We start from the raw sequence: 144,179 nt of genomic DNA, 5'->3' as shown, positions 1-144,179 counted from the left end.
GAGCAAAGAAGTAAAGGAAAAGTTTGCTTAGCAGAGGGCTTCTTCATCAGCTGAGGCTACTGCTTATATGATAGAAAGCAAGATCCATTGCCTGTCATGTCCACTAGGAAGGAGGGCACAGTTCAAGGACTGTATAGTAACATTCCCCAATCCTAAAACACACTAGGGACAGCTGCAGGGGCCCTCAACTTCCACCACATACACCCTCCTACTGGTGCTTACTGCAATGTCCTGAAAATACAGCATAGCCAGAGGCACCCTGGAGACATCTAGCCTGTGGAAGGACCCCTCTCCTAAGGTGGCATTAGCAAACCACTACCCATATCAGCAAGAAGGGACACAACTTCAGGATATGAGAAAAATGCAGATCCTGCATTTCCTCCTGATTATACCACATTCAGGATGCATGGGCCAGACTCCTGCTTTCCCCGTGGCACCGAGAGCAGCAGGATCAGTGTCACACCCCACGACATTTCTTTCCATTGTGGAGAAACGGCTGCCAAATTGTCTGTGCTGGCCACGTAAGCAGTTTGGTCATTGCAGCACATTTTTTTTTTCTCTTCTATCAATCAGATAAAAAATACATTAAATGGTAAAAACCCACATGAAATGGTTAAAACAGGCTCTGTCTCTCCTTCCGCTAAAAGGCTTTAAAGAAAGAAACCAAGGCAAGAAAGACATACTGATCAAATGACAGAGTAGAAGACCCAGTCGATCCCTTCCTTGGCTCTGTGACCTCCCTATCTGTTCCTAGGCTTTATTGCAAATACTTGTCTCAGGTTGAAGTGCTCCATTTCTTTCCTAAATCTCTTTCTTGTGCTAGTAATCGGGGCAATATAAAATGTTCCTTTTAGACCATCTGGAAGCCACAGGAAACATCAATTAACTGCATATATTTGAATCAGAAGTACATTAGGCTAGAACTGTCTACATATTCTGAAAATTAAATCCTACAGAGATTTAAAACTGTGCAATATGCAATGAAATGGGGGCCCCAGAACATGGGGATCAGAATAATGTCCTTAGGCCGTGGTGTAGAATGTGCGATATATCCACACAAGTTGGTCGGCACTAGAAGTGCAGCTATAAAGTTTTTTCACATAGTGAGTTTCCTGACTATCCGGCACAACCACATCACAAACATTTCATTTTCATCCTCCTTTGAAATGCGGAGGATTTTACTGGGTATGTCCAGCAGAGCTTCTGAAAAATAAAGGAAGTGTGCTCCCTACTGTCTAGAAAACCCCAAAGCAGACCTGTCAGTTTGATTCACGCACATGGCCTAAAACACCAGCAACAATTCAAAGGTAGTTTTGGCCAACTTATTTTATTGCATACCTGGAGTATGCTAGGCTGTGTGTGCGTTTGGTTACCGCAGCCCAGGTCTCAGCCAGAGTAACTCAATTACAGCCATCCCTCATGCCTAGTCACACAGTCCCTGGGTGGCCTTGCATTGCAGTGAGAAGCTGAAAGAGAAGGAAGCGTGCTGTCACCACTCTTTCTACAGGGAGCATTGGCTTAAGGTGAGGCTAGGATTCTTGCCTTGGCTGGATGAGCTCGAGCTCTGTGTCTCACTTTCCCCCCTTCATTGTGATCAAAGCAGGACTTGAATGCTAGTATCAGTGCATGATACTGTAATCACTCCTGAAGCTTCAATTGTTAGTTGCTGTGCACGAGCAAAGAGATTACCCTGGCAGTGAGGGCTTCATAGGGCCATTTACAGTAATGGCTGCTACATTCCCCTGGTTCTCCAGAGAGCACTGGGTTTCCCGGAGGGAAAGAGCTGGGAGAGAAGGGTTGACTGCTTCATCGTCACTTCCCTGGCAAGGCTCTTCACAGCGCAGATCCACGGTACCTGGAGGGTGACTGCGCTAACAGGAGAAATTGTACAGAAATCAAAATGGTGTCCTGGAGCAGGAATGGTTTCCTGGGCCCTTTTACAATGACATCAGGCCTGTTATTCTGTATGGCATCCAGGAGGTACTAATTACCTCTCTGCACCCAAAGCTCCTGCTCTCAGCCCTGAGAGGCAGGAGAAGTGTGCAGTTTTGCAGCTGAAAAGCTGCAGGTGCACCAAAGCAGAGGAGGGAAGCTGCTGGTTTTCCAGCTACCGTAATAGAGAGCTCCATATAAATCAGAAAAGTCCAGTGATGTGTAGTTGAGGGCCATCTCAAGGAACCAGAACGTGCTGTCCTCCACTCCGGGCAATAGTGGAGTTCACCTGTTTCCCACTGCTGAGCCAGGAAAGGCATGGGGGCAATTCCACTCATTGATTTCCTTCTCCCGTGCTATGCCCTGACCCTGGGCTCTCCTTTGAAAGCTCCTTCTAAAATGGATAATCAAAAACACTGGGGCGAACGGGACACAGAATAAAACGCGGTTTGGATATGCTGAATGTAGGCCCTGTCCAATCCACTTGATGCTGGCCTAGTCAAAATGGGGATAGCAGGTACCCTTTCTTTGGACTTCACTTTATTTGAGGGGGTGCCACAAGAGACTCTAAAGGTGGGGAACAGCATGTGGCTAAGGAGTTGGCTAAAGGGCTGTGGCAATGGCTGGTGTTAAAATGAGAAACACTATAAAGGAAGCAGTTGTTAATGGAAATTGGTCTTACCAATGAAATGATTCATATTTTCATTAATGACTTTAAACAAATATTAGGAATGTATTAATGACATCAAGTGATGACCCTGAAGTTAGGAGGTATTGCCCATCCAGACAAGAATGGGGGATGCTGTTCCAGAAGAACCGAGTGATCCTGAGGTCCAGAGTAATAGCAGTGAAGTGAAATTCAGTGGTACAGCATTCAGGGCCTTGCAGTAAGGAACTGATGACAAAAACTTCTGCTATAAGCTAGGAACTCATCTGCCAGCATTGACTGAAGCAGAAAAAGACCTATGCATAGTAGGTGATTATGGGATGATTATACGCTGCCAATGTGATGTAGCTGTGTAAAAGGAAAATGTGTTCTTAGGTAGTGTCTGGAAAGAAATTTACTATTGTACAAAGTGATGTACATAAAATGTCATCCATGTGGTAAACAACCATCCCTGCTGAAGACAGATAAAACGCACTGGGAAAGGTGCAGTGGTCAAGGGAAAAGGAAATCTCTCTTCTAAGGAAAGACTGTAAGCATCTGGCTTGTCTGGCACAATGAAAGGAATAAGCCCACTATTTGCCAATAACGAAGGGAATAAACACGAAAGAAAGAGAGGAGCTATTTAGGCCCATGCACAGTGTCGGTTCAAGAGTGAATGGGTGCAAAATGGCACTGCAAAAAAAAAAAAAACAATGGAAATCAGAAAAGGTCAGAACTGGGAATGGTCTGAGCCTGAAACCTTATGCCCACGGCAGTAAAAGCAAAAGAAAAGCGATGCAGGAGTGCCATCGTCTGTTCATTTGCAACATTGCAAGTATCTCCCTAGGCAGGCAGTGAGCTTATGCAAGCGGTAAAAAAATCTGAGTGTGTACTTAAGCGGTAAAAAAATCTGAGTGTGTACTATGTTTTGTACCCAACCAGTGTAGCAAGTTCTGACTCTTCCCTGGCATCACAGCTGTGAGTGCAGATTTCCCAGGCATACATGCTAATACATGCAAAAAGAGCAGAAGGACAGTACATGGGCAACCTCCTCCTGCAGACTGGAATATTCCAAATAATAGTCCAAACACAGCAAAGCCGAATAATAACAAAATATCTGCACCCTCCACAAGCAGAAGTCTAGAAAAAAGGGGCTGAATAAAGTAAACTCACATCCTGATTCTAGTAGCAACTTAAAAAACATGCAGTCTCTGAGTTGGCTGGTTTGCGGCTGACCATCTCATTATTTGCCTGCATTACCTTTGGTTGTGATAGTGGAGATAACATGAATGGCTGCTTTTGGTGCCTTGAATGAATATTTTTCCACTGCTTGTCCCTTCCTTAGCTCTCCTACATGAGGCTGCATGACATGTTAAAGAAAAACTGCAAACATTTTCACTCGAAGTATGTGTTTCAGCTTGTCAAAGATACTGATTTTCTGTCTTGTTTTCTCTGTTAATTGTTCAGAACGGAGAGGGGCTGCCAAGGATGCAATCCTAGTACATGTGATTCTAATTGCACACCTCAGAAGAAGCCAGAAGGTTCATTTTAAGCTAAGCACATCTGTGACACAAGTCAGAACCAGACCTTTCTATTTCGCATTTGCAAGCATTTTGCAATGCAGGTTGGCACTAGGGCCTATCAGTGTGTGCAGCAGTGTTGCAAGCCAGCTTATTAACTAACTCCTCCGTTGTCTATGCAATGGTTGCTCAATATTGTCACAGCCCGTATTACACTGAAAGCATAGATAGTAGCTCTGCCATCAGAGCATCCAGTTTCGATGCCCAGGCTTAAATTTATAATATTCTTTTCTTCTCATAAAGCGCTCTGCCACTCCTCATGGTTAAATGCTGCATCATTCATTCCATGGAGGGGAACACTGAGAATAAGAGAATTGTCTCTCAGCGCCACATTTCTGAAAGCAAACCATAAATGACTGATTTTCACTCAGCACTGCAGCAAAGTGTGTGTGAAGAGTGTCCATCCCCGGCAGAGCTTTGTAGGACACGCAAAGTGAGTAACACTAATCACCTGAGACCCAGGGCACTAGCAATTAATCCTGTCACACCGCACACAGCGCTGACAGACCTGCTGAGGGCGAAGGCGGAGGGGATGGTGGAACATGCATCTTCCCCATGCAAAAATCATGGGAGGCCTGGGTTGTTACAGAGCTCACAGCAGCCTGCAGGCCCACACCAGAAAAAGGCTGGGTATGGTCATCTCCAGCAAGAGGCCATCCCTCAGGAGCATTGCAGGCAAAGGAAATGTCAGATGCATCCATGTGCTTTTGGGATCTCTCACCAAATGGCACCCTGGAGCGCCTGGGCCTCACCGCGGTTGGCAAATGCTAACAAACGCTGTAGAGCTTCCCTCCTGCAAACCTGCTCGATAGCAATGTGCGTTTGGCACCTAAACCCACCGCGTGCCTCTCATTTTGACTTTATAGAGCCTTATAAGCCTGTGCCTGGAGCTGCCACTGGGGGGGCATTAGGCACCCACCGCCCACCCGCGCCGGCAACCGGGAACCACCTACGGCCCTGGGCCCCCACCGGCCGGCCGGCTGGGAAGGGTTTGCTCCGATCACAGCTCGCTCTACTTTTCTGCCCAGAGGAAAGGTTGAAACCGCAGCTCCCGTTTTCCAGGAAAGCGTTTTGAGGGCCAGGCCGTGCGGAAAAGAGGCGGCGCAGACTCCCCTTGGCCAGCCCCTTAGCGCGGGTTTCCCCGGGCGTGAGGCAGGAGGGCCAGGCTGCAGCTGGGGCAAGGAGGGACGCCCCGAATCGTGCAGCTTGTCCTCCGCGGGACACTCCCCGCTGGAAACGGGCAAATAATATAATATCAAAATAACATAATATCAACACCCTCCAAGCATCGCAGGGCTGGAATGATATGTGGTGAGATGCCGGTGTCCCCACGGTGAGGTCGGCAGAGAGTGACCTCGGTTAACCGCAGGGCTACAAGTCTCCATTTTGTGTGGTTTTACACACAGGGGAAGCAACAGCGCTGCTGTGTGTTACCTGCCGGGAGTCGGGCCGCTTCGACGGGCTGCGGGCCGGTGTGCCCGTGAGGAAGCGAGCGCGGGGCAGCGGCAGGGCCTGCGGGGCCCCAGCCGGGCGCTCCCGGCCACGTTGGGCGCTGGCCGGACCCTGTCAGGATGGCAGCGCAGCAGGCCTGAGGGCGGCGGGAGCCCAGAGAGCGCGTTTTGATGAGGGAGAGGTTGGTTTTCCTCTGAAGTGGTTAAGGACGCTTTGAGAAATGCGACAGGGCGAAAGCAGAGCAGGTGAAATCCATGGCCGGATGCCGGCCTCTGCGAGCAGCTGTCAGCAAGCAGGAGCGGTTCGTGTTTTCAGTCACACACAGAAGACTTTCTCCGAAGCACCAGAGCTGCAGGAAAACGGGACCCCCTGCCAGCAGCCGCTGGCAGCCAGGCGGCGGGCAGGGGTCCCCTTCCGGCGCTGGCCCTCGGGGGCGAGGGGGCCGGTCCGAGCTGCTGCCCCGAGGCAAACGGAGGCAGGTGAGCACCACTGAAAGCCTGTCCGCAACACTGTAGGACAGGACAGATCGCCTGCAGCAGGTCTCTGCGCCTCTCCACCAGTTACAGAAGAAATCTGAAAGACCCAAGGCCTAAATTTAGATGGCTTAAGCGACATGAGAAGATCCCATCCTGTGCACCCTGTGAGCTGGGTCCAGCTCCACCCTGGGCAGTTGTCATTCGGATTTGAGTAAGTGGAGCTAAGGGAAAGGGGGAAAATGATCTGCAAAAAAAGCCAGAGTCTTCTGTAGCATATTTTCTGCTGAATCTAATTCTTTCTCTGCAATTAGAGCTGTCCCTGAAATTGCTGAGATTTAATCGCTGTTCTTCACAGCAGTATTATTCAGGATGGCACTAGCAGTTTGATTTGTCCAGGAGCTCCTTTCCAGACTGTGTTACATGGCACTCGGCTTCTCACTCCCGCCCGGATGCAGGGGGGACTGTGAGTCACACAGCTGAAGGTGTCAACTGGTGCCATATGTAAGTGCACAGCGTAGGCAACACCTCCTGGCACCCTGGCACAAGCCCACCCCAGGCAACATAACCAAGATCTGCTCTTGACAATTTAAAAGACTGCTAGAGGTTTGATTCTTTTCCTGTACCACATTGTTTCCCCCCTGGCTTTTGATTGCTCTGGTGCCTGAGTCAGTGTGCGAGTATTGCTAATGGATGGATTAGTTGTTGTTGCTGGCAGAGGGATTTCTGTGATATAGGTGATGTGAGAAGTACACGGGAGCTTTAAAGGATCAAGCAGGCCTCACGTTATTGCTGTGACTCCTGTATCGTGTTCTTAGAGATGCCCACACTGGGGTGCCCGGTTGCAGGGGTATGGCCCATAGTGCAGGGGAACACAGGGCAGCGTTCTCCAGGGTGTCCAGAAGTTTAAGGGAAAGCAATGCCTCATAGAGACCATCCGCTCAGGGAGGGAAAGGAGATGATTTGGGAAGGTTTGTTTGAAGCAGGTCAGTGCTGAGTTTAGGCCAGGTTCTTGATTAAATTAGTTTGGCCTGAAGAAGGAGAAGGGATCTGACTCTTATTTACTGGACTCATATGCTTACATATGTTATCTCATAGTTTGGGTGTGAGGGGCTCTTTTTCATAGGAACTTCATAGGCGACATTTCATAGGCATGAATCTAGCTCGAAGACCTCAGTACTGCTCCACATACCTCAGTCCTTCTGGGTCACACGTAAGAGGTACAGGTTCTTGCGTGTCCCATCACATATGGAGAGAAGGAGAGGAATTCAGAGCGCTCACAGCTCTAAACCCTCTTCTCCGTCTGCTGCTTACCCTGACTTTACATCAAAGCATCCTTTATGCCCTAGGAGGTATTCCTGTTAAAGCTCTTCCCTCCGCAACAGCCCCATGCTCTCTTCCAACTCTTATCCCAAGTTCTTTACCTGCCAATCTGCTTTCTCTTCCCTCACTTTCTCATCCTCTGCAGTTTAGGTTATGACAGATATGACCAAGATATGTGATCTTTGGATTATGCTTTGGCCATGAGAATGGGCCAACAAACACAAAGCCAGAGATACTCCACAAAATACTTTTCCCTGTAGCGTTCCTAAGCTAGAACCACCAGGCATTACTATATTCCTGGTTGACCTGAAGGATATATACACTAAGCAATGGCCACACGGGGTAACACGCTGCTTTCCTGTGACTTCAGTCTACCAGAAGCTTCCTAGCCCTTAAGGAAAAGGACTATGGTAGAGGGAAGCTGCTGAGTGATACTAAAAATATGTTTTCTTATGGTTATCACCCATGTCCCATACTCTTGCGGAGTATGTAGAGCATGCATTCAGCAGCAGCAGCATGGATATAAACAGTCACATTTTACTGACCGGTTTTGCTGTGACCGCTGAAGGGAAGGCAGAAACAATGATTTTCCAAGGTAGATTTCTGTAGTTCACTCCTGCTGGATTCACTGAAACAAATCCATTTGGGGACTTACAGTTCTTTTTCCTCACTTCTTTGCCCTTACAGGACATGCCCCTCCAGATTATTTTTGCTATGGTTATTTTAATTAACATTAACAGAATCTTGCCATACCCAGTGAGAGCTCTGTCTTGCTTGGTGTGCTCCTCCAACAGTAGTCAATAGACAGTGGTTAGGAAAGGGTGTAAAACAGAGAAAGCGTATAATGATCCTTCCCTGGAGACTCTTTCTTTCCAGTTTTCTACACTCAGGAACTTACTGAGCTACAGGTCGTTTCTTCATGGTAGAACTCAGCTCAGCATTAACAAAAAGGTGATTATACTGAGTACCTTTTCTCATATTAATTACTCTGTACTTTGAGTGCAACAGACGCTTAGGTTTCATTTCCGTTTTTTAACTGAGTTCTGAGAAATGTGCTGATTTCAATACTTTTTCTGAGATTTTTGCTCATCTCTTAATCTTGCATACACTTTTAAGTATGCACATTTTCTTGAGAAATTTAGATTGACTGGAACATTTAGCAAATTTACATCAAGTGGAGTTAACTGTTTTGTCAAAAAAAGAAAAATTAATCACTGAAACATAAGCATTCTCTAGGAAGGGCTTAATATAGTTGCTCAGTGGAGAACCTACATAATTTCATTGACATCATACAGCTGAGGATATGTGCACCACACTCAAGCAGGATTACGAGGCAGTAAGCAAGGGATACAGTCCCCTTCACCAGTTCCCTGGTAAAACTATACCTGCCAAGTCAACCCTGCAGTACAGTCTACATAAATCACAGCAAGATACCATGCAGAGGAGTACAGTAACTATCTGTGTCATATGTGAGCGCTCTTTAATAGTTGTCACTTGATATTCCTGCTCCAGATTTTAAAATCTCTGAATAAATACAACTAAGATTCATTCATATCACTCACATTGCCTAATAGTGTAACTGATTAAAAGGAAATACTGGTAACAGATGGGTCAGTCTAAATAAAGTGGTGTCATTCAGAGAATACCTTTCCACTGTGTTGAGTAACTCATCTTTTCTTGTTGTTTATGATCAATAGCGACATTACTTTCTGGCTTAATATTACTTATTCTTTGTATGCAAGTATATTTTCAAGAGACATATCTGTTACTCTTTGTTAAAATGCTCTAGTGTGAAAAAAGATTTTTTTATAGTTAAAAAATTTAATCTCTTACTGCAAGCTTATTGAAAAAAACCATTTATTGAAAGACTATTTCAAAACTTCCAGGAGATTTTCTGAAAATACTTGTGTAGGATGGTGTATGCTCTGCACTTAAAGGACTTGGCAGTCTCTTAGGTCTTTTTATCATTAACAATGAGTCTGGATAACACTTCTAAACTGTGGAGAATAGTTCCCTGCTGTCTCTGACAACCTTAAGCTTATCTCCAGTAACAAGTGAATAAAGCATTATCTCATTATCTTGAGTTCCGGGACTGTCACTTATTAGCTAAGGCTGTGTGACAGACAGCAAAGAGGTTAACAGTACAGTGAAAGCACTCTTTAACATAATTTTTTAACTTTCGTCTTAAGGTGTATTGTATTATGTGTAAAAATTAGGTATAAAGCAGCTCTGCAGAGAGGGACCTGAATATCCTGATGGACAAAAAGTTAACCATTAGCCTGCAATGTGCCCTTGTGGCCAAGAAGGCCAATGGGATCCTGGGCTGCAATAGGAAGAGTGTTGCCCGCAGGTCGAGGGAGGTGATCCTGCCCCTCTACTCAGCCCTGGGGAGGCCTCACCTGGAGTACTGCGTCCAGTTCTGGGCTCCCCAGCACAAGAGAGACATGGCACTACTGGAGAGAGGCCAGCGGAGGGCTACAAAGAGGATGAGGGGACTGGAGCCTCTCTCCTCTGAAGAAAGACTGCAAGAGCTGGGCCTGTTGAGCCTGGAGAAGAGAAGACTGGGAGGGGAATCTCATCAATGTATACAAATATCTAAAGGGAGGGTGTCGAGAGGATGGGGCCAGTCTCTTCTCTGTGGTGCCCAGCGACAGGACAAGAGGCAACGGGCACAAACTGAAAGACAGGAGGTTCCACCTGAACCTGAGGAAAAACTTCTTTACACTGAGAGTGATCGAGCAGTGGAACAGGTTGCCCGGAGAGGCTGTGGAGTCTCCTTCTCTGGATATATTCAAAACCCACCTGGACACAATCCTGTGCAACATGCTCTAGAGGACCCTGGTTGAGCAGGGGGGTTGGACTAAATGATCTCCAGAGGTCCCTTCCAACCTCAGCTGTTCTGTGATTCTGTGATTCTACGTGTTAAGAGATAATCAGGTCTTAGCTACCATTAATAACATGGCATAAAACTCAATCACAAGGTTAAATAATACGGAGACATTGGCAACTGGACATTTTCATTAGAAATATATTCCATTATTGCAATATCTGGGCAGAGAATATGAATCTTTATGTAGCCCATATTCATGGCTCAATCTAACAAAGTTGCTGAGCTCTGTGGCTCTGGTCCAGCAAAGCACATGTTTAACTCTAAGCATGTGAGTAATCCCATTCACTTCATTTGTACTACTCACATGCTTTAAGATAAACAAATATTTACATGACTTGCTGGGTGTGGCTAGGACACAGCAAGAGAAAAGAAATATAGGTGATAATGCAGTTCCGTAGGGAAGAATATTTAGAGATATTTCCTGCTCCTTGCAAAAGGATGCTGTGTGAATGAATATCCCAGTAAATGCTCACCTCACTCAGTGTCTGTGGATACTGCCACTCAATCTTCCCTGACTGGTGTGATAGGAGACTTTAGGAATAGCCTCATCTGGCTTTGTCAATGTTTGCAGGGCTCTGCTTCTTTTAGTTTAATAGATATCAAGACTGGAAGAAGCCTTCATGGGTACTGTTCTGGCTGCTCTATCACTCATATAATTGAGCAATCCCTCCTTATGCTTTGTAAGTGTGTTGAGCTGGTCTTTAGAATGAGGAATATTTGTCTATTAATATAAGTACTTGTGTCCATATGCAATATAGCTATAGCTGGTTTGTGTTTGTGTACACATAGGTACTTCGAGCTGTGAGAAGCCTCTGTTGTTTGTACACTTCATCTGCCAGCTGAAATGAATGACGTGAGGTGCTGTAAACCACATTATTCCCATTCTTGCAGCAGGCCGAGTTCGCCAGTGTTCACATTACAGGGAGACCACTTGACCCATCTCCACTTACAATGTGCACACAAAATACATCTCATGATTTTACTATAGAGTGTATGACTGCTTCCATGGGTCACCCTATCATCTTTCATAAACTCCAAAAAGAACACCACCTTCTGGGCAGCAGCCAAAATGAGGACTGCTGAGGAATCAAATATTTGTTTCATGTTTACATCAGGAGGATTTGTGCAGTGATAGATCTTCTATCTTTTTACTCAAGGTTCTTGCTCTAACCTGTGGAATTATAAGACAGTTTGCTCCAAGCAAAATGGTGAAAACTTGTAGAAGTCAGTAAGATTAGAACAGCTCAGAACATAAAACTCTATTGGAAATCTCCTTCAGCAATTGATCTTTCAGCTTGAAACTGAAGACTCTTTTTTACCTCTCCATTCACTCATTCAGGGGAAAAACAAAGATATAAAGCAGCTTTTAAAATTCTTTGTACTTTCTACTGTGTGACAAAGTTCAACAGAGAGGTTTGGTAGACGGAACTATTGGGATGTCCTGACTTCTGTGTGTCTTGTGGAAAGGCTCTTTACACTTTTTGCAGTTCATTTCCTCTGCATAGATATACCATGTTTCAGTATTGGCCCTAAACACTAAGAAAGGGTGCAAAACAATTATACCTTGAAAATGGCTTTGCTATCTCTTGCAGCTGCAGTTGGCATCATGAGAAGAGATTTCTTTTGTGGTGTATAAGATAATTTTTCTCCAAGAGCTTAGTGATGTACAGTTAAATTATTTATTATCAGATAAATAATTATGTGCATACAGTTCTCAGTCTGGAGATTTGAGGTCACTAGAAGACCTAATGTGTAGTTGGACAGTCTAGTTAGGCACACAGGCTGGAATTCACAAAAGTGAAATGCAAAACTCCAGTCAGCTTCAATGCAGACAAAATTCTGATTAGGAACTCTAACATTTTAGTCCTTATAACAAAACTCCAAATTTAATCACAAATTATCTTCATTTATCCACGGTCCAGTCTAGCTGTCTAATCTAACCTTGACTGTTCTGTTGTTCATACATGCTTAATTGCCTTAATCGTGCCAAGTTCTTGATTCAAGAATGTCTGGTACAGTAAGTACCACAGGTCAATCATTTGGTGCACGAAAAAATATTTTTATCCACTTAAAAGATCTGATAAAATGAAATTTTGATCATATAATCTTTTCTGCGTTCATTTAAAATGTGAGGCTGTCTGTACATGAACCCACAGTTGACATGTTAACTGCCAAGATGGGTAAGAAGAATGGATGTAAGAGGGTTTTTTATTTCATATAAAGTTGTTTGTATTCCTCATACTTCAATTTCCTTTTCATTTCTTCTAACAAACAACTCTATTAAGCTATTGTTAGCCCTCAGATATCTTAAATGCTCTTTGTAATGTTTTTTTTTCAAAGGGAGCCCTGCATTAGTCAGTATAATTCAGTTCACCCCAACCATTGCCAACAACTCTGTGGACAGTGAAGATTCACTTTTAGCCCTCTTCGTAACTGGATAGATATTATCATCTTCTTACAGATGCACAGACTAAGTCTCTGGTATTTCTGGCTGCTTGTTCGGTTTTGCTTTAGTGTACCGCACCTTCACATGTACAATCTGTGTTTTAGCTGACGAAAACTCTTATTATTTTAGGAACAGTGAGGATTAACTAGTGGGTACTATAAGAGGAAATTTAATTGAGAGTCCTCTCCCTGACATCACACAAGCCTCTGATTCTCACATGAACTTCTGCTTCACTCCACTAATCCCAGCATTACTTATGTCTGTCCTGTTCCCCACCCTAGACTCCTACAGCAGGTAGTTTCCACCACGACTTGGGGAATTTGTGGGCTATGTAACCAAGCCACGAGAGTGAGTCAGTCGAGAAGTATCTAAGGGAAAATTCATTTTCAGAGATGATACTTTAAAAAGATAGATATGGGTTATCTGAATCGTAGATTATACACATAAAAATATAGCATCAAAGAAGCTCCCTTAAGAAACCTTCTCTCCACCTCTGCTCGTACCTTTTATCTGACTGAGAAATAAATTAAACTGTAACAGTGGTAACAAGCAAGAGAGCTGTTAGTACAACACGGAGCACCTCAGAGTCTAGATGAGTCAAAACCCTTGAGGACCACTGCAGTATAAATGCTCGGTAGCATCAATAAAAATTCGAGGTCAAATGTGCTGTTTGTTCCCTTCTGCGGAGTCTCAATAGAAGAATTTCAACAGCCTCTAAAGATTTCTGGGCTAACAAATTTCCTGGACCAGATCTGTAGTTGGTGTAATGTGAATTAGGTTTCCTCAAGTTGATGGAGATTAGGCACATAGAAATAAAAGGGTCTTCTAGGTTACTTATACCATTTCCCTGCCACTGCTGGTGACCTTGCCACCCAGTCTCCAACAGGAGCTTATCACAATCCATTTTAAAAGTACTTACCTCATTTTGGAGTATATGTCAATACTTATTTAAAGAAATCTGAATTTCTTTATATATATACGTACATATATATGTATACAAATATACACTATCTCAATTCTTCTCTTCCAAGAGACCTCATACATGCAGATTTTGGTTTCTTAAAATGTTTTCCAACCGCTTTCCTTTTTTTCTAGTTTAGGAAACATTATCCTTCGCCACTTAATTAACCACACTGCCCATCTGCTTGGAGCTCTCATCAAATAACACCATTCTCGTGGCTGTGCTCTTCCATCTAGTGTTCAGAGCTATCACACTATCTGGCCTCCATGAAAACCAACCTTCTGTTCCAGGCCAAGGAATTGTCTCTGCTTCCATTCCGATGACTGTGTTGCTTACAGGCATTTTGCTATTAAAAGCCTACTTTCAATATTGAATCCTTATTTTGATCTTTAGCATAGTCAGGATGGAGCCTGACTGAGAGGACTTGCTTAAGAAACACAGGCAAAATCAAGGTAGTAATAGCTGTGAGTCGGTAGATGGCTCTATTACAACCCATTGAGAGAGTTCTCTGGGACTGCCTAGGGGGTGAGCTCTCGCAGTCTTTCATCTTCCTTTTTAGAAACTGGGTTTATACCCAAATCAGAGTTTCTCCTCTGCATGTATTAGCTGTACATTAACTATCCAAAGAATAGAGGCCAGAAAATACAAAACAAATCATATCAAAACATGACAATCTCCATACCCTTTCAAGTCAAACACTAAGAGAAAGTACTTGGTTATCTGGTCATCTGAGTGACAAAGTTAAAATGAATTACCCCCATTTTCCATAAGTTTATCTTTGCTGATGTTACCTGGAGTTTGAAGGTGCTTAGAGAGGTCTCAGCTTGCTAACATCAAACTGGAGCCACTGATCTTTTGTTGTTGCAGAATGGCATTTAATTGCGCTTAAACATAAGAATGGCCATACTGGGTCAGATCCGTGGTCCGTCTAGTTCAATATACTATTTCCAAAAGTGGACAACAATGAATGCCTAGGGAGGACTACAGAAACATGTCAAGTAAATATGATATACCTTGCTTATCCCCGTTCCCAGCCACTCCCAGTTCAAGGGCATTCTAAATTGGGGTAGTCTTTACGTACTCAGTAATCTTCAGTGGATCTTCTTTTGCACGACCTTGTGCACCTTCATCTTGCACCCATTTAAGGCTTTAACACCCACACACCCCACATCAAGAAGTTTCATGGCCTATCTACACACTCTAAGATCTGCTGCCTTTCATTTGTTTGGAGCCTTTCACTGTGAACTTCATTTGACATCACTAGCTCTTAGATTGGAAGAGCCAGTGAACAGGCAGGATCTGTTCACCCTTTTTGCGTAACTCATGGTTTCAGAGACTTCTATTATATCTTATTCAGTCCAGGGTCTATGTTCATGTTCACGTCCATGTCACATGTTCAGTATCACGGCTAGAGTTATACCCAGACCAGGCAGTTCACATCCCCATACACGTTGCTCACTTCATGCAGCTTAATAACCAGGACAGGGTACAGCTTTGCCAAGAGGTTAAGGTGAGCTATGGTGCAGTTCATAAGTTCATAACATATCTTATAAACCTATCCCCACCAGCACTACTGCACTGTCTAGCCCTAATTAGGGGCTGTTCTCATTTTCTGTCTTGAGCACCTATTTAATTTAATTTTGGCCCATCAGCAAGAACAGCTTTCACCACTAGCTGGAACCAGGGCTTAGACTGTATTTGTTTTAAGGCCCAAATGATATTTAGTGCCATTAAAAGGCGGTGGGAGTTCAGGGAGCTCCCACTGAGTAATCAGTGGGAGACAGACACCCAGCTGTCATTTGTACCTTTGAGAATGTCTCTCTAATAGTAACAGGGTGAGGGAAGGAGCAGTGTTCCTTGTGGAGCATGAGGCATCTTTAACTCACTAATTAAATGAACAAATTCTACTTGCCCATCAGAGCCCTGTTCCCTGCACTGTGTCCCTCTCATTCCTCTGGCTTTGGTTGGCTCCTTCCCTTCATTAGGTTTCTGTCTGACTCTGTTCCTGGCTGTGATTCTGTCCTTTGAGAAACAGGTGCATCTTTCCTACCTCAATCCAGCCCTCTGGATTTCTTTACTTGGTATATTGATAAAATATCCACCCACTGTCCTACCTCTGCCTTTAGCAAGCAAAATAGATAAGTCCTAGGAGCTAATATTCTGCGTGGTAAAAAACATATCCAGAAAGGTAGGGTTACTTTAAAATATCGCCCTGAAGTGGTCAAACTTGCATTTAAATAGCTGGAGAGAGGAGATCTGTGCACAATGTGGGTGTTTCAGTTCTTGTCACTGATATAGGAAACATGCAAAAGCTGGCAAGAGACCTTTATTAAAAACTGGTTTGCCTCTTCTGGCTGTTTTGTAACAGGGACGGGACCTGTAAGGCTTTGTGCTGAACTGCTATAAACAGGAAGCGTTAACAATAGCTCTGAGACAAGAAGGCTCCCCTGAAAGCCCGTGGCCCAGATCCTTGGCTGGTGCTAATCAGAGTCGTTCGACTGGGTTTCAGGGAAACTGCATTGATTACATCAAATCTAGTCCCAGCTCACATATCCCTAGTAGCAAGAAAAGGGGAAAGTAGTAGAAGATGAGCAGGGTGGGAATTGTTTTATTGTCCAGCTGACAAAATGTCAAAAGAGAGTTGACTTTGTAACATCTTTTCAATACATACATGCCTGCTACACTGGCATTTTTGGATCACACCAGAGGAGATGTTGGCTTGTAACATACTCTGAAGGGCTAGATAACTCAGTTAATCATTTTGCCACAGGAAAACGCTTCTCTTCTGTGATATTTCTCAGGCGCTATCTGATTCATATGCTCTGTAAAATGGACGAAAGTGGTCTGGTACCAATGGGCAGCTATTGGACAGGAGTGTGAGCGCAGAAAGTGAGAGGCAGAAGAAAGCCTAATTTCTAAAATAAGTGCAATAAACTTAAGATTTCCACTTCCTATATGGCACCTTGCTCAGCTCAGCCACCCCTTGTCACCACCTCTTTTTTTCTTCCATCTACTTGTCTTTGAGATAGGGATTTTTTTTCTTTAGGTAGGGATTTTTTCCTTTAGGTAGTTACCTATACCTATCACATACAGACTGAGGCTCTTGGCTGCCCTTAGGTGCCGCTACAGTACAAATAAATACGTCTGGTTTTAGCTTAGACTTCCTATGTGTGAAAACTAGCCTTTGCACAGGCTGTCTTATATGTTAAAGTTATGGGTTTAAAGGACCGGGTTCATCGCAATTACACCATACAAACCTTATAAAGTCCTACAACCCTGCAGAATAGACTACAGTCTGGGGATTTCAACATGTTAAATTCATATGCCTCCATATTGCTGAGCTGGTATTTCCCAAGTTATTCCTTTCCTAGGTGCCTCTTCCATACTTAATGCACCTTTTAACAGTCTCTCCTTCCTAGAAATGGGCTTTTACAGTTGAGTTGTCCTGTTCCATGTGTGAACAACTTCATAGACCCCCAGTAGCTTGATTATACAGTTCCCTATCTCCAAAGTTGCAGATGTTGTGGGTTACAGGTTACCCCTTCACAGACAAATACTAAAGTACAGAACACTCCAGACTTTGCAAAGGATGCTAGAAGTAACTGTTCTTCACTTTCGCTGCTACAAGAAATGCACAGATCTGCACAAATGGCGAGCCCCTTGCCCCAAGTTTACCGCTCTTGAGCAGTCGGTAGCCTTCAGTTAGCATTTTCTGAGCTGGCCCGAATGGCAGCTTTTGGCTTCTCCTGCAGATCAGGGGATCTAAGTTTCTCCATCCTATACAGCCAGCTTCTCTGATCCTCGGTTGTAAAGATAACTCCTTTGCTATAAAAAGATCCCTTTCTGTTTCTCTCTCGTGTCCCAGTTTCCTCTTTCTCTCAAAAATTTTTAAGATGAAAACATCCTGGTTTCTTTGCCCATCTGAGGGTACTCCCTTTTTCTTCAGACCACAGAGTTCAGATCCGAGGCCAGATTCACCCTCAGAAACTCTAATGTTCAACCAGAGCCCAGAATAACAACTTTTCCTTTCTGTGTAGCATTTCGGAGAGATAAGGGCAGGAAGAGAGAAAGTGTTTCGGGGATTCTTCTAGGCTCCAACAGGCTCAACCACAGCATTCAGTGATGCAGCAATTTCATGAAAATAACTTAAATTCATCAGTTATACAGAGCCTCTTCACAGCACTCCAGTGACTAAAGTAGTGAGGTTAAACAAGAATAAAACTCGATCCCTGGGATAGGCAGTGACTTGCCCACAGCACCGGAAAGAACAGCATTAAATTTGTTTTATGCCCAAGGATATGTAATTTTTGCCCTTGAAATCATTTCCTAGAAGGAAAGAGATAAATTAAAGGCCATGCTTTCCTCTCACTATGAGAAAAATTCTGTTCTTGGTTTGGCTGCGGTACATTTGTGTGCTAGGCCAAAACCATTCACATGGGCATTTCTTGCTTACCTGAAGAATCACTCCAGGAAAGGTCAGAGGGGACCAGTCCAGGGGACAACCTAAACAGCAGCAGTGGCCAGACCCAGACACATCAGAACCTAAGAAAACCACAGCAGACAGTTTTGGGAGAAAGCGATCCTGAGGAATGCTTTTTTTCTAAATGTTCAGTCCTCCAGATTTATCCCCTTACAAGCGATGCCAGAAATGGGCAGTGGGACCTGTAGGTGCGCAAGGAGCTGCTCTATGGATCCAAAGTCTGGGTGCCTAATGTTATGCACCCAACTCTGTAAACTGTGGCCAAAGTATTTTAACTAGGCTTGGTAAGGGCTTGCTTCACATATTGCTTCCTGCGCTTTTGTGCATTGTTACTTCTAAAGTTATTCAAAACATCTAAAGGAGGCTGAAGCAATTACATTGCAACTAAAATAAAGTCCTAATTTTATAATCCACTTCCCCCCTCACCCACACAGAAAAAGTCCACAATAAAATATAGTGCATGAGAAAATACAGAAAATTCCACCCACCCTTCAAAAGTGCATGTGTGAGCACAGCCCTATCACAGCCAGCACCAGGCAAGAGTGCTTTTCATTAACTCAGAATATGTAAGGGCAGAAGCTTGATAAGCAAATAACAGTGTTCCCAGCACACCAGCCAAGCCCTACGAAAACTAAAAACAATAAATTTATTGAAAGCTTTTTTAAAATAGGAGGAAATTATTACTCATTTGAATTCTGTTCATGTTAAGGTCAATGGTCTTTTTTTCAGATTCTGATTGTTAATATTAGATGAAAGGACATTTCCTTTACATTGTATTTATGAACTCTAATGGCACAAGAAGGATAACAGCCACATACATTGCACAGCAGAAACATTTCTGAATTTTGCATTGTTTAAGAATTAGTTCATTACTCATTTTCCTTTGACCTTTAAGTTAAAGCCAGGGTTATTTAGATACATTGGACCTGATTCTGATTTGGGATGCAGAAAGAAATATCTTATTTTTACCTGCTAGAAGTTAAGCTTATGTAGGGAATACACTGTTTGTATTCAGTCAGTGAATCCTTGGACTATTCACATTGATAAGACTACAGTTTGAAAAAGTACTATCTGAGGGGAATTAGTTATCTCACATTTTATGTGAGGGGGGCAAAATTTCCAAGCAGTTGTAGGATGAAGCCAGAGCCTCAATATTTTCTGTTGAGTTCTACAGAACAGTCTCCTTTTATGCTACTGAGGTTGAGCACCACAGCATACAGATGAGTATGCCTAGCTTTGCATGCTGAAAAATACCTCTATTGCGTAACTTTGTGGGTATTCAGAAGTAAATTTGTGATTGCTGAGGTGAGAGCCTTCCAAAAATTGCACAAGCACAAAATTATGGTCTCAGTCTTGCCTTGACTTTCTGCTAATAGCAAACATAATTTGACAACTGAAGGTAGCCCAGAAGCTTTTTGTGTGGTCTGTAGTATGAAAGAATTGTCCACAAAGCAATATACTCCTGATGACATTTCCATCGCTCTAGAAATTGCCACCTTTCCCTCTGCTGGATTTACTGTCATTACATATTCTCGTTAACAATGGCCTAAAGCTTTCTCCTCATGTGGAGAAATAAAAGAAAAAGATCTGAATTTGACTGTCTAGATATTGGAAATTGCCCAAAATGCTTCATTGTACTAGGCCATTGCTAAAAAGGACGAAGGGGGTTTAAACTGTGTTAGACCTCCAGCCAGGTGTGGAGTCACTTCAGACTGACCTTGGTGTCTGTGAGAATTAGGCTTGGCTCTGGATATTCCCAAATGCTCCCTCTCTTTGCACCAGCTGCCAGTGCTGTATCTTTGTCGGCTAGATAATGCAACCTCGTGCTTTGCTCTAACGTTGCCGTCAGCTTCTGCGACTTCCACGAAACACCTGTGAGCTGGCAGCTTTCTTACGCTAGGTTGTGCCCATCTTCCCTTGAGAGCGCGGTGCACCCCGGTGGCAGGGAAGGGAAGGAATGGCCAAGGCCTTGGGGCTAGCAGCCCCTGCTCCAGCCCGTTGCTACCGCTTAGCTCTGCCTCCAGCCCCTCTTTGCTGCAGGGGCCTGACGTGGTTGTGCTGTGTGCTCCGGCGGTGGCTGTACCCTTTTGCCTGGCCTCTGAGACTGCTCTCATTTTTCTTCTCTTCTTCCTGAAGCTAAGATAGCCTGTAATCAGCATGACTGCAACTCTATAAAATGCGAGTCAAACTGTCTTCTCCTCCTCCCCCATAATAACAGGGTAAATTATAGCCTTCCCTTTTCATGAAGGGCAAGCTATAGCCTGGCAGCATGTCCTCACATACACACCCCGCTGTCAGAGGCTTTGCTGTCCAGAGGAAAGTGGAGGGAGTATTTTGACATTCATGACTGACTTTGAAAGGATGTAGATGTTTCAGAAATGTACTCCAACAAAACTGATATCTGCATGGAAGCGGGTTGATCCATATCATCCCATAGTACTTGTTAAAGACTTCTAGAAAATATATGAAATTAGCAAAGGCATTTTCTGATTTGATGCAAAAACCTTTTCTATTCTTAAAGCGTCTTAAAGCAGTGCAAAGAATACCATTTTTCCCCTTAGCCTTCAAGGCCCACAAACGTAAGGGCAGGTTAAGGGGAAAGACATAATAAAATGAGTCTTGTACAGCCAGCTCCTCTCCAAAACAGCAATAACACATAAATAGTTCTGCTATTGAATAGGATTGGGTGAGCCTTTATACTTTCAGTATTTCACCATCTGCCATGACTAAAAAGAAATATATGTAGCCAGGAGCACTGAGAAAGTTAGGAAGGATAGGCAGGCAAGGGATCATAACGCCTGTTTGTGCCCTTGATACCGAGAACTCACACTTCAAAAGAGATGTAGGACTGCAAACCTGTCACTAGTCCCGCCCTTCAGAGGTAGACAATTGGCACGGCATAGATGCATCTTCATAAAAAAGAGAACCTGTTGAGGGGTAGGAGGGGATCCATTAACACCAGAGGAATTCAATTATATTTCAGACTACCCAATTTATTCCCCTCAACTCTCCTATCAACATTTCCCTTCTCTCATTTCCATAGTGAAGCCAGATGTAAAGCTGTGAAAGATGTTCAAGATGTGGCATCCATTTGGAAACTTCCCAGGCAGTTGTACTAACATGTTTTTAAAGACTGCCTGTAGGTCTTTCATCTGGATTAGCTGCACATTCTTTCCTTGACGCTTTTTTTGTACTGAAGAACTCACTTGCTTTTAACTGCTGCAGGACAAAGTTCCCCATAAATCCCACCTTAGAACTAGCTAATTTACACAATAGAAGAGGTTTGCTTACCACGGCCTTTGCATCTGTATTTACACATGCAGGGCACCTGGATGCAAGTGAAGCTTCTTTTAAGGATTGACTTCCCTTTGCAAATCAGGAGTACATTCCAGAGTTTCTCTCACTTTAAGTTCACACCAAATATGCAAGTTCAGCTGGCTTATTCTTTTGAGTAAGGCAAGCAAGAGCTGGCCTTTTACTTGACTTTGTATATGAAAAGGTCTCTCTTTTCTTCTTCTTTTTTTTTAAGTGGCAGAATAAGTGAGCAGAGATTTCTGTTTTCAAAGAAAGGACTGGTGGACGCATCTCACAGGTCCTGTTATCCTGGGCTACTTCTCTTCTATCAGGTTTTTATTATTAGTGAAGGGGAAAATAATATAGATGGAAAAAATTCAGGAAAATCTGTGCCAGCTACACAAAGCTGAGGTGTTCATGTTTTGCAAGTTGTTTCTTCTCCTGTCTGTTCGTTGATAATGGAGTTTTTGACACTGAGCCACAGAAAAAACAAATTCTTGCCTGCCTTAGCCAGCCTATTGAAACACATCATCTCCGCTTTCCAATCTGTTTCCAGTCCCCTTGTTAATCGTTCTTTCCTGCCCAGTTTAAATTTCTCATCCTGTTATCTTTGCTCCATGATATTTCACCCAAGACAAGGGTGATGCCTATCACACTAAATTCCTCCAAGAGACCTGGCAGAAAGAGAACATAACAAGAATCTGCAGGTAGACAGAAACCTGAATGGCTGGCCTTAAGCTATATTGATATTTTTGTAGCGATATGTATAAAGGAACTGCAATGAAAAGCTAGACCTTTGGCTCAGCAGGGCCAATAATTTGTTTTTAGATGTAGCTGCTAATTAATCTTTCAAAGGAAGATGAAAAGCCCCTACATTACAGCTGAGCCACAGTGTAATGCTACACAGCATTACACAGGCAGTTTTTCCTTGACCTTACAAAATCAGCAAGGTATTTCATGATTCTTATGGTATTGTTTTAATTCAAATACCTACAAATATTATCAATCAACATCAAATAACTGAGTCCTATTCAAAACCCAGGTCAGCAAATCTATATATGAGACTGGGTAACCACATCATTGGTCATGTTATGCTGCCCTGCAGGAATTTTAATTTCTCTCCTTTTTGGAAAGGTTGAACTAAATGATCTGATTGTCTTTGACCCAGCAAGAAGAAATAAAATAAGAACAGCTGGCTAGGTCAAGAAGGAGATGAGTCATGTTACAGTCAACTCATCAGGAAGGGCCAGAGATCTGGACTACAGGAATTAGGACAGCTGAGTGGGTGTAAACCAATTTCAAGTGTATTAGACTCTTATCCAAATCCCTTAAAATGGGCTTTGATTCATACAAAGGCAGGGCCAAACAGAACTGAGCAGAAAACAGGTAATATTTTGTAGAAAATATTTGACAAAAGTGAAAAACAAATTGCTTTTGACGAAATATTCAGTGGAAAATGTCAACCCTTTAGTTGAAAATGTGTGCTGCTGCCTGAAAACCTGTATTTTTTTACCATAAGAGTGGTTGCAATAAAATCCAAACTAATTCAGGCAAAACCAGTAGTCTATCAGAAATGTTTTCAAAAGATTTTCTTACCTTGCCTGGATGCAAGTCAAGTTACAAGCACTTTTTGGATATTTTTTCCTGAAATATATTGTACAGGTCTAAAACAATTCATTGAAATATTGGCAACCATTGCAAACCATACATATGCTTTCATTTAACTATTAATGGTATTAATGTTAGAAAGAGTAAAAATATGCTCTTTTACATGTATCTGATTATTTCCACTTACAAATCTGGGTTTGGTTTAACACTGATCTTCTGGAAGGGAAGACACACCCTCGAGTGCTTCACACTTTCTTCCCTGTAAATCATGTGTAAACTCTTTACTGTTGCCAAAAACATATCCCTTCAATACTGCTCCTGCTTGATTCCACCATTTCTGCTGCTTATCCACTCAGTTGACACTGCAGAGTCCACGAGCAATGTTGTAAAGGTGTCTCAAACCAAAACAAAGTAATTCTGGATAAGTGAGAATAGCTGAATCCACACGACCTCAGATAACGCCATAAATACTTGAGTGTTGCATGCCAGTGGGATAGCTGAAAACTCTCATCAGGTCAGTGGAGATCAGGTAAAATAGGACACAAGCAAAGGCAGACAAGCAGTCTTTGGATTAGGCACATGGGTTTTTGCTCCATGATTTTGCCTTGGGCACATTTTCAAGTTTTTAAGGGCTTTTAATTATAGCCCAAGTGTTGGAGGTTTAACTGGGGCTTTTTTTTTTTTTTCCTGGATAAAAAGAATATCAAAAGATGATAAATGCTCAGACAGACTGGCAGGAAATATTTCTTGAAACCAAGAGAAGCAAAGATGATGAAGAAAGTACCAGCAACTCGCATTGCCCTTACTAGTCATTCCAGTGCCTAAGGTAGTTGTTTTTCACCAGGAACAAGAAGGAAAGCAAGCGCAACAGCAACAGCAACAGCTCTGAAGGACCAAGGAATGGCATTGTATAGCCCAGTGCATGAGCACTCATTAGCTTACCTAATAGCTGCATGGTGGGCTGTGTTTAGGTATCAGATAACTTTAAGAGAGCGATAAGTGATTCAGATCACTGACTGTGGTGGAGTGTCCATCCTTGGAGATACTCCAGATTTAGTAGGATACAACTCTGAGCAACCTGTTCTAACTTAGAAATTGCATCTGACTTTGAAGTTGGCCCTGCATTGAGTGGGTGTTCCAATCAGATGATACTGAGAGGTCCTTTCCAGCTTAAGTTATTCTACAATTCTCTCCAAAGCTGCTCAAATCAGTTGATTGTATAGCTGGAGTGACATGAAGTAGCACAGTGATAATGCTTTTGTACAGCAGCTATAAGCAGCAGCATGGCTAGCATCTCTGTGTTTCCAAGGGTGAAGACAAGCTTTGAGAGTTGCTAAAGTCGAGATGATCTGAGGCTATAAACAAGGCAGTTGTTTGGCAGTAAAGATAGTATCTTTTTATTAAGCCATCTGATAAGGATGGAAAAACAAAGATAAGGTTTGGGGCATGTAAGCCTTTTCTCAGGTCTGCTTTTTTCATGTTGGGTCATTGCAATGCTAAAATATGGAGAGATGGCAACTCCATCCATGCATTTACTCAAGAAAATGAAGAACATGTTTTTAAGATTTAAAAATATATATTAAGTAGATGTACAGCCTGGAAGGAAAGGAGCATTGACTATATTTTTAAATATAGTGTAAAGGTCAATTCTACCAGTTGGACTTCAAAAGTCACTTTAACTTACAGGTTTAATTTTCTTGGGATGCTCCGATTTGCATGGACTGCAGCGCAGTTCATTGGAAATGGCAGTGTCTGCCAAAGAGAAACACTGGTCTGGGAGAGCAGAGGACATTTCAGGTCAGAAGCAAACAAGCTTTTCACTGACGGTGAGGGGGCACTTTCAAAGAACCTCCTATTGCTGTGCCTACCTCGTGCCAGCCCTGTGAGTCACTCTTTTACACAACCAATAGACTCATCCAGATTATATATACTTAAAAGAAGAAGTCAGGCTTTATATCTTGGGTTTTTTTTTAGAGATGTCCTGTTTCTTCAACTGTTCAAACATTAAGACATCTCCCAAGTGCTGTGTGACAGCTGGGTATATCCTGCATTTAGAGAACAGTCTGACCGTGTCAGGACTGGTCTGTGGCTTAGACAAATCAGAACCTCCCATATTTTTGCCCTTACATTATTTTTTAAAAAAACCCTGCCATTCAGCAGCAGAGTGAGTTATTTGCATAGACTCTGAGGGAAACCCCAAAGCCTCCTCTTCTTCTGGTTCCTGAATGTCTCCAAATCCTTGTAGCTCACTCCCTGGCAGCCCCCCTCTACCGCTGCCTCTGACTCTGTGTGGATTAACTAAGGGTGAGGTTATCTTGGGGGTGCTTTTCTTGGGACTTGTTTCCAAGTGCTGGTATTTTTAAAGCAACCAAGGTTAGATGAGGGGTGGATTATATATATGAAAAATAAGGTAGCAATTTTGAGAAATGTCACAATGTGGTGGTTGGAAAAGGCACAAAGGGCCTGTATCCAAAGCCCACCGAATCAATGGAAGGATGTGCAACAACCTAATCTGATGAAGCACAGGGCAATCAACACTCAGAAGCTAAAGGCTTTGATACAAGAGCCCTGTAGCAAAGATTCCCTGGATGCCATGAAGGTGAACTGAGGTTAGCGGGGAGCAGATAAACACAGGAGGGCACAGACTTCCATCCAACTGATGAGGGAGCACAGTTCGCTTTCATCTAAGCGGGGCCCTGTGTTTTCTAAACATTTCAGATGCTTCATTCTTGTTTTGGTTTGGTTTTCATTATTAAAAGCACAGCAAATGAAACCCCCAGAAAAGAAGCAGGAGGGAGAGCTGCTCCCTTATTTTCACCTCTAGGTGGATTGCTTGACCCTGCCTACAGCCCCACCTCTACCAAGCAACAAAAACATAAATACCTGTGGGACATGGGAAGATACTGTTTTTATGTACCATCAGAGCATGCTTCAGGAAAAGATATGAAATCATTGCTGAGGAATGTCAGCGTTTGTATGCAGCTCCAAAGCAATCTCCATTTTCTGTTTATTGGTCGGCTAAATCCCTTTATTTCTTGGGTGCTGAATCTTTGAGTTCCTATCGCAGAAACAATAGACATCTTGTTCCTCTTGCAGCTGCATCCTGTGCACACAGGGGTGCCCCATGCTCTCTCAGACTTTCTCCTTTTTTTTTTCTTTCTTGGTATCATTTTCTTCATGGAAGGACTGTAGCAACATTTTGTTTGTGAAGGAAACAATGACATTTACCAGAGCTACCACAAACATCTGTAGGCAAAGTTCCCTATGGCTATTTTTCACAAAGAATATTTTAAAACTTCTAGGCCAAAATATCTTGAAAACTAGTTGCAGTTAACATGAATCTGTCCAGTCTTTATGAAGCTGGATATTTCTCTGAGTCTCAATAAGCCTCTGAAATCCATTCTCAGTGAATGATGTGCATGGGGTATCAAGAACCGCCCTGCAGGGAGGAAGGCTCCCCCTGACTCCAAGCTCATGATCTAGGCAGGGACGCCTGTACCAGGTATTCTGCCTGGAGAATGGAGGTTGGTCGGGCAGCAATAAACCGCTCCATTGCCTATATACGTTTTAGCTGTGTCATCATTTCAGCGATGCACCAAGTTCAGGATATTCTTTCTGCAAAGCGACAGTTGATGAAGAACACCCATTCGACACCTTTACAGACTGCAAGTCTTTAAAAACATGCTCTTCTCAGTTTGGGATGAGAAACCGCCTGTTAAATGACAGAAAACCAGTTCTTATGACTACCAGTCCTCAGGTGCCAAGGCAAGACCATTGCAGGTTAGGAAGATGTGTCCATCACCTTGCAGACACCCTCCATCCAGACAATGGAAGACTAACAGGGCTGAACACATTAAAGGGAGAGTATCTGTTCCTGGGAACTGCCCGGGGTGGACCTGAGTAGGAGTGAGCACAAAACCTGATTGACCTGGGAAATTTAGCTGAGCAACACCCCATTCATTCTTATCACATGCAAGCTTTGCCTCAGACAGTTCCAGATATGCGGATAGTGTTTTAAAAATCTCAGTTCCAGATATGCAGATAGTGCTTTCTGCACAGCTTAACTATGGTCCACACACGGGCTTGTGCACCCCTTCGTCATGACTCAGGCTATCCAAGAAGCTTTTGATGGATTTCGACATGCTAACTAATAACAATCTACCAGCTGGATGTAGCTGATGGGTGCATTTGCTCAGACTCTAGCATTTGCACGGTGACTCAGATCACAATTTCAGCAGCACATTGTGATGGGAATAGTGTAAAATACTTTGGCTAAAATGAGTGCACACAGTGTGAATGTTATAACCCCAGATATGTTCTGGGTCTCTGTGACTACGCAGATCTCTAACACTTCGGCAGGGGTTGAATTTTGTTGTTTGTACCTAGGAAACGTGAGAAAGTCAGCCCTGGTATAATTCCTTCAACCTTGGGGTGAACTGAGACCTGCATAAGTATTAACTAAGGTAATTATTCTGTAGAACTTTGATAGAAGGAGGTACAGAGGAGGTTTGGCGCTTAAACTCTTAGCCTAGGGCTAAGAAGAGCTGGATTTGATGCCCAAGACTTCCCCAGACTCCTTCTGTCCCTTGGGTCACGTACATTGGATAGGGACTGCTGGGTGCCAGACACCATCTCTCCTCTGCCTGTGCTCCTTGCTGAATGGCAATAATTACATGGCATGCCCTGTCTGCTGGGCCCCTTATTCTCCTCCTCCGTTTTCCAGCTTTGCAATCCGGTGCTTGCTCTCTGCAGCCAGCGGTCCTAGGAGCCATGGCATGGCCTGCACACTTGACACCTACACTCCTGAACATGTTCCTGTTTGTGGACTGCAAAATGCTGCTGTGCCAACTTCATGTCGCTTGCGGTCTCCCTTTCTGGCCATGCCTTTTTCAAGGCACAAAGATGGGTTTGTTAACACAGCGCTAGCTACTGTGACTTAGGAAATCACACCTTTTGCCTTATTGCAGGGAAATCTGTGGATGCTGGATGTATATATATGTGTATGTGTGTGTATGTGTGTATGTGTGTATACATATATATATATATATATATATATACACACACTTACATATATGTGTATATGCATAGTTTATATCTTATCTGTAGAAGCAGGCTAATATACCCTTTTTTAAAAAAACAAACATTTATTGCTGACTTGTGAGGCATATTCCTTTTTGTTGTTTTTTTAACTTGGCCAGTTCTTAGAGTACAATAGTACATTGGCCATCTGTGCAGAGGAGAAGAGGGTTTTAATGAATAGACAAAGCAGGGAATGATTGACTGATTGGGACTGTTTCCCAGTCTCATTCATAGCAGCCATACAATGGAATCACTCCCCATTTACACTGCCAGAAGTGAAAGGAGAATCACGTCTGTTTTGAGTTCATTCCTCAGAAGCCTGGATCATCCTCCTGGGCAAGAGCCTTTAAAGCACGTGCTGCTGAAGCTAGGCTATCTAGTTTATTCAGAACATACCAGAGCCTTTTATGCATGCTAGTAAAATTAGCTTCTTCTCAGCCCCTCCAACGGTGTCACGCAGCAGACGTGGCCTTTGTATAGGGCTAGGACAGTTTGTGTCCAGACAAACTTGTTTATGCAACCCAGTATGCCCCTTCCTTTTTTTGTCTCCATGTATAATGACAAAGTTCTAGGCACGTGGGCAGATCACTTTCTTTCCCCTTTTGTCAGAGTACAAATTTACAACAGCCTGTTTGCATACCGTGCGCTGGATTTTAATCAAGTTCACTGTAAGGAGAGATAATAAAAATGAGAACCATGATTACTTCACAGTTGATTTCATTTGAATAAAGAGCTGCTCAATGACAGATGGTTTCTAGAGCTGCTCTATATGTGAGCTGCCATGATGTTGAATAGTAAGAAGCACGAGGAAGTATGCTGCTGTGTTCTTTGGATCCTTACTTTGTCTTATCTATATTCATGTTTTATTCAGAAAGGAAATTAGATTCCACACCATTTTTTATTCAGAAGAGAAGGTTGGAAATGGATAATACACAGCAGTATGCAAACTTGCCAGCTTCTCTCGGATCAGGTCCACAACCCTGGACTCTACCAATACAGTTTTAACACTATTCTCCACCAGCAAAACGCCTTATTGTGAATGGAGCTTATATGAGGAAAACTGCGCTTTTGCCAGTATGACTTGTTCCATCTCCACCCTCAGCCCAGAGGCAAATGAGTAATCCCAGTAAAAGCAAACCGGGGGCTTTTGTTTGTAAGACCAGTGTGAGGAAGGGATGTCTCTATGCACTGGCTGATGGGTTAGAGCAACAAATCTTTGCAGCACAGACATGAACTGTGAGTCTGTATCCACGGGCTTTGCAGTTGGTTACTTTTGTTGGCTTCTTTTGCCAAACCTATCCATACACCACAGTATTACACAAAACTGCTGGGGACTTCCTTTATGCAGAGTTTGATTCTGCAGCACCATTGTCCCCCTGAGTATATTGACCGAATATGTAACCTGTCCAAAGCAAAGACTGACGTTTGCAAGCTCTCACTTGTTTGCAAAACCAGAGGTCTAAACCAGAGGTCTAAACATGGTCATGATCCATGTTTATTTCTTATTGCAACATCTTAGTGACATTATTCTTATTAGGATGAGTGGTTTTCACAGGCAAGCTAGAATAAGTTTTTTTCTTCTTAAACAAAATATCGCACCCCCCACCCCTGATCTCTCAGTGATTGCATGCTTATTCAGCTGCATTATTCTAATTGACTTTGCTTGGAAATGGAATGGAAAAACATTGACTTTGTGAATCAAAATGTTAGGCTTGCTTTGCATTTGGAACAGGTTTTGTGGAAAAGAAGAAAATCTGCAATTTCTGAACATTCAATGAATAGAAAGGAAGGGTAAGATTCATAAAGGAAAGGGAATAGCTTCTATTAGGCCAGCTGATATGCTTGCAATAGTTAGAACATTTTTTAAGCACAGCACCAATCTTGAATTCAGAAAGCGCCAAACTTCAGAACTAAGGTTGAAAAGGTTCAGGTACAGGTTGAAAACTATTGCTCTAAACTATATTTAGTTAATATATCAGGAGGATCACCCAGGATAAAAGATAGTTGGTATGAGTGGGCTGTTGGCATTGGAAGGAGCTGTCAGTAAAAGCTGAGTCCAGAAGGACATTAGCTTGTGTTATTTGGAGGGAAAGAAACAGGTAATTTATCACCTGAGGAACACAGAGGGATTTGCTGAGAATAGTTAGTGAGGGATTAGAGTATGGCATAAAACCACTGCATTTATTGCATCCACAAATCTTGCATTTAGTAATGATTAAAGCGGAGAAGTAGATATTTCAGCTCCTAAGGCCTCATTAACGGGATTTTTTCCAGTGGCTTTAGAATGCTTTGAATTGTGCTCACAAAGAGCACATGCATCATGTAGGGTTTTTTGGCTAAACTTTTTTGGCTGTTGAATCATGGTTTCAGCTAGTGACCACCTGTGACTCTTGAGATCACTGTGATTATTAGCTTAGGCAAAAGCACTTGTCTCCCATTCCTCCTTCCTGTCTCCATTTATGCTACCGGGGTATTCACCTGTTGTGTATTGTTGAAACCCTTGATTAGGGGGTCTCCGGGTCAAGGCCTGTCTTTGTGTCCTTTGTTAGATCTCTTCAATATTAATCCCTTTCACACTGGCAGTGTATGAAAGGTGGATTCCTCACAAATTCTTATTAAGTACCCAATTAATAAGAGCAAGAGCATGTTAAGGGCACAGCATAGAGACAATGCTCCATTCAGATGCTGCATGAAATCTTGATGCTGATACTGTCATTTACTTGAAATCTGTCTGGGGCTGGGAATGAATCCCATGATAAGCAGTAGGAGAGGATTACCAACAGGGCTGGAAAATTTTTTTGAGTTTGGAATTCAGAGGCTTGGGGATATGAAAAAAAATATTGAATAGTTCCTTCGTTTTTCTCTAAGCACGCTTTGTATGGATTTAATTTTAGAAATTTAGACAGAACCTAGTCCTGAAAGAGGAAATAAATTGGGCTCAACATTAGCCTCAAAACCTAAGCATAATCAGGAGCTTCCTTCTGCTTTGCACATTATCTAGGAGCATACCATAACAATAGAGGCTATAACAGTTGCTCATGGCCGTTTTGAGGAACCAGTGCATGTAGCATCCTCTCCTGGGTTATCTGCATTTCTGGAGGCTCGTGAGTTGTCCAAGAGCCAGAGGATTAATGAAGTCCAGACAATGTCAGATCGGAAACGTGAATAGAGTAGAACTCCTAAGAGCATCAGTGAGGCAACCTCCTGGCAGATAGCCATTAAATAAAAAGGATTTTATAGTAGTCTGACAGGAGAGCTGGCAGTGAAGTGACCGTTTGGGGGTGGCAAAGGGAATTGGCAAGGGGCTGGCTGACCACAAGAGACAGTGAGCTGAAGGGAAAGGTTCTGATGGTCCTGGCTGGGACTGCAGGTCAAGAGAAACCGCTGGATTTTATCTGAAACACCAGACCACATAAGGTGCTATAAAACTATAGACTATAAAATTTGGTTTCAGTTTAGATGGCTCCGAATTTCTGGAAGGAGGTTCATATCTGATGTTTTCAATGGGTACATACTGCAAGGTGCCAAGCTGTGAAATTTGGGTATGCTTCTCGTTCCCCTTGAATGAGTTCAGACTTTCCTCTTGCCTTGCTCCAAGCCTTGCTCCAAGCCTCTGCAAACACAGACATCAGAAAGGCTGGATGTACAGGAGCGCCCTTGAGTTTCTGACTCTATACTGGTGATGCCTTGGAAAAAGATTCCCACGGTGCACCTCCGGCCATGGACGTGAGGTGATAAAGGCAGTGTTCTCTGTACTCTCACTCCCTGTACACCATTCATTCCCCCATAGAGCAGCCTTTAGGCTGCTCTGAATGGTAACAGGTGCTTCTGGCCCCATTGTGCCATCCCAGCTGTCAGGGATTTCTGGGGACCAGTGAGTGAGATTGTGTAGGAGTTGCTTTAGTGGCTCTTTGCCATTCAGGAATTCTTTTGCGCCAAGGGAATCCTCCAACAGCTGTTTGGGCTGGCTTGGTGACAGCTTTGTGCTGCAGGAGCTGGGCAAAGCAGCCCCAGCTGGGCCAAGGATCTGGCTCCTTGCATGTAACTTGCTTATTTAGGCCTGTCGCCCTGTTTCGTAGGTAATTCCTGCTACTGTTAGTGAATGCAGAGAGCTGCTGAAATTGGTGGTCTTTGCCAAAGAGTGAAATACTGGCTGATGTAATTGGAATGTAGGATCTGCAACGCTTGAAAATTCTGCCAGAAACCAGTTAAATGGAGATGGCATCTCATTAAAGGGAAGAATGGGGTCTCTGTGCATGTTTTCTGCCCTTAGTCTGGGCAATGGATCTCCAGCAGGCTTCCTTTGCAAAAGTTATGCATTGGAAAGAGAAGAAATAAAACGCCCGGGTGTCTGTGGGTGAAACGTGTAGCTGTAGGCCTACCAAATTCAAGGACACATCGTCCGGGTGCAACAGATGAAGATCTAACTGTACGCTACATGTCCCTTGCAAACAAAGAAATACTTTGCGATGCCATACTTTTGGTTTCTGCCTGTGCCCTGAATGTCCTTCCTCATTCCTTTGTGCTACAGCCTATTCAGCGGCCACGAGGAGCATATCATAAGGCCAGCTAGCGACAGTGTCTCCACATCTACTGAGTCACGACTGGCAATGCAAGCTTCAAGGATCAGCTGTTTGCTTATCCATTTTAACAGAGAGCATGTGGCTTTACTCAGCTGCTCAGAGCAAAAAAAACCAAGACGGACAACTGACTAATTGTCAAGAAGTGTGGACAATGAGGCAGGAGGGGGAATCCATGTGACTGTTTTCTAAGTGTGGTCCTTCAGTATCTAGGTTAAATAGAATCTGCTTGAGCTATCTGATGTCCTGCATATGTAAAAATATTTGTCCTACTCAGAAGGGAGTGGGACATCATATACTGTGAATAGGACAGTAGCATACATACATACACATGGAAACCAAAGACGTGCCTTGCAACTAATTCATGTGAAATGATACATCTTCTCCAGTGCATTGTCGATGGGCAATCAGGTCCCAACGAGACTATCAGGAAAATAAAAGCAGCAAAAAACAAACTCCTCGCTACTGAGCAAGCCCGTTATTTGCCTGCTCCTAAATATGTAAATAATGAAACAGGTTAAGCAACTGTTGCTAAAAAAGAGATATTTTTCTGTTCTTGCCTACATTTTGTAGCCTATTGGATTCAAGTGCAAAGCTGACAGGCTACTTTAAAGACACGTTCCTTGTGGGATGTTCAAAAGCTTCATACTTTTCATTAGACAAAGCAGGCAACCACTCACTGTCTTTGTTCCGACTGAAAATGGGGCTACTTTTTATCTTCAGTGCTAGTAAAGGATATGCTATATTCCAGTAACTGGACCAAGGAAGGACACACAATAGAGATAGATGTCATCTAGGATAGAGAGTAGAATATTTGCTGTTATTTGAAATATATCTCCCTGGGGAAGATGGTAAAATATTCACTTCCCTAGCCTTTATTCCAAACAAAGCTGCAGAATTATGTGGCCTGGACTCAACCTTGAAATTAATGCCTTGAAGGGACCTTCCCGAGGGAAAAGATGTAAACCTAGCCCTGTGCTTCCCATCCATTTCCTTCTGTAGGTTAGTGAGGACACTGCCCATGGATGGTGCCCATACAGGGTGCAAGGCTGGATGGGCCAAGGCAGGGCCACTGAGGGGCTTTATCCCCAAGCCATCCCTCCTAAAGCTTACCTGGAAAAGCCAGAAGTGCCTGGAGTACCACTATGTCTCCTGCGCTGTCTGCCAGGCTTTCTGTTGGAGAGCAAGGGGGAGCTGCAGGGTGTACAGCCCATGCAGATGGGCCTGGCTTTTCATGGATCCCCTAGGATTGGCGATATTCCTGGAAACCAGGATGATGTGAACCACCCACCTCTCCTCTCCCTGCAGCGCCAGCAAGTGAGACTTCACCACATCAACCACGTGAGGGATGGGGGCCTGGGCTTGAATTTGCATGATGGGCACCCTCCAGACACCTGTTCAGCCAGAGCCTTTGGCACCCCTGCTTTCCTCCCTGAGGGCAGCGAGTGCCCACATCCGGGGAGCTGAGCTTGGGGACAGTTTCCCACAGGAGGTGTGAGAGGCTGCACAGGTTTGGAGCCAGAGCTCGCAGCTATTCACATGTGGAGGTAAACCACCTACCTCTTCACCCAGAGCTAATGTGCATGGGGGCTGGAGGAAGGGATGGACTCTCCCTAAGGTGATATCCTCCCTGTGAGGGACTCTCCAGGGTTTTTTAAGCATAGGCTGCAGAAATCTTTTTGATTCATAGGTACATGTTACTTCCCTTTGAAATAAAACAATCCCCCCCTTTTTTTCCCACTCCCTGGGCTGCTTTAAAATCTTCTCCCGTGAGGACTTTATCCAAAAAAAGACGACTCCTCATTGTATTAAAGAGAGGTCTGCTGTGTAGAAATCAAAATAAACCTAGAAAATACTGACAAAATTAAAAAATTAAGTGCCTGTGTGATGTGAGAAAATTTGTTTTATGAGTAAATTAAAATGGGAAAGCAAGGCGATACTTTTCTGAAATGGAGCCTGGAGTATCTCTTAGGGCCTGAATGTCCTCAGCCCAAAGTTTCCCCCCTATTTCTGCCTAGAGTCCTCTCACGTCTCCTGGCTCTTCCCTGTCACAGAAAGTGCCTCCCTTGCCACATAATCCAACATGCTGGATACGTCCTTCTGCCCTGTTGTCCAACACCACAGAACGTGACAGCTCACTGCACGAGGCTTGGTGCAGGTGCAGCCCTCGGATTTATCCAGCTCCCAAGTCAGAGCTTTGTCCAAATTAGCGGGAAAAGCTCTGGGCTTCTCTGAAAGTCTAATTTCATACAATCACAACCTGTTAATACAGGAAAAGGGCTAGCTATTATCTTTCCAAGCGGCACTTTTTCTCAGCTTGAGCATGAGCAACATCAGCTCAGTGAGATTTTTCATGATATAATAAAATGCAACAAACGTTTTGGGAACAGTACATACTTTCATTTTCTTCCTCAGTTTCAACCACCTTAAAAATTAGCAGTACAAAATGCCAGATAGTTACTAAGACTGACTTACAGTCACTAGTGATGCGGGACTAGTAGGAAGGAGAATACTGTTTTCTCAACAGTACTTTTATCTCACACTTTAAATCCTCATCAAAGAATTTCATACATATTTCTCTACACATTGCAACTTGTTATTAGGCCTGGGCTTGGCTACTGTTTCTAGTTAATTGTAAATTCACTTTATATTTTGTTTGGAATGCGTCAGTTCTAAGAAACACTGCTAGAAGGTCGTTGTTTTAGATACCACATAAATGTCAGCTATGTTTTCATTTGCTCCTTTACTTCCTCTTTTTTGTTAGGTTTTTCCTCTAGGTCATTCTCTCTTCTAGTTCAGAGTCCTTGAGCCTCTGTTCCAGGCCCTTTTGGTTTCCAGCTGAGCATCTTACTAACTTTACTGATGTAGTTCCAAAATGCACACATTTCTTATGGCTGAGATAAGAATGTTTTGGGCTTTCTTTGAGCATACTCACTTGCTTTGGCATCACTTAAAAATGTTACTGAATATTGCTGTTCATAGGAAACAAATCTGCACCACTTCTATTCACAAATTCATCTCCTCTTTCCCTGCGGACCTAATCCTGTAATTGGATCCAGATACAGAAGCTACATGCACACTAGTAAATTAAACATGCCCAGCAGTGTTCCTGGGTGCTGCGGCCAATTGGCCTGGAATAGGCAGTGTCTGTGCTAGTGGCTGCCTGGTAAGTGCTTACTGGAAATGGCCCCTAGACTGGTCTAAGTGCTGTGCCCGGGAACCATTCAAGAAGACCAGTGGTTAGAAGGGGCCGAATTCACGCTAGGAGATACTGTAACAGTCTGTTAGGGCAAACAGTCACAGCCCAGCACTTGGGAATGCTACTGGCATACTTGAGTTTCCTTGCACAGCCATTGCCTCCTGAGTAGCTTGCTACAGAGACAGCATTGCATGACCAGGGGGTAAAGGCTGGCCCACTACTTTATCTGGGTGTGTTGCTAGTTGTATGATGCGAGCCATGTCTACTGTATATGACACCACACCTTTAGTGGCTCAATTGCAGTGGTAAATTTGTCTTGTGTACTGTAAGAGACACCGTGAAGTTTAAGCCATTGCTAAATGACGCCTTGTTTGGACATATCAGGATTTTTCATTCTTTAGCTTTTCTCATATGTTTTCTAATTAGAGAGCATAAGGTGGAAAGGACCTCAAAGAGACCTCACTCCTCACTGCAGGGCACAGATGTAAAGATTCTTACACAAGGTCAGCCCACACGTCCAGCTACCCCAGGACTCTATCTCTGACAGCGACCTGTAGGAGGTTTGTAGAAAGAGTCCAAAACAGGGTATTATAGAGTAATCCTGCTCTGGGCGTAGCCTTCTCCCAGCTTTCAGTAGTCAGGGACTTCCTAAGCCACACATCATACCTAAGCCTTTGCATTCAATAGACACTAACAGAATTTTCCTTCATGAATTTTTCTACTCCTTTTCTGAAACTAATTCTATTCTTGGCCTCGTTAACATTCTAGGCAAGGAGTTCCACAAATCCATTAGATATGGTGTAAAATAGTACTTCTTATTGTTACAAAAACTTTGATGCTCCATCATTCCATTGCATGTCTCTCAGTTCTTCTATTGTAAGAATAGCTGTTCTTTACCTTCTCCATGGCATAGGGGTTTGAAAACATTTTTTCTCAGATGTTGCCTTTCCTCATCTTTTTTTCCATAAGAAGATTCCAACGTACTTCTTCAGTCTTCACATAGAAGTTATTTCTCCGTAACTATCATACCATATTCTATTGTAGTTACGGATCTACTGTAGTTCTGCTCTGTGCTTCTGAAATAGGGGCAACCAGACCTGTTTGAGTGCACTTGGATTTATGTGATGGCTTAATAACCATTTCTATTTTTTTCTAGATCCTTTTTCCAGTAATTACTAACGTCCCATTTGCCTTTTTGCCCTATTTTGAGCACTGGCGTGATATTTTTGTAGGACTGTCCCCGGTGGCTCCAGTTTCCCTTTCCTGATTGGTAACAGTTATAGTAGAACCCCTCATTACACGTGTAATATTTAGAATCTTTTTCTCCAAAGTGTATTACTTTGCACTTTCCAGCACTGGCTTCCATTTACTGCTTTATCATCCAGTCGTTCAGTAGTGCAAATATCTTCTGCAACACTCTGCAGTCAGCCTTAGTTTTGAGAGCCAGGTCCTAATGGACTTTGTGGAATCCCCTTGCATTGACCCTTTATGCTATCTTTAATTCCTTTCTCTTAAAAAGAGGTCAATTCACAGAGAAGCCCATCCATTCCTTTGCAGACTTTTTGCAACCTACAATCTGTCGCTGTCCTCCAAACTGAAGTCTTGTCATAGACCTGCCATTCTTCTCCAGTTGATGTTGAACTGATGAATTAAATCTCTTGTGAATGTTATTGGGAATAGGACTTACTTTACTTTATAAAGCAATATACTTTGCTCCATAGACCTTGTGTAGCACTTTTCATTCCCACATATCAAGGTACTTGCAAAGGTGAGGGGGTATCAATATCTCCAGGTGACAGCTAGGGAAAGTGATACACCTTTTAGCAGTAACAGTATGCAACATTCTAGAGTGGCCTGAATGTTATTTGTTGAATAAATTAGTTAATGAGTAACAGCAATAGTTACTAATTAACATACTCAATGAATATTTATGCTGGCCTCTAGCCAGTTTTACATCTTACACAATGTGTCTTTCACTCTCACTTTCCTCTTATTTATTTCATACCATGAGCTCCCATCGGAAATGACCTATCCTGGCTCTGTCTTCCCAGCATCTGTCACAAGTAAAGCTGACTTCTTCTTTCCACCATCCAACAGCCAGTTACAATCAAATGCAAACCTCCCAAATCATCCTCAGCCTCATCATGCCCCTACCTTCCTGATGTAGTTGTCAATCAACACCCTTAGGATACAGAAAGTCAAACTGTATAGCGTGAAGAAGATCCCAACCTAAGAAAGGACAGAGCCCATGAGTAACCAGTGGGATTCAAGGTTACACCCGTCCATGTTTTGCCATTGTTGCAGACCAGCATCAGAAGAGGTTTGCCTTCAAAAAGTAAATGTCCTGGCTGGGACACTTAAAGCTTCACAGAAAAAATCAACAGTTTAATTTCGGCTTGGAAACCAGTCTGCAGCCAGCGTAGCTCCAGGCACATCACTGAACCCCACAGAATATCACGCAGCCTGGACGAGCTCCAGTGTCTGGAATAATCCCAAGCGTATGCATTACAGGCCTCTCATTAATCAGGCATTTTAACTCAGCACATACCATGGGATGATGGGATAAGAACTGATGGTTTTAATTCAAGAAATGAGGGGCTCTGTTGGTGTCACCTCGCCTTTTGAGATGTCCAGCACATCTCTGGTCCAAGGAAGGGCAACATTTAGGCATAAAACTCAAAGACTGATGGCTTGTATCCAATAACAACCTTAGACAGGTGACTCTAAGAATTAGCCCGGTATTAGTCTTGCCCGTGTTAGTTAAAAACTAATGCTGCTTGTGAAGAACTGCAGAAAATATCACACTACCAGTGACTGTAATCTTTAAAATAGCAAATAAAATTTGATGTTAACAAATGCAAGCTAATGCTTACAGGGAAAAAATAACCCTAGCTGTATCACTGCAGTGGACATTACATTACCTGTTACCACTGTGGAAAGACATCCTTCAATCACAGTGATAGTGCTATAAGTACTTAATTTAGTGTCCAGCAACATTCAGAAGGATAAACTGAATGCTGGGAACTGTTAGGAAAGGAAAAACGAGACACCTCCCCTATGTCTGTGTTCCTGCAGACATTGCTGGTGTGTGCTCACCACTGCAGGCACGGCTGCTTACGGTGCCTCAGAAAAATAGAGTAGGACTAGAAGGGTTCAGAGTTGATCAACAGGAATGATCAAAGCTATGGAAAGCCTTCAAAATGAAGAAATATCATATGGCCTGAGACTGTTCAACTCAAAAAAAGAATACTGGGCAGGCAAATGAAAGAGGTATGTGAAACCAGGAATGGCCTGGAGAAGGTGATAAAAATGTGTCTCATAGCACAAGAACTAGGGAGCCTTTACATGATTAAGTGTGAGGTTTAAAGTAAACACATCCAATACATAACCACATCGTGACACTCATTCCCACAGGATGTCATGGAAGCCAAAAGTATAAATGTGTTCAAAAAGCAATTAGAAAATTCTTGAAAGAAAAGTCCATCAAAGGCCACTAGACTGCCAAGATGAAGATACAGCCCTGGCTCAGGAAGTCCCTAACTACAGAAACTGGAAGGATGAAGTAGAGGAAATATCAATGTACTTGCCCTCCTCTTGTACTTTTTTGCTGAGCATCCGCTACTGCCTGGTCAGAGACAGGATATGGTCTAGGTGACCCTTTGGTCTGACTCAGCACTGCTGTTCCTGCAGCTTGGCTGTTTTCCAGCTAGGCTGATTCACACGATGGCTGCTTGGAGGCTGTATTTCTTTATGTCCTACTGTCACGTGTTATTCAGGTTATTCAGAAGGTTTGGATGCATTTGCGAATGATGGAAGACCCTCATTGGGATCATCGAGTTAAGGGTCATAACGTTTTGGACATAATGACCAGAGCTGAGCAACCTGGTACTTTGAGGTCAGGGGTCCTGATACATAAATTCAAATAAAAAATGATGACAAGGACAAGAGAAACAACAGCCCCTGCGTCTGCCATGGCCAGATTGCCACAGTACAGCTACCACATCATTCTGGCAGGACCTCACTACAGTTTGGGAAGTTACACTCAGACTCATTTCTGCTGAGACAGGCTGTCTCCAACCCACCACAAGGTGGGAACATGGCTGTGTAAGGGCTTTGGATCCATGCTGTGCCCAGTGCTTAACCACTTGCTGCCATCTTCTATTTCCACAGGGTGTAACCGCTCTAGGCTTCCCAGGGCAGCTCCTTGCTGAACGGAACAGAGGCTCAGGGTGTCTCTTGGCTCCTTCAGGGCTCTGTAAAGGAGGGGAAGAAACTTCTCCAAGACTTACCAGCCTTCCCATGGCAGATACACAGAGCTGCAGGAGGTTCAGATAAGGCCTTGTTCCAAAAAAAAAAAAAAAAACACAAAAAAACAAAAAACAAATCACTGAATACACAGGTAATGAGCAGCACCTGTGCACCTCTAGGCACACAGCGCTTCCCAGAGGAGCCCAGGGAGCTGCTCCATGCACTGAAAATTGTGCATGTACTTCAGTATTTTGTTGGACCAGGGTGTAAAATTGAGCAGAAAACCTCTCCTTTGCCTCACTTTGAAAAGCTGCAGTGTTTGTGAATGTCTTGCTGCAGATAAGCAGTTTAAGTGCATTGTAGCAGTGCGGCTGTTTTCGAATTACTAAAATCCAGGCACTACAAGCTTTGTCTGTGGTAAGCCTAATCTCCTCTTCTCAGCATTATCGTGCTAGAAATCACGCTGGAGGCCTCTATAATCTGACTTCATTTTCCATTAACCATAATTGTGAGAACTTGCTTTTTGCATGCGTGTTTGGGCAGCAATTGTTTGCCAATGACTTTATACAATTATTTTACTCCCAGAAGTATGCCAGAATTAATTTCTTTTACTTGTTTTAAAAAATAAAAAAAAGAATTATCCCAAGGGAAAAAGAAAAGGAGGAGAAAAGAAAGTCCCTATTGTACAACATAACTCTGAGTTTTACAGTAATAGCTTGAGTGGCACAAATTACAAAGTTAGAGATACTGAGTATCCAGGCTTCAGCAGGCAGCTTGGCACATATTGCTTCAGCGAACATTGCTGTGACAGAGAAAGTCCCAACACACTGTCTCTCAATGAGAAAAATATGTGATGACATGCATTGCAGATGTAGCTTCAGTATTGCTACTCAGCAATTAATATAGATACAGTGTTGGCTTTGGACCTCCTTTTTTTCTGTTTTTACCGAAATCTTTGAGCTCTGTTCACTCCTTATTTTTCCCTTTTCCTAGCAGACTGTGAGGAGTTCTCCATATCACTAGAGTCTGATCCTATTCCCATTAAACCAACAAGAGACCTCCCCCAGGTGCATGTGTTGGGGGATCTGGGCAGGAGTAGGATAGGAGCTGTAGAAGCAGCTCTGTGCTGCAGTGCTCTGAACACACGCAAGCAGCTCTCCAGAGTCAGTCAGCTACAGAGCTCATAGTCAGCTACAGAGCTCAAAGAACACAGCCAATATTTGCAGCTGCAAAGTAGATCTGATGCTGATCCTAACCTCTTTAGATCCTGGTCTGATATGAGAAAAAAATGACTTCATAGTCTTTCCATTAAACACCTTATCAGCAATGTTAAAGCATCTGCAGTGACTGAGTGCTAGGGAGGAGAAATTCAACGTAAGAAAGATTTATAAAGCGGAACACCTAAGAACATGAAACCAAAGATATTATTATGGCTAATGAAACAAAGGCATTTGATTAATTACTGACATTGCAGTTGAAGAAGTACATTTTAAAAAGTGATTACTATAACTAGAGATGTCGAGGGTGATAACATGCACTAAACAGCATACAGTAGGACTGAAGAAGATTTATGGGGTTCTCTTGCGCCTTGGCTGTAACAAGGTGAGCTCGCTGAGTCCCAAGAGTTCATAGAAAGAGATCTGAAGAGCTGTGAGTCTTCTCTGAGCCTCTGGAGAGCCACATTAACTCACTGAGACCTAAGCAATAAAGACAGTATACTGTGAGTCATCTAGGAGGGGAAAAAAAGGCAAGGTCACCAGGCGGTGAGCCTACTTATGACAGCTTGGCCTTGACCACAATGTCCAGTGAATGGTCCAGTGGGGGTGCAATGGGGCCATCGTGGTGCTCATGCTCCGATGGGACATTCTCCTGTGCAGTCTCCAAGGAGAGGGCCTGGAGGTGGCGGGGTATTTTGCCACGGAGGGCCACAACGGAGGTTTCCTATGGGGCCTCACATGGGAAGTGCTCTGTTGCAATGGTCCCTGCAGTCTGGTGGTGCTTTCCATTCTCCTAGCTGAGGGCCCATACCGTCATATGGCCTCTCTGTTCCTTTTCGCTGCCTCCCAGCACTTAGCCAGCACAGTTTGCTTGGGGAACACCATTACCTCTGAGCCACGTGTGCTGGAGGTACAAGGAGGTACATTATATCTCCATCTGATACAAAAGGTACATCATATCTCCATCTGATGCTGCAACCCCAAGGAGACTGGAAAACTGGCCCAGGAAGGTGAAGCCCTCTGAGGAGGGCCTCTTCCAGCCTTCTACTTCCAGATCGTGACAGGATATCTCTAACAGCTGAGAGCTGTTGCTTGCATTGCAGACATGAGCGTCAGAAAACGGCTAATTTTTCAGTGACAATTTTACACTACTAGTTGCCACATCTAGTCAGATTAGTCACTGGTGGCTAGGAGAACAATCTGGAGAAATACCACTATCTGCTGCCTTGTTATTATCCTTTTGCACAGACATCATCAGTCACTGGCTGCTCTCAGAGAACACCAAGACATAGACAAAACTCAGGTTACACGTTGCATGTTAATTTGTAAGCTACTTTTGCACTGTTTGTGCTTGGCTTGGAGTTCCTGTTCATAGTTAGGACTAGCTATGCATATTCAGACAGTGACAGTAACAAGAGGAGTGCTCAGGCCAGTGAGACAGTCGAGTCTTTAATAATTCCACCTGCGTTTGAGTTGAGGACAGTAACTAGAAACAGCGTGCCTCTCTGTCTGCATTTTGCGAGGAGATATGGCTTTATTGATTACAAGTCAGGCTGCAAACAAAGCAGGTTTCTGAAGTGGCAAACAGTAACCACAAAAAGAAAAATGTGCTATAAAAAAATCAGATCTAAGAAGGCAAGTTTCAACAGTGACTACTGAGGATTTGACTAAGGGCCAAAAATTAATCCAGTGTTGGTAGGTAGTCTTGAACAACTGCAATGTAAAGACTTGGAGCCAGATTCTCTGCTGGGGTAAGCGAGCACTGAAGTAAATTGCACTAACCTGATTTATAGCAACAGAGAGTGGTTGCCATTAAAAGCATAGATCCCTCCAGAAGAGCAAGGGGCATCTTTTATGAGTTGCTGCATGACAGCAATTCCTTACGTGCTGAAGAAATATCTCAATGATTTCACTGGCAGACATATGCCCATATGAATATTTCAAAAGGTGAAAAAATAACAATATCCTTGAGCTACCCATAACAGTTGCTAATTTCCAGTTAACTTCTTTTTTAATCAGTGAGACTGGCATATGTTAACATTCCTTTATAGTTTCTACTAATCAGATTTGACTATCTCTGTTTAACTATCACCTTCTTATGCTTCATGGCATTTTTTTTGCATTTGTGTGACAGCTCGATAACCTTGATGGTGTTGCCCTGTGCTAATGGCACAGAGTGTAATGCAATAGGTTCAAATAAAAGTGCCAATAAAATATGCTTATAGATGCCCATAAGGTGATAGTTATTTCAAGGAATATTATACATCCTGCCCTCACCAGTAGAGGTCACTGCAGAATGGATGTGTGAACATTCACTTAAGCCATTTTAAGTCAAATAAACAAAGTGCGTTTCTTTCTTCTCTTCCTCTAACGTATGTGCACTCAAACTCATACACAGAAAATCTTTTCTTTTTTTTTTTTTAATTTTAGATTCACTGAGGTGTAGCTCCAAAGAATGCCAAAGCCTGCAAGTAGCACAGTGGTTCTCCCCACCGCCCCAGTGACCAAACACAACACATTTTTAACGCTCTTCTTTCCCAGTAGGGGAGATCATACTGATTTTAGCAGAGAGTACCCACTATAACCCAAAAGAACCCAGCATTTTCTCAAAATAGCAATGTGTTCTTATATCATTGCTAACAGAACAGTTATTTTTGACAGTAGATCTATTATGTAAAAAAGTTATTTATCTTTAATTATTGTTCTTTATCTTAGTTTCTAAGGCCCTGATGTTGAATATTGTAATGTCACTGAGATGTAATTCTGATTACCCAGCTCAGGAAAAAATTGTGTCACCTGTCTCTCCGGGATATATAAACACAAAGTGAATATGGACCGTATAGATTTCTCAATGCACCCCAGGTTACAAGAGAGATATCAGAGTAAGGACTAAAGGGGATTGATTTGGAAGGTCAACCTGGCTTGCACACCACTGTAAATTCAGCTTTGTCGCAGGAGCTTTCATGATCATCATCTGACTTGCTGTATAATCCTGATATAAAAGTGTATCCAGAGTTCTTCATTGCCAGGTTCGGGAAGTCATCCACTCTAGATTTAAAGAGAAACAGAGAATGCGACTTTACTGTAGTAAGCGGTGGTTAATTACCTTCCTTTTTTTGCTTTACTTCTGCTCTAGATTTGTCTAACATCAACAACCAACCACTGGATTTTATTATGGGTTTATTTTCTCCTTGAAACATCTGTTGCATTTTCCCCATGCTCATACTTGTAGACCACAATCAAGTCACCCCATACCCTTCTTTCAAAGAGACGAATTCCACTGAGTTTTTAGTCTCCTACCATAAGGTGCATTTTCTAGATCTCAAATTTCTCAGGTACCTTTCCATGAAGTCTTTCCAAGCTGTCAACATCTTTTTTGAAGTGAGGACACGAAAACAGGACAGAGCATTCCTGTGCTAGCCCCATGCTTTTTTGTTCAAAGAGATAAAACCAGGTCACTGCTCCTTCTGTGTACGTTCAGGACATTATGCGCCACAGTATTGCACTAGGAGCTGGCATTTGTTGGGTTATTTCCCATCACCCCTACATCTTTTCAGGTCCCCTCTGATGCAGGAAATAGAGTCCTCTTTTTCTTAGAGGGATCTTTGACCCCCCATCTCCATGCATGGGAATGCAAGGCAGGGCCTGAGCTAGAGGAAGAAAATGGCTCCCCTGATCCTTGGACCATTTGGCTTAGGACCAACCTCAGGTTTAAGTTAGAGCCTCAAGGGAGACTCCCCAGCTGCAGCAGCACAAAAAGGATGGAGCTGGGAGCAAGGGTGGAGCCTGCATTCCTCAATCTAAAAGGAGACTTTTAGTCTCTTCCTCGCCTCCCTTTCTCTGAAACGTCTCTCAAGAGATGGTTAGAGAACAAAGGAGAAGAATGAATAAAGCACACATTATCAGCACTTTGCATGAGTCCTGCAGGGAAAGGTGGCAAGCGCCCTTGCTTTCTCCTCCTTTTCTTGTTCCTCCCTTGCCATAGTGACTCTCCCAGCTCTCTCTCCCAGCTGGCTTGGCACTATCTGCTTGCGTTTCTTTGCGAACCTCCCCTTGGAGTCATAGGAGATGCTGGCTCCCTCTTCTGTGGGCCTGGCTGCTTTACTCTGGCTTATTAGCATCGCAAGGTGATCCCGCTCAGTTAAAAATGGTTCAATCGGGATGGCACAAATGGCAGTAGCTGGTGCGAAGCACACAAGAGTGGGAACAAAATGCTGCACAACGATGAATGAGAAGTCATAATAACTGAGGGTGTTGTTGGGGGAGTGCAGACCACTGAGTCAGTGGGAAGCAAAGCAGAGCTATGTAGCTCTACAGTGTCAGGAAAAACTGGAAGGGCTAACATTAAATCCCAGAACAACGACATTTTTAAAGTATCTTCCTTGTATTCCCTTTTTTCTCTCTCTCAGAGCCTCCCCTTGAAAACTACACTGTCCAATGCTGCTCCAAACTTTTCTATTTATACTAAGATATTAATTGAAATTACTTCCCTTCCAATCCATAGTGCTTTACAAACACTTTTTCCAAGTGTAAGTAACTCCACTAGTGTCATGCAATGGAAAACTATGCCCTAAGTCTTGTCCGGCTTGGTCAGTGATTTGCATAGGTCAAAAGTCTTTTTGAATGCATTCTCTTACTCTTTATTAAGGCTATTGCACTTTTTCCTGACAAATTCTGTGAAAGATAAGTATTTTCTTGCCTGAAATATGTCAACATCGCACCATGAACAATGTAAAGACAAATCTGTAATAATACCATCGGTGTTAATTTGCATGACCGTTTAATATAATCACAGAAAAAGAGGATAGAGATGGATTGTCCATTGTTTTTTGCTATACATGAACGCAGTTCAAAACAAACATGAGGCAGTAGTTTTGCATGCAATAGATAGTAGATCTATGGAATTGCTTGCCAAAGGATGTTGTGGATGATAAAAGTTTACGTGGGTTCAAGTAGCGACTGGACAAGTTCACGGCAGAGAAATACGCTGAGGTTACTCAACATATAGAAACCACATCTAGCTCAGGGAGTCCCTGAATGAGAAGTATCATATAGGTTTGCCCTTGTCTCACTCTTCCCAAGGCATCTGCTTATGACTACAGCCCAAAACTGGACACTGGGCTAGAAGGACCTTGGTCTAACCTGATACGGTCGCTCTCATGTTTTTATGTTTGTGGTACAGATAATGCTGATAAGGAGGCTGTAGCTGTGTTTGTATTTCCTGAAGTGTTTACCTCTTATGAGAAAAATGACCTAGATATTTGTATTTATTTCTATCATTACTGTATGTTTGGGGTTATGCATGACTTTCAAGAAGCACCATTGGTTTGTGACAATATTACTTATATTTGCTATAGGTGAGCTGTGTCTTCTTTGTTTCTCAGATGAAAATCAGGACATTAAAAAAAGAAGGAAAAATAAAAAACAAAGAAATGGAGTACACATGTTATTTTGACCCAAAACAAGTCCATGACAGCTTAATATACACAGACATTTCAACAGGCATTTTTTTGGCGTCAGTATAAGTGATGAAAGGTAACCATGTGTCCAGATCACTCCATAAGAATGATTTTAAAGTATGGTCATTTTTTCCATGGCACAGGCCCCTACCTGCCTTTTTAAAGACAGCCTTTATTCAAAATGCTTGTTTAATACCAGCTTGTTGCAGTATCACCAGTAATGTCATATACCTGTGAACATGCAAGCCCAGCCCTGCAGGAAGCTTGTGCCAGGGAAGAGGATGAAATGCAGCCCCTAAAAGCTTGAATACTCCAGATGGGCAGAATGTCCCCAGGGAAGAGCTCTCCTCTTGTTTCTATCAGCAAGCAAAGAGAAACAGTTAAAAGAGACAGGCCGTGTTTGCATTAATATTTAGAGTGTTTTGGGCAAAGTGTAGCTAAATAATGAATCTGAAGGTACTAAACACTGAGGTGTGAAGTGGCAGCTCAGACCAAACAGAGAAAGAGAGGTGGCAGGAAGTCATCTTGGGGAAGCAGGGACTCTGCTTGGCCCTATGTGCCATCAGGTCTCTCTGGAGGACTACGAGGAGAGATCAGACTGTAGGATCTCGACAAACTTGACATCAGCCTCAGAAGGAAACACTGATGTCAATTTAATGGCCAATGGAGAGCTTTTACTGACGCAGCTAAGGATAGCTTAGCTGAAAAAAATCTGGTGAGGGCTTGTCTACCCGCAAACCAGAATCACCTTGGCTGAATTAATCAGTGCAGCTTTGAAAACAGGAGAAGCATCACTTCCTTGAAAGGCCAGAAATTGCCTGAACTTCCCTAATCCCAGGAAACAAATGGGAATGAACACAGTGGAAAAGGCACTGAATGAACACCGTAGTACAAGATGTTCAAACTACAGGTGGAGAACTGAGCTCAAAAACTGCTACCAAAGATACTGGTGGGAGTGGGAAACAGTGAATCTCACTTAGTAGTTGTAGATTAGATCTAGATGTTGACATAGATATTGTTGGTTTATTAATGCACCTATTCTCAAACTGGGTGGCACATCCCCCTGGGGGGCTGGAATGCATAGGGTTGGATAGTTTGCTTCTGTAAGGGAGAAAGAGAGCAAGCAAGTCTGAAGCAAATCCCCTGCACAGCTTCTTTTTCTATTACTGCCTGACTCCTCCAGGCTTGTTGTTTTAGGCATCCCAGACAAACAGGTCATTTCCGATGTCTACAGGCTAGGCAGGGCTTGGGCACAGAGCCCTTGAGTCTGTGCTGCCTGTCTTCCCTGCCTGGCACATGCTGGGCACTCTGACCATCGGTCTCAGCACTGTCCTGGCCACATTCCAAGCTCTGCGCCCAACAATGGCCCCCTTGACTTAGGATGTGTTCCCTGAGGACCTCCGTCTGAGCGTCAGTTTTTCCAAGTCGAAGCTATACCATATTTTCCTTCCCTTCCCTTCCCTTCCTTTCCCTTCCCTTCCCTTCCCTTCCCTTCCCTTCCCTTCCCTTCCCTTCCCTTCCCTTCCCTTCCCTTCCCTTCCCTTCCCTTCCCTTCCCTTCCCTTCCCTTTCCTCGTACACTCACTCAAGATTTATCAGTAGGAAGCTTTGCCTTCTAAGTATACCTGGTGAAGATACTAGTTTTCCTGGGTTCCCAATTTAGGACTCAAACTGGTCATAGCCATTCACAATTGATGAAATCACTAGACATTTAGGCCTATCTCTGTGATACCTGACAGGAAGTTTGCAACATCAGTGTGTGTGAAATGGCAGCCTATCACAACTGAATAACATTAAAACTGACTAAAGATCAAGGTACCAAAAATGATGAACATAGTTGGTCCCACTGCTGAGAACGGCAATCTACACTGAGAACGCCCGACCTTTTCCGTTCAGTGACAACACCACCATCCATTTTACCTAATCACATAAGTATTAGAGTTCATTCGTCTGCTTCTTGCTCTGCTGTGAGGGAGGTTAGTCCAGGCTCTTGCTCAGATGGCTATTCTGCCACCTAGATTTTATCTTTGCCCCGGGTAGAGCCAGAGAGCTATTCTTCACCGGGGGGTACTGCAGTCCTGTATGAAGAATGTGAACATCCACCTGCCTGCACTGCTCTTGCCACTGATGTTCAAAATTGTCCTTTAATCCCTAGCTCCTCTGGGAGCAGCATCAACACAGAAGAGGTGTGAGGGTGTGTCAGGAGAAAACACTTTGGTTCCGGTATATTGATGCTGGCCGAGGTCCTATTGCAGCCCTCAGGGCTCATATCACAGCCAAATGGTTGGCAGAACTTCCTAGTTGGATTGTCTGGTGGGAAACTGAGGCAAGAGGTGGTTTTAATGGCCAGCAACCAGATCAAGTCACCAGGGCCACAAGAGGAGGGTGGAGGTGCATCAGACTAAGTCATATAACAATATAAGATCATCCAAAACTGACTGAAAGGGCAGAAGATATTCTGCCTTAGCCTCTCATGAAGATCACCACAAATTTAACTCCTTAGTCTAGGCCCAAGAAGGCTTTTAATTTTGTGATGGGAAATGTAGAGATTTAATTTAATGCTGGAGAGCTCAACAGCAGCCATCTCTCATTTCTTTGAATAAACACCTTCTAAAAGTGGAGCCTGACATGGCTTTGCGCAGAGCTGAATTTCATTCTAAACGGATATATTTGTTTTGGAATGGTATCTGTAAAGCTGAATATGGTGTAAGTGTGCTTCTGGCAGTGAATTTGCTGGCAGAGTCCCTCTTGGCATGCAGCAAAGTTACTAGTCCAGGCCCGTCTTTCACGCTGGGCCTTAATCACCACTGTGTTACTACAGTTTTTACTGGTACAATTCCAGTGAAATCAGTGAGTGGCTCCAGGAGAGCCCCTGAGTCACACCGTACTCCCTGTCTGTGTTACAAGGACAATGGTGAAGGTGCCTGCCAGTGGCTGACTCGGTGCAGGAATTCCCTTCTGGCCACCCCAGGGTCTTCTCTGTGTTGTCTCTCAGCCGTCCATCCACATATTACTTTCTCTGCTGGCCCTACATCAGTCTGTGTAGGGAGAGAGCAACCCAATGAAACGGATAAACGGCTGCTGTGCCTCCTGCACGCGGCAAGAACTATTTATGTCCCAGCTGTGTTGGAAAGAGTGAAGATGACAGAGATGCTATAGTGGAAGTTGTGGAGAGAGGCCCAAAGTCACAGTAAGACTTGCATCTGACCTACGTCCAAGGTGAGTGGTGCTTTATTGGAAGAAAGAGCGGCGTGGCTTAGAGTCAGAGGGTACATACAGGCAGCCCTCAATAAGGACTTGAAAGAAAGGATTTAGTTCTCACCACTGTCACAAGTCTTCTGTGTCATTGGCCAAACAACTTTCTCTGTGCTTCAGTTCCTTCTCCATTGAATAGGGAATTCCACCTCTCTTCTCCCATTCTTTGCTATTGGTCTATTTAAACTGCAAGTTGTTTAGGATAAGGGCTGTTTCTTATAAGGTGTAAGTACAGTGATTATGGTTAGGAGTCAAAATGGGAATTTAAGACCTATGAAACTGTCAAGTTCTGAAAAGAAACCTGCTCATCCTGCAGGCTGTGTTTACAAAGTGGCAGTATAGGTGGTCAATGCTTTGAGAAATATTAGTGGGATATTCCCTTGTATCCCCAATTATTTTGACCAATGTAAGCTTTCAGTGTATATGGCTATATCAAGTCTCCCTAATTGATAGCTGCTGGCAAATACACAGTCAGTCAGCAGCCACTTTTGCAGTGTGCCAGACGTGTAGTGGAATATGTGCTCCTCTCACCCCATCTGCAAAACAGACTGCAGATGCTGCTTTGCTTAGACTGACAATGAAGAGAGAGAAAGAAAAGAAAAAGAGAAAATGGAGCAACTGAAAAATATGTTCCCCATACTTCTTTAAACTCATCTCCCTCTTGCCTACGTGCTTTTGTCTTGCTGTTGCAAGAGACTTTTCATTTTTCATTTTCCACTTTTCGTTTTTTCATTGACTTATTAGGCTATCAATGAGTTTATAAGGTTAGTAAGTTGTTACCACATACACAATGAAATGTAACATTTTCCTAACCTGTCCCCATACTTGTCTTTCAAGACATAGGACTTTTATTCAACGTGTACCCTACTTGATGGTTTGGATAATTTGAATATACTGACAAGAACCATCAATTCTGATATCCCTTCAGTGTAATTCACCCTTCATTCGCAAAGAAAATTAACAGTGCTGTTTCCCCTGGGAATATTCCTGATTTATAAAAGGGTAAGATACTAAAGAGCACCAGGGATAATAAGCCTCCCCTTGTTCTCCCTTATATTTTCACTGTGCTACTCTGACTCCATTGAGCATGACAAATATACACCTGGTTGATGCTGGCCAATAGGAGTTGAAATGGAAACTGAGAAGTCTGACATGAGATCTAGCCTACAGCCTACAGCCGGTACATCTGAAAAGTGCAAGTATGCAAGTTCTGAGGCACGTTGATATGGCATACTCTTGTGTACAAGTCTACTAGATAAGACGTTTGTCATTAGGATATAACTATATAAGTGAGGAAATCATATCATCACGGCCATTGTGCAGGGTCACAAATATTTTGTACCACTGTTTTAGGAACAAAATTAACTTCTTAAAATTTTTATCCTTCTGGTGCAAGTCTACTTGCAAATCCTCTTCTTTTAAAATAAATGTAGCTGGATTTGATTTCATGTACCAGGACACATAAGCATGGCTGTATCATCTGAATGAATTCCGGATCACTGTGATTGCACTGGTAGTATAAAACACAAAGCATTGGACCAGTTAGATATAGGAAAAAGAGCAGAGAGATCCTTACTGCGTGCAATTTTTCCATGTGAAAACAAAATGAATGGAAGCAAGCAAAGGTTAATCATTCCATGCACTCTCACATGAAAGGTGGCTAACGAAGACAAGAAGTGAGTCTAGGAGCTTGATTTTTTCAGCATGTAAATTTCTGTGAAATTCTATATCAAGCTCCCCAGTTCATCTGGGAATCCTGTAGACCCTTCTTACATGTATAATGAATAAATAAAGATTGTGAACAGCAGAAGCCATCTTTCTTCTGAATTAAGTCTGTCTGCACAGACACACCATGTGAATGAAACCATTTTTAATTCACAACTCCGCTTAATTTGATGACAGAGTGGGGTGATCAAGACTGGTGGGTACAATGAGCTAATTGGATAAAAGGCATGTGAAAACACTATGCCTGTAAAGTACCTTGCTTGCATATGCAAATGAGATAAATATGCAGCCTGATAACAGTTAGGCACGGTAATACATAGTCCATGTGAACTGTCCACAAATACTTCTAAGATCAAGAAATGCAAGTAAATTCCTTAAACATCCTAATTGGTTGCCAAAAGGAAATTCATTCCAGCTAGAACTTAATTCAGTGTAAAAATAATGTAACTCATTTGATCTCAATGAAGATCAAAAAAAGACAAACATATCCAGACAATCTTGGATTAGGATGCTTTGTTTGTATATATTTACTATAGAAAGTCGTTATGCAAAAACAACCTAAATGAGATGAAGGCTCTCTGAAATCATTCATTAATTTCTGATGTGTGTTATTAGCGAGCTTACCACTGTCCTGCTCATACAAGGAGATACTAGATCTTCCTAAAATCTGACTTTGCAAACAGAATTCGTACAAGTCAGTTAGACTGTCAGACATTTCATATTTCCTTATTTGCACTTGGTGATTTTGCACATCAAGTGCTTTTTGCTTACACAAATTTAGGCCAGCCTCTCACCTCTCAAACTATTAATGCACCTCAGAGATATTTTCTAGGGAATTATTCAGGTAGACAACATTTTTTTCTACTCGATTTGCTATGAAATGACAAGCACTGTTAAACCAAAGGTTAATCATTGATCAAATTTAATGACACTAAAAGAAACAGGTCATGTGAGAAAGCAATTGCACTTTCATTTTTGCTGTCACAGTTCATTTATAGCTTTTGATTCAAATTCCACCCCACGCAAAGAGTTGCTAACAACATCCTACTTCAAATTCTAATGTACTACAACTGCAGAGCAAGCATGTGAGCTGGCAGTAATCAGGCCATTTGTAAAGCATACACAGATTCTTTCATTCATCCTGGCCATTAAACTGTTTGAAAAGATTATTTGATTGTTCCACATTAAGAGGCAACCATGTTTTTGACAACTTGTTTTACAGAGAAATGCCCCATTTCGTTTGTACACGAGACTATTTTGTCATTTTGGTGCAATAAAGAACCTCAAACTCATTGCTATCTGCAGTTCTTCCTACCTCAGTATGGAAACCACCTTGAAAAGAGAGCATATATTTTCTCTGTGACCAAAAATACCTGATTTTCTCTTGTGCGCAAAAATACCTGAAAAGGTTTTTTTTTTTTTTTTTAATGATTCTTTCGAGGGTGGCTACATCATCTGGGAGCTGCTAGTGGTAGTAATAGAGCTTGCTTCTGATCTCATCCTCCTTTGTACCACAGCATTTCCGTCTGGTTGCAGGACACTACTCTTCCTTTACACCAGCATAAAAAAAGATCAGAATCAAATCTTCCACCTGCTGAGGGAGAGTTAATGGGCGTTGTTAATCCAATATGCATCCAATATGCATCTACGCCTTGGTCTACTAGCCAAAATAATTAGCCCCCTAACGAAGAAAGAAGTCCTTGAAAACTTAGACGTGGGCAGGAAATAAGCAATAGAAGTAGATCGTGAGGTTTATAAGGCTATATAAAGCCTCTGTAAGCTTTCTGTTCTTCCTTTGCATCCATGTAATATGAAAAAGAAGTTGGACACTCATATCAGGACTCATGTATTTTATGCAGAAATGTTAGAATTTTCAAAACTGACCGTGTTTAAAAGAACAAAGATAAAGACAGCAACATTAGCTTGACCTAATAAAAATACTCCATAAAAGCCAGGGTTTCTGTTACAAAGAGTTACTATGGGTCAAGTGGAACTGTCCTTTCAAAAAACTAATGGTGGGACAAAAGAGATGATGTTGTCTTTATATGTAGGCTATACCTGAATTCAGAGATGAGTCTGGTTCTTGAGAACTAGACCACTACCACCTGCAAAGCTCCAGAGAAGGGCTTATTTCTGAAGCACAGATCTTGAGGCAATGGACAAATCTCTCCAGGAGTGATTTGATGAAAATAGCTTGCTGCTGTAGATCAGTCCCAGACATCACCAAGGCTAATATTAAGAGATATACTTTAAAATGGCAGTAGAACTGATTCAACAACATGGAAGCCTCAAATCATTAAGATATTTCCGTTTGCAAGTGAATGCAGCAAGCGCAAGCGTTATTGTAATATATAACACATGAGGAGAGGTGTAAGTCTGCAATATTGACCAAATTTTTCTCCCTTAAAATGTATTTCAGTAATGATCCTAATAATGTTTGCATTAAAAATTCTTATTTTTGGTGCTGCATTGTTGCCAAAGGCTTTTTGAAGTCTCTCTACATCCGCATCTGTTTTCTCCCTTTCAAATCAATTCTATATTGTTACTGCTGAGTGGCAAAGCTGCCTTCGAAAACTTAAAAAATAGGTGATTTTTCAAAACATGGCTTTACACATTTGAGTTCCTTGGAATAGCCTTTCAAAGTGCTTGGTCCAAAGTATACAGAAGTCAACGGAAAAATGCCAGGTAACTTCAGTGGACTTTGGATCCAATCCAGCTCTGGAGCCTCGAAGTCTGGAAGTCTCAACTAGCTTTGCAATTAGTCCTAATTCTTAAAAAACAGAATAAGAATTTTGCAAGGTCATCCTCCATCACACATGCTGCATCTGATTTTGCAATGCACTGAGGGTCTCCTTAGAAGGCTGCAGGCATTCAGCATCTTGCAAAATGAAGTCTCATCTTAGGATAAACCTTCTTACGAAAGTTACAGCAGTAAATATGAAGTGGCTCCACTACATTGCCTCACTCATTCTCCGCAAAGATTCATCCAGTTGTGCAGTTTAGTCATCTTTAGCCACAGGCTGTGGGTTGTGGCTCATCTGCTGAACTTAGAAAGCCACATGGAAATTCACTTCTAGGAAACTATTCCCACCAGGAATGAGCTAAGAAAAAAATTTTAAAAAAATACAAAAATTTAAATAAAAAGTGTAATCTGATCTCTGAAACAATTCTTTACCCATAAAGTTCCCACCCAAGGAACAAGTTATATGCCTGTTTCAAGGAACTATATTGTTTAAAGAAACTGTAAATGCCACACAGTTAAAAAGAGAGAGATGCAGCTAGATTTAGTTAAACAATTGACTAATAACTCAGTCAACAATATTCTTATCCTAGGTAGTAGTTATCAGCTTAGACAGCTGTTACAATCTTTCACTGTAATACTTAAAAGGCAAACCACCAAATTCAATACCATATTGTTTGTGTAGTAGTGTTTGTTTAAAGGTAAATCACTCATAAAAGTGTAATTTCCTGCTGATACATAATGGCGGATAGTGACAGGAAGTCGGTCTAAGCAGACTGAAACCCTGAGATATGCAGCTCTAAATTGCCAGCAGTACTTTACCCAACTTTAAAATGATTGTGTTCTTACATCCAGTCATACCTAAATCAGCACCAGTATGTTAGGCCTTCTTGCAGAGGCCTCTTTTCTTTTTGCGCAACAGCAAAAGATAAGAAAAAGTGCTACAATCGACACAGCGAAGTCATGTTTCTCCAAATAACGATTCCTTTCCTGCCGGGGAGACCCTGAACAAAACCCTGCTGGGCAAAATTCCCTTCACAGTCTGTTTTTCTTACTGATTTGTTACAGAATCATACTTATAGTTTGGTTTCATTCTGTTTACGTTCAGCTGACACACTACCTCATAGGATTTTATCATTTTAAGAATTGTTAATTGAAGCTCCCAGACTTGTAGTGCTTCATTTGCTGCTTCCTGAGTGTCAGCAGTGTAAAAAGAGAGCAACTGTTGTTGGCTTTGGAAGAGTCACTTATACATCAGCATAACCGAGAACCCAGTTTAACTTGTAAGTATGTCCTTCTGCAAGCTCTTCCCCAGTGGGCTTCTGAACCCATACAAGGGCTGGCAGTATGAAAGCCATGGGGATGGTTTCAGAAAGTAGGCTGGAGAGACTGGCACTATATCCAAAATGGGACAAGATGTGCCTTGAGAGGAATCACCTATTATATCGATACTTTGAGTAGAACACTTTTGGCCCAGCTTTACTTGCCTAAATCTCAGGTTGTCCAGTCCAAGCCAGCTGCCTAAGTTGTATATTTTAGATTATAGTCAATGAAAAGACACAGGCATATGTAGAAGGCAATCCATTCTGTGCACTTCAGATACTTTTTCTAGGTGGAATGAACTGGCATCCATCTTTCATATGGTCTTGAGTGCCCATAGGGAGTAGACATGTATTTTAATTTCCGCAATTCTCGAAAGAAATATCTCGGCGTGCCACCAATACGCCTTGATGGCCCATGCGACAGCACCACCCGTGTGGTACATTAAGAACACATTGGGTGAATTCTTGCAGCCTGCATCTCAGGGACACACAAAGCGGGAAGGAAAGGACTTGCCTTGTGGCTCTTGTCCCCTTCTGTGCCAAGCATATGGCAAGAGGAGAGCCTACTTGCTCAGCCAGAAGATAGCTAACGTTAGGCCAAGACCTTTCTTAGGTTTAAGAACGGAACAACTACTTGTGTCCTCTCTTTTACATGTGTGCACCAGAAAGGCCAGATGAAGCCTGACCTGGATCTAAGTCTCAGCATTCAGAGGAAATTTTGACAGGGTCAAGATGTTTAAGCTTTGTTTAGTAGGAAGGGCAACTGCCATGGAACTTGCACTAGAACTCTCTAGTTCTTTCAAAGAAGAGAGACTTCCAGTATCTATATGTATTATATAAAAAAGTGTATGTATGTATAGTTATAATATATTTTTACAGAATTCCTTTTAGCAGTCCAGAGAAAGAAAATAGAGTCCTGAAAAGATCACAGAAAAATGAACTACTTTGCTAAATTTAAAATCATAAAACATTAATTGAAGGCGAAATTGGAAATTAGTTCCATCCTTCTCCATCTGCCAAGCTCTGCTTTCTCGGCAGCAAAGCAAGTAGCTCAGGGAAATTCTCCCATCTTTTACCATTAGGGTTTAATGTTATCAGCTTTCACCTGTAGCATACAAAAATTACCTTTAATTAGCTGAGTTTACATCTATACTGCCCAGCCTTGGAAACTTGTTTTGGAATATGAAAATTCAGGAAAAATAGGCAACTTTCTGGGTAAATCTGCAAATGCCTTATGAACCAGCAGCAGCAATAAATACATGAAGGTCCTGCAGCTCAGGTGGGCTGCCTTTGACATAATTGAGGCCAATATTTAGTACTGAAAGTGGAGCTCCATTGAACATGCCAATACTCATGCACGATCTGCATGCATTCAGTTCAGCCATCACTGTCCCCAGGATATCACAGCACTGAAAGGAACAAGAGCAGTAAGACACCTAGCCTTCCAATGTCAGTAAGTATATCCCAAATTATGACTTAGTCGGAAGACTAAACTTGCCTTTTTTAACCAATTGCTTTTTTCAACACAGATGCATTTAGGAAAACAAGTTTCCAGTGCTGTGCGAGCTGCATTCCCTGCAGTTCACGTTATTAGAAACCAAGAGGGATTCATTTCCTGATCAGTTGGATGAAATCCTTTTGCAGGTTGCATAGTTCACAACTAAGTATAGCATTTGCCAATGCTTTCCTCACCCAGAGGAAGAGAAGATTGTCTATTGGTTTCCTCTTCATTAAATGGTTGCTAAAATAAAAAGTCTTTGTTTAATTGAATGCCTCTGCTGCCTCAGTCAGGTGCAACTCCTGTTTCTTCAAACAAAAGGATAATAAAGGAAACATACAACTGCCATGTAACCTTGTCATTTGCTTTGAGGAGAGGAAGAGTTACAAGCCAGTCATATGTTTCCCTTAGTGTTTCAAGGACAGAAGGGAACAGCTGTCAGTCTGGGGGCAGCAGGATGGAGGAGGATCACATACTATATAAAAGCAGAACAGGATTTGGAGTTAAACAGCAATCAGATGGGAAATGGTCTGGAAAAGGGTATAAAGGACTTTCTCCTTGGTATCCAATTTTGTGATGTATCCAATTTTGTAACAGCAGTCCTCTCTGCTGGACCTTTGGGTTGCTGGTTCTTCATCCAAAAAATTATCTTAAATCAAGTGAGATTTTACAAAGGGTCCTGGTGTGAGCGAAGACTCCATAATTTGGCAGTCTGTGCAAAATGGACCTCTTTGGTGTAAAGATTGAGTCACCAGATTGAGTCCAGGATTGAGTAACTGTCTCTCCCTTTTTCAGTAGATATTGCCTCTGATTATTGTTTGCACTGCAAACATGACTGAGAACAAGACCTCTTTGTACTAGACATGGTTCATACTCACAGAGGCAGGCCCTGCTCCTGCAGACTTGCATTTGAAATTGGTGAGAGAGATGTGGTGTGACATGATTACAGAAACACAAAGGATAGAAGTAGGCTATCAGAAATCACACAGGAGGTTAGTGGCAGACCCATGAGAGAAGTCAGAGTCCAAAATTCCTAAGAAAATAATACCTACTATTTCCCCTAGTGCTTGAATGCTGATTATAGGGTGCTAATGGGGAAAAGTAGAAATATGGGGAAATAAATAAGGAAATCTTTGAGATTCATCACTTAACTGATGACAAAATTCAGGCTGCTCTCCGAATCACATATGTTGATCCATGGATCCTAGCCTCTGTACTGTGAAAAAGCATTGGAATCTCAGGTTTTTTTATTCTAAATTCATTAGGTCTAAATTTGTTTTCCCTCCAGTCACAGCAGGGGTGACTTTGTTGAAATCCACAAAGTTATAACAGAAAAGAATTCAGCAGTGAGCAGGAAAAAGGTGAGTTACCTGCCATGAAGTAACAGTGAGACTCTGCATGGGTTGGTGTTACAAAGTAGTTTTACTGTCCTCTACACTACTCCCACAGGAACCTAAACCGATCCATCTTCCCCTTTCGCCATACCTGAAACGGTACGGAACAGGCACAGCTCCGCTCTGGCTGGGAGCTCACCAAGCTGCAGCCTGGCTGTGGCAGCACATGCATCCACAGCTCCTGAAGCCTGAATGCCTGCTCTTGCAGTACAAGAGTAAATACGGAGCGTGAATGCAATTCACAGATTTGTAATCCTACAGGTTTAATTAAGGCCAGAGAGGCTGTCATGGTCTCGTGATCCAATAGTCTGACCTCCGGCATAAGCCAGGTCAGCCAATTGCACACAGAAGTTCCTGTACAACTCTGTAGTCTCACTTTGTGGTGGATGGAGATTCAGAAGCTATGGCTGCCTCAAAACTCCAGATGATGGAAAATCATCATATCCCTGGTCAGGTATTCCTGTGGTTTGCTACACTCAGTAAGTCACCTTAAGGTAAATGCTGTTGAGCCTCAGAGGCCTCCTATTCGCTTAAAAACGTGGAAGCTAGTATATTTTGCAGACTCTATTCCCACCATAGCAATAAAAATCTCATGTGGGGTCTCATTGCTCAGCCTAAAGCAACCAACAGAAATCAGAGCACATGCTCAGAATATATGTAGGCTCTCTATAAAAAGTGCCACTGAAGACAGGAAAATGTTACTTAATATCTAAGTGAAAAAGTTACAAGCTAGTGTATTATTTAACCCAGACATTGCTACTTAAGCCAATCTCGGCCTTAGAGAGAAGGTCTGACTTTGCCAAGAGGCTCCTAAGGACATTGAAACTGAATTTGCTGAAACACCCTTCAAGGAAAATTACAAACACAGGAAACAGCAATTACAGTAAAGCTTTTTTGTCCTTACAGAAGGAATGTGAGGATATCGTTTTGGAATGTGATTTCTTTCTCAGGTTTTTGTTTTGGTGGTAGGAATGTCATTTTCTTAAAAGGTGAAGCCCGTTCTTAGCCATTTTCTCCCTCCTCCCCTTCTGATTTTGCTTACAAATCAGTTTTCCCATCTCCTGCCATGTGTTTTTCCCAAACTGTCAGATATTCTTCTCACGTTACCAGTACAACCATCTGATGTCAGGCATCTCAGCAGACAATTATAAATAGTCATTTACTATTAGCTAGAGGGCTTATTTCTATACATGTAATTTCCAAGATGTTCTTTGCTATTTTAACTTTTAAGTGTCACTTATTTGCATTTGGCATTTGACCATTTAAAAACACATGTATATCTATTCCGCTGTGATAAAACACCAAGTGACATTTTGGCACTCTGAAATGAACTGCGAATACCTCAGATATTGTCCATTTTCAAAGAAACCCAAAGGCACGTGATATTTCATTCTCAGTGAATCTGATTGGGTACCTCTCTTTTACAGCTTCTCCTGAAAGCGTCCATTTCTGAATGGACATGTCTCTCAGGTCTGGGTTAGGTCCTCAGCCCAGGATAACGCTCATCAGCGCTGAGGAAACTGGCCAAGACACAGAGGTATCCACTGTCACGCCTCTTCTGCGGAACTAGCACTTTTTTCCCCGTTTTAACCCAGCTAATCCATGTTACGCACTGCCACTACCTCCTGTATTACATCATGATTTTACGTTTCCACTGCCAATTGATGTTAAGCCTAACTTAAGCATAAGTGCTATCTTAAACTAGTTCATCAAGTCAACAAGTATCAATGCCCCAAATGGCATGGGCTGCTCGGGACGGTACTTGCCATCCGAAGTGGCAAACTCCGTCCTCAGAGCCCTGGCTCTCCTCAGAGGTGCAGCCATGCCAGATTGCTGTTTCTGAAAGCACCCCCATGTTGTGTAGCAATTAAAATTCAAAACTGTCCAGGAGACAAAACTTCATACAAAAGTATCTGAATGTTTAACACTACTTGCACATGTGAAGTGATTTCCCACTGTGGATCTCAATGTGCTTTGCAGCTGATCACAATAGAAATTTATCCAGTATCCTTTTCTGGAAGCTACATGGGCAAGTTCTCATGGTGGGAAGGTTCCCTTTTCCACATGCAAAGATGAGTGTGGCTTTCCCAAAGGACAACACCGGCTCCTAAGGAGCTTGTAGGGCATCAGTCTGGGATCTATTCAAACAGGAAACAGATCCCTGCCGACTGGAAGGACAAAATGAGCTTCTTGCACCCTAGCAGCCAGAGTCATCCTGACTAAAAGGGCAACGTGTATCAAAACAGAGAGTTACAAAAACCCTACTGATCCTTAAAAACGTGGTTTTTGAAGTTTGTGCTTCAGTAACGAACATCCAGTAATGGAGATAATAGAACAGCGGGGCACTGCCAAAATGGGAGTCAGTTCGAATGTAAAAATGTTGATTAATGTGTACATAAAAGCTGACCTCAAACGCCTGAGTCTTAAAGTCATCTTGTGCTAGTATATCTCATGTCTCAGGGATGACCTGGCATGTTTTCCCAGGTTCTCTTTTCAGAGGATGATAACATTTACAGCAGTCAAACTGCAACTGCTGATCAGGATCATCACATCTATAATAATGAACTCAACTGAAACCCTTGATCTTTAATGTTCCATCTGATCTCCAAGGTTAATTTCAATGAACACTACTGAGTTCTTTTAATATAAAAGTCTTCCCTTTCCTTGAAGAATGTTGGACAAAGGCTAGAGACCTGTAATTGGACAGAGAATGAAAATTATCTAATATAATCAAGGACGCTGCAAGATCAAAAACTGACGTTGCACTAGAAGAGCTGTCGCTACAAAAGAATTAAGAAGTCTGCTTGGGCAGCTGTAATACTGCAAGGATCCGTTAATACATTTTCTAATGTCTTTTACATTGGCTAGAGAAATGATTATGCAAAAACAGAGGCTTCCTACTGATTTAAATCAGGATTGTATGTGGGTGTAAGGGTGTGCCAGCACTGGAGCAGTTTACATGATAGGGGCCAGAAGCCCAGCTCAACACGTCCGTGTATTCTTTAGCAATTAGATAAACCAGCAGTAAGTTCATAATTGCAATTCCACAAGGTAATTTCATGTGCTTGGGAGATGACAATATGCATACAATTAAAAGAAGAAAGCTTTTCATCCTTGCATACTATATTATATTACTGAATACCCCAGTCTATTCTATTTGCAGCACACAAGCAGAAGGGAGGGCAAGGGTCACCAGAAGCAGTGTGGAGGTACAAAATGGGGAAGAGGGAATTCTTCTCAAGGGTGTAAATTCATTGAGTTCAGCTCAGTAGAAAATTTGAAAATGCAGGTCTCTGATATGCTAGTTCTTTTTAGCAATTTTCAACTTCTTGGCTGTATGCAAGGGGAAATATCTTGGGACAAGGTTCTTAGATCTAGTATAACACATAGTGTATCAAAAAATCCCTTTTACTCTAAACATCTTTGAAATTAACAAAGCAGTTCAATTTCTGAATTATTATATTTAAGCTGTCTTTCAACTTCCCTTTTCCCCCGACAGCTTTAAATCTCTCTGTGGGTGGAGGTCTAATGTCAGCACATGCTATTCTATACTTTAATCATTTTTTAACTGCAAGATCAAAGCAAGTAGGCTTTTATTACTCGAGTGTCCAATACTTTATAACTTAACTATTGAATGTCAGGCAACAGGTCTTCTCAATGCACTGTGTTAAAACAAATCTTTCCAGCTATGCCTTCCACCAAGGGTTGCATTTGAGAAAAAAAAATGAAGAGAGAGAATACTTTAATAATCATTGTATATGAAAATTAGTAGCAGTACAAATGAAATATAACAACCTTATTCCTACGTTCACTCTGTGGCTGCAAGAGCAGTGTAGTGTCTAAGAAAGCCAGTAGCAGACATCATTAACATCGTAATCTTTTTCATTTTTAACACTTTTAACACTTTTCTTCACGTTACCCCACTACCTGGCCTCTAGCCAGACTGCTTGGGTGAATTGTCCCCAGGATATTATTCCTCTGGCCATGGCAACACAAAGCCATAGCATGAGAAGAGTGAAGGCCTCTTTTACCCCTGTGATGTCTATGCATCCCTAAATGTGCCTGAATCCTGTCTATGTTACTGTTCTCTGCTGCTCCATCTACAGTGAATTCCTCCCATGCATTTGTTAGTGTCTCACTTTCCTGACTAGCTGTCATAGGAATAAAGTTTTTGAGAGTCAGAGCACACTGGTTCTTTTGTTGACGTCACTGGCTTCAATTTTGGGACAATAACTGTAAGATAGGACAAAATTTTGATCCCTGCTATCTACATCTGGGGAAAAGATTTCACTTAAAATACTACAGGACTTGTTAACATTTTCACTAGTCTCAGAGGGGGCTGACTTAATCACGCTTAGCAGTCCAGAAGACTTTTAATTAAGCAATGCCTTATTGTGAACACAGTCTAAGCTCTGGCCTCAACTTTTCTGCAAGTGAGTCCCTGTCGACACCTGAGCAGTCCCACTGAATCGTGCTGTTCAGATGCTCCCCATCCATGTGCGTTTGCAGGGCTGCATTCCCACACTAGCGGAGCGCACGCACCATTTGCACTTTGTTGTCAGGTTGAAATCCTCCCAAATACTCCTCTGTCACAAGCTGTTCCAATTAAGAAGGCATGCAATAATATCCCTAATTACACTTTACTTTGATGAGAGATCTAGGCATTTTTAAAAAATGCATGTTGTATAGGGTTAGGAGACTCTTCATTTCTAATTCTTCGCATATTTTGGCACTAGCCGTGTCTCCGCCCTATGGCAGACTCCAGGCCCTGCAGAGGCACGTGCACCTATTCTGTCAAGGTAAACCTGGTGCTGGATGCCAGACCCCAGTGGAGCAATGCGGGATTATATTTGCTTACTGACCCTCACGTTAAATCCACGAGGTCTCATGCTTCCAACACAAGAATAAAAAAGAATCTGAGCTCTCTGGGGACTCAGACGGAGGGGTTTTGCTGCAAAAAGGTCCCGCAGAACTGTCAAGTTCAAGAGAACGTTTAGTATGAGATTTATATTTTGTTGATTACAATGGTAATAAGCCACAAACACAAATTCGAAGAGCAAGATTCGACCAAACCTATGTTATCTTTGAGTGTGATAAAATCTTTACCGTTTACATACCTATCTATTGATGTGTTCCTGGATAAGACATGTAATTTTAATTAACTGAAAGTACCTGCCTTTTACACTGAACTCGGTGCTAAAAACAAAGAAATTCATACAGCAAAAATGTCATACTGGCTGAGTGCATCAGAGATCTTTCTTTTGTGCTGAGAAATATGCACTGCTTTCCTCTCAATCAATACACATTAATGTGTAATTGGTGGCTATAAAAGTATCCACATCGCTTTGCTAAATCTCTTGCCAAGCAAGCATCAGCATTTATACATTAAGCTTCTCAGATACAAGTTCCACAGATAAATGCCTTTCTATTACTGAAGTAGCTATGGGGAATGCAATTATCCCTACAATAAGGAAGGAAAAGAAGAAAACCTAAAAACAAATGTGTCAATATATAACTATGGTGAAGCACAAGAAAATTAGATTCTTCACCATAATTATTTGATATAAGTCTAGTAAGAAATATTTTGCTCTATTATTTAAATAATCATGTCAAAACCATGTCCATTTAATACACATCTATATAAGTGTGTTTGTATGTGTATATACATATTATATGTATGTATGTATATCTCAAGAATGTTGCATTTTTGTTGGATGTCTCAGGATTAATTCCCTCGATTATTCTAAAGGAAAATTTTAGGTCAGGAATTTATTTTTACACTGAACGAAAAATCTGCGGGAATGGGTATTTCATTACAGCTAACTTTTAATCTCCATCCAGACCCAGGATATCCTCTGTAGTCTCTGCCCAAACCTTTTGCCATCTCACTCTCTAACTTTTGACACCACCCTGTTGTTTGACGATTGAGATACGTTGTCTGATTTTGCCAAGTCCTGTTGCTTCTACTTCTGTAGCATATTTAGAATTCCTCCAGCCTTCTCTATCTTGAAATTCTTGGCCCTACACAACTGTTTTATTTTGGCTGCTACAAGCCTACACTAACCTAACCAGATTTTGGCTGAATATACAAACCTTTTCAACCATTTCTGTTTTTCCCTGGGCATATCCTTGTTTACCAAGTTTGGTGGTGGTAGAACTAGTACAATAATATCCAGTATATGAAGATATCGAGGAAAATGCATGGCTGCGTGTTTAAAACAGATAAAAGTGGCACAGAACAGAGCTGAGGATATGGCTTAGCCTAAGACTCAGGTTTTCTTTTTTTCTTTTTTTTTTTTTTGGAGGATACCTATGTCTGTCTAGTAACTAAAGCCTATTTTTAATGTTTCAAAAATTGAAGCATACGATGCACCATTTTAATTTTTCATGCCCAGTTTGCACACAGGTGAATGCCCACAAGCAATTGTCTCTGGGTAATGGCAAACAGGATCCACAGACTCTACGATTCTCCCATTAAAGCTGATTGAGTTAGGGAATTATGGCTAATAATGTCTGTTAATTACATCAGTGGATTGCTAGTTTAATGTACACTGGTAGATAAATGTAGCTATTGGCATTTGTGATGGCAGTGATGAAAATATAACAATATAAATCCACTCTCTTCTGCTGCAAATAAGTTCTTCCTCCACGAACTTTCCCAGTGTTTTAAGTAAAATTCAGTCTCAAATTTAGTAGCAAACTTTTAAGAAAAGCTCAGATAACATTTATCCCAGGACCATTTTTATCAGCATTGTCTTCCTCCTTGGGTAGATTAGCCAGAGCACTAACTACAACAGTTTTCCTATATACAAAAAGCACAAGATGATTGCTTTCATTTAAGGGTTGCCTCATTGGTCTACTGAAAGACAAAGTTCATCTTTTTTTTTTTTAAGCTTTTTATAAAACTCTTTTTGGCTGAACTTGGAAAATGTGACTATACAATGGGAAAGGGCAAGCCCTCCTTTTTTTTTTTTTTTTGTATGAACACAATGGCAGGATGAGGGAGGCACCGCTCATTACAAGGAATACGCTTTAATCAAGTTGCCCAGCACCAAATATTCGTCTTATACCACTCTAGATGCCAATGTTTGTTTTCTGTCTGGGAGAAGAAACAGACAACACTTTTTATTTTAATAAAAATCTTTCGGAATAAAGCAAACAGATGACCTAATTTGAAGGATCTAATTCTGTATTTGGTTTGCAAGTGACTTAGGAGGTAAAGATGACTGGAATTTCTCCCATTACAGCGTTCCAGGAGAAGATTTAACACTTTCCTACTCAGTTTGCTGGCTGAGAAGCATGAGATCAATTGCAGTAGGGTTTGATTGTACTCTCTTTCTTTCAACAACGTTTCCTTTATTGTCATATACAAGCCACCGCCCATTGGTTTGAGTGGTAATTGCAAATGCCATGACTAAAGCTGCAGCTGGAAAGGTGGAAACCTAGCTTTATTCAACACATGTAAGCATTTGCAGAAGTAACTTGTGTTACTAAAATCAGGGCTTCACTTTCACAAAATTCCCAGCTCCTACAGTGCTGGACTCCTAAGTATATCCAGTAAAGAAATCATAATCATAGGAAAGATGTGTCTTTCACTCATGTAATTCATGTTAAGCCTCCAGGTTTGTCTAGAAAAACACAAAAGCCTTAAAGACTCACACCGTAGAAATACTCAAATGCTTATTTATTTATTTTGAGTCTTCATTATATCACAGCCAATCTCCAGGACTTTGGGGCTGGAGTGCTACGTTTTAATGTTGTTGGCTGACCATAGATTACTAGCAACACTTTAGGCCTTTAAGCATCATGTCCTGTCTGCACACAGCATCGAATAACAACACATATTTATTTTATTACCTGCAACTAGGAAGAAATTGTAGCCTGAAGACTCCTATTCTAGTCATAGATTCATCTCCTTTAAAGCCAGATCTCTTGTTCCTTTTCTTCCAGCAGCGGTTGCTACCCCAAAACCAAGGGAAGAAGGCGTAAGAGGAAGGGTGAAGAGGCAGAAACATAAAGCCTAAGTCCTTTTCCCACTACATCACCTCACATACCAAATGAGCAGCCCTGTTCTCACTGAGCCATTCAGCAGAATGTAAGGATTCATTTTCCTCTACCAAAAAGACAGCAACACTATGTCAGCAGAGAGCTTGTCCAATAAGTTGGAGCTGGACATCCAGTGCTTGCGGTGCCCTGAACAATTAAATTTTCCAGAGAGGTTCTGCGGAAATCCTGCTGAATCTCACCCACAGGAGGGACCAGAGACCTCCCGAAACACGCAGCTGCAGATGTTTCTGCAGATGCCCCTAGACATCACTACAGATGAAGCAGTCACTAAGCTTATCAACTCCAACACAAAGGGCTTCACCAAGATCAAAACAGTTGGAATCAAACATTTCATCATTCATTAGTCAACATCTTTTCTCTTTTTTTGTCGTGAGAAAATTATTTTCTTCTCCCCAGAACTTTTAAAATCATTTTGGTATAGCAATCTGTTCTCCTTGCTTGGGAAGTGTAGAAAACAAATGGAGAAATACAAATTTATTTCCTATACATTGGAAACCTTTTTTTCTGGTCAGCTCTGTTATTGAGTCAGCTATCTGTGTCCACTGCCAAAGGAAGTAATGGGAGTTGTCTATGTAAAACAGAGGTAGCATAAATCAATATGAGAGAAAATTGGGTTTCTCCTCAGTAACAGTCAAAAACAAGCCTATCAGTGATGTGAAATGAGACAGGGCTCACTGCAGACTTGCAGATTCCCTGTACTTTAATAATGATGTCTAAGTTGCATGACTGCTTCACAGTTCTTATTTCTCTAATCTGAACAGTATTAGCCTTCAGACTGTCTCTCAGGGTATCAGTCTGCTTACAGACACTGCTGCACTGATTTCCATCTGGTGCACGTTTAAAAGGTTTTTTCACAACCTTAGGGATTAACTGCCCTTTTTAAAAAGAAGTTTAGATTCTGAAGCACGCTGAAGAAAACAATCACTGCAAAGAAGCACCAAATCTCTTGCAGAGTCACCCCTGATCACTGGTCATTCAAAGATCTGCTAGCAGCTGTTAATGTAACGTTATGGATGTTTAGCAGGACTTCCTGTATCTAATGAACATAGCTCTTTCAGTGATGAGATAAAGTGCAATGCTGTCCCAGGAAAATAAAAACGATGCAACATTCAGTCAGGAATGCACTTATTACATGGCCTGGAATCACAAATTGATCTCATGCTTCTGCAACAAAGATCTCATCTGTAGTCCCTATGCACTATAGGCACCAAAACTACTTCAAAATGAACACCATTATCCTGTTCCCAAAATGAATTATCAGCAGAGTTGTTCCAGAAGCTATATTGATACAGACAGCACAATCCAGAATGTCATTTATATACTTAGTCAAAAATTAGTAATCTTAATTATTGTTAAGGATAGGAGTACTAACAACATCATCTAATCAACAGAGAAAACAAAGGCTTGTTAAGTGCTCCTATAAACACAATGTTCCTGAATTTGAAGTAGACAGAATGGAGGGTCAAATGTGTATGATGTGAGCATGGAATATGAGAGGAACAGGCTCAAGTTGTTTTCCTGTTGCTTTCCCCTTGAAGGAATTGGACATATACATGCTTTTAAAATGTTACTGCTTTTTTCTCTATGCAGTGTTGCAGAGAGTGTATCGGGGGATATGTGAAGCAAAACGAAAGATTGCAAGGTGAATGAGGTGACCTGGTGGTGTTGGAAACAAGGACTATGTAAGTAACATAAGCAGCTTGTAAGAAAGGCTTTCAGCATCTTTTGCCAAATATCCGACTTGTGGCAACAGTACAAGCAAGGAAGTGAAAATGAACTAGCAGTTTTGCTTCATCAATACTATAAAATAAACTGCAGTTAAAATGGGTGTTGCCCAATCCAATTGTCAAACATCACTGCCACAATACAAAGACAAATGTTTATTGGCTTAACTTTAAAACTGCAGTAAATGCTCTTCTATTCAATTAGATAAACAAATACAGTACTGAGTATATAATAGGGGCCTTTCAAGTAAATTATGCTTCCTAACTCATGTGTAAAAGAAAAATGACTTTTAATGTTTATAGTCCTGTAAAATAAGAAACCATCAACGCTCTCCCTCTGTTATATTCCAAATACAAAAAAAAAAAAAAAAAATTAAAAAGGGCTTTAATAATGTTCGTTTGATGACAATGTGAGCAAAACAAAGAAATACAGTCAGGCTGACATCCCAGCTTTTCTTCTCACTTTTATGAGAGAGAGGGAGAAAAAATTCTCAGTTCTATTCTCATTTACAGTAGCACAAATCCCCAGGAACTGCACTGACTTCAATTGGTTATTCTGGTTTTATGGCAGACTAAAAGAGATTAAAATTTGGTCACACATGAATGAAGAACAGAATATCCACATTCTCTCTAAATGTATTTTCCTTTCTTAGGTACACTAAATAGCACTGCTATCCTTAGAAATGACAGATTATGTGCAATTGGTTTGCCTGATTGTCGGGAGATATTTATTCAGGTACCAAGCAGAACGCCTCAGGGAAGTAAGTACTTAGTTACCTTCTACAGCAAATACATCCACATTTATGTCCAGAAAGAATTGCATTCTCTACAGGATCAGGGCATTAGGCAAACGGCTACAATGCATACATACAGCATTATGCATCCAGTGATGAGAACCACCTGTCTGTGAGTCTGTTGTATTGTTTCTGCCAAAGATTGGCTCTAAGTCATGACAATCTCTCTTACAAATATATTAGCATACATGGATTATGTGTCTTTAAAGCACCAAGTAGACAACTGTAGCAGTTATTGTAGAGAACTGTGGTTAAAACAACATATAATCCCTGATCCTGATGAAGGAGCACATTTTCTTCCTACAGCCAGCCTAATTACTGGAATATCAGATCCAGTCTCAGCAAAAAAGCAGTACAATGAATAGCTCCCAACAGATTCAAAAGCAATGACATCCCTTGCACAGTATGAACCAAAGAGGATCCTAATGCCCCCAAGACTTGTCAGTCTTGTTCGGCTGAGATGCAACATCGTTTGGCACATGCACGTAGCCAGACTAACGGAGGAACATACAGAGAGCCTTTCTGTTACTCTTGACACCTATCAGCACTGAATACCTCTGCCTCTCTTTCTGGAGGCTTTCTAATAAAGAGGCTGCAGGCAAGGAAGAGGCATTACAAGAGGCAGCACTGTAAATGCGTGGTGCAAATAGACCGCTCCAGGAGATCGAAGGAGATTAGGGCTGGATATTGCTGGGCTGAGTTTCACTGTGAGAATGCTAATGCCCAAGTCGCCAACTGAAATGCACTGCTGAATGCACAAAATAATAAAATCAGTAAGATGGTTCACAAAGAATAGGGAAGGTGGGATTTTTCGGTTGTTGGTGTTTGGTTTTTTTGTTTTCGGGATTTTTTTTGCTGAACTATAACTGAAGTATTGAAAATGTCTAAATATACAGAACCTATATTAAAATAACATTGCCACAGTTGCTAAGTCAAGCACTCAAAAGTTAGGAAATGTCAATGCCAGCAGTTTTGAGGGCCCAGTTTAAGATGCCTAGGATCTTATTTTTCAGAGCCCTGGGTTGTTGTAGATTGCTTTGCATGATCTAAGAACAAGTCTCTGATTTTCTACTGAGTTCTCAACATCAGATGAGCTCAGCTAGTTGCAAGGTACTTGCTAAATCACCTCAACTTAACCGTGATCTGAACCATGATTTATATTACTTCATGACTTGAACTCTCCCACACTTACATCTTGTTGCCCTTCCACTACCCCCCAGCTCCTCCAGTGGAGTAGTGCTACCAAATTCCTTTTGCTCTTTTGTCCTTCAATCACATACATTCTTTGATGGATGTTGCAGTCTCTTGGAGTAGGTTGTGGAGAGCTTATCCCGTCCTTCCCCAGAACTATCTCCACCTCACTGCTAACCACAATAATCTCTCAAAAGCATCCAGGCTGTTTTGTTCTGTGTTTTGATACTGATGAGCTGGATTCCTAAGCACTGCTGCAATACAAATAAAGAACAAAATAACTTAGCAAGCATAATGAAGAAGAGGTAGGAAAATGTAAGTCCTTACATTTCTATTTCATAAATCACATATATAAGTGTATGTCTTTATATTTAAATATGTCAGAATAAAAGCCAGGTGCCTGATCCCTACATCTGGTGGTAAGAAGTCCAATCACCTATTTTTTTCTGTGGAACATCTCGATTTACCAAAGAGAAACATTTCATAGAAAGAAGTTGATTTCAATTAAATTCCTTTGGAAAACAGGCAAGCTTCCACTGGAACTATGCCAGCCCGGGCTTCTGAGCAGCCCAGCTGGTAGTCTCCTGAGAACCAGGGCTTCCAGCTCCCACAGCTTCAACAAATCTTGCTAGGCAAACTGCCTGAAAATTAAGGACCCTTGGGCTTGGAATGTCTGCAGTCCAAGGCAGGCTACCAGGCACAGTGTCATGGTAATTGGAGAGCTCAAAGATACCAGGGTCATGGCTAGAGTCATGGCCAACATTCAACTATCCAAGAACGCAGGCTTCAAACCTTTTTACAGACAATTTCAAACTATTGGAACACTGAGATTCCCTGAGAAATCAAAATAAATTTCTCCTTACAGCTATATTGCACACATACCGGCCAAACAAAAGCAGATTCTTCTTGTTCCTTTACTCCCCTTCAGCTTATTTACTGTATGTATGTTAGTCTTATTTGCTCCTTTGTATATATTAGTTTGTAGCTCTTTTGGGAAATATGCTATTTTTCTACCTGTATTTGAACAGTATGTAGCATAATGAGACCCAGATTGTAGTGGTGCATGTACTGTAATACAAACAACAAGGTGTTATCTTTTTTCCGTTGTTAGAGAGGAGCTTATTGAAAAATCAAAGCCTTCTCTCTAATCATTTTCACTCTGTTAGCTGTAGGCAACATTTGTTAGATAGTAATTAAAATAATTAAAAACTATCTGCATTTTGCATGCATACTGTTTCTTATTTTTTCACAGGCTACGTGTTTGTTCTTTCCCTAACTGAAAAGCTAGAAATTAGAATTTACCTCCCCTGTCCTCACTTCCCTCCCTCTAGTTTATACCATATTGCAACTTGTCATATTATATTATGAATACGTTATGAACTGTCTTATTGATTAGTTACATATTTATATTTAAGAGCTTTTTTTCTCCAGTATTTTTGGATTTGACGTGTCATGATATCCATATCTATATTTATATTGAATATATTTAAATTCTTTTTTCTTACCACATTTAGTACAAGGATTTTAATGATGATATGTAGTTTAAAAAAAAAGCTTTGCATCAGCTCTTCATTTCACGGGGCAGATGGGTGAGTTTCAGATCCTATGTGAAATGACACTATTCTGCTTCACGCAGGTGAGTTTTCTACTATAGCCATGAGTCGGTACTTGCCTCTGCAAAGTAAAGAGTAAGATGGTTTTTTTCTCATTAAAGGAGACACATTTTGGCTTTCTGAAAACAAGCAAGAGCTAATGAAAAGAACTGAGAGAAAAGAAGGAAATAGTCCTCTCCCTCGGAATGCTAAACACCAGCAGCACCACACACCATCCCTGTCTTGCTCATGCTGCCAGTCTTTATGAACCAAACTCTGCAAACCCATACATGAATAATTACTCTGAGCTCTTCTGACTGGGGCTACTCATGTGATTACAGTGACTCCGAACCAAATGATGGCGAATAAAATTGTTGGAGCATAATGTTACGTATTACAGTGCAGACCTCTGATTTTGTACTTAGGAATGAGAATGTAAATTATTTAAGATAGAAAAAAAGCAAGAAGTCTCTCAAAAAAATTAGTATTAAAACAAATCTCCTGGCTTTCATGAATGTAACCAGGGTGGTTGTGCCCCAGAACTGCATAATAATTAAAAGCTAGATACTGGCAGCGTCAGGCTTGCTTTTCCCCAGCAGCCTAAGGGGTAAACTTTAGAAGGCAAGCTTCAGAGCAGCCACTTCGTTGTGGAAAGAACCTGCATCAGAAGGCCCCAGAAAGGCACTCAATACTCGAGTGTCTCTGGGAAAGCAAGGACAGCCCAAATAAAGACAACATGCTTTCATACTGCCAAACAGGAGGAGTTGCAACATGAGATTACAAAATACGCTGAATTTCGAACATTTTTATTCATGTTACTGACGGAGCCTTTACAGCAAGGCGTCCAGCCTTCCTGATACCCTTATTTGACTGCAGCAAAAAATGCACATGGCCCAGGGAGCTGAGGAGGGGGAAGTTCTAGGAGTAGTTTCCAGGCAGAGGACAACGGCTCTGCAGGAGTCCCTGCTGTCTACGCTGGATAGGGCAGAACTGGGCGTGCAGCTGGATCCTGGGTCAGCCAGTGTGTACTGGCTTCAGCAGACTCTGCTGGCTGTCTTCTGCTCAAATCTGGGGATTCAGATTATCAGTCACCCCAGTATCAAAGCCTTTCTATTAAATATGTGGCATCGCCCTGGCACAGGACCTGCACTTAGCAGCTCACAAGCCAGAGGACTGCTGCAGGTCTCTATGTCCTAGCTTTTTTCTGCAATCATGAGGGTTAGAAATGGTCTTTTTAAAAATGACAGGGGAGAACTGCAATTCAGAGCACCTCTGGTAACTGAGGCTTTCATACTTAGAGTATCTTAGTAGCTACGATATCCACAAATATCAAAAGAAATAGAAGAAAACAATGATACTCTGCAATACAGTAAGTAGCTCTCTGGAGATAAGGAAGGCTTAGGACTCAATGACTTGTTCATGGACAGTGGTATGTCAAAGAACAAATTGAGCCTGAATTTAAAAGCACGCACGCACACACACACGCGCACAAAAATCACTATGGAAAATAGTGCTGCCTAACTGTGCATGAATGAAGCCAGCAGCTCAGGCGCTGTGCTAAGCCCCAGCAGGAAGAGGGACATACTGCAGAGGACATTCCTCTGTGTCCAAGGTAAACAGTGGGGCTGCAGCCTGCACAGATGGGCTGGGGCAGGTGGCAAAGGACCGACCTGACTCACTGCACATCAATACACACGCACGCAGGTGCAGACCAGAGGGTTTGCTTGGCTTCAGGAGCTGCCAGAGGCAGACGAAGAAGGGCAGTAGCGCCAGGCTTGCGCGGGAAACTTTCCCTGTTGTGTCCCAAAGCAAACAGCAATAAAACAAACTGCTAATAAGGATGCAACCTGACCCTCCACAAAGCACGTGCCCAACGACTGTGTGTCTGCGTGTGCAGAAGGGAGAGGGAAGCACCATGTCTGCAGAAACTGCAAGCTTAAGGGGATTTTTTTCAAGTAAAACAAATACTGTTTGGATATTTTGCTGGTAATAAAAGTTACTCACAACATAATACAGAGCAAATACTGCTTTGAAGGAAAGAGAAGTCTGTTAAACAAAGAACCTTACCCTGAAGAAAGAATTCCTTTTTAATGCTAATGTTAACATTTCATTTTTCTATAAGAAGTCCCAGTGAATTTTCCCCTAAGACTCTTTAGTTCTAGATATGACACTTCTCTTTTTTCTTCTCCTCTCCTGTTGACCTGTTCTGCTGATGTTTCCTTCCAGGAAAGAAACAAATTTTCAATCATAATTTTGCCTTTCTTTATTAGGATATTTATCGCACAGTTACACAAACTTTTCTCAGATCCCTTAGAACCTCTGCAGGTAAAACATCTAGATTTTAGTAAAGTATTTTCCAATAGAAGACCAGGAGATACAGGGAATTGAAAAACTCATGAGGAAACCATCCACGACAACATTCACAATCTTACCGATGTTACTTTAATAGGCAAGAACACAACATCTAATCCAGAGGCCACTTACAAAGGAATGCATCTCATGTTGTAAAAGGCAATCTGCCATTCTGACTCCTTCCTGATTTTTTGGGAGTAGAATTAACAAAGACACTTAGCAAGGAAGATGTGATGGCACAAAGCAATTAGTTTGTGGAAGCATTTCATCTGCAGCTATTTCATTTAGAAGCGTAGTGGCAAATACGTATAGAGGACTGCAAATAAACTGCGATAGCGGATAGTGATTTAGGATCTAAAAAGTTCGGCAACTCAAGACCTAGGAGTAATATCCTAGAAATATAAATGAGACTTCATGCAGTAGCACTAGTTGAAAATAAAAGTTTTGCAAGTAGTCAAACATCTGCTTAAACACTAGTATGGGAACAATGTCCCTGAATCCAAAAGACACAAAGCATGTGAACACCTTAAGAGTTATGAATATTTATTTTCACAGGTTTCTGGAGAAAAAGAAACACAAATGCTTCTATTTTAAAACAGGAGCAGACAAATAGAGATGTCTGAGCAAAGAAGCCCGGTCTCTCAATGTCCTTTGGAATCGAGTTACTTCAGCAGGAGTGGCGAGCACATCTGTCCTGGTGGGACTTCATGCACTGTGTGAGCAGAGCTACCTTGACTGCAGAGTGGGGCGGCTGCTGCTGCATTTCTGCATCAGTTAGCATAGGCAAGCTACAAAAGCAGCGCAAGGGGATGGGAAAGCAGAAGTGCATTTCACCCATGCAAAGTTATTCCCCCTCACTATTGTCCATAGAAAGATGTGGGAGCAGAAGGAGATTTCCTTTTCCTGGAATGTTCCTGGACTAGCAAAGCTGCTTGTTGGCACAGGATGCCTAGGCCTTAATAATATATCTAGATACCTTGGCCATAATGAAATTCAGGTCCAGGTGCTCAACACTAGTTTTCTCATGTCCCATGCAGGACATATTCCACCTACTCATTTTCTCACTCAGATTTCACCTGTAAGATGGTAACACTAAAGAAGTCGTGCATGGGCTTCCCTTAACCTCAGAATGTCAAATGCTTAGTTCAGCGAGCATGTTCACAATGAACATTATCCAGTAAAGAAGTCTGCAACTTTCAATTACAATTGCAACACTAGAGCTCTTCAAAACGTTATGTTTTTTTTTTCCTGGGACAACATGCTCAACTGTTCTAGGTACATTAGCAAGATCAGATCTGTGACATATCACAACCCCAAAAGCTTCCCACCTAAGAATAAGAATGGAATAAGCAATTCATCACACACTATGACATGTTCCCAAAAACACACACACACTCAAAACCTTAAAGTGGTGTCAGAATGTTTATTGAAGAGGACAATCTAACTGGCTGAGCCGCCCGGGGTACCCAGTAACTTTTAACATAAGCAAACAGAGATACTGTAAACTTGCTATGCATGGAAACTGTGTTTATACTTAAACTGGACTTGGAAGGCTGAAATAATTTAATAGAAAAATATAGCTTAAGTTCCCAGGAGGTTTGAACGACCTCAAGACCATGCTGAAGAAACAGAAATACAGGGATGGAGCCAAAGATGCACATGCAGTTATAAAAACATTTTCAAATAGACAAATAGCTAAAGAATATTGAGCTGCCCATTTGCTATGAAAGCTTTGCACATATGCTTTTTAAAACATAATATTTTTCAGTCCCATAAAACATATTTTAGTATTTTGTCACTTGTTTTATCAGAATTGATAGCTGAGTGTACTGCAGTGTAAGTGCTGCCTCATGTACTTCTTAGCAAGTTCTGTAATAGCAGAATCCCTTCTTTTTAGCCATACTGCTATGACTCTTACCTCCACATGAGATGCTGATAAATTTTCTTAATGATGCACTGAAAGCAGAATAGAAAATAAAAAAAACAGATGGGAGGAATTTCAGATTATTTCCAGTGCAGTCGATCTATAGACAAAATAATTTGATTTATATAGCAACTGAAATAGCTGTACACAGAAACATCTTCATGGAAACGGAACCCAAATCAGAAGGATAATGACCATGACAAATTGTGAGCTTCTATTGCTCCTGAGCCTATAAAATCATTATCGGGAATCTTAAAAATACCAAGAAGAACATAATCTAATGTTGTGTATTGATGATCAAATTCCTCTGAACAGCAGGAAACTGTTAAATCTAATAATGTTTTGTTTAAAAAACAGAATGGAAGGGGTCACTATTTTGCAGCTGAAAGCAGCTAGATAGGCCTCCAAAGACCTGCATCTGTTCTTCTGCCGGGGAGCACGGCCGCGACTGGACCTTGGGCAGGAGGGGGCAGGTTTCAGAACCACTGAATTCCCTGTTATGGGTTATAAATGACTACGGTTTTATGTCACAAGATAGGTTTTTAGGTTAGAAGCGTAGCAGTTGGAAGTTACGGCTTACAAGGGGCTGGGTAGCCTTCTCGTGGCAATGCTTTCCACGCCACACGTACTTCCCCTTCGGTACAAAAACCCCACACGGGCAAACGTACAGGATTGTGCTTTAGCAGCAAGGTCCGAGGCAAAACTTTGGGGACGTCCGTGCGCGGGACGGGACGTCCAGCTGCCAGACGAAGCGGTTCGTGCGTCCTGGGAGGACGGGGCCCACGCGGGAATACCTCAGGAGCTTCAGTGTCCTGGGTGGCCCTGAGCGACAAAGCCGGAAGCACTCCCGGCCCCGCCGAGAACACGGCTTCACGGACACGTTTTGTGGAGCGGGACAGGGGACGAGGCCGCTGCGCGCGGCTGCCTGCCTCCGTTTTGGGGCTAAACCCCACCGTTTCGGCTCGCCCCGGGGACACGGAGGGCGCAGCAGCGCCGGCGGCCGGCGCGGCCTAGGCGGGAGGCAGCAGCCGGGCTCCGCGGGCCGCGCTCCCCGCCCGAGCCCGCCGCCGCCCCGCGCCGCTGTCACCGCGCAATGTGCGCGCACAGAGGCCGCGCCCGGCCCGGCCCGAGTGGCGGCTGCGCGCGCCTCTCCCCCTTCCTCTTCCTCCTCCTCCTCCGCCTGGCGGACGCTGCCCCCAGCAGAGATGGAGGCCATCGAGGAGCTGGTGATCCAGCCCTGCGCCTCCTCCCTCTACCTGCGCCCTTTCCGCCTCTCCTACCGGCAGGTGAGTGGCGCCGGCGGCGCGGCCCGAGGCGGCGCGGCCCGAGGCGGCTCTCCCCTCCGCGCCCGCCCAGCCCCTTCCCTCCCGCCCCTTCCTCCGCCGGGCCCGGCGATGGCGGGGAGGGGGGAAGGGTGTCCGTCCTTCCCCGCCGCCCGCCCCGCTCTGCTCCGCTCCGCTCCGCTCGCCGCCGGCCCCTAGGGCGTCCTGTCGTGTGGCCTCCCCCCTCCCCCCAACCGCCATTTTGGGGGCATCAGCAGGAACGTGTGCCTCAGCCTCATGGCGCCTGCCAGTCCGGCTGCTCCGCGCCGCCGACGCGGCTGCTGCCGGGCCTTGGGGCCCTGCCTTGCCCCGGGGCTCCGGGCAGGCCGGCAAGGTGGCCCCAAAGAGGCGAAGGCATCGCCAGCGGTGTGGCCGGAGCGGTGGGTCACCGGTGCGTTAGGCGGCCCGTGTGGCGGGCCGCCCGCGCCGTGTGTCGCGCCGGCCTCGGAGCTGCGTGGCTGAGCCGTTGGGTTTTTCCTGCTCGCATGCCTGCGCTAAGACAAATGGTTATTTACGTTGTCAAAGCATTATGTAACTGCTTCGCAAAGGCCAGCTTCGCGACACATGTGCGTTGGAAGCGGTAATAGGAAATCCTTTTCCTTGCGATGTTTATAGCTCCATGAATCACCTTCCAGAGGATCCCTGAGAACTGGAGCCCGCAACAATAGAAAGAATGTAAGGCATAAAATGAAAGTAGTTTCTCATACTGTGGAACAATAAATTTTCTTTGATGGATGTTTTCTGCGGGTGAGTTTCTGCATGGAAAATGGCTGTTTCTCTAGTTGGGAAGTAACGTCGGTCAGTCCAGTGTGAGCGTTTTCCCAGAAAAGGTGATGGAGGTGCAAATACAGAAGAACTGGGACAGCCCTAGAAATAAGTACTTCAGACCATGTCTGTTCACTCATTCACCTTTATTCCTTTATTTTTATTTTTTTTTTTTTTTGCTTCTGAAGACATCAATTTAAAAAGTAGAAGAGGGAATGCGTATGGAGGAGGTGTGCTCAAGTCCAGTAGTGAGATAAGGTAGAAAAAAGAAAAAAGCAACTTGAATGGCTTGCATAAAAGCAGATTAATTGTTTTTTTTTAATCATACTTTATTCTCCTAAGGAAAGTCTCTTCCTGCTGATTAGGATAATTAAAATGTTTTGACTTGCAAGCAGCTCTAAGTTTTACACTGAATTCATTTTTTTCTTTTTAAGTATCAGAAGAAAAACCTGGAGAACGTTTTTTCATCCTCTGAATTTTTGCTGGCTTATTTTATAAATGACAGGTCTTATTTTCATTTTTGAGTCATGCTGTATTTACATGGAAAACAAGGCTCAATTAAAATGTACAAATCATCGTTATAAAATTACTTTTAATTAAATACAAGTCTCTTAACGGTGAGTACGTTAAAGAAGAAATAAGGATGTGTTTGCTCAGGCCGTACGTTCACGTGCTGTGAATTGACGTAGACCAGCATCGCCACCCAAAGAGGTAGACAGGCCCTTTCTGCATGTCTTGCTGCTTGCTCTCATTTTCTCTCCTCTTGTACAAGTGTTTGTGCAGCAACATAGTGAGCTGGATCAGGGATCTGGCCCCGATCAAACTTAATCTAGTCTAGCCAGAAAAAGAAGTTAGTTTTAACCTAAATAAGGTTAAAAGACCAATAAGGTCCCTGATTCAATTGAAGTGCTTGTGCTGGTAATGTGGTGGCTAGAAATGAGTGTTTGGGGGCTGACTGAGGGCAGAGATTGTTTCTTTTGGCCAGAGCACTGTCTTAAAATGTACACGTAAAATATAGTTTATATGGCGTCTCTACAGAAGCTGGCTTGGGTTCAGCCTACTGTGAGCGTAAACTGAATGACTGCACAACTGTCAGCACCTGACCTGGAGACAGGCCCCAAGTTTATTAAAAACACATTTTGCATTTAGAAACTGACTTACTCACGAAAGGAAATGCTAAATATTTTTAGTCATTTGGCTAATTGTTTCAGCAGTGTTTAGGCCTGCTGAAAACCCCATGAAATACCTAAACAGTTAGGTACCTAAAATCCAAGGGAGTTAGGTGCCTGATCTGCTTAAGAATTTTTGAAGACTCCTCCACTCACCTGAAACTGAAAATGATTTAAAACTAGCCCTTGATCTTAATAGTTTTATGGTGAATAGATAGATCTTCCCCTTATACAACTGTCTTTTTTTTAGTTCACTACCTGGAAAAATAAACTGTTCTGCTTCTCAGTGCCCAATTGGTGCTTCATCTTAATGTGAATTTAGTTTTCCCCTTCCACAAATTCCCTGCATCTGTTTGCTAAACTGAGTCCAAATCTACTGAAAGTCTTTCTGAATAGTAGAATAATCGAAATAAGGAAAATTTAAATAACGACATTTGTTATAAACTAGTTTTGATACTTAACACAGTACGTGGCATTGTGCCATAGTTGGAAGGCTTGAGGTGGTCTTACAGGTATTTTTGTGACGCTATGGTTGTGTGACCTGTAGCTCATTGTAGTCTGAAGAAGACTCTTTGATGCATATTTTTACATTTAAAATAATTTTGTTGAATGATAGTTTAGGCTTAGATTGTCATTTTGAAATTTATTTTTAAACAAGTGTATTCCTAAAATAAGCATAGATTCCTCTGTTCAAGGTTGTATAAAAATGAAATGCAGGTTTTTTTACATCATTAGTTTGTTTTTTGTATTTTTCTACAAGCAGAAAACTCAGAGGATTTTTATAAACAGTATATGATTTTAAGATTTATCCCTGAGCGTTCATGAACTCTTACATTACAGGACTGATTCTTAATTACTTCATCTAAAAATTACAGTACTTGTTTGGAAGTAACTTTGGTTCTAGCTGAAAGAGTTAGGTCTTCAACAGTTAAATATACGTTCAAATATAGGTGATTTATATTACAGTTTATCATGCAAGTCTAGCCTTATCCATGCAAACTACATCCCACTGAGTTGTAAATCACTGCTGCTCTAGCTGATTTGCAGACCAGTAGAGCTCTGCAAGTTAGCATGAAGCGATCCTTGAAAGGATGGCAAATTAAAAATTTATCCAGTATGCATGCATTTTCATGGATGCATTTTCATGCATTGCAACTGGCAATACCGCATTGGTGCTTTCCAGCAGGTCTGGTCAACTACCTTACTGTACATGCTAAATGTTTATCCATACCTCCCTCTTCTTACTGCTAAGTGAGATACAAGATGATCTGTGGGCTTTTTTTCTAGGGAGGGCGAGGAGGAGCTAAATCTAAACAGAATGCTAAGGAAACTGTTCTAAGCCCATACTTGGATGTGCGTTCTAAAGATTGTGGTCACACCAGAGCAAGAGCGGAGCCAGAGTCTAGCTGTTTTTCGGTCTGTTTTTCTGTCTGTTTGTCAGAGGCGCTTAACACATTCAAAATTGTAGGCCTAGAGAGTTGATTGGTATTTAGGCCAGCTGAATGTTTTGCTTGGGCATCTAGATGTTCAGACAAGGCGTTGTGGACACATGAAGGAACAGAATTGTAGGTACAAGCCAGGAGGTTATTTTCGTGGTAGATAAAATTTCAGCATAGTCTTTTTAGATTTGTGCTTGAGTTTGCCTGTGTTGTGTTTTAAACGCTTGAGTTCTGTTTTGGATTGAAGCTGTTATATCTTTGGAGATATATTTGGTTATATATAGAAATACTATAAGAGCAGGAGGACACTGTAGGTTTCTGGCTATTTAGTTACTGATGATTATCATAGTTCTTAGGAGCTCCTAAAGTTATAGGAATTCATGCCAGCCATGGATCTGCTGTTGTAACTGAGGGTCATGAGCTCTCTTCATATGAGGGTTTTTCCCCTCCTCTTCCTCTGACCATTTTTTTTTTTTAAATGAAAGTAATGAGCTCTGCATATTTCTCACAAAGAATAAAAGTAGGTGTACACCCTTATGAAAGAATTCTGGGCTTTGAACCATAAGTGGATGGAGGCATCCAAGTTATGGGGAGAAGCCTGGCTCCAGACACATCCCTGGTAATTTGTGCAGCCTTTGTACAGTACAAAGGTAGAAAGAGAAGCCCAGTAAAGGGAGTCACTGGAATAAAAAGGCTATAGACAGACTTAGTATGGGCAAATGCAGAGGGGTAAGGTAAAGCTTCAAACTATGTTCTTCAAAATAGGCATCTAAGAGCTGCTCAGAATGGACTTCATGTTTCACTTGGAATTTTTAGCTGCGAACCCTCTCCTGGTAACGGAGCCTTTAATCAAGAAATATATTTTATTTTAAGCGAGGGAGGGGTGAGGAGAGCGAGAGATGGACAAGGCTCCTTACGTAGCCTGCTGAGTATGCTGTTCATTTTGTCAGTAGGAACCCTGCTTATATATTCTTTTTCTGCCTGATTCAGAAAGAAGAGAATTCATTTAGCTCATATATAGGATAGCCATCTGGCTGGGTTTAATGTGTACTTGCCCCCAAAGTGCAAATTGATTTGTTGTCTAAAGTAGTGGCTTTTTTGTTTGTTTGTTTGTTTTAACATATATCACCTCCTAGAGGATTGTCTTCTCTACCAGGAACTCTTTTCACTTTTTTCTATTGAAGTTTTTCTGCTTTTCATAAATAATTTATTCAAGAGACCAGAGGGATGGCTAATGAGAGATTAACTCTATGCCCAAGGGCTAGGGCATTTCCCTGGGATGTGGTAGAGTCAGGCTGCAAGACCTTACTTCAATTAATATTGCTTCCCACATCACAAGAGAGTGCTCTCACTGCTGGGAAACACATTTGTGTGTAAATCTTCAGCTCTCTTTTGTGTATGTTAGCCAGGCACTGGACTATATGTTAGATAGACGAGAAAATACCAAGTTTAAGAGTCGTGCTGAGACGAAGGCATGAAATAAGCTCTGAGCAACTGTTGAGCAGCATGGTCAGGATTTTGGGCGGGATTAAGTACCGAAATGGGAATCTGGGTTCAACATAGACTTAATCAGCAGCTGAGCAGGGGTTTCTGTGCTTCGGTGTGTTGGATTTGGACCCTAATATGGCGCTTTGACAGTCAGAGCTCGGGTGAATTTTGCTGCAGTAACTTAAGATGTTACTGTGTGCAACTGTCTGTCACGGTGCTAGTGGTTATCACCGCTGAGGATCAGCAGAAGGGAAAGTATTTTTGTTCCCCTTCTTTCTCTGCTGTTCCTGTTCAACCCCGCCTTCATTAGCACTTTAAGGTAAACAGCAGAGCTTTGCATAGGACCAAGTGAAGTGCTTTTGCATATTCTCTATATTGGGGACAATATCCTTCAAGAGGAGGCAGAGCATCAGCTGGGGGGATAGCTTCTTAAGCTGTTACAGCAAGTTTTGCCCAGAGCCTGCATATCAAAGCCTTTATGGATCTAGCCCAGACTCCTGTAGCTTTGTTTTTGAAGGTTGTTCTGGCAAGGGAGTACTTGCCACTGCTTCCTTGCAGTGTATATAAATGCATGCATGCATTCTGCCCAGGTTCTTTTAGAAGTTTGCTGCTAGACTAATAGCAGCTGTCATTAATTTTCCCCAGTATGTATGTAAATAAGGTAATATATAAAATCTGTGGAATGGTGACTGGGCATCTATTTCAATGATATGGGAGAAACTTGAAAAGTTTGTCTCTGCATATTGACTTAAGCATACAATCGGTAACTGTAAATTTGTACTCTTTTGTGAGCTTCACTTTGCTTCCACAGTTCAGAGTAGTCCATGGCCTGAGCAGCACTTTTTCGCTATTGATTTAAAGTTTAGAGTCATTCATTTTGAAGTTAAACATGTGAAAAATGTTCTCTGTAATTCCATGTTAATGCATTATGTTTTCATTCAATGTTAAGAGAATTAACTTGTAATAGCTTCAAGTTTTATAATTAGACAAGAAATAGACAAGAATTCTACTTGAGTTCTTAGACTAATTCTACGACGAACTGTGTGCATGCAGAAGAGAGGCAAAGCCTACATCACTTATGTCATGAGAACTTTGAAGGTGAAAAGAGCAAAGCTCTGCAGTGTTCTAAGAACAATCCGATTTTACATTCAGAATTTTTTATATGGTAATAGCAACATGAATGTGCCCAGCTGCCTGAAATATTCTCTGGAACTTCCATCTACTTTTTTATGAACGTAAAACATTCGTTTCTATTTTGACAGTTAAAAATGATGCTGTTGAGGGAGTAAACAGTGTTAAGCTACCTGTTCAAACTAGTAACGCTCTTCTGTTGACTCTTCAGAAGGCTCCGGTAATAGGAAATATGCTACCCAGTAAGACGTTTATTTTGTAATTCACTTATTCAAAGGAGTAGTGCAGTAAGTGGAGATGGTATTTTCTCTGCAAAATTTGTTTCAGTTTCTTCAGCTTTTCTGATCTATTATGTTGTATATAATATTACTTTTAAGTACAAACGAGCCACTTCTAGCTTAGGAAGTCCCTGAGCTGAGCTGCAAATTGCTGGCAGTTGAGAGTATCTTGCCAGTATATTCTTCCTCAAGCGCCTTGGCCACTGTCAGAGGTAGGATGCTTGAAGAGACATATTTTTGATCTGGCTAATATGGCTGCTATGTTAATAGGGAATTATGGTTGAAGCGCCATGTGATTTTTTTTTTTTTTAAATATATATATGCATGAAAGAAAGGAAACACAAAGTTTTAGCAATGATAGCATTAGGGAGTTAGATCCTGAGGGAATGCATACTTCCTTCTAGAGGAAGTGTTCTTTGCAATAAAGGCACAAGTTTAAGAAAAGAAATTAAGGAATCTAAGCATATCTGTTTGTGGCTCTGCTATATACCTTGAACACAATTTTGGAAAGTTGTACAAGTTACTTTAGCTTGAGATTTTAAGAATTACCAAAGGCAGAAATGAGAATTAGCAGGTAAGAGAAGTAGTTGAAAAGAACCCCAGTACTCTTCTTTGTTTTAGTGACTATTGTGCTGTATTAGTCTTAATTTATATATACAGTATGCTTCAACAAGAGAACATAGGGTAGTTTGAAGTAAATAGATGGAAATTAGTTGGCAGTGAGTACACTTGACATTTCTAGATCACTCATACAACAAGTCAACAGACTTAATGACAACAAATATCTCTTTTTGGAAAGTGTAAGGCTGGGTGGATCATGATTTGTACCATCCTTGCACAGAGCTGAAATATATCTACACTTAGATAAGTGGGCTCTGAAATCTTATGTTCTAGCTATTAGTGACATTAAATGAGTGCCGGGGAGTTGAATGGTTACTGTGAAATAGCCACGAAGTTGAAAGCTAGTATTAGGAGGAAGTGTGTAAGCTGTAGTTAGCTTAAACTAATATTTTTCAAGTTCTGATACCCTTGCTCATAGATGGCCGTTGGACTACTTGTAGGTGGTCCACGTGAGTCAACTAAGAAAAGCAGATCAACTATCAGTAGGTTTTAATGTGCTACACAAGGTCTGCAGCTTCACTGGAAGATATTTGCACGTCTGCAAATGAAGAGCTTGGAAAACCGTTGATTTTGACAATACCACTCGAGTAGCCTCATCTGCAAGGGCCTGTCTACACATGACTTTCCTGATTAACTCCACGTCTCATTCTACAACAAAGAGTCTGGTTCTGTTTATGTTAAACTATTTTCAAAGTATGATTGCACTTTGAATTCATACCCTGCCTTCATCCAAGTTAACTTTCCAGTGTATGCCCTAAGGGAGCAGTAAACTAAACTGAATCACTGTGTCCACATAGGGGTTTAATGGAGTTTAACTAGCAGAATTCAAGTTCATCAGACTAATTTTCTTGATGCCCTGATATAGACAAGCCCTAAGGATGAAAAATGGTTAGTTCTCAGTGAATGAACCGTGTTATAATATCCAACACTGCGATTTTATTATATTTTTGTGTGTGAAATGTGGCTACCATAATGTATACAGCATTTTTTCTTACTTTTTTAGCACTATGACTTTTGTAGTAATTGCAGCTAGATCCGAGAAATAAACTAGTGTTCACGTGCTTCAGCTACTAAATGCTGTATTTATTTTTCAGTTTGGCTCAAAATACATATGTTTGCTTAGATAGCAGATACTTTTTTCCCTAGTACAAAAAAGTCTGTTCTCTGAATCATTATTTCAGCTCTGACATTGTGTGTATTTGGTGTGTTTTAAAGCAGATGAATGCTGTAACATTTTAAGTGTTTATAGCAAATCTGAATATTATGAAAATTTGACATTTTCTGTACGTGAGAATATTCTCTAAAGTGTCTGGGTAGAAGAATAGTTTTTGATATCTATAGGGAATGAAAATATACTTTATTATATTCCAGAAAATTCACGTGGGTTTTAAAAAATTATATTACCTGGGCTGCAGCCATATTTGAAATGCATTTGTATTCTCAGCTATAACTCATAAAAGGTCAGCTCCTGTGTTCTGAAAACTTTATATAGGAGTTGATGGTGCTTAAGTAAATACTTTTTGCACAGCAGGCGTATAAAGTTAACTGCCTGTCTGACTTGCATTCAGATTACTTTTTTGACATAATTTTTAACTAAAGCAAATCTTCTGTATCGAAGAACTTACTTAGTTTCCAATAGTAATTTTCTTCAGACACTGATCAAAATCTTCTTGATACACTAAAAAAGTTTACAAAAGTTTAAACAAACTAAAGCTCAGTTTTTCTTAGCGATCAGCTAATGTCACACTAAAGCCGTGATCGCTGATCAAAACAGCATTAATTATTTGTTTCACGTTGCGGTTGCTGTGTCAAAATCCTTTAAATGCCTCATGGAGCTGAGAGGGAATCTTACGGCCTGTGACAGAGCAGCTGGTCTGGACATGGGCTGATGCCTCAGTTGACAGGTTGTTGGATTAGAAAGAATATCAAAGGCAGTGAGTAAGATTAGGGATAAGTGAACATCTGACAGCAGTTTGCAGCAGGGGAGAACAGATGATAAACAATGGGAGTGGGGTACGTGGGGGGGTTGAGAGGTGAGAAGGCCATGGGAAAAGTGTGGCGGCAATCACTAAAGCTCCAGGTTGCTGAGCCTCATGAATAGAACAGGAAATGGGATTTGCTAGGACAGATGTGCTGAGTGGTGATGAATACATTATAGGGAAATGAGGCTAAACTCCTAAAGGTGAGAGATGTTCTTTCCCTGAAAATAGAAAATATGGGAAAAGTTTACTCTCCTGGAGAAATAAGCATTAATACGTGAAAAATAATAGGGCAGCGATACAAGTGGTGATTTTAATTAAATGGTTATTGTTCAGTAGCATTTGTGACAAACTATAGGTCATTTACTTCTAGTACAACAATATTTCAATATTATTACAAATATATTACAAGTGTTTACTTTAAAGCTAAAGCTGCATGAATGATAGAATAGTATGAATGATGGAGCAGCCTCTTTGGCAGCTCTGAGTGGATTGTGCTCAGTCGTATTTTCTGTATCTGACGTGTGTTATATAGCACTCACGTAACATGTATTTGATCCTGCCTCTTTTAAAGAGTTGCGCTGAGTGATCTTGTGTGATCTTTACACCTTTACATTTCTCCAATTCTGTAATGTGATTGTGTGCTTGTTGAAAATTATGCGTAAGTGTAACTATTCCTTCGAATAGTTTTTCTATACTTCATGAACTTCTTTGTTTTCAGTTCTTGCTGGATCCTTTTCCTATAGTTGTGATTTAATTACCGCAGAAAGCCTGCAGAAACTTTTTGTATGTTTTCTTATAGGACTGTAGGTCGGTTCACAGACTTCTGGCTTTTTTATTTTTTTATTTTTTTTTCAGAAAACCTCACTGAAAAAACAGACCTCACATTAACACTTTCATAGCATATTACTTTAGCAGAAAGGGGGTATGCGGAGGGTATGATGGTTGATGTGACTCTGAGAAAGTGGGTAAGATTTGTTCTCAGACATCCAGGAGGTTATTCCAGAATATGTTCTCCTGTTTTGTAAAAGGAAATACGAGCTTTGCTAAAAATTGAGTAGAAACACAAACTGTGGAAGTCATCAACTGGAAAACATAAAGCTCCACTGTCTAAGGACAAGAGGTGACTTAGCTGTAATGGAAATGCCCACCATCTGTCTTTCCTGACCTCAGAGCTCTCATATGTGCTGCCTCTCTCCTTAAGGATGCAGAGACGTCTGCCTGGCCTCCTTCAGTCGCTGTTTGTTCCTAGCCGTGTGTACTGTAACCGTAGCTCTAATTTTTAAAAGAACAATGAATTGTAGCTGGAATCTGGGGTGAATAGGTGCGTCTTATAACCTTGTTTTGTAAAAGTAGCTGTTTGTGTTGCAAAAATGCTATGTGCTACATTTTGAACACAATGGAATCACTTGAATACAACAGTTGAGGTATCAGGACAGCACTGAAGTCACTCAGTTCAAAAAGTTCCCCAGAATTAGTAATCAAAGATTGTATTTGAAGTTAGCCTAATAATACATTAACAGATAAAATGGTGGTGAACACAGCAAGAGAGAGATGAAAAACAGCATGCTTTACTGATCCTGATTTGGTGAAGTGCTATCCTAATATTTTTGTTTTCTGTGAAATCCTAATTTCTACATTTGGATGAAACTATGACTGAAGGGCTTTGTTACAAGGAGCTGCCCTTCTAAAAAAGTGGTTAAGGACTCTTTGGCAGTTGGCTTACGTAGTTCTTTTGCGTATATCTTAATTTTTAATCTGTTACAGGATCACTGCCATTACAAAGGTTTCAGCAATACTATACTAAAACATAGAACTTTTATGTAATGACTAATCAATTAGTCACTAATTCAGTGCAAGTTATATGTGGCTTTTAAGGAACAGGTGCATTCCTTTGTACCTGTGCTCTCTTCCAAATAGATGACTGATTAGAAGATGTTTCCAAGTTGCTACTTGAATGTTTCTGCTTATCATTTATTTTCCAAAGGAAAGATGATGAGGAGTTGGTCACTGCTATAGGAATTAGATTTCAATTCAGTCTTTCAAACTGAAAGGTAAAAGTGAAATTAAGAAAATGGCAAAACCTGGAGCTAGTTGCATCTGTCGCTTTCAACTGATATTTGGGGGAGGCTGGGGAGAAGGGACAGGATGAAAAGCCCTGAGCATCTTTGTGAGGAGGGTCTGTGAGAAAGTCTTAGGAGAAAAATCTAAAGGTTGTTGCTAAGCCTTGGCTTGTGTTAGCCCCCTGCTGCTGTTCTTCATCAAGTTATTTTAATGGCTTTCAAAGCAAGTGAGTGGAAAATGGTTTCTCTGGAACTTTAAGGAGACTGAACTGAAAACTGTCATTGCTTTATAAGTAAAACACATCAAAGATTGACGGAAGAATTGCTTGTTAAACACATTGTAGATTTTAATTAAAAAAATGGAGATATCATAAAAGAGACATCAAATCCTCATAAATGCCTAAAGGTGAAAGCCTAATGGCTTGTCATCTGCTCAGGAACCTGTGTTAAGTATCTCTTTCAGAGCTTTTGTGACCCTCTGTTATGTGTATGATTTTTTTTTTATTTTTCTTCCCTCCTTCTGTAAGGAGGAAAAATATGCAAGCATGAAAATGTATGTGGTGGTTACTGTGCTTTTTAATTTTCTTTTGCCTGTATTCAGGGATGGTTTCTCTGATATTTTTAATATCCAGTGCTTCAAATTCTTATGTATTTTTTAAAAATAGTTATTTCTTTTTATGGTGCAGCATATTAAATATATTGTATGTGTCCCCTCTCTGGAAAGTGCATTTGTATGTTACACAGTAATCCCAGGAAACTGTCTCCTGAAACCTGCTCCTCTCGCTTTCTTCTCCTCTCCCCCCTTTCTTTTCCCTCTGCAGTCCTCCCAGTCAACGAACAGTGTGTTTTTTAGAGTTGTGTAGCAGATTTCTTCCTGATTGGAATAAATTATTTAGTGCACATAGAAAACAACGTTTTTCACTGAGAATTTGAGCTTTATAGTTTTGAGCCACATTTTTGTTCTGATGCGTGAGACTGCATATGATCGGAGTGCGTTTTTAGTAAGCAAATACAAATAATTGTTTTAAAAGACCAAGAGTTCTTCAGCAACCTAATAAAGCATACAGTACATTATTCATTAGTTCATCTTAAAATTTCAGAAATGTTACATGTAGTTTCAATTTTAATTCATGAGTTCCTTCTGAAGTTAAACAGCTATGTCTTATGCATGATTCTGAATCTAGATCTGATTTGTAACGAAGAAAATTGTTTTTGCCAAGAACCGATATAGGATGATTGCAACTACTGGATTATTTGCACATCCTGTGCTTGGAAATGGTATATGTTACTGAAAAGTATAACATTATTAGTGATTCTGAAAGGCTTTCATGATGTACAAGTGCATTTAAAATTGAGACTAGGAAGACGGACTATGCAAACAACATTGCCTAGAACTTGATAATTTAGTGTTATTATTTTAACAATTCTCATCAGTGAAATTTGTCATTTTAGCTGATGTTTTAGTTAGCTGTAATAGTTGAGCATCATTTTTCTCCTGACTGTATCACATCAAGATGAGTAAAGGTTTTTAAAAGTTTCTGTGAACCTCTCTGCTAACTGTCTCTTACTGAAACTCAAACCTGAAATACAGTTCATTTTTGTTTGTTATTTTTATCATTGAGCAACAATTACCAAATGATATTTGTGAACTTGTAATGGAAGTAACATTATGTTTTGCTGCATAAAAAGGTTCCAGATTATAAAAGGCCATATCTCATGCTCTTTAGTATATATTTGTATACACTTTTGAAATGCTAACTGTGTTGAAAGCAATGATGTTTTTGGTGCTTGTGTTGGTGAGGCCAGGATTTCACTCACATTGTTTCTACTTCATCCTAAATTAGGCAAATTCCCAAGCAATTTGACTAACAGATTTTTTACTTAGAAAGTAAACACTGAATTGCTGTGATTGCAGTCTGCTATTTGACCAGAAATTACACATTCTGACAAACTCAGCTTAAGTCAACATGTGGCGAAAACAGGGGAAACAGATAAATTTGCGTAGAGTACAACGTTGTAAATAATTTTAAAACATATTTATGATCTGAACCTCTACAGCTCTTGTATATGTTCTTATTCTGAACTGATGAAATAAAGTATAGCTGCTAGCTTCATTCAGCTTTGTTTTGGCTTTAGTATAGATGTTTATTATTGTTTGGTGACTTAAGTATGTTGAACTTGAAGCAGCAGTATTAGAAGATGAGTTGGCTGTCAAGTTTTTTGACAAGTCCATCCTAGATTTTTATATCTGTGTCTGTGCTTAGTACTCTGCTTTCAGTATTGTAAGATTTCTGACACTTTAAAATATGGGACATAAATAGGCAGTTTCTCTAGGTAGTTTTTAGCAGAACAGCCTGTCAGCGATGCTTTAAGGAATTGAGCCATGTCTCCAAACTGAATTGTTTATAGTTTTACATGGTTACTGGCTTATTTTGTCTGCAAAGTTTGCGTTGTTCTTTAGAACAACATTTCGTAGTGCTGCAGCTTTGTACAGGCTAAAACTTGATCAGTACCTTGTCTGATTTGTCACGCTCAGATAAGTTAAAGAATAATATGAAAGCGTTGGCCACCTATTCAGTGAAACCAGGGTCAATAATCCTTAGTACAGAAGTGACTACTATAGTACTTTACTGGATAGTTCTTCCAAATATGACACCTGATTGTGTTTCTGTAAGGCATCTTTGTTCAAAGATAGATGGTTCACCTGTCAGTCGGGACAGCCCTGTTTCTTTTTGTGTGGTTGTTTTCTCTTTGATCTGTCTAGGAGTTTAAAACCTCTTGGCTGGACTCTTTCAAGAATCACTGGAACATATGAGCCTCCCTACAGGATTATGGTACACTCCATAGAGAAAGATTAATTTGTATAAGTAGTAATACGAATGTCAAGATTTAGTGTAAGAATTATGTTGGGGCGGGGGGGAAGTAGATATCTAATCAGACCCAGCAACTGAAAACAAGCTAGTCAGTGAAATCATTTTATTAAAAGGAAAAACTGTTGGAATATTTACTTTTGAAGTATTTCTTAAAAAAAGAGATGAAATGTAATAGGTAGGTTTGAAGTCTACCAACAAGCTGACACTGTGTTTTCCTCCCCCTCTGTCTGTACATTCTTCTACAGCCCTTATAGAGTATGCCTTCCAGTGTTGCACTAAGTGATATTACAAACCATACCTAATGTGTATGCCTTGGGGAAAGGATGAAAGAGAAAAGAAGCAACTTTCTGCAATGTTACATTTTGTATATTTTTTAGTTAAAAAAGTGTAAAAGTGTATCCTGCCCTTGCAAAAAAGATGTGTAGTTGTCTTTAGTTCTTGTGAAAGGCTAGTCCTTCGTTCTTCTGAATCTGTGTAGCAAATTTGTAAACTTCATTCTTTGCCTAAGATTTAAGGTTTATACGTATAGGCTGGATTCCTGTCGTTGCATGCTCAGAGATAAGAGACGGTAAGGTGAGTTGTTATTTTGTGGAAGGAGCCAACAGAAACAGCAGTAAATAGTTTTGACATGCTTACAGTATTCAGTATTAATGAAGAGACATGCTAAAAATCCCTAGACCTTGTCTATAAAAACACTTGCAGTAAGTGGTAACCTTGAGTTCCTATGAGACTTCAGTGTGTAGGAGGCGTCCTTCCCTACTTGTATTTCACCATGGAGACACCACGGTGCTGCACCTGGCTTTGTTCCCAACTTTGTTGAAACTTAGGATCTCCTAAGTACTGCTTGCTAACCTTGGTTAATCTTGTTAATGCTGGTTCTTTGTTGGCGTGTACCAGATTTGTGTGTGATGCAAGGTGTACAGTTCATTGAGCTATATTGTTCCTGCATTGCTTTGACTTCTGCATCAGAAATATTTTGTCCTTCGTAAGTTACAAGTAGATGAATAGATTTGTTAGTTATTTGTAAACATTGTATGTATCTGACCCAGGCTATTTATTGTTTTACAGGTGCATTTGCAAAACCAACTAACTTAAGGCAGAAGTTATGCATTACAGATTCCTTTTTTTAAATCCAATTTTTAATAATACAACAGTTTGTAATAGACACAGGCTTTTTCTTATCAGTGTTCTGCTTCACATGACAATGGTCTGTAATGGAAATAGAATTTTGTTTTGGAAACTAGCACTAACATTTATCTATTGCATAGCTTTTGAATGCAGCTGTCCTGAAAATGGAATGGTCCACTACTGTGGCAGAAGAGGGAGAGGTTCTTTTTCTGCTGCCTGTTTGTCAGCTGGAGAAAATTGTAATCAGCCCATGTGTAAGTTGCAGTGGAATTTGTTAGAATGACTAAAGAGGTAATGAGAAATATTAGACAATTGATGGTAGTGATTAACATTTGGCTGAAATACTAGTGGCAACTTAAACTGTGGTTTTATGATGTTCTCAGTGTTGTTTTCCTGAATGGCATAGTGAAATTAATGATGAAAGGACAGTTTCTTTCCTTCCTCTTTTGAATAAGGGTCATGACCTAGGGTAGCAAAGGAGAAATTATGCTTGTAGGCGTACTGGTTGCCTTGGGACTGATGATTTTAAGATTCATTTTTTCCTTCCACTGACTATGCTCATGTCTGCTTCTTTCCCTGCTGTGCTTGCTCAGATGTGGTGAGAGCCCTGAATCCCAGTGAAGTCAGTGGAATATCTCTTCCATTCTGGAGAGAGCCTGCATATCGTTCTGGAGAGCCTTTTTTCTAAGGAGTTAAAAGAATGTTTTTACTAATGAGTGTACAGTATGAGTAAAGGAAGACATTTGAGAATAGGAAGTGAGATTTATCACCTTCTGTGGTTTCAGACTTAGTGAATTGCTATGGGTAGTTTATATTGAATCTTGCTCTGTTCTGAAGATATCCTACCACAGATGCAATTGGTCTTGTTGTATTATGTCAAGTGCAAAATTACTTCCTCTACCAGTCCATTGCTGGTTATCACTAGTCGGAAACTCCCCAGGTAGGCCCTTTATCTCAGTCAAAAGGAGTCAGCTGCCAATGGACTAGAAAAGATTAAGAGAGAAGTTCCCCAGAGATATTTTTCATTCTTTTGGTCTCTTTAAAATTTTTAAACAAAGCTTCTTTTTTGTATAGTTTACTTGTGTTTCAGTAAAATGGAGTAACTTGGAAAAGTCTTTAGTGACTTAGGTGCATAAGTGCCATTTTTCAGAAGAAACTTGGAGGAATCAATCATTGAGTTTCACTAAGTATCAGGCTCCATCGGATAGCAGAGCAGAAATAGCTTTGTCATCCTAGGAGATATATCACAATTTTGAAAAATGTCATATTCTGCGGTGGAATTTGATAAAGATATTTAACCTTCATTCATGAATTCTACCATTTGCCTGAAATAATGGAAGTTCAGAGTGAAGTCTTTAAATGCAGATATTCCATCTTTGAAGTGAGTGCCTTAAAAGAGAAGTTTATGGAATGTTAGAGTGCTTTCTGAAATCTCTCTTTTAGCAGATGTTTTACTTCGTATGAGTTATTATTATAAATTGCTCCCCCCATTCATGTCTTTATTAGCGAACTACAAAGTCCTTTTTGCTGCTGTTGTTGCTTTGTTTTTTGGGGTTTTTTTTGTGTGTTTTTGGTGTCTAACTCAATGAATATGTGAGAATGTATATAAAGCAGGACAGTTTTAGAAGAAGAAATGAAACAAGAAACACTTAAGAATTCGCAGTAGCCACCTGGTTAGGGTAATTCCTTGGCATTTAATCTCTGATCTGGAGCCAGCAGATGTGCCTTCTGTAGCACCAGAGAGTGCCATAAACACTCAACTCTTGCTGATGATGACATCTGCACGTTCTTGAGCAGAAATGCTGTTCTGAATCTGGCAAGACTTTTGACAGAACTTAACTTTCTCTTTCTATAGGGAAAAAATGGGAGAGTTAGTTTAATTATTTTCAAGAAGTATTCTATATTCCTTAATACTTAAGTAATTTTGGAAAATTGAATCTATGTTTCTCAGCCTCTTAGGCTGTTTAAGAAATTTTATTTTTCATTTACCTTAATGTTCATTGGATGTATAATGTATGCAAAAAACGTATCAAATATTTCATGTTCCTGCTCTATGGGGATGTACTTTTAATGTTTATGTGCCTGGTTATCACTGTTGCTTGTCCTGGTATGGAACTGAGAAAACAAAATGTTGCACTTTCTGATCACGATTTTTCCTAGGACAGTTGTCTCAATTACTTCTGGCTTCTGAGCCTCAGAATTCGAAGATATGTGTATCAATCCTGTTGAACTAAAAAAAAAAAAAAATCAAGCATGTCCTTAATTATTTGCCAGATCAGGATTGTAGAATGTAAGCTATGAAATTACAGTTACAATTCACACTTATCCTGGAAGGAAAAAAAAAAAGATAACATCACTCAGCCACTTCGCTAGGTTTTAACTGAGGCTATAGCTTTTTGCCAATGTTAAACCAGCATATGCCAGCAATGCCATTGAAAGAAACAGTTCTGCCTCCTTCCAGTTCCAGCAACTTGTCTTTATCTCCATGCTGCCCGGTCTCTTGTGTGGTACCTACATTGATGCGATGGCACCAGGGGTAAGGTTGGAGAACCTCTCGTGCTGAGGTTATTTTAACCAGATTACATTGTTACTGTGGCTCCATGTGTGGTTGCAGAAATGTTTGTGCTGTTTGTACACAAGAGACCGTGCAGAAAGCAAGAGAAGAGAGGGTGATACTATTTTGATGGCAGTGCTGATTTAGATCAGATTGACCATACGTTATGGCAAAAAAGGGAGTTTTTCCTTTGTCTCTTTGATACATAATTTTGCAAATTGTCAGTTATTGCAAATCGTATGAGTTTTTTCTTTAACAATTATCAGAAAAAGTATAGGGAAAAGAGTCTGCAAATACCAGTTGAACGACCTGTGTGGTTTTTCAGCAAGTATGCATAAGCTGGCTGTGTGAGATGTGTAATATGTTTGTTTTAAAGAGCAGTGCTTATTTACAGAAAAATACTTTGCTGTTGTATCAACTAAATGCACAATTTGCAAATGAGATCACCACTGTTAAATCATCTTTCTTTGTAAATTAGAAAGATAGTTCTTAACTAAGTCTAGTCAAAGTTTCAGATTTTGTATTTCACTATCACTAAGAAAAAGTAGTGATTGGAGTTTTTTGAAATCTGGAAGGTGTATATTCCTTTTTTCCTTGCAAAATAAGAAAGGTTGTTACAGAGTTTTGAGGGAAAACACAATTTAGTGAAAGTTTTGAAAATATATGCAGCCAAACTCAATAATATGATAGGAATAACAGAGCAGTAACATAGGAGTAACAGAGCAGTTTAACACTTGATTTAAATGTTGTCATTTATATTAAATATGCTAATAGCAGCTTGTTTTTGAAATCTCTGCCTGTTAGATAGGAGTAACAGAGCAGTTTAACACTTGATTTAAATGTTGTCATTTATATTAAATATGCTAATAGCAGCTTGTTTTTGAAATCTCTGCCTGTTAGCAATTGTTTACTTTTGATAGAATTTATTGGAGTTAACTTAGCACTAGAAGAGCCCCATCTGTATCTCAAGTTATGATCTTAAATTGTATGCTGATCTGGTAGTAAAATGAAGTTAGTGAGAAGAGTCATAAATACGACCTCTGTGCATATCATGTTTCTTATTGCAAGCACCATATCCTTATTCTTTATAGCATAGATTTCAGTATGCTACTATGTTTTGCTGTGAATAAAGCACATCTGATATGTATATGCAGTTGCTCTTAATGATGAGGTACATGAGAAGCAGAAAAACAGAGATGGAACGGAGATTTGACTTAATTTAATGTATTCATATATGCTTAATTCTCATGTTTTATAAATTTCATTCAAAGGTAAGTGATCTTACTGATAGTCGAATGCCAAGCTAAACTACTAAACTGCAACAACTCCATTGTTGAAAAGTACACACAAAAAACAAACTGTGACCTGAAAAGTAAACTTCCAGAGGATTATAAGAGAAAGTTTACTTACACATCAGGTATCTTAGTTGTAATTGTTCTGGCAGTTGATGTACATAAAATGAACAAAGTGGCTTGGCCCAGTATTGCATTAACAGTTGAATAAATTAATGTGTTCTCCATTGTTTATTTTACCTCCTAAAGTGTGAAAAACTTGCACCTTTGAACAGTAAACTCTATTGGCACAACCATCTGTTTGCAGTTTCGTTGCAAACTCCTACCAGAATAACCCTCACTTTGAAGAGAAAATTGATATGGGTTGTAAAAATTATAGCCTGTGACCTTAGGTTTTATGTCTCTTTAGGTATCCCTGGTGTGGTCTGTACTGATATGTATTATGACTTCTTCAAGAAGTAACTCAATGTCTCCTAGCTAATTTCAGATGGGAAATCAAGTCCATGCCTCAAAGACTCTGCTGTCACACAGAGCTGAGCACCTTTAATCTCTCATTCAGGATCTTTATATGTAAAGCGGGTAGCACAGAGCACAGCAGATTTGCATTGCCTAAAGCTGCTGTGTCATCTTGAGCTGGCGTGCTAATGAGTAGGATGAGTTGTCCCCATGAACCTTGCTAGACTTAGTTTTACTTGCAAAGTTATTGTCAATGAAAGCCAGTTAGCAACAGTAGTTTTTGAGTTTTGGACATAAAATTCATTTTTGCAGGTCGTTGAAGAGTCACCAGTCTGTATTTTTGGATGCAGATTCCTCAGAGGCACTAAAAACAGTCTTTTTTAACTGAAATATTTGAATATGGGTAAGATTAAAAACTGCGAAGCACCATTATTCATAATCACGATGCTTTTAAACTAAACATTCTGGATAGTTTAATAATGAAATCCTACAACCTTTGTTTAAAAAAAACAAACAACTCCTCTTTCCTCTTGAGCTTAAACAGTGGCTTGTTTAAAAAACAGTAAAATTCCATAACACTTAAACTTTTGAAGTAGTTCTTCAACATCAGCAAGTAATTCTGCAAATTGCTTTTGAAGATGAGGCTTCATTTACTCCAGCATGTGCAGTCTGATGGAGTGAATTAGTGGGTGTGGGCTAAAATTGTAATTTAGGCTTTTTTATGTGGATGTGTCTTAAGTACTCCTTATCAGATGAATTTCTGTACTCTTGGAATAAATTTGGCTAGACCACAGCTATTCTGTTTAATAGTCATTGGTGAGAACTTGTTGTATGCATAGCACTGTAACATTGATGTTAGCTACTAAAAATGAAATTTTTAATCCCTTTTTTTTGTAGGCACATTTTTTGCCAGTTCCCTGAACCAGCTCACTGCATTGTTGTTACACAAATGCCGCTGATGGGTGAGGGGGTCAGAGCAGAGATGTGCAGTTTGGGTAGAAAGGAGAGCAGCCTGAATTTAGATCGTTTTACACAGTTACGGAGCTGTACCCTCAGACTGAGTGAGTTTCACAGAAATCCTTCTAACTTAAATCAGTAGTTATTTAATATGATAGGCAAGCGTAAGACAGTTTGCTAATATTGATACGTGTCTGCAGAAGGGGAAAAAAGAGGGTCATCCACTGAACTTGTGTAAATTAAAACAATTTTACTGGTTTTTTGGAGTTGCATGTTTTTATGCCAGCTAAAAGTACTTCCTTCCATTTTGAAAGATACATAATGCTACAAAATACATAATTACATAAAGCGAAGACAGCTTTCTTCCTGCTTATCACAAATCAAACCTTTAAAGTAGGCAAAAACTGTGATAAGTAATTACTTTAAAAATTTAAACACTTTAAACAGTTTTCCATTCAGAATAGTTCTTTTTCAGATGAAAAAGTTGAATATGATTTGTTCTTGAATTTCTTACTTTTCCTTTGCACTATTTGTGGATGAAGATTTTTAGATACAGCATGGCAGCTCTCTAGTTTCTATGAATAAAAAAGATAGATGCTTAGAAACCCAGCCCTCTCCTCCCAACTTATTAGTCAAAAAAAGGTATTTGATGGGAAGCAATGAAACTTTTAAAGCATATGGAACAAGTATTTTCATTTGGAAACCTTTACAAGTCCAAACTTGCTTTAGCTGTCTTTCCCCGTATAAATTCTGTTGTTTATACAGATTTCGCAAGATCATGTTGACTGCTAATGCTTTATTTTTTTAACAAAAAAAATCCAAACCATAAGGTGGATGAATTTTTTTTGACAACTACGTTGCCGGTTTGTTGTTATTATTTACATAATTTTTATGTGGCATAGTGCTGAAAATACTATGAAAATGATTCAGAAAGTGCGAGGTACTTCGAACAATAGTTTTATGATATGATGGTGAAAAGCATAAAGTATTGGGTCTTGAGATTGACCTGGAAATACAGCTTCTGCAGGCACATCGTTGTGACTTGAAAACACTAATGTATTGTCTGTATGTAACAAAAATTCTAGTGTATTGATAATTAAGTTGGCAAGAAACGGGCTGTATTAGATTATGTATCCTCATATGTTTCCACTGAAAATTGCTCTAGATGTGACATCTGATTCCATTAAGCTGAAAAAAAGAAATTTTACAAGAAAATTTCAACTGATAGGAACACTTCTGTAGAGGGGGAAGAATTCATTTACAGAGGACTGAGGGCTTAGCTTGTAGCATCCAGTATCTCACATATCCTCACTAGATTTATTACAGGGGAAGTCCGCTCTGTTTAAACCAAGAACTGTGACTGGAAGAGAAGCAGCAGCTAATGCACATCTACTTCAGGGTGTATTTTCCCATCATAGGAGCATATATTTTACAAACCAAAAAGCACTGAATTACTAATGTGCTGCTATTGCTAATTTGCCTCTTGGCCGCTTTTATTGATCATAGAAAGTGGGTATGATTGAAAAGCATCAAAGTAAAGCCAGTTTAAGAAAATAAGGGTGACTGGAGGCTGCAAAGCTGGCTCGGTGCAGATTTTTGTCTGTCTTGCGAGTTTGTTACTTAGGTTCCCCAGCTGTACTGATCATGTGGATTATCGTGAAGAAAACCCATCTACTAAAATGCTGAGTTTGGTGTTTCTATGCCATGCAGGTCTGGGCAGCACGTAGAGTACTTCAACAAGAGAATATGTAGTGAATTTCCAAATAGAAAGAGGCTTTGCTGTGCACAGTAATATTAAACAGTCTAGATAGATTTATAGAAGATGGGTTGAACTGGGAAATGACTGCAGTAGAAAAACAATTTATACACTTGTTTTTAAAGAAAAACAATACTGTCATACCTTAAAAAAGCAACATCTGATTATCCCCCTAGGGAATTTTACTGCTTTGTTACATGTAAATCATTAAACAGGGACTGCACACAGGCTTGGCACTGCAGACTCTGGCTTAAGACCGTTATTTGCCATAGCGTTACTATTTTATTGCATGATGAACGGTCATAATCCATTTGCATGAAGGACATTAATTGCCTTTGTGTCTTAGAACTGTGGAAACAGAGCAAATGGAGCAGTGAGGACAGAGTTATTTTTATGCTAAAATTACATCAACTTCAGGGTTTTTCACAAACATGGAACATTTATTTCTTGGATGACTGCTCTAAATCCAGTCCAACTGGTAGAGGCCAGAGGATCGTTACTGGTGTTTGTCATTTTAACCCTCATAACTTGTGCATGTAGCTTATCTATACCATAATGTATTTGCCTTTCTTCCTTAACTGCCTCTGTTTGTTTACACCGACTTTTGTCTGGGTTCTAACTGAATTGTAAGATCACTGAGCAGGAACTGTTCCCACTACATATGTTTAGTGCCTATCACAATGGGTCGCCAATCCCCTTGTTTTCTCTCCTGTAATGTAAACAATAAGAGGTTAATCATTGTCATGGAAAGATTTTTTTTTTCTTTTTTAGTGACATATGTGAAGTTGATTTGCTTGTTTTGGACATAGGTACACATTTCAGAGTCCTCCAGCATCTTAAGTGATCTGTCTGCTTACCATCTTATCAGTCGCCTCAAAAATCTGTAATACAGGGTATGAACCCCTTTTAATGAGAAGATATTGGCGTGACTGGAAAGTACTTGGAACCTTTGTTCAAGCTGCAGTTTTCTGTGGATAAATATGGGAGATATAATTGGCCAGTTCCTTCAGTAGTTTCTCTGATGGGTAAATACTTTAAATAAGGGCAAATGAAATGGGCAAAGCTTTATGTGGAGTTTGGGTAAGTATATTTTCTGTTTCAATCGCGTGTTGTCCGTCCAGAGTTCATTAAAACAAGCCTGACTGTCATTTAAATCAGGGCAATTCTAATATAACTTTTGGTTTGGTGAATGGTCTGAACTTGCAGTAGAGTAACTACTACAAGAAGCCTGTCACTGTAAAGCTGCATGTTGAGGATTTAGTTTAGACATCCTCATTTTAACAGTTGTTTGATAATTACCACATATATTCTTAAGAGTAAACTGAAAACATGTTAGTATAACAGGTACAAGAATATTCTCATAGAAATCCCTTAAAATGCTTCCTTATCTCGAGTATAAGCTGGTTCAAGAGCTTCTCAGGAGGTAGACCATGTAGTGGTGCTGCCCTCAGGGAGAAGAGGGAGGAAGACATTCAAGCTGCCCCTAGTGAAGAGTAGAGGGGAACTCCCAGGTGACTTGTCTTGGAGCATATCCAGGATTTCTCACATGTGGAACATGGCCAGTATCACCATAGGATCGGAGTGCCAGTGAACGTTTCAAGGTTCCCTACTTCGGTGAAGAGGAGGCCTGGCTTAAAAGGGAACACTAAGACAATGTGGTGGGATAGAACTCTGAAGCACTGGCTGGGGCAGGCAGGAATGGGATGCAGTGCTAATATAAGGCCTGGAACCAAACTTTGCAGTAGCACACCTAAAGGGATGTTAACGTAGGTACCTGGTGTGATAACGGGAGAAGGAAATGCTCAGCAAAGGGAACAGCCATGGAGACTAACAAGAGTGTTAAGGCCATGGAGTCATAGCTTGTTTGTTGTTTAACAAAACATTCACTGTATTAGTATAGCCAGCCCTGTTTACCTTCTTTGTTCGCTAGACTGAGCTAAGTCCTCTTGACTTTCTCCAGTAAGGGCAGCCATCTGGGAATAATCTGTAGATGCTGACTGCCATCTCTGAAATGGTCCTACTAAAAATGGTTAGCCTTTGCTTAGGTATTCTGACAGCTGTTTGGCCACATCGTTTAGACACTATATTGCCTAAGCTGGTGGAGGAAAGGAGAGGATAGCTATATTCCAAGTGGAGTGAGTCTTCAACCTTTTTAGCAAGAGACAGAAAGAGTGTAGTTTGGAACAAGAACTGGGAAGTATTCTGATTACCGTCTGCGGAGGAGTCCAATTTGCCTATAATAAATGGTATGAACAGGGTCCTGCCTGTGGCTGTGGCAATGTGCCGGTGCAGGGAGAGTACGAGAAGATGATTTCAAGGATGGAGGGAGGACTGAGAATGTGGAGATCGGATATGGATTGCATCATAAAGAGCTCTCTGCTTGTAGGAGTCACACCTGCTGAAGTTGCATCCACTGGCAAACACTGGCTTAGCAGAAGGCTCTTTGCAGCGGACAGTTGTCCTGTAATCATTTGAACTGAAAAGGATCAAGTTCTTGTGTAGACTCTGAAGCATGTAGCATACTGTTGTAGTTTCGACAAAGTCAGAAATGGTCAGTGCCAGAATTAAGTCAGTCTTGTAGACCAGATGAGCAGGATTTGTGACATACTAATGCGGCACATTCAGAGAGTGTAGAAATGGTCTTTTGCCCTTGCTTTTCCAAGGGAGGGAAAGAAAGGACTGAGTTTAATTTGGAAGCTACCTTGTCTTTTGATGTCCTTCAACTGCTTTTTCTCAAAGGCTGGAAGAGCATTCTGGGGAAGCATTGCTGTATGCTTCCTCTAGTCTTAAAATTCCCTTTATGCATCCACCATTAGAGACGTGATATTGGGCAAGATGGATATTTCATCTGACCTGGTGTGGCTTTCTTATGCAATTTGTGCTTATATAAGTAATCTGTCTTCTGTGTAATATGAAACCAAGTTGTCTCACATGCTGGCTCTCCTGGAATACAGCTTTATTAATTTACATATACTATATGCACTAATTCAGCATTGCAACATGACAGAACCTGATCACTGAGCACAGAACTGAAGTGTGATTACTTTGTGATTAAAGATTTACCAAATCAAAATTATGATACACAGTGTTGTTGGTGTACCAGGACTGCCAGTTTAAACAGACAAAAACTAATATAAAATACTGTTGACATATTTATCTTTGTAAAACATCACAGGAAGCGTTTCCTATGTGAAGGATAATTGTTTAAATCTGTTTCAAATGTAATAATACACTCCTTTCTTCTTGCTATCATGAATGTTCAGACCTCACAGCAATCTATTACTGTTACTTCTCTCACTTCATTGAAAGATACTTTGATCATTCCTTAGACGTTGGAAAATGGACTAGTTTATAAATAAACAAGTTTATAAATAATCAAAGTGAAGGAGGTTAAGGGCTTGAGATGGTTTTTATTTCACAAAGATTCTTCTGGTTTTTGGGAGCAACTTTGATCATTTCTACCTTTTAATTCTTTGCAACTATCTGTAGTTGTGATGATAGCAGAGCATTATCAAAGCAAAAGCCAGGATATATGGAAGGGAACAGTTTAATTTAACAAGTAGTCATGGCTGCTTGGCTTTTAAAAGCATGAATCTTGATCAGTTTCTGCAATTTTTTTTAATCTTATAGAGAATATAGAGATATTACGTACAGCTTGACATAGTTGGTTGGAAACTGGTCAGAATTAATGTTCTGTAAAGTATGTAAAGCAGCATAAGAACCATTGGCAACTGTTTACATGCTATTAATAATTAGCAACCTTCATACTAGTCTGTTAGGAAAGAACCACGCATTGGGTACAATAGAAACTCAACTCCATACGGTTGGGTTCAAATTACATTTGACTTGGACAATAGGGCATGAATGGTGCTCATTTGAGTTTCTGCCACTGTAAACAATGAGATGTTGGAATGTTTCATTTGTTTATTGATTTATTTATTTGGACAGGTGCAAGCTGATCATATGAAATGAATTTTTATTCAAATATTGCCAGAAAATAGCTTAACACCGTTTTCCAGTCAGAGCGTATGATGATAGCCACCATCATGAATGGATAGATTCAAATTAATTTAGCCTGTGGCTGGTTTTGAATCGGGGTCTTTAATCAAAAATAAAACTGTGTTCTAGAGAAAGTGCTTTATGTGCTCTCCAGCCTCTTAGAAAATACAGTATTATTTCCCAGTTAATTTCTTTTTTTAATGCAGAAACTTATTTCTTCCTTTATTTTCTGTTAAAGACCGTGTGCATGTCTGTGAGGTAGAGTCGGTTAATGTTAATGGGGTTCATCCATGAGAAGAGGGCATTCAGATCTGATGGATCCCATCTGGATGAAGTTTGTTCTCCAGGGTATAATTTTCCTTGGCTATTTGAAATTTTTTCGTAAGTGCTTCATGGCAGTCCGGTTCTATAATTTGCAGAATGATGTCGGGAAGAAAGGGCCAGGAGGATTATTACCAGGATCATACCATAGGAAGCAGTATCACAGGATTAATTGCTTAAATTAATCCTGGGATAGCATTAATTTGGGCCTTTTTTCTGTCTTCTCCATGCAGCTTTGCAGTTGACACTGCAAAGGGGAAAAGGATGGGAGCCTGTCTTACACCATTTGGGGCAGGGGAAGGTTGAAGCTGGAGAACTAATATGGTGGTACATATAAAAGACATTATCTCTAGTCCAGAGTTTCCCAAACCACTCATGTCAAATAACAAATTGCACAGAAATCTGCAAACAAGAGAAAATCCCACAAATACAAGCCTTTTAGGTAGAAATAAACCTACAAAAGGATTGAGAGGACCTTGTACAGTTAGTGCCTTAAATTTATCTGGTTACACAACATTGGTCTATACTATTAAGTTCAAGTGTTGCAAGTATATGCAGTGTCCCAGTACTTTCAAAGCTGTTTCTGTATCTCTCACCAGGTGGAACAGATTGGATATACACTCAGCTTGATGAACAAGGGCTTTAATATTTCAGTTCACACTGAGAATTTGCTGTCTTTATTTCTCTTTCAACATAATGTTGCCTTTAAACAATGACATGGCTTCTCCTTCTGATCCACGCATGTGATTCCTGTCAGTGCTAACAGAAGTTATGTGCAGACACTGATGGAAGAGTAGACTAGAGTTTCTCTTGAGGTGAACAACTGTTTATAATTAGAGCTGTGGGAATGAAGGAAAACCCAGCTAGCAAGCAAACAGTCACTCTTCCAAAAAGCTTGGTAAACTCATAAAGCTCAGGAGCTTAATCTCTGAACCAGAGTGCTTGTTATCTAATCCCCACCAGCTGTTGTGTACTTGGTAGCCATGACATCTGTAATAGAGCTGAAGGGGCTTGTCTATATTGGTTGGCACCTTTACCCACCAACTGAACTCAATTCTTCTTTCATTGCTCACATTTACCTGCTCATTAACCAGTTGCTCAGGGTTTGATCATCCATGTAAGGACATTTTATAATAGATAGATAGCTGCTACTGCTCTTCACGTTAGGCATATTTTAGATATCTAGGTCTTCAGCAGGTCTATTTTTGCCTTACAAATAAGAGAAAAGTAGCAACAAAAAGAGTTTCCTTTGACTGAACGCTGATTTCTTATATAGACTTCAAACTGACCTTGGAGAAAAATCTCTGAGTCGTACTTCAGCTGAAAAATATTGACACAGTTCAAAAAAGTATGATACAGCATTATATACGTATCTCTGTTAACTGCTATGTATGTGTTCACATATATGATTGTAGAACATAGAATATACCTGTAAGCAAATATGTGCACAGTCTTCATAGTTGTGGAAAAAGCATGTGTTTTCATGGATCAGTTTCAACTGTGCTACAGTAAGTTTAATTCTTTTTAAGGTAGCAAAGGACAGAAATTGGTCCAAGATGACTTATGAGTAGCAGCGTGAACAGTAGCACAGCAGCTACTGGGAATCGCTGTCTATAAGATATCCAAACAGAGACATAAATCTATTGCAAACATGTTCAGCAATTCTATGCCTACCTGTTTTTTGAGAGCTCAAAACCAACAGGAGATTACTTGCTGGGGGGTTTTTGCCGTGGTGCTGGAGACTGGAGCCTAAATCGTGCAATGCATCTATTAGGTGGGCTTGAACCCTCTCAGACTTGAGAAAGTAATTCATTTTATGTCTCCTAGTTCTTGGGTGAGTGCTGTAAATTAAGGCTAGTGTATAAAAAATAGAAACCACCACCACAAGCAGGGTTGTGAACCGCCTCCCGAAAAGCAGCTGGGGAGGCTGTCTTACTTTGAATGGAATGCTGTCACTTTGTGTTAGACGTATCATGGACAAAACTGCAATTTTGGGTCTTTTAGGGGGTTAGAGGGAAGGATGTCTTGTTCCTGGATCCCGAATGGGTTTGGATAGGAGGTAAATGCTGAGCTGTTCTGTCTTGCTGTGATGACAACATTCCTGGGCAGGCACCACGGAAGAATTTGCATCCTTGTATTATTTTACTGGTGAAAACTTACCTATAGCTTCCTAGCACCTGAATGATTAGATGAGGGTTTTGAAGTTGTTGCTGTGGCGAGAATTGGCTCCAAAGTCTACGTGAGTCTTGCTCTAGCTGTCAGTGTGATGTTGTGGATCTAAGCTTTTGATCTCCTCATGTCTCCTCATGATCTCCTCTCAACTTCTATAATACTTATCATCAAAATCCAGGATAATGATCTCATAAATAAAACCAGCTATACCAAGTTTTGCAAGAAATTCTTGTTAAAATGTTAATTTAATTTCATTTCAGTCAGTTTTCACTTGGAGTTAATTCCATTGATGCATTTTTTTTTTTTTTTTCTCTCCCCAGAATGGCACTAAGAAGCTCTGGGACTTTATGAGGACGCATGACAGGTAACAGATGGAATCACGTTATTTTCTTTTGCCTCTGTGTTGTATTTCATTTCCTGTTCTCTTTAATAGGCCAAATCCTACTGTGCTGAGCCTCTTCCCTGTCCTCCAAGCTACTCTTAAAGTCTCACTTCTTGTGTAATGCTTGAAAATGCAACTCAACTATTTTGGATAGAATTAGGAGAAATTTTAATATCTGTTCATGGTTTGTTTGAGTATTTTTGTCATTTTTGTCTGCCTTCTGAGATACTAGAATTTTAGCACATTTTCATGGTTATATAGAAGGTGGAACTAAAAGTTTGGATTATATGGAATTTTCTTCTTTGGCTGTGAATACCCGAGAGAAGGACGCTGACCCCCACATACTGAGACTTATTTATGCTGTTAAATGGTCTAGACCTAAGTATGTGACCGTACTTCTCTCAACTGAATGTACTGTGGCAGATAACGTCCTAATGTAAAGACTGCTAACAAGCAGTTTTGGCCATCCTGTTTGATTTTGTCACATGCAATTATTTGGAATAAGGTAAAAACTCTTGTTTTAGGTTTGAGCAAATCCTAGTGTTACACTAACTTTTTTGCTCCCATCACTGCTATATATTGATGGTGTTTCAGGCAAACCCTAATTCAAGTAACTTTGAAAATGATTGAGCACTTTTCTGCCGTTTGTTCTGTACACTAAAACCTTCTCCTAAGCACACAGGAAGAAATGGATGGCTGGTGACTTTACTCGATCTTTCAAGTTGTATTTATCTTATCAGGGAAGAAAAGCAGTAACTCCTGACTTCAAAGATCAGTTGATACAAAATAATAACAAATAGGGAATATGTGAAATAGACCTAGTCTCAGATTTATTAAATACTAATTGTCTGTTTTGAATACGTTAAGTCTTAATCTAGTCACTGAAAATTTAGTTAACTGAAAAATAAAGATAAAAGCAAAGGTAACAACTTTTTCTCCTAGGGAAGCTTTTCTAAGTCTATTAAATGTAAAACAATGAAGCAACGTACTAATGGCAAAAAGTTATGACTTCTAACCGCAGTTGTGTTTAGAGAGGTATTCTTGTGTGTGAAATAAGTTGGTAAAATCAATTGCACTTTGGAATTTTTTCTCTGTCAGAACCCTTTAAATCCTTATAGTGAATGTTCTCATGTGTAGGTACCTGAGATTAACATGAAGTGATGGCGACTTTTTTTTATCAATATAAAGATTATGAAGGTAAAAGTTCCAAGGAGACTAGGAAAATATTAGACTGATTGAAGATGCTTGTAATATTTGAGAATAAGGACCAAGAAAGGAGTGATATTTTAATATGGAAGTTCACACTTGCTTTTGAAATTTGCCTTGAAGACAGTTTTGTCTTTGCACTTTGTCTATCCGTATGGGCATGTGCCTAGATTTATGATCAGAGATAAAAAGGCTGAAATGATAATTGATTGTTGGAAATGCAGTACACGCCCTGTATTTTCAAGGAAGTGAATCCAGCCTCAAGTCATAGTGCAGAGAAGAACGTGACTTCCGAAATAATAAATTATTTTATTTTTGTTTAAACTTCGGGTTATCATTGTTAGCATATGCAGCTGAGTAGGGTAAATATTAAAGGATCAGTTTTCCATGAACTTCTTGGGAACAGTATTTCTGAAGGACTTTGGTGGACATTTTTAAAATAGTTGAGAACATAACTGTATAAAAAGACTACAGCCACATGTCGTGCCAGTCATCTCTGGTCACATAACATTTGTTAGCTTCAGATGTACAACAGCTGCCATCCTAACTTACTAGTGACTACTGTTGAACTGTAGAATGTACAACGCTCTTTCACAAGTAAATTCATTGCAACTTCTGAAACCGAAGGAATAACTTGAGCCTTCTGTGTAGAAAAAACATATTTTTGCATAAATTCTATTTGTAAATGTGAAGCCAATTATTGCCATATAGACTAGTCAGGTTCAAAATCTTTATAATGCATTAAAGCCCCACATTTGTGTTTTAGTAGGACAGTTGTGAGGCTAGTTACATGGCTAAGCTTTTCCTGGTGAGCTGTTGCCTCTGTGTAATTGTCTGATGACCTCTGGTTGTGTGCCACCAAATAATTGTGCTTCATTCTGGTCTAAATTTTCTATTTGTGCTATAGTTATTGTATTTTATTCTGTAAAAAACTAATTTCACCATTAATATTTTGAAAACTGTTCACATATGTTCCAGAACATTAAACAAACACATACACAAAGATTATAATTGAAATAGTAGTTTTTTTCTTTTCAGTATTCTAAGTAGTTCTTATACACTTAAACCAAAATCATAATTTTGCACACAGTGGCATGTAGTTTTTTTCCTTTTTCAGAGCTGTAATGTTTAAAAGACAGTAAGATATTAAAGTAAACATGTTATAATGTGTTCATATAGGATCACATACCACATTATTTAAGCCAGTGGTCCAGCTGCTGAACAGTAAAGAGGACTTCACAGTTAGAGGGCCCTTAGAGGTTTGTTACCCTTAATGAAGCATAAAATAATACTCGTGAAGAGTAGGGGCTTCTGGTATACATGTCCTGTTAGTCAGGATTTCCTAGTGCATAAAGTTAGGAAATAACTATCATCTTCGGGTAGATGTGTTCCATAATGAAGACCCCTTTTTCGGAAGTATTCAAAATGTATTTTATTTCTGAAAATGCTGTAGAGCTGCAAAATGCCTAGAATTTTTTCAGCTCAGGCTGCTTACTTAAATTGAACATGTACATTGGCATGCCAGATCTGTAAAGTACATGTATGTATGTATTATATATTTACATGTGGCTTGTATGTATAATGAGTTTAATGATATTTAATACAAAAACATCATTGTGCGAGTCTTTATATAACAACAGACACTGAGCCTATTGCCTGTCTTAATGTGACGTTCTCTTTCAGTGGCACAGGTAAGCACGTGCTTAAAGCAGACTTCATTGCTATATAGCAGTGAAGTAAAGTATAAACTTAGAACTTGTATGCTTGGTTCCTTTGGGGCATCTGTGTTTCTTCTCATTCAGAATGAAGTCAGCATAAGCCAAAATTCAGGAGATTTTTATCAGAATATAGACTTGACACAGGAGAATATTCAGAGGAGAGATCAAATTATTTTTGTGTAAATTTATCCTTTTCAACTGTTCAGATCAACAGCTGATTAAATAGTACAAAGACAAAAACATAAAGACTGCAGTAGTCACCTTAGGTGTGAGTCGCCTTCTTTTAAAATACGACAGTGTATTGCAGTAGGACTCAACACAGAACGTTTTAACCAATCAAACGCTGACATAACGCTGACACAGGTGAAGTAGCACAAATTATATGAGACTTTCTTTTCTTAGTTACTGATACAGACCTACTGAGCAGATGAAGGGTTAAGCAAAGTAAGCTTCAGCGTGCAAGTCCTGAGTTTTCTTAAGCTCAAGAGCATTCAGAACTAGGATAACAGTCCTGGAATCACCTCTGCTTTATTTAGTTTGTAATTTATGCTGAACAAATAATTACTTACTCTCAATCTCTCCATGTTGAAAAATTATTATTATTATTTTTTTTTTTTTCAAAATCATTACCAGCTCACACAATAAACTGTTACAAAGGCAGACCTACAAAACCTCTGTCGCCAAAAATCAGCTGAGTATCAGTACAGACAGAAAAAGCAGCATTTCCTACCATATTTGGGTTTACACTGTGATAGAAAGAAGGCTGTCTCTCCAGCACAAGAAGACATACCCACAGAGAGTAGTTAAGCCCTGGAGCAGTTTGCCCGAAGAGGCTGAGGAACAACATCCTTGGGGAAAGTCAAAACTTGACTGGAGAAGGTCCTGAGAAACCAGATAAAACTTTGAAGTTTGCCCTGCCTTGAGCAGGAGGCTGGATCACATGATTTCCAGAAGACCCTTCCAACCTGAGTGTTTCTGTTTTATCAGCAGATTAAATACACCTAATGAATCTTACAGTTCCTATCAGACAATTGTCAAAAACCTATGAACTTTTCAAGAAATCTGTCAACTTGCAGGCCACTTACCTATCTGAAAATAGTACATTTCCTATTGTTCTGGTCCTGCAGGGTTGCATTCAAGTTAATGTTGCTTTTTACCTATCTGAAAATAGTACATTTCCTATTGTTCTGGTCCTGCAGGGTTGCATTCAAGTTAATGTTGCTTTTTACCTATCTGAAAATAGTACATTTCCTATTGTTCTGGTCCTGCAGGGTTGCATTCAAGTTAATGTTGCTTTGAAGAACATACAGGTGAATGCTGTCGGAGCTCATTTATTACATCTTTAGAAATCACACTGAAGATTACTAAAAATGAAAGAAGAAAAGTAATAATCCTGTATTATCCCATTTCAATTGTAGTTATTTAAAAAGTTTATTGAGGTGTTTCTCCTAAGTGTATAATTCTGTGCCTGCTGTTTTTGGTAGTAACACACAGCAAAAGATGCTTTCTGCAGTTACTTTATGTAGTGCTTTTGTTTGTAAATGAGTTTACTTTTCCTCTGAATACTCAGCCATTTGTTTGCTTATTACTAAACATATGCTCACAAAAATAAACTGGAGTGCAAGAGATGAAAACTTAAATGCAATATATTTCAAGACGCGGCTTATATTTGGTCCTGTCAGAACTAAGTAGAGATCTTGGTTGTTGTGTGGATGTGTTTTTGTTTGGTTGGTTTTTTTTAAAGATCACTGTTATTAAAAATAAAAAACCTGACCAGGAGAACATTTTTCTTTTACAAATTTGTAGTGATTTTCCACCAGAAGTAGAAACATACCAGGTATTACAAGCTAATAATCCATGCCTGTAACAAAAGATTGTCCTCTAAAACAAGACTCACGCTCCAGTTATATTCTCCCTTATTCTAATTTTGCTATATTTAGTACAGTAAGAGCTTGAAATATAATACTTAAGTTTTACATTCATCTACTTTATAAAGCAATAGGCCTAGTTCGTTTCAGGTTTCAGCAACTCTCCTTAAACAGATTCAAGGCTTTTAAAAGACATAATTTGGGAACAGATGAAGGTCAGCGTACAGTCATGTGCCTGCTCTTGTGCTTCAAGTAATAATGTTTGAGAACAGGAACATAACTGTACAGTTTGCTAGTTGACAAGTAAAAGGACAGCTTTCAAATTGTGTTGTGAATGGAAATTAAGCAAAATTATGACTACTTTTGTATTTAAAAGTATGAAAAATTTAGTGTAAAGCACACATTTTAAAGTTAAACATTGAGACTGAATCGCATACAAGATTGCTACGTGAGTTTCTTGTAACCCTGAAAATAATTGTGATAAGGAAAAGGCATTTGGACCAGAACCCTTACAACGATGCCTGTTCTTCTACCCCCGTTGTACTGTGTCTTGAACAACAAAAAATATGTCAAAGGCACACGTCACAGTGTCTGGCTAATAGTTCCTGAGTTAAGAATCTTGATTGGAAAAAAAATTAAAAAGCCTTTTCTTATCTCTGTAGAAAAAGGAGGAAAATGATATTCTGGTCTTATAAACTAAGTTTCTTTTTGAATTAACAGAGTAATATACTTCACATCTAAAACATTCATTCTTATTTTAATTGAACTGTTTGTTTTAGCCTTTATAGTCTATATATTACAAAGAAAACAAAAAATTATGGTTTTCCATTAGGAGGGAGTGTGCAGGTAGGTGTTCAAGGAAATCTTCACTACAGTATGTTGTCTCCTCCAGGTACGAACGTTGTTATCATATGCAGGAAGAATGTTATTGAAACGTGTTAAAATTAATATAACTTAGCTTGGAAAAATGACCTTACTCAATTTGTCTTTACGTGCTATGAATTTACCTGTGCGAAAGGGCTGGCTGCTGGGTGTCGCTGTGTTTGGGCAGCGTGGCTGCGGCGGGGCGAGCGAGGAACGCTGCCGGCGGGACAGCTGCGCCGCGAGGCTGCCGCATCCCCTTCTCGTCATGAGAGCGGGCCGGAGGATGAGTTGCGGGAGCTACGCAAGTGGCACAGAGGAGCTAGCGCTGCTATTCTGGCCCAAGGGCTGGAGCAGGCAGCTATGGAGACCGGGTGGAAGTCATGTGCCCTGACCACATTATAGGAGTGGATTAAATTCCTTCTCCTATTTCATATGCCAGATCGTTTGGGCTTTATGGAAATTTAATCCTGTATGTATTTTTCTGGTTTATGTCCTAGTGTATTATAAGACACCGTGAAATATAGCTCAGATGCTCTCTTTGTGTAAGAATTATCACAGTAGATTTCAAATGGATAAAATACTGCTTTTTTGACATCTTCATAGGTAAACTATCTTTCTTGGGTGGCATGTGCCTTTTATGTACAGTGATATGCTGTTGTGCTGTAAACCTTGTCTTTCTTTGTAACGTTTCCTTCAGGGTGTCAGTGGTGTGGAATTTTCATGATTGTCTTCAGAGATAGTGCAGAAGATAATGCCCTGTTTAAAATAAACTGGGTGTAGTTCAGCAAACAATGAAAATGATAAAAAGTGTAAGGAAATAATAGCTGAGAGAAAAGGCTGATGATGGCTGGGCATGTTCATGCAAAGGATAACACAACTGAAGAGAAAGAAACTATGACTTATCACAAAAATGTAAAGGAATGTTATAAAGCAGACAGGAATAATTTAATTTCATTAGTCGTCAATGACAGATCAAGAAGTAGTGGTCTCGTACAGAAAGTATGCTTCAAAGTGAACACTAAGAAACCACTTCTATCAAGAGGGTCTTAGTCTATGGAGGCATGTTCTGTAACGGCTATTACTGAAAATACTCAAGTCTAGACAAGGAATCTGTTTATCAAGGTTGCTCTCGGAATATCTGCTATTGGAAAGAACAAACTTAGTAACCTGTTAGTTTCCTTTCAACCTAGTAATTACATGATTTGTTTGCATATCGTATTTGCAAATAAAATGCACTTAATGCCTGATTCCTATATTTTTTTGCTTAAGCTGAGGCTTGTCAGAGCATCTGCTTATGTGCTAGGAATTCTGCAGGCATGTTTACTGTCTTTTAAATGGCTTATTATTTGATTATGTTGTTAACTTAAGATCTGATCTATATAATATCATAGCAATGAGGCAAAAATAAATGTATTTGACACTGAAGTTATCAGAAGAGAAAAACGCAAAATCAAGAGCTGTGTTTTCAGATTCTGATTCCCAGTTTGTAAGTATCTGCCATTAAAACACCATATAGCATACCAGCTCTCTCAGCTGTATCACTGAATGTGGGTAAAACATCAATAAAATTTTCTCTTCAGGGCTTCACTTCGTTGGAAAAGTTAGACGTTGGCCTAATGTTAAGAACTGAATCCATAAAAATGCTTAAAGTTAAGCATGTGCATAGGTGTTTTGATTAGTCATAATGTTCTAAGTACAGGTTTATGTGGGCCAGATTATACGATCTAATTTTTACAACTTTAGGAGTTTCAGTTTTCAGTATTTTCAGTACTATGCAAAATGAGTAGACATGTTACTCTCTTATGGTCGCTGAACACAATCCCCTTGCTTCCAGGTGGTTTTGCATTAAACATGTTTTGTCTGCAAGGGGTGCCAAAAGCTAACATGGTCTAGAGACATTAGCATAGTCCTGGTCAGCTTTTAGGATTGGTAGGGGTAAGCTTATGAAAGCTAGGAAATGTTCTATGAGCTGAGTGTATGCATTTTGTAATTTTAGCTGAAAATCTCTTAGGAAGAGATTTTTGAATCCAGTATTTTAGAAATGGGCAAATTAGGTAAAATGTGATTAACAGTGACTATTTCTCAATCTGTGCTTCTCATTAATTGTGGTGAGACTGTATGCTTATACCTGAGAAGAGATTGACTGTTATATATTTTATATCTGATTCTTGTTGCATATGAAACAAAGTTGCTGGTTTGTGTTTTACTTTAGCTAGTGCAGAAAACTCAAGTTTTTTTATTTTGTGAGCTGCCCTTGAATTTGACTTTTGCCATTTCAGAACGCAGTCATACTGCTGCCGTTTAGGTAGGTTATTTATTGTTGTTGTTATGTGCTAGCATTTATAAACAGCAATTTCACAAATAATTAAGAGTTGGAACAGAAGCCCGTCAGACTCTCGACATCTGTTGCATGTACTGGCCCACAAGTTTTACTTAAATCAAATCAAATCAAATAAATTAGAATAAAACCTGTCTTTAGTTATTAAAATATTTTGTTAAAAGAATTCCATTGAGATTCAGTGTGTCATTTCCAAGGGTATCCTGGGATACGGGCCAAGATATGACACTTAAAGAATGTTATTGAGAGCAACCTGCTTTGATGTCTCATTAATTTTGCAGTTGAATTTACTTTGTATTTTTTTTTCTTTGTTATATGAAAATAGGGTACTGGGAGGATTCTTTATTCCCCAAAAGTTCTGCTGCATCTTATTCTTTGATGGATTGATTAAGCAATTAGGTACAAATTAGTGCCTTAAAAGTAGATAGAGTTTATGTTTTAAAAGTGCACATATATGGATTTGTTAACACTTCTTAATTCATTCTTCCACTAGTCTGATGATTAACCAAACATATGCTTCCTGCTTTATGGTGTCATGAACAACTTCCTGCTGCAGTTCAGTTTACTGAAATTAATCTTCCTTTTAATTTTTTCCAAAGTAGTGTTTATTTTTCTTAAACACACAGGTCTCACCACTTTATTCTGGTTTTACTTAATATTAAATGTATTTAAACTGTATTGGAAGATCATTCAAATTTCATCAGAACACAGTAGTCTTTTAGAGGTCTCTAATTATCTTTTGCCAAATCCACTTTATCTGTGATTAGTATGAAAGGCTGAATGTTTTTGTCAGGAGCTTATAGCTTTGCTTTTGTAATAGGCTGCATTTTAAGCAGCCAATTGGATTGGTGTTGGCCTTTGAAAAATGTAAAATGCTTTGAAGGAAGACTTAAATGAACCAATAAAGATTTTGCAAGCACACACATTTAATCTAACGACTATCTGCCTTATGGTTAAAAGCTCTGGGAAACTAAAGGAATTGCACTGCAGAATTATCAAAGGGTGCAACTTTATTGCATGTCTGTTCTGAAAATGAAGGGCTTAAGATACTAGGTACTTCTCTGATAAAAGGGAAAAGATAACGCTTATAGATGCCATAATATAAGTTTTCCAGGGCATGTCCAACTATGAAGAAGTGAAAGGTTAATTTGAATAGAGAAGTAACACAGGGGGATTCTACTTCTTTCCTTCTCAAGGTCACAAAAATAGTTTTGGAATAACTGAGGATGAACTGCGTCCCGTTAACGTGTGAATACCCTAGAAGATTTATTTTTGATTATTAGGTCAAACAAGTTTGTGGGTTTTTTTATTTGCTTTAAAACTGAAAGTGTAGCCATTTCTGATTTGAACAAGAAAAAGATGCTTGTTAGCTATCTTGCTTTTATCCTGATCTGGGGTGCTTCTCAGAGGTAATATTTTAAAAAACTAAATGGAATGACGCTCTTGACGTGGTTGGTAAACCAACATGGAACATCAAGTTTCCAACACTGAACAAAGAAAGCTAAATTCCTATAACTTGAAGAAGTAGAGCAAATTTATACTTTGAAGTTAAAATAATTGTAGCACAACTAAATGGTTTATTTGTCTCTTATTAACTTTCCTTCTAGATCGATTCATTAGTCTTGCCGTTTGCTCCTTTTTTAGCCATATAGGCAAAAATATTATGGATATGTTTTATATCCACATGCTCTTCAGCTGAGATAAATTTAGCGTTGTCAATATTTCTGTGGTTGCACACGAGATTGGGTTATTTTCTTCTGATTGCATCAAGGGGATTTTTAATAGCAAATATCTTCTGAGAATCAAGGCGACTACCTAAAGCAATTACTTTGTTTTATTCCTGCACGTCGTCTTTGTTTTTATTGTTTTGGAATCTTCCGTTCTGTTTCCATCCTCGTCTCTGAGAACGGTGGCTGAACAACCAACCGCATGTTCTGACAGCGGGGGGAGGGAGGGTTGTTTTTTGTTTTAATCAAATAACATTACTTCCAAGAGCCTCCACTGTGGAGCTGAGATTATCATTTGTAAGCAGCACGAAGAATATTACAGACTTTCAACTAATAATGAAATAATTCTTAGCCTGTAAGGGTAGATGGAAGTGGTTGAGGTTAACAACTGGAAAGTCCTGGCTTTGAAAGTGGGGGCAGCCTTTTTAGGTGCTTTATCTTCTATTATTCCATTCTGATCAGAGTTTGTGTGTATGACATACACGTACTTTTGCTAGACATCTACACAAGAAGATACTGCGTTGCTCTTACAATGATTAAAGAAAGGTCAGTTTCTTTGCCCTTATTACCTCATCAATTACTTAGCATACTATAGTATTAGTACAAGATTATCTTTGAAAAGCCTTGTCTCCAGCCTTGAGAGTCTTATTTCATTCACAGAAACACAAGAGAATCTTGTTCTTTTCTTTGCTATTACTGTACTGCAATGTGTTTTTTGCAACCACACGTTTGTAAAATATGCATTAAGGTCATATCTAGGAGTAATGAAAGGCCAAGTTAACCTTTATTTATTACAGGATTTTTAAAGTTTGTTTCTGTCTCATGAAAAGCAATTAGTAAGTGTTAGCAGTTGCTTGTGGATTAACTGTAGCCGAGGTCAACAACTGACAAATCATCAAGACAGAAGATTACCAAGCCAGTGACTACAAGGTGAAATTCTGTTTCTACCCAAAAAGACAAAAACAAACAAATAAAAACTTACGAACAACCAAAACCTCAGAGAAAAAAAACAAACAAAGCAAGAAAGCTCCTTGGAGTATTGCAGCTTTAGAAGCATGAATTCTTGTAGCTTTGGCAAAGCTGATTTAACTGCTAGAAGATACTTCAAAAGAATTAACTTTGTCCTCTATATAAATGCAAACTTTTTAACAGGATGTCAGTTTTCATTTTAGTTAGTTATTTTCTAAACTTTTTAAAAGATATTTTGGTCTATGAAGGATGAATTCAGGTGAATATCTTCTCTTTTAATGTGAGTCTTAAAGCTGAGAGAGGAATTAAGATTCTAGATTCCCGTGTTGTAGATGGCCGTGGGTCAGGTGTATGTAATTTCTACCCTGTGACCTACACATCTTAGGGAACCTTACTTCCATTGTAGAAGCCTAATACCAGCCTATTTCAGTCAGGTTTTTGGAGTATTTTTTTGTTGAGTCTAAATGATTAATAATTATGTGAGATCTTTGACTGAATAGTACTTAAAAAGCATTAGAAAGTCATCTTTTTGGTGTCTCTTTAAGAAAATGTCGAATACCAAGACCAGGCACACTTTAACCGGAAACCTGAGTATACAGTAAAAGCTCAAGTACAGGCTAGCTGGTCTTTGTAGATGTCTTACTGACATTTTAGGCATGATTCTTCCTTAAAACCGTTCAAAGCTGCCCTAATTGTTTATATATTTATAGAAAGACAGAATGGTATCCTACATTAATGCACAGTAACCTGCTTACATCCTGGCTTTCCTTGGGGAAAAAGTCTTCCATAATTGGAGTGGTGATTTATTGTGTGTATACAACTTCAGGAGGAAGCTGAGGGAGGGGTTGGGCTGAAGGCAGAGCAGGCCTGTGATCTCCATTGTCCCTGGAAGATTCGGTTCCAGCCCGTATCATCTCCTAATATGTTTTCTTTTGTTGTAGTCCCAGGGTTTTTTGCAGAAGCAAATTGTAACTACTGAATGACACATAGAGCACGTATTGAAGCGTTTTCTCCCTGGCCACCTCCTGCCTGCAGAGCTAGGAAGCCCTCAACAGTGGCAAGTGCTGAAAGTGGTAGCTGTGTGCAAGGGTTGTGCTGTGCGCTCCGTGAGTCCCAGGTGCAAGTCTGTAGCTTAGTGGTATTGCATTTACATGAGTGACCTGTTCCTTCTGTTTTCCTATTTGCCAGATGTTGGAGGAATAGCAGGCAAAGATAGATAATCAGTGGTGGATTATGGTGGAAGTAGCAGTCTACCACCCAGAAAGATAAGGTTGGCAGGTCTAAATTGGGGTAGTGTTTCATTTATGCAGACATGTTGTAGCTTGTTTTTAAGGTGCGAAGGCAAGTTTTGGGCCAGCATCATCCTGTTTCATCAGAGCGAGTTTTCCTCTGTAAAAAACAACAAGAAATCAGCCCTATGCACTTCTTTGAGACATGTGTGCATGAATGCTATTGTTAGGTTAGGAGGCTTGATGTCAATGTCAGATTAAATTCTTGTCCAGGATTCGTACCTTTTTGGGAAAGTCTACTTTTTTTTTTTTTTTTCTTTTCAGTGGTTCTGTGTAATTATTCTGATAATGTCTAACTTGGGCTAGGTTGATCTTCTATATCTTTTACTTCCAGAGACATTCCCAATATTCACTGTGAATGTTTTAATTGTTTATCTTATATTTTTACTTTTTATTGATCACCTTAATGTGTGTATATGTATAATTCTTTAAAATATGATTCATTGTAATATTTTTACATCACCTTGAAACATCAAATACATATGTAATATTCTGTGGTATGTTACTATTGAAGGATGCATTGGCAACTCTGCCTTTACAGTAGATAATCAGGTTCGACGGTCTGTAAAGTCTGTGAAAATAGTAATCTTGAAAAAATGTGTAATAAATCTTTTACATGATGATTTAATACTCTAGAAGACAAAGACTTGCAGTATGCTGTCCTTATCTCATAGGCCAGATCAAACAACTGAACCCACATATTTGGGCTGTTGCAGCAATAAGGAACCCCATTGAAAGCAGTGACTCAGGGGATCCTACACTGAGATCTAATTGAGCAGTCTTGCCCTAGATTACTCCAATATTGAAATACCTGTAATCAATGCAGTCTTGGAGGGTTTTTACAAGTTATAAATCTCATCACCTATGAAAATATTTCATGCTCCTCTGTTTTTTTGCAGAATAAAAAAATACCACATTGCATTTGTAGCCTAACACTCATCTTAAGAGGGTTTAAATTTGAAGTTTCTTCTCTGTGACTCTCCAGTTCTGATAGGAAGTATTAGAACGTGCGTGTTGTCCCTTGTTAAAAAATGTAAATTTATGCTCAAAATTGTTTGCCAGTCTCTCAGAAAATTAGAAGAAATTAAATAGAAAGTTCCACAGATTTGTGTCATTTCTGTACCCTCTCATCTCAAGATGGTGTGAGAAGCAGACAATTGTAATAACTTGCTGCTACTCCTTTCCAGCTTAATTTGATCTTGTTCCTTAATTCTGACAGATTGTTTTTAATTTTCCCATCTGTTCCATACGAATCTCAAGTGATTGACTCCTAGGAAAAAATAATGTCTAATAGCTGAGACATTTTTAATGAGTTGGTATGAGTTATTTAATGAGACATGCTGAAGAAGGCAAGCCAAAGGAAAGACTAGGCCTGGAGCGACAGGCATAAAGAAAGGTGAAAGGCATGTGTGTCCTTCAGGAAGTTGCTGCCAATCCCTGTAACTTTAGCTTTCAACTGCTGCTATCTCTGATTTCAGGTATTTTATTTATTATCTACAGTTAAATTTAAAATAATAATAAAAAAAATTCAGTAGCAGTAATTCCTTTTCACCTTATTTTTAGTGCTTTGTCTGCCCTCAGACGTTACCACTTTGGGGAACGCAACAGTTACATATAGAAAAAAAAATTGAAAAGGATCAAAGATTAATACTTAAGTAACCTGAAACACATTTTAGGCTCTGATTTAATTTGAGCTCACAACCCACACTGCAACTCCCAGATACTCTACTCATCAGAAAGAACCTCTGTATATGTAAATAGAATGAATATTCACCTCCAATATCTCTGAAGGCTAAAACCTTTGCTTTAAAATTGCCTTCAAATGATATCTCCTGGGGCAGGAAGCTGTTAGTATGCAGTATGGGTCTTTGAGAATAGCAACTATGAATATAAATGTTAACATCTGGACTTCTCCCTTCTGTTTTGGTCTTTATATATTACAATAAACATTAATATTATTTTTAATAATCATCAAATAGCAGTTTCTCTGGCAGCCTGTGAGACTTTATAATTAAATCAAATAGTGAAAATAAATATACATCTCTCTTACAAAGAAAGTTGAGAGTTTGACTGAACTCTGCAAATATGCGATTGTTAGTCTAATCTGTTGTAGAATTCATAGAATAATGAATGAACTTTCCGACTGCATACAGTGAGGCATAACAAATGAGAGAATGCTACCGTGGTAATAAGCATGATCTACGCTTGTTTTGTGGGTTTTTATAGGATGCCAGCCTAGGAGACAGACTTTTTTCAGCCTTTTTTTTTTTTTTTTAACCAAGTAAAATCGAGGAATAATTTAACTGAAAGAGAGAGTGGGGAAAATGAGAACTCTGCGGTTTTTGAGCATCTTTGACTACTGTCAGGTTTTCCTATGACATGCCTCTCAAACAGCCAGGGGGATGGGAGAAAGATTAAAATGTGATTTTTAAGCCACAAGATGTGATAGCAGGTAAAACTGCTTCTAATATGAATGTGTACAGATTTAGACTTGGATAGTGTCTGTTTTAAGGCTCAAGCTCAGGAGTTGGCCATGAATAGGAGATGCTCTGTGCTTATGCACAAGGAAGTCTCTGGTTGCGATTGGGACTAGATTGTGCCTAAGAGTTTGACTGTCCTAATCTGAAACTGGTATGAGGGAAGAAAATATTTTTATTTTAACGGTTTTTTTCATTTTATTACTGTCCATGTCCATAGAGTTGGTGTGGATTTTTTTTCTTTTGGGGCAAAGGAATTGATTGTTGGATTACTTTGTTTGCATGGAAAGAGAAAAAAGTGACTCAATTTTAGATGAGTTCTCTTAGACTTTGGCAACATGGCCGATTGCCTATTACTCTTGATGGATTTTGGACAAGTATCTTGTTGCACTGTGGCTTTAGTAATAAATCTCCTATGTATTTATGTAGTTAAAATAAAATTCACAAGATGTAAGTTTAATAGTGCTGCATTAATCCTTCATAAAGCATTGATCTTTGTTTTTTATCTTCTCCCTTAGTGTGTCAATCCTGATCTTTAATACTTCTCGGCAGTGCTTTGTTGTGGTGAAGCAGTTCCGCCCAGGTAATCCTCTTTTTTAGATTTACTTTTGCTCTCTAGTGAAGCAAGCTATTAAGGGTTTAGCAGTTAAAAGTTGGTGCATCCGTGGTGACAAAATCTTTGTTCCATATTCTCTTTCTTTGTGCTATAGCCCACTCTTTTCAGTAGGCCAGAATTTCTAACTAAGGAAATTTCCATTACAGATGAAACAAATGACCAGGGTAGCCTCATGTTCTGCTTTTGGGGTTAGTCATTGCCCTCTTTTTGATGAAATTGCAAACAGGTCTATAATGAGCATGCTTGTATTTGAAGTTTCATCTTGACGTATCTAGTATTCAGTGGGCAGCTTATGCACCCAAGCACAATAGTCTTCTTTAAAAAAAAAAAAAAAAAAAGTAGTTTATGTATTATTGTGCATTATATACTTGGGAATTTAAATAAGAAAAGCTCAGGACCACGTATATTTGATTTCATCAGTCCATGGAGAGTTTTGTTTTACCGTAGATTATGAATTTAAGATTTTTTTTAACTTTTTGTATCTGTTATTTTGATTCACAGTATTATTTACTTTTTGAGGTTAAACATGAAATATGTATCTTCTGCATGTTAATTTAAAAAATTACCAGATATTTCACTGACTGTTGCTAAGAGACCATTTCAAGACTGTTTGTGGTAGACTTTATTAGAAACTGTCTAGGGTAGTGTCATGCTGTCCTTACCAGTAATGATTGACAGGCTGTTTAGTGTTGTGCAGCACTGTTGCATAGATAGTTCATGTTTCCCATGCAGCACTATGTTGCCTATTGTAGGGAGAAAGAGTTTGTTTATCTATTTATTGATAATACATTTTTATTTGCCAGCCAAATAAAATGGCTTGTATAGCTTTTGCTCTCTTTGAGGCAGTCTTAGGCGGTTAACTGCAGAGGCTTTCACACACACATGTATTATATATATTGATTAATACTGGACTGTGAAATACTCCCCGGTGTTGTGAGGACACAAAGCAGTGTACGATGTAAACTTTTCTTTATGAAAACCAAAGACAAACGTATGAATGAAAACCTGTAAAAATAACCATTATTATTTTTTCTGTTAAGGACATACGCTTAGATTATGGGGAGGGGGTGGAAGAATGCAAAACATGGGATATAGGTCTTACAGTAAAACAAACACGTCCGTTATATCATGTCCATGGAAGTGCCAAACCTGCTAGAGGACTCTGCCTCAAAAGAGGCTGGAACTGTTCAGAAGGCTGGCTTTAGGGACTAGTGGTCAGTCAGATGTCGCATAACAGCTCAGTGATTGCAACCATGCCCGTACATTACTCATATTGCTGTAACTGTATTTCCATTACCTGGTTATTGTTTGCTTGGTGTTTCCACAGACCAAAAATTAAAGCTGAGACTTTTCTTGTTCTTCGCTTTTATCAGGATCCCACCAGGAAGACAATAACACAGCTCTTCATTTGTGAGCAAACAGCTTCAGCTCAGTCACCAGGCATGTCCCCAGCACGTGTGGTTGTTGACATTATGTGCTTGCCTTTCCTCAGGGTGTGGTTTTGTGGTCAATTTTTACCCATTTAAGTCTGTGCTGCTTCTGAAGGCAGCAGTCTCTCGTCGTACATATGTTTCCATACCATCTGCTTTGACAGTGCAAGCCCTTGTGCAGCCACAGCAGAGGTCTGATGTGGCTGAAACAGATGATTTTTTATGCAGGTTAGCCAGCTGATCCGACAGGTCATAGAAAGTCTGTGCTGGCTTGAAAGGATGGCAGAAGCGTACATGTGGGGTGAGGCAGAAGATAGAACCATGCTTTGTGGTGGCACTGTGGACTTAGGTTATCTTGAATGATAATAAAATCATACATTTGGAAAGAGCAGCCAGAGAATGAAAAATTACATGTGCATATCTCAGTAGTTTCCATACCAGATTCTCACACATGACTTAGTAGCCTAGGTCCTGGGCAGTGCTCATTTTGGTAATCAATTTTTGAGCACACATTTTCAAATATAATTGAATAACATTTTCCTGGGGAAGGCTAGCTTTGGTACCTATAAACATTTACCCTATTTTTTTCACTATAAATATAATGGCCATTCAGTGGATTGTGGTGTTTGCTTTTTCATTGACTCAAAATAAACAGCATCAAAGATTTGAGTCTTAAGCCGTGTTTTGTTTCAGGAGGTACTAAACAGTGGTGCAATCAAAGAGAAATCAAAAGTTTAAACAGAAACTAGTGTGTTCCCCAGTCAGCTAGATCCCAGTTACCTCTCCAAGTCCATACTGTTGTCGCCTTGTCTTCAGGGAGAGCAAATGAGTCGCTCTGTGAGAACCACCTGAAAAGGCTGCTTTGAATAACAGTTATCATCTGATTTGACTAATTCTGTCTTACCTTTGTCTCAGCTATGCAGAAGGACGTTCGTGTACATCAGTTCTACTGGAGTCTCTGCTCTGTGATTCCTTATAGCGGAGTGGCTCTTGGGTAATTAATCAGGATTCTTAATGAGCCCTACATGGTTGTCTGAGTCCTCGTTGCACTGCTGCTCATCACTGGTGTACATCTAATGATGAAAGAGATTGCCCTGTGATGAAGTGGCCGTTTCTAACCAAAGTAGCATAAGCCGTGGAAGACAAGAGAGCAGTCAGGCACATGTCTAGGGGTGGATTTTTCTGCTGGGAGATGAATTCTTGTTTCTAGTGTCTGCTCTCAAAACTGTTTATGCATTTGAAGTAAGCTGACAACAGAAATAGTTCTGGGAGAAGGAAGAGAGTCACAGGTTTCCATCTGAAGAGCGTGCTGTAGCCAATATGCCACAGACTCATATTCCGTCCATTACTTTTATCTCCTCTGGCTCATCACTCTTGCATTCAATTTTTGCAGTTTCAGGAGAGGTGTGGGGGACCCTTCTGTTCCCCGATACTAGCGTGCAGCTTGGTTTTCTAGGTTTTCCTAATTCATGAACTCTGTGAGTGTGAACCTTCCCCAGCCTGGTGAGAGTCAGTGAATTTATATTCTGATTCCTCGGTGAAAATTCTAATTGTTGGACAGAAATGGCTGGTACCTTTTCTTTTCTTGAGAAGCTAAGTAGTGTGCTTTGAGTGTAGGTGTATGCCAGGGTATGCTCTGAACAGGATTGCTGGATTGTGTCCTTCTGGGAAGGCAGGGTTTGATCTATAGGGAGCCCAGTTGTGCTGAGAGACAAGTAGAGTGGCAGGTGCCAGCTGGAATGACAGGATGGGTTTCAGGGATTCAGCAGGCTTTGAACAGAGAGTTACTTTAATCACAGTTTCATGCTTCAGTGCCTACCGTCTACCTACATCCTCTTTTGGTGCCTAAGTCCTTTACTGGGATGCATATGTTACTCCCCTTTTTATTCACTCGTAGAGGGATGTTAATACTGATGAACCAATAAACTCTTAAGAGTCTTTTATTTGGCTTAGCAAGGAGAGATCCTGAAGCTAGTTGTCATTTATGGTAATTATAACAGCTTTTATAAGTTTTTTTAGAATTATGACAATATACACCGTCCAAGGAACTGTCCCTCAGACTTTTGATATATTTTGAAATATTTCGTGAAATATTTTTGTTCCTCCTTAACACATTTTAAAAGAAAACTGTGAGCCTTTCAAATAAGAAATGCAGACTCCTTTCCTTAAGTGTTTGCATCTTAAGCATCCAGATGTATCTGCTGGCAATAGCTTTAAAAGTTTTAAGTTGTGGACAGTTTTTTGGATGCACTTCTGCACTTTGTGTTTCTTTTTAGCCAGCTCTAAGCAGCAGTCAGTGTGCTGATCTTCTAACACTACATTTCTGAGGTATCTCAACAATCATTGTAGCAGGAGCCTAGGCACCAGATTTTGGGATACAGATTCTTCCCTAGAGACCAAGTGCTTAAGAGTAGGCCAGTTTACCTTTATGCTGCCACACTTCTTTCGGGCCCTGGCCCTGGCCCTAAAGAAATGATGGATAAAATCCAATAACTTGAAGAAGAAAATTCTTCTTTAAACTCAAGCTCTTTTATATACCAGTTCTATAAGGTTTGGAATGGAAAATAGAAAATAAGCTCATTTGAAAACCATGTTATGCACATATAAAGTATGCATGTAAAATATTTTAATCTGGTAAGAATAATCTTAGATTATAAGATAGTTTTTATTCTTAGTGTTTTATAACACTCTCTGGTAACTACAGTAACTTTTCATTAAAAGCAAGAATAGACATGAGGAAATTTCAAAGAAGAAACAGATGGAATTATACCTGTAAATTAAAGTTGTAATGATCTAGAATTGTCAATAGTGATTCATTGTGCATTTAAATGAAATCTTCAGGTCTAACTCAGGCAAAACTTCCATTGACATTAGTGATAGGTTTTGCTTAAATATGGACTAAAATATGTCGATTGCACTTTATTTAGGACTGCATTACAGTGGCAGCTGTTTGTAGATTAATTCAAAAAGTCTTTTTCAAATTCCACACAGGAATCTGTGCAAAGAACTATATGTTCAAAAGAGGATTTTTTTTCAAACAAACATACATTCTTTTCATACCCTTTCTAAATAACAGCTGAGTTGACAGGCTGAAAGACTCATCATTGTGCACATGGTACATAATGTACAACCCAGTTTTCCTGCAAAATAACTGCATAGTTTAAATTAAATCCTGATATCCATATTGCCCAGCAAATGGAAGCTGTTTGGAGCTTCTGGGATGGGTGTAGACTTATGAACGAACTTCCTTTCTTTTTTTTTTTTTTTTTTTTTTTTTTGCAATGTGCATGAACTAATCCCAAATGATGTAAGTAGAAATAATGTTTAAAGGATAATTCTGCAGAAATGGCAAGAAAACCCTTGTTTTCTAAAATTCCAATTTCAGTGTGTCATAATTTTAATAGACAACATAGCTGACTTCCTTGCCACTCTCAGATGCTCTGATGGTTATAAATTCCCAGGCAAAACTCATGATCTGTCTTTTTTTCCATTTACTGTGAGTATAGTCAGGAAAAAAACCCATAGTTTCTTTTCCTTTTGTGTTTTTTTTTAAGCTGTTTACATGTGCGAAGTAGAAAGGCATTGTCCTCAAGTCTTCCAGAATCAGGACAAGGAGAACTTCTGTCGTCTAGAAGATCCTTTACCTGCTGTAGTAGGAGTGACCTATGAACTCTGTGCTGGCATTGTAGACAAACCAGACCTTTCTTTAGAAGAAATAGCATGTGAAGAAGTCTTAGAAGAGTGTGGCTATTGTGTTCCTGTTACAGAGCTAAGGAGGATCACCTCTTACAGGTAAATAGCAGTAAGTTAACACTCCTCACTTTATTGTTCCAAGGATAGATTTCTGAAGTGGCTTGAATATAAATTAATGTTCCCTCTTTAAGTCATGTTGGAGAAGCAAAGGACATATGGAAGTATATGAAAGGTGTAATTTTCAGAAAGTGAGAGGAGTATTTACAAAGATGTAGCAAATTACATCTCAACTCATGATTGTGGGAAGGAATTCCAAATAAGAATTAGACTATTGTGATTTGTTTCAAAGACTATTAGAGTCTGAACTGCGTTAGAAAAAGTTCATAGAGCTCTTAAGAGCAGAGTTAGTTATGGTATTAGAAAATGTTTTGTCAGAAGCTGTGCTGCTTTACTGTATCAGGCTTTTTCCATCTCTGATTGTTATTATTCTGATTAACAAGAGAAGCTGCCCAAGATGGACTCTGATTTTCCATTGACAGAGCTCTGCAGCAGCATGACAGTTTGCACCATTAGATCTCTTTGTAGTATCAGGGCAATAAACTATTCAATTTTGTTAATTGGACAGTAATTATTGTAGGGAGTTTGCGGTTTGACTGTGAAGGTTTTAACATGCCATTTATTCCAGGGTCTTAAAAAATCTGCTGAAATAGATGTTAACATGTATTGAAACAGGTTAGGGGTAAGGGGACAACCTGCTATGAAAGAGGAAAAATATAGAATGTCAATCATTACAAAAATCAAGATAAATTTTTCACACAGCTTTAATCCCATTATAACTCCTTCCCACCCTGTAGTAGTATTATTCCATACATATGTATTAATTTTACAGAGAAAGCTGCAGGTTTTTTACTTTCTTTATTTTGCTTTACATCTCTGTTGAACTGGGCCCTGTCATTGGCTTTTAATTTGGGAATTGAATACAAATCCACAGCTGTCAATCCTGGCAAATGTTATTTCCTGCTGGATTAACAAGCAATGCTTCGGGGAGGGGGGGGAGGTGAATCACAGGAGCTGTCTCTTACAACTCCTTGAAACTAGATTAAGGGTTTGTTCTACTGAAAGAAAAAGTGCTTTCTAGGTTTATGAACAGAAGCTATCCATAGCATTTTGTTTGTTATGTGACACTGATGGACTGTAGCATACAAATACATGTGCATGCACACACACACACACACACACACACACACACCCCCCCACACACCCATCTATGTATAAATATTCAGTTTTGGCATGGAATGGATACAGGCGCTTTTTTACCCAAATACTGTATTTAGATGGCTTCCTGTTGGACTTGCTATGTTCTATATTACCAAGTGAATTTGGTTCTAAAGTTTATGGTCTTGCTATTGACTGTGTCGTTGCAGATCTGTCAGGTCCTTGAGTATTTGATGCAAAGAAAGGGGAAATGGTTTGTCTTGCTATGGTTTGCTAAGAACGTTTTTTGTGATAGTAATAGGTTTTCCCAAATCATTTATACCTTGACTGTCATACAATGCATTGACATAAAAGGTGACATTAATGCATATGCAATCTGTTAGTAATTGCAGTACATTATGTAATTCTATTATGATCTGTCATCTCAATGACCCATATAATAATTGCTTTATATTATCTATTGATCCATTCAGTATCAGGTCTGAGAGAAGCCTTAGAAAACAGAAATGGAAGGCATTTTGAGAGGATCTCATCTAGATAACTCCTCTTCCAAAATGAAGGCTCAGGAGGATCTGAAATGTTTCTGATAAATGCATGTCCTGTGCGCTCTCTAAAATCTGTTCATTTTATAACCTCTCCAAGCATTCTGTTTCAAGTGTGTACCTATCTTTACCTTAAGCAAATTTTTTCTCGTATCTTGTCTAAATTTCCTGTTCTTCACTTTTAAGTCCATGACCTATTACCCTGTTCACAGTAGAGATGAAGTACTGCTGTTTACCTGCTACATATTTGTTTGAACATGTGTCTTCTTGGCTTTATTTTTGCCTATGCAAAACTATTTTAGTTGATTCAGGCTTTCTCTTCAGACTATGCTTTCTAGATATCTGATCATTTCTTCTGCTGTCGTCTACCCTTCTCTTCATGTGGTCTGCATCTTTCTTAGAAACATAGTCCCCAAAGTGGAATGCAGTATTTTAGCTGATTTAGCTATCTGGTACTGTACCAGTATCAGATGGAGTGGAAGCATTGTTTCCTTAGTCTTACAGATGATTTTGTGTACATGCTGTAGTATGATGTTTACCTTTTTTACCTTGTTTTTACTTTTTTTGTTGTTGAGTTATGGTATACAATGCCTCCCCGATCTCAAAATTATTTTCAGCAGAACTGCTGCATTGTCATTCCCCTCCTCTCTGCATTCGTGCTGTTTGTTATTCCTGCCTAAAGCAGAAAGATTTGAACTTGTCTTCACTGAATTGCATCTACTTTTCAGACTATTTTGCCAAGTTATTGGGAAGATTTTGACTTCTAATATTGATCTCTAACTTCTTGTAAATATTCTATCCCAGCTTTACCATCTGCAGTCTCTATCTCAACATGCAAATCCTAAAACAAAATGCTGAATTATATTGAATCCAGGATGGTCCCCAGTGGAATCCTGTTTGATGTGTATCTCCAATTTGACCTTGTTACCACCCCACGAATACTGTTGTCATACTAGTTTTGCACCCATTTCATAGTTTCCTTTCTAACTATATCATGTTTTCCTAACTTCTTAATGAAATGAAATACTGGATAGAGTCCAAATCCTTAATAAATTCAAGTGCTATTATTTGTTTTGCGTCCCCTATCCACAAGACCTTTTGTCCTGTTAAAGCTGAAATTAGTTTGACTGCACATTATGTATTGTTGACGTATCTCTGTTAGCTATTGTTCCTTTCTTGATGCAAAGAAGGCCACATGAAAAATGTTTGTATAATTTATAATTATTGAGTTAACACTGTTACATATTTATAGATAAAAACTCAGAGTTGCATGCACATCAAGAAGACTTACATACCAGCAAGGCTTTCTGTGTCAATGCACCCTTCAGTCTGAAAGCAGGAAGTTATCTTGTATTCCTAATAACATCCTTTCTGGAATTGTGGTAATGAGAAGGAAATTATTTGCATTGAATAAAAGCAGGACTTGAGCTAGAGCTGATGGAAGGATATGAAAAGGAGAAGACACATGAAATGTAAAGGGAGAATTGGTTTCAGCTATGAAGGTAAATATGATTCTGTAGCTAATGGATTGAGGAGGAGAGGGCAAAAACAATGTGTAGAGAGAGTTTAGACCGGGGTAAAAATGGAATAGAAGATTCTCAAATAGAAATAAGAAGACGAAATGGAGCAATGCTGCAGAGCAAAAGCATGAAAACATGAAAAACTTGGCAAGTATAGGTTCATCAGTGTGGAGAAGCATACCCTTTAAAAAATCTTGCATTCACTAGCTGAAGCAAGGTACTGTATTATTTAGAGGTACATGGTTCATCTTGTTGGTCCGTTGGAATTCAGATATCAGGTGAATCTAATCATCTAATTCAGGTCCATGGATGGTATAAAGTAGTAATGCTGAAAAAATATCCTAAGGGCAACACTGGAGCACTTAAAAGTCCCAGCAGAGCTGAAACTCTGGAAATGAGGAAAGTACTAGACTGTGTTTAAGCTTAACTTCACTCTGTTGACAAGGAGTAGGTGCCAGTAAAGACTGGAGGTAATCTGAAGATAGCATTTTTTTCCTGATAATAATGGGGCCTGCAGTGGTGGGTTTTTAAGTTTGTTTTTTTTTTTTTTTTGGGGGGGGGGGGCGGAGTGGGGGATATTATGGTTCTCAGTTGCTCAGAAAAGGATAATTACAATACTGCTAATGTATTCTTAAGCTCTGTCAAAGCTCCTGTAACATGATGCTGATCAGCTAGAAGCTGGACACTAAATTAAGGAGGTCCCAGTCTTACCCTGAGTAATCCACAGAGTAACTGAAGTTGAGGAGGAATCAGGAGCCAGGCATTGGGGAATTGACACTAGCTAGGCAAAAGTCTTAGAAACAAGTTGTTCCAGCAACAAGAGGGCAGTGTGGAGTGGCTGAGTGAAGGAGACTGGGACTGGGGGCACATCAGGAGAAAGACAAACATTTAAAGAGTGGCTTGACTGGAGGAGGTCAGAGGCATCAGGTACTGAAGAATAGATATCTGTGCCTATTATGGAATACTGCTACCCAGAAGTTAGGTTTAAATGAGAGTGGTTCGTTTTGCTGTGTAGATGGAGGCAGTAATCATTTTGAAAAAAATCTGTACTGTGTTCACTCTGTGTGGTGAGTTTCCCCTTCTGAGCATAGCTACACAAATTGCTACTTTGGTTTTTAGCGCATGGGTAAGTAACCTGCTACCTGTTTTCTGTTTTGTCATCAGCTGATCTACTTTTGGAGGTTTCATTTTCCATTATGAAAGTTTTGTCTCCCACTGCTGTGTTGAGTTCTAGTCAACTGTATGTATGGCTTCATTCAAAAATGGCATAGATGGTTGGGATGGTAGGTGAGATGTATCTAAAGGAACTATGCAGATCACTAATAAAATGCAGCTGATACTCCAGTAGTATAATCATAAACTGATCCTTCATGAAAATGATTGTTGATGAAACTGTTGATTTTTAACAGCCCTAAAATAAATCTGTGAGGTTCCTCCAGTTTTAGGTTCCTAAATGTGAAATTTTGTAAACGAACAAGTCTTTAGACTTACTCATAAATCAGATATAAACAGTTTTTTTTTTTCTGTTATGGTATCCTAACAGTTTCAGTTTGAATCCTATATAGTATTCAGCAGTATAAGTTAGTTTCTTAGGCTGAAATACTTCCAGCTATCTTCCTTGAGACTTGTTTCTTTACAATAGGGAGGCAGGGAAATATGTTGCTGTTACTAGTAAATATGTAACTATTATCATTGTTATTGCAATTTACACCATTTTCTTGAAATGCTTGGTCTTCTTGAATATTAATAAAAAGATTTGGACTTCAGTAATGCATCGAAGTGTCAGGATAAAGATTACAGTTTGTGATTCAACTTCCTTTCCCCTTGTTCCATCCTGCTTTTCTGTCAGAGGTTGTAATGAAGGGATGAGTACGAATTGGATACAGTAGGAGCTGCAGGTTCTAAGCCCTGCTCTAAAAAAATCAGATGGATTAGTTTAAGGGCCTAACTATTAACACAGGTACTTTAATCTTCCTACATTTGAAATTTTTCCAAAAAATATACAACAAAGAAGAGTATTCATAGAGTTAATAGTGGATGTTGCAATTACTGTGCTATGGCTATTAGCCGCTTTGCAATGAGGTAAAAATGGTTTGTATTCACAGGTTATTATGTAGAAAGAATAATGGCCTTGAAAATGTTGGAGTGCATTATAATTAGAAAGATCACCTGCTAGTACACCTGTTGGATGATGGCATAATATAATATAATTTTATGTTAATTACTTCTGTGCTTTTTTTTCCCTGCACCTGCTGTTTGTAGTGTCAGAACTGTACAAAGGTCCTAAGAAGTGACAATAGGAACTGCATGTCATTGTTCATCAGTTTACATGCTGCATGCCTGAATAGATCTTGATTTCAGCACAAATAGCAGAGATTTCTGTTGCATTTATTTATAAACATGTATTATATATTCACTATATTCCCAAAGCAGCTAGTGATTTGTTTTGTAAATGGATATATTTCATTTAGGAATTTCACATTAACTATGCTGGATTACAATCAAAAACCATATTTCTGTGTTGATATGAGCAGCTAAATGTTGATTGTTTATATATCTTATATTTATTAAATATTAGGAAAAGATGAGAAATTTAACTTTTAATTGCTGTGTATCAGAAATCTGAGTTAAACTTGTGATTGTCTTCTCAGTGATAAGTCAGTTTATATTTGTTTTTCATAAAGCATTCCCCATGTTTCAGCAGAGCAGTAAATTAGAAAATATTCTTTATTTTTTAATAGCATTTTGTCCATTCCTTCAAATTAAAATACTGATTATAATAATATGTTTGCATAGATGAGAATCTAGACATGAGGAGAGAGTTAAACCAATCTTGAGTACATGCTTCGAACGTGACCCTGCTTACAAATGTGCGCGCGCACACACGCACACACACACGCGCGCACACACATATATATTGTTCAAAGCAGAAGCTTGCCATTGCTGAGCATAGGCAGGCACACAAGGTGGACTTAATCTCAGCTGTGGCTTTTAGGCGCTACTAAACAATTATTTTTTAAAAGCAATAAGATTCTGTTACCACTTGTAATCAAAAATATTTATGTATATGTGGCTTTATAATTAGGGATTTAGATATCAAATAGCAAAAAGTCTCATTTTGTCATCCCTGTTGCATGTGCTACATAATTCCTCATACATTTAATAAAAAGGAAGAGTTTTGTGATAACTATTATTGCAGGGCTTCAAAAGCAGATTGGAGTAACTGTCTGCCTCTGATGTTTTCCCTAGTCTAAGAGGGAAGTAGACAGAAAATACACTAAGTAGAACCTTAGTGTAGTAGTCAGTCTGTTCCCACCCCTGGGTGGGAGGGGAAGGGAAGCACTTGGCAATAATCGGCAGAGACTGCATCTCCACTGAGCTATCACCTGCAAATGTATTGCCCGCAGCTTTGAAAGTCATACCACGAACTGATGACAGTATTTGAGTGTTTTATGTAAAATGCGATATAGGAATGCAGCATACGATCTTGTTAGGATGTGTTAAACTTAAGTTACTGTTGTGATGAAAACCCTAACACTTCCATATCCTTACTTTGGCACGTTTACATTCATAGACTTGTTGTCAAAAGTAATAGAGGTTTCTAATTGTCTCTGAAAAAAGGCTAGAAGACTTCTGGTCTTGAAAGACTCTTTTTGTTGAAGTTGCAGGGTCTGTTAGCTTATGCCCTAAAGAGTTGACAAAGAGTATTTGTCAGCCATGTAGCTGTCACTTGAAGCAACTATATACTTCTCAGGAGGAAACTGATCCTCATGATAGAGATGCAGGACATCAGAGCTGTGTTTTCTATAGATCATTTGCATTTGTCCCACAGTGGTGTGTAAGAGTCAAACACTGTGCAGACATATCAAAATATATCTAGAACAATCAGCTAGGTCAAGCCAGGCTTAGCAGGTCTGGATCAGTGTGAGCCGTGACATGCCTGGTTTGGGCAACACGGTGCTAAACCTGTGGAGTGAGACCTGAAACCCTAGCTGTCAGTGTGGGCTGGTGCTGCGAGTTCAGACCCTGCTGGCCCTCGCTCAAATCTAGCCTCTCGTGTGCTAGCAAGGGGAGACACCTTTGTCGGGAAGGTAGTTTTCCCAGGGTGAAACTCATCGCTTCCATTACTGGTGCGCTGACCCCTGTGATTTCCCCAGATGCAAAGCTAATGAATATCGTTGTAATCTGTTAATAAGTGACTCATTTGGGTTCATGGCAAAAGCTCTTTATTTGTACTGTAAAATACTAGGGAAAGGAAAAATATTTCACAGACTGGGTATGGAGGAAGAAGGTAGCAAAAAGAATATATCCATTAATAAAGGCACATCAACAGTCTTTAAACATCATACACAGAAAGTGCAGATATTTGTGCAAAAGGGTGGCAGGTTGTTAGTGACACATAAGCCTGAAAATGTACGGAAAACATAAAGGCAGCCTGTTGCTTCTTTACCAAACCAGCCGCCTTCTCCCTCTTTACTCTCTTCTTCCTCCTGCCCCAGTACCCAAAATCACATCACTAAAAGCTGTACGTATTTTCAAAGGGCGTGTGTTAAAACACTTTATTACTTCAACCAGATGGAGACTCAGAACTGCTTCAAAGCAACAAACCTGCTCACTTGGATTTCTGTAAAAATGAAAGGTACGATGAAAGGTACGGTGACAAACGGAATGTCAGTAGTGTTCGTTTTTTGATGGTTTGCTAAGGACATGCAGAATACAAGAATATCTAAGCCTAAAAAAGTTGCAAAAGACAACAGCAGGCAATATTGGAGAATATTGGAAAATTTAGTAAACGGCATTCATCATGGATCCATGTGAAAACGATGAACTAACAAAATAAACCAGAGCATTTAGACAAAGAATTATCACATAAAAAAGATATACGAAATAGATCCATTTTATGAAGTAAAGTACATTCCTCTCTCTGTCAACCTCTTACTGAAACCATTGTAATCGACTTGCAGTAACACAGTAAAACCAGTCAATATATATATAAATAATGTAACATAATAGTCTCCAAAGTCAGCCATCTAAATAGCAAGGGGATTATAGGTAATCTTAGAAATATTAAATGTGCTGTTTTGGAGTGGGAAAAGTAAACGAGAATAACATGAAAATTAGTAGCTGTACCCTTTGATCTTACTTAATGCTAGTTTGGAAGTTTTTACTAGTTTTTAATGAACAACCGACAGCAAAGTTACACCAGAAAAAGATAAGTTAAATAATCAAATAAGAAAGAATGAACAAAATGAACATGTGGCCATATCCAGCCTCAAATACGTATTGTTGCAAATTTTCCATTGATTTCTGTGACAAATTACATACCAGTATATGTAGAGGAATGCTGCTTAAACTGGGGGCAACTTTGGGCAACGTAACAAAGGAAAGCTATGGTTGTCCAGCACTTTTGTCTTTTCAAGTGTATTGATCATCCACTCTTGATGTATTGAATTCAGAAGGAAACAAGTACTGATTTAGTGGAAATATGCTATGAGTAAATAATATAATGAAATAATAGCGTACTGAAATTGCTGTATTCTTTTTGAGCTACAGTGGCAAGAAACTGAATCTCTTATGGTGCAGCACCTCAGGAAGCAATTTTCTTTTACTCACAAGAAAAGATGCATGGAGAGTGGACTCATGTGATTTCCACAGCTGCAGCTATTTCATAAGTAAAAGGACATGAGTGGTATAGGAGGAGATTATGCTGTAGATTATCAAGCTCAAAAGGTTTTATAGGAGGGCTTTTAAAATAAAGATTATATGTTTTTTGTTTATAACCTTTAGATAATATCAAGGTGACATGTATAGTGAATTTCAGAGCACTTTTATTCTCCAACTATAGCTCTGTACCAGTTAAATTACTGTGAGAAGCAGATCAGAAAGCAAAGGAATGCATTCTGCAACTCAGCTGATCGATTTTTCTTTTTGTTATTTCTTGGGCGACATTCAGTACGAAACAAACTTCCAGGATTGTTAGTAAAAACTAAAAATCCTTTACACCGATTGCAAGAGGTGGAGCACACAAGAGGAAACTGAGATTGGACACTAATCAGAAATGACATAGTATTAAATATATTATGAATAGTGCTGTGTTTTTTCATGGTGCCTATGGAGGTTAACAAGCTGCATTTTCTGTCTTGAAGATTTTACAGTCTAGATTAATGTTTGGTTTTATTTCTTATTAATTAAAAAAAAAAAAAACCCTGAATGCCAGCTGTCCTATTCTTTTGTAATTGCTAAAAATGCAACAATCAAAGAACAAGTATTACTATAGATAGAGAAAAACAGATCTGGATCTCTAGTTGATAAGGCAAAATAAAACTGTTTCTGCCTCCTCAAACAAGAAAAGAAGAAGGAAAAGGGGAAACAAAAAATGAACAAATAAGGTACTGTCCCATCATGAACTCTTTCTCTCAGTAAGGTTCTTTCCAGTGGACACAACTAGGATAGCGAGGAGTTGGTAGCGTATGGGTCAGTGGTCAGTGACAGCGAGCAAGGTGAATAAGCTGGGGGCAGGTTATTCACTGAGTGACTAGGGCTTAAATGGCCAGCAGTGTTTGCTCTTAACCAGTATTTCATTTCCCATGTCGTTTTTTTTTTTAACGTTATACATTATTACTTGATGATACTGAGAAAATATAGTATATTTAAACACCAAGGGAATATGGTAAAGTGTGCCATCATCCTCACAGAAGGAAGAGCACTGATAGCACATTAGCATTAAAAGATGGCATTCCAACTTTTGAGAGCTGGTTGCTGATAGCAACTTGATGAAAAATGTCTCTACCTTACTTTTATAATGAGATTAGAATGATTAAGTCAGCATGGTGGGCCCAGTGTGCAACTCCTACTGCTTTCAAATACTATATTTGTGTTGTGTTGTCTCCTGGTTGGATCTTCAGTTGTGGTGAGATGAGTGGCAGCATGCCTGATGAAGAGCGTTGTTCTTCCAGGCAGCTTCCCATTAGAGAAGGAAAAAGGGAGTGTGGCACAGGGGAGTCCTGAGAAGGCATTTGATCTGGTGCCAGTGGCACATATAGTCTGTGGATGACTATCTATCTGCTCTGAATGGCTCTTTTACTGACAAACCTTCTCTGACGGTCGCCATAATAGGATACAAATCCTAAGGACAGTGGCTGTCAAAAACAGGAGAGTAAATACTAAATCAGTTTGACTGAGAAAGGAGGTCACGTGCTTTGGTGAGAGTGGAAGAGAAAGGGAAAACTGTTAGTCTAGTCTCTTGCTGCATGCCAATAGGTCACGTTTTGTTGGTAAAAGCATGTATGAAAAAGTAGTACAGACACTGAAATTTAGTGATGAGCACAGAATGAAGGAAATTGCATAGCCTTAATTATAAGCTCTTGGAAGTGCCAGACAAAGGTGCATAAGTTTCTCTAGCACTTTTCTTACAGATACAGGAATGATCGCAGGGGAGTGAAATGACCTGCCCAAAGTCACAGAACATATCAGTAGTATTTTTCGGAAAAGAATTCACTTGTTCACTCCCTATTCTGCGTTTAAAAAAGAGCGTATGTTGAAATAGAAAAGCAGCTTCCATAACCGGTATTAGTTGCCCAACCAAAATAACGTCAGACGTTCTTTAAAAATTGAGGGACAAAGGATGAATGGCATGTGAATAAGGTGTGATTTATGTTGCAGTAACTGAGAGAGTTATCTAGTGATAGGGTAAGCATGAATATATACCTTAAGATCCTAATGATGCTACAAATCTTAGAATCCTATGTATGTATAATAATATAGAGACTAATTTTTCAGCTTTCCTGATACATAGCTTCAGTGAACTTTGGATCAGGCTTCACTCAATATGAAAAGCCACTTGTAATTATGTGAAAAAAGGAAGTTGCTATTGCAATGTGAATGTTTTCTTAGAAGGACTGAGTGGATTATGTACTTATCCCTTATTTTAAAATATCTAAATGAAATAGTTCTAAGGAAATAGAGGATTAACAAATAAGTACAATACGCAGCAAGCAGTCTAGCTGAAGAAAGGCTACGTAATTTAAAATATCCTCAGCTAAATCCACTGTAGCAAATCTAGCTGGGAGACTGAATTACTTCAGATACGTGTGTGCTTAGAGTGGTCCATTTGGGTCAAGGCTAAAGTTCAGGAAGGATAGAGAAAGACTCTCAGGCTGCCTTTCTATTCTCGGACCTATACAGTCCATGACTCCAGCTGTGAATGGACGTAATCCTCTTAAGAATCAAAAATCTAAATATTTGTGTAAAAACGAGCAAGCAAAAGCAGGATACAAATACACAGTGGAGTTTCATTTTGTTGTTTGCAGATCTCTGTAGATCATGATGTGATCTGGATCTCATTGAGATCAGCTGGAAAAGTGTCTGTTGACTTCAGTATACACAGAACTGTTCACCAGTTCAAAGACTATTATTTTTACCTCCTCTCAAACTAACATTTTTCCAGAGCTGCAGAATATATCTGAAGATGGATCCATTTCAAATGGAAGTGTCTTCAAAAGATGTTGATATTTCTGCATGAAAGTTGTGATCAGTTTCTGTGTTAACAAAATTGCATTTATAGGTTCTGAACCTATAAATTAACAGGGTAATGGCATATATTTTGGCATTCTATAGGGGACAAAAGTTGAGGATCCAAGTTTGCATTCCTAGTTCCTTGCTGACTTCTTTTTATCTAAAACAAAGTTTTCTCTCTACTTTTTTCCAGATCTGGAGTTGGTGTGACAGGTTCTAGGCACACCTTATTTTATGCAGAAGTAACAGACCAGATGAAAACCGGTGAAGGAGGTGGCCAGTCTGAAGAAGGAGAGCTGATAGAAGCTGTAGAAATACCTTTAGAAGACTCCATGAAGTTTGCTTTTGATGAGAATCTCCCAAAGACACCAGGTGTCATTTTTGGCTTTGTGTGGTTCCAAAACAACATAGCACCTAAGCTACCAAAACAATAAAATCAAAGCACCGTAATTTTGAGGAAAGCTTTCCCACTCGTTCTATGTGTACAGAAAACTGCACTGCAAGTCTGCCTGCGTTAATCAACCCAAATTATCACAAACGAAATCTTTCCAAATCTTTGAAGCGAAATTAGAAATAAAATCCTGACGGGATTTGTCTCTGGGAGGCAGATGTTTCCCACACAAAACCTAAGTAAATGTGTCCAGTGTTAGAAGCGCCCCTTTTTGTGGCACTGCTCTACCACTTTTCTGCAGAGATGCTCAGAGCCTCAGTGCAGCTGCTACACAGGCCTGTCCCTATGGTCTATAGATACTGGCAGCTGCTTATTCCCTTTAGTTCTCATAGCTGAGGGCTTTTATGGTTGGTTGGTTGGTTGGTTTTTGGCTTGGGGTTCTTTTTTGGCCAGCAGACCTTAATAGTCAGATATCCTAACTATGTACCTGCATTCTGCACAGCTTTCAGGAATGAGCTTTCTCTGTCATGCATAGCTCCTATACAGAAAATGTTTGCATTTTTGAACATGCAGACCTTTATTTCATAAGCAGACAGAAACACATTTGTAAACTGTTCTGCTAATATGTCATTCTGACAATAGAGCAGCTCTAAGAGTATGTATTAGAGCGTATTCCTGCTGTAGTGCCGAGCAGCAGTGATGGGGATACAGGGACGAAGCATGGGGACTACCACTGGAACACATACGTTTCTGTTTTCTGGATAATCCTTGATTAATTAAATCAAACTGTCCTCTAGAGCGGGACTTGAGAGGCCAAAATTCTTTTCATTTGATTAGGAGATGACTGGTAGAAGTCCTTTCTTTGAGGTGTTGTGCATCTCAGTTTCTTTACTGCTAAAATGAAAAGAATAGGACTTGCTCCTCAGGTAAAGCTTTTTGAAATCTAGTGATCAGAAGATTTATTGAGAGGTTTTATTGTCATTTGTGCAGTTTACATTGAAGCCTATGCAGCCTGCACAGATGTACTGAGCAACACAGTTTGAGTCAGTAAGTAGTCTAATTAGAACGTATATTTTATATTCTATTGACATAGTTCGGATGTAGACTGTCATATGAAACTGTTAATAGCATGAATGAGAGAGAATCAAGTCTGGCAATTTAGTTATGTGCTTGTTCATGTTATTCACTCAGTTAATATTAATTAACATGACTACATTATATATGTTTGTAGGACTACTGAAGTACTATGTATTTTCAGGAGACAAGTACTGGGAATGTGCAACCTTTCACATAGCAACTGAAATAAATTTAGCACAAATCAGCTGGAAGTAATTGTATCCAGTGGCTGATTTGAAATTGCGGCAGTTTGAAATACATGTATAAATTTTAAAAAAGGCCTTTAAAACTGGCACTTGCTGTTATCCTACTGACAGTTATGGAGGAAAACTCATTGGAAAGTCATTGGAGAAAGAGCAGTCTCAGTCCATGGGAGTCGGACAGCTTTTATGAAAGTTCAGACACATTTGCGTTGAACTGTGCCTGGTCTGTGGATGAGTCAAGGGCTGAGTTATCATGAAACGAAAATTAATTTTGTCTGTCTTGTGTATTTACATTGGAAGGTATTTTAGGGCTGGGTCTGAGCTCCTGTGCATCTTTCCAGTGTCTCACACAATGTGTCCTGATTGCTGTTGAGGCCTTTAAGGTCCTTGAATGTAATAGGTCCTTATGAATAATAAATAATGAATATGAATAATAAATAATGTACGTATGGTACAGGCATTAATGTCTTTTATTCCAGGTTGTAGTTGCCAAAGTATCTATTTGATTCCATCAAAGTTATTACACAATACCTTTTGATCTGTTCAGTGTCAGGCTAATGAGTGTGTGTGTATATAGTCAAAAGCTTTTCTGCTGCTTAATGCGGTAATTTGAGGGGAAGAAAAGAAACTTTCTAAAATGGCACTTCTTTGTTGATACTCTTCGTTCCAAAATTACAAATGGACAAAATGTCTCCATTTCTAATTAGGTTCTCTGTGTGATGCTGAGAGTTTTCCCCTGGTCAGATGTTGTCTCCCCCACTGGAACCGTAATCTGAAATCAGTACTTCACAACATATACATTCACATTGCACTTATTAAGACTTTGACACAGCTAGGTGGGTGACAGGCATTCAGGGTGTGATTCATCTGACTAAATATGCCTTTCAAAGATTAGTCTGTCTAGAAGTGCTTTTTGAATCTTGGTACCTGCATTTAGTTAGGACTCATCAGACCACCACTGGAGGAGACAGGTCAGCCAGCGCTGCATTGGCTATGCCACAACGCACCAGCAGCCTTTGTCTTGAACAGCAGGCTGCCTGGCCGTCACAGGGAGAGCGCGTTGTCACACCCAGCCCGTGGCTGCAAAATCACTGTGCAAATCACACACTCGGTGCCAGCAAGTCCTGCCCTGGCTGCATGTCTTCCTCTGAGCTGGACAGTTTGAAAATGCAGATAACTGTCACCCATGCCAAGGCACTGTGCCTGTCCCTCTGTAATGTACTGTCCCTTCCCAGGAGGAGGTGCGTTTAGGGGGGAAGGGCCAAGGGCAGTGCCAGACTCACCAAAATCTGACCCAAACTGCTTCATATTCAGTGTCTCAAACAGTCCAACTTGAGCTGTAGGTTTCTGCTAGTCAGCTCTGCCATCACACTGTTGTCTGCAACTTCTAACAAACCGTGGATGACCCTCAAACATTTCCTCCACCGCACCATAACACGTTTTTGTGGGTCTCGTGCACTAGCATCAGCTAGTTCTTCCTTCTCTGGCTTTGCCCCTGCCCCAGCGCTGTGGCCTGAGTAACTATTTTTGATGCATTTTGTGCTTCTCTTCTGAACCATCAGGACAGCCATGTGAGCTGGGCAGATCTTTGGCATTTCTGCACAAACTAAAAGACTTTGTATGACAATTTGCAGACACCTGCAAAAAACCCGGGAACTGCGGTGGCTCTGAAGCCTTTATCCTCCAAGGGAAACTACACCCAGGTCTGCCTTCCACCAGCCATTTCTCTAGCAACTACATGTCTACATGTGGACAAGCCCTGCAGAAAAGCTTTTGTGAGTAAGAATTTGTGGCATTAGATCTGTTTGTGACACAGAAGAGCATCTAAAGTCAGGTCTTTGGTTCTCAGGGCCAGTCTCCTTGATGTTCATTCTCTGATCACAGCCTTTCTACTTCCTAGGATATTGAGATCTCCGAGTAAGGATATGGGACTTGAAAATAGGGAGTCAGGGACCATTACCCTAAGATCAAGCCTGATAATGTTCTTATCCATGGGAGCAAGAAACCCTCAGTGCTAATGTGGCCCATCTCCCTGCCTCAGGACATCTGAATAAATAATGATTTATTCCACACAATTTTAGATATTTCCACATTCTGACATTTCCACTTAGAGCAAAAACCAGTGACAGACCAGATGTCCATCTAGCCCTGTACCCTGTCTCCACCCATGGACATTACCAGGTGCTCAGGGAAGATTAAGAACTGAGTGAATGAGCAGTGATACGTTTCCTAATACTCTCTCATGCGGCAGCTATTTTCAGCTCAGGATATTTGTAATTCTCAAACAAACAGAATCAAAAGAGTTTTGGGTTTCGTTTCAGAATCTGGGAATTTTCCACGTAAGTGGCAATGATGTAATATAATAAAAGGACATAAAACAATGTTGTATCGGGTATTTTGCTTTTCAATATTAAAAATAAAAGTGTCTTCATCCTTTTTCTTCTTAGCTGTTAATTCCTATGGTGATTTTTATAAGTAATTAGGAATGTTTGAAAATGTGGGGGAAAGCGTTTGAACTGTTTCAAACAGTAGGTGATTCATATTTGTAAAGATATAACCTGAGCAATTCAGATACCACTTCTTTCATCAGGGCTCTTTTCAAAGATTGTGATTAGAACAAACCTGAAATACATCTGCCAAGTCCAGGCAGGAAAAGGTGCTGCTACTGGAACCTTTCAATCACATCTGCATTTTAGACGCATCCTTTTCACATGCTACAACACATATGTCCATGGAGAGCAAACATTTCAGAAAAAAATAGCGTCCCCCTTTGCTTGTAATGAATATTGACTGCAGCATACAAAATTCTCATCTGGTCTTTCCAGCCATCCCCATGCGATCTGTGTCTTTTGTCTGAGGTCCGCTGATTAGTCCATATTTTTAAAAACAACCCTTACCATCTCTCTAGTCTTATGATACATCTTTGAGATACAGTGATAGGCCAAAGAAAATTTAAAGAGAGCAAGAAATGAGAAAAAAAACTTGAATGTCACGTAATTGTCAGGTTTGCTATTAGATGGCAGAAGACATGTCACCAACACGTTGCAAGTACCTGGACCTCGTTTATTATTGTTGTTTATCGTCCTATTTATAAAATATCCAGAGGCCCTAAGCTACTCTCAAATCTGGTGGCATTAGTCACTAAACAGTGATATCATGAAAAAGCCTTCTCTAAAAGGCTGATGTTTTAATAGGCTCAGACATGTCGGTGCCAGGATGGGGATGGACGAGGTGCTGTGCCACCGCTGAACAACGTGATTGCGCCCTGGAGATCTCCGGGGCTGCAACTGCCTGGGCTCAGCGTGGTGCGAGCCTGACTGTGCTGAGCAACGCCGTTTTGCATGCGGCAAATAGCAAAAAAAAAAAAAAAAAAAAAAAAAAACCCTCTATTTTTCTCGCTGGTGTCCATCAGCATGTAGCTCTGGGTGTCGCAATGTAAACGCAGGCTGTGTTTAACCCTGTTCCCCTGGAGCTGTAAAGAGCGGCTTGGAAAACTCGAGCAGATTTTCCTATTACTTAACGCCCCCGAAAATGAAACGGAGGCGGCACCATCCCGCCGGCCCCGGTCCTGCCCTGCCGGGCATCGCCGCCCCTCGAGACGGGGCCGTTGCTGCCCGAATCCGCAGCCGCTCCGCCTGCTGGTGCCAGGGCGGCCAAGGGCTTCGAGGGCCGGCATCGCTGATAGGGTTCCCGATTCCCCTGGCGTACGGAGGCGGTGTTGGACAAAACGTGCCTCCGCCGCCTCCCCCCCGCGCGAAGGAGGCGGCGCCGGCCCCTCCGCTCGCGCGGCGGTGTGTTTGTGGGGACGTGGTGTTTGTTTAGCACTCCTGCTCGTGCGGTAATCAGTGAAATAACCGGACAAGTCACAATCAAGCACTCGAAAGTGCTAGAAAC

At 40.3% G+C, this 144,179-nt stretch overlaps 1 protein-coding gene and 1 long non-coding RNA gene across 3 annotated transcripts; one reads left to right on the top strand and one right to left on the bottom strand.

The window, feature by feature from the left end:
• Positions 1-68,138: 68,138 nt before the first annotated feature.
• LOC138067539 (uncharacterized) lies at positions 68,139-77,804 on the bottom strand. Its single transcript, XR_011141685.1, has 4 exons — positions 77,725-77,804; positions 76,439-76,476; positions 72,082-72,250; positions 68,139-70,830 (listed from the first exon to the last, which is right to left on the bottom strand). It is a non-coding gene; the product is annotated as an uncharacterized lncRNA (long non-coding RNA).
• Positions 77,513-140,739, top strand: NUDT14 (nudix hydrolase 14). Of its 2 annotated transcripts, none has more exons than XM_068947301.1 (5): positions 77,513-77,730; positions 106,528-106,571; positions 121,564-121,628; positions 126,646-126,883; positions 138,769-140,739. In XM_068947301.1, the coding sequence occupies exons 1-5, from the start codon at positions 77,650-77,652 to the stop codon at positions 139,007-139,009; spliced, it is 669 nt and encodes a 222-aa protein (XP_068803402.1). In that variant the 5' UTR covers positions 77,513-77,649; the 3' UTR covers positions 139,010-140,739. The 2 variants fall into 2 exon arrangements, with proteins under 2 accessions (XP_068803402.1, XP_068803404.1); XM_068947303.1 differs by lacking the exon at positions 77,513-77,730 and adding an exon at positions 77,983-78,441.
• Positions 140,740-144,179: the final 3,440 nt, after the last annotated feature.

This window comes from Struthio camelus, chromosome 5 (genome assembly GCF_040807025.1).
Source record: "Struthio camelus isolate bStrCam1 chromosome 5, bStrCam1.hap1, whole genome shotgun sequence".
Lineage (NCBI taxonomy): Eukaryota > Metazoa > Chordata > Aves > Struthioniformes > Struthionidae > Struthio > Struthio camelus.
Note: the sequence above shows the minus strand (reverse complement) of the source record. Positions and strands in the feature narration are given on the sequence as shown.

What these genes read in the sequence shown, in the direction of transcription:
- NUDT14 (XM_068947301.1), top strand. Translation starts at nt 77,650, where the DNA reads ATGGAGGCCATCGAGGAGCTGGTGATCCAGCCCTGCGCCTCCTCCCTC. An exon ending in TCCGCCTCTCCTACCGGCAG is followed by an intron (nt 77,731 to 106,527) that starts GTGAGTGGCGCC and finishes TTCTCTCCCCAG; the next exon opens with AATGGCACTAAGAAGCTCTG. An exon ending in AGGAGGATCACCTCTTACAG is followed by an intron (nt 126,884 to 138,768) that starts GTAAATAGCAGT and finishes ACTTTTTTCCAG; the next exon opens with ATCTGGAGTTGGTGTGACAG.